Here is a 117,193-nt window from a genome sequence, read left to right on the forward strand (position 1 = left end):
AGTGTTACTTTATTATGAGGGGGAAAGGTTTGCTTTCTATTTTCTCTGCCTCCATGAAGCATTTGGAAGCCAGTCTAAGGAACGCAGGGATTGACAGAAAAAAAAAACAGAACCAAAGTCCCTCTCAAGTTCACCGTCAACCACCCCGGTGATCACATGATACAATAACGGAATCGTTGAATAATTGTAACAATCCATTGCAGTGTTCGATGGTTTCCAATTGCTCTGTGTTTGATTATGTGCGTCTGTTGACTGATCTATGCTCACTGAACTTGATTAGTTGAGCCTGGATGTGGACTCCGAGAAAAGTAAACCAACTGCAGAAAGAGCTGGAAGCCAGAGCGCTGAAGAATTGAGTAGACATTTTATCACTGAGTCTACAACAGACCCAGCCAAGAAGCAAGGATAACTCCAGTGAATGAATGCTCTCGAGAACCATAATCCTTCTCAAAAATGTGACATTTAACAAACATGATGATGTCTCAAATTACTCATAAAGTGCATCCCAAAGTGTTATTTTCGGGAAGAAGTCCATCTTAGTTCATCTAAATCTGTTTTATCACAATTCACTATTTTTGCGCACCCACCTTCAGCAGTAAGTAGGCTGAGGTTAGTTATAGGATCATTTAGATATATAGGCTACGTCAGAGCATGAATCTGGTTCATTGCCCTCCAACGTACGGATTCTCAACATGTCACCTGATGTTTTTCAACAGCTATGTAACCTCACAACAGTGCCCATCTACTTTCACCCCAACAATGTTCCCTGAGCGCCCCCCCAACTTGAGGAGAGGACTGACACCAGCCATTCCCATCTCCCTAGCGAGACAGTAAACAACAGCACAACGTTGGTGGCATTTCTATGCTGGGAGGCAACAATGATCAGGAATTAGGGCAAGGCCACCAGCTTCCTGGTTGCATTGCCCTACAGTATCCTGTGTGAGGAGGCAACCCTGTATCATGTAGACCTTCCATGGGGTAAAACCACTGGGTTATCTTCAAAACAGAAACTCGATCAAACGCACTGAATCCTTTAACAAGTAGAGTCCCAACTAGGGAATGACCCACAGCGAGAGGGCCTTCAGGGCTGTCACTTAGTTACCTGCTGCTAGAGTGGGGGAGGGGCATTTTTCACCTAACCGGTTAGTGTTGCCAACCCTCCGGGACTGACCTGAACTCTCCAGGAATTTAACCTTGATCTCCAGAGCATCGTCGTGAACAGCTCCAGGAAGATCAATCGTTAAGGGCTTTTACCCGGTATCTTACCGGTGTCAAGTTGGCCCCCTGCTGAGTCCAGAGGCTAGCAGCTGCTTGGAGGCAGCCTCTCCGCAGCAGGCCAGAGGGCCTTTGCTGCCTCCTTTCACTGGCCCAATGAACGAGCTCCAGGGGTAAGAAGCCTCGCCTCCATTTTGAGGCGCACTGGTGATCCCCTACCTCTGCTTTAGCAACACTCGCCCGTCCTGGTGGGGTTGCCAGGCAGGCGGTGCTGCAGGCCCTTCTTTCGGGCCTCCTCACTGGGGAACCTGGCTGACCTCCCTGATTGGGCGGTGAATGTGGAGGCCGCCTCTTAATTGGCCACCCGCCCCAAGATTCCTCATCGGCAGCCTCTGACCCCATGTGGGGTCGCGAGCTGGAAATGGTCCTGACCCCAGATGATGGACAATGGTGGTAAGATTCTGCCCAAAAGAGTCTGTTCTGTTTTCAGTAGGTAAATTCCCAAAAGTGGGAAGGAGGGTGGACGATGGTGGAAGTGTGGGGGAGGGGCAGCTCAAGCCGGGAGATCATGTGATGAAAATTCCAGAGTTGACAACCCAAGTACTTCTATAAAGAAAAAAAATTTAAACTGCGACAAAATATTAACTTCATACAGACAGTGCTCAATTCAGTTAGACATATAACAAAATAGGATGATTGTAAACAATGCTGACTGCAATTAGGTTAACTCCAGATTTATAAAAATTAAATTTACATTCAAAAAATGCTTGAAGTATTTCAGGGCCTGAAATTTAGGCCCCTGGTTGAGTTCAAAGTTCAAAGCCACAGTAGTACTTCACTTGTTGGTTATACATTGATATTGAACTGGTGCCCAACTGACAATACCCTGGGGAAACCCGCCACCAATTAATTTATTCAAAATAAAGCATGGCTTGCCATTATCCAGGGAGCATGGGGAGTGAATTTGATCGTGGATTAGCTGCTGTCATACGTCTCCCCTCCGTTATCTTACCCTTTGAAGTCAGTTCTCACTGCGGGCCAAGATTCAAACTGCAGCCTGTGCTGAGCTCATGGGTTTCAGCATTGGTCAAAGGGTCCGCCGGACCCACTGTGTCACAGTTCACTCAGGGAAATTTCAAAGTTTGCGGACGATACGAAAATTGGAAGCATCGTAAACTGTGAGGTGGATAGTCAAAGGACATAGACAAGCAGGTAGAATGGGGCAACAGTTGGCAGATTTTTTTTTAAAAAATTCATTCATGGGATGTGGGCATCGCTGGCTAGGCCAGCATTTAGTGCCCATCCCTAATTGCCCAGAGGGCATTTTAAGAGTCAACCACGTTGCTGTGGGTCTGGAGTCATGTGTAGGCCAGATCAGGTAAGGACGGCAGATTTCCTTCCCTAAAAGGGCATTAGTGAACCAGATGAGTCCTTAACAACAATCCACAATGGTTTCATGGTCATCATCAGAGTTCTAAATTTCAGATTTTTATTGAATTCTAATTTCACCATCTGCTGTGGTGGGATTCGAACTCAGGTCTCCAGAATACCTGCCAGTCCAGTAACAATACAACTAGGCCGCCGCCTCCCCCACGATTAAGGTCAATGCGGAAAAATGAGAAGTGATTCATTTTAGTAGGAAGAGACAATATAAAATAAAGGGCACAATTCTAAAGGGGATGCAGCAACAGAGGGGCCTGGGTGTGTATATGTACTTAAGTCATTGAAGGTGGCAGGACAGGTTGAGAGAGTGGTTAATAAAGCATACAGAATCCTGGGCTTTATTAATAGGCACACAGAGTACAAGAGCAAGGAGGTTATGTTGAACTTGTGTGGGACACCAGTTTGGCTTCTACTGGAGTATTGTGTCCAGTTGAGGGTGCCGCACTTTAGAGAGCATGTGAAGGTGTTAGAGAAGGTGGAGGAAAGATTTGTGAGAATGGTTCCAGGAATGAGGAATGTTAGTTATTAAAGATAGTTTGGAGAAGTTAGGACTGTTCTCCTTGGAGGAGAGAAGGCTGAGAGGAGATTTGACAGAGATTTTCAAAATCAAGAGGGGCCTGGACAGAATAGATAGGGCGAAGCTGTTCCCGCTCATGCAAGGATCGAGAACCAGAGGGCACAGATTTAAAGGAATTAGTAAAAGCAGCAAAAGTGACATGAGGAAAAGGCTTTTTCACGTAGCGAGTGGTTAGGTTCTGGAATGCATTGCCCGAGAATATGGTGGAGGCAGGTTCAAGTGAAACAGTCAAAAGGGAATTAGACTGTATCTGAAAAGGGAGAATGTGCAAGGTTACAGGGAGAAGTTGGAGGGCTGGCGCTGAGGGAAATGCTCATTCGGAGAGCTAGTGCAGATACGATGGGCTGAACGGCCTCCTTTTGTGCTGTAACAGTTCTGTGATTTTGCGAGTGTGAGTTCTATGCATGTTGTAGTCTGGAGCTATGGACAGTGATGGTAAAGGCTTCAATCTTGTTCCCATCACATGGCTGATGAGGAATCTCTCCCGCTTTTCCCGCCTGGTGTAGTGTTGGAAGGATTTGCAGGTTGATGTTCAACCTGTTTGGCTGCATTATGAACAAACCTGGGTCGGGACAGGTAAATTGGCCAGGATTCCGGCTCCCGAATGCTCTATGGGCACCCCTTCCTGGAGAATCGTCACTTGCCGATCTTGGACAAGGACATGATGGATTGGGATCAGCCTCTCGCCCCATTAAACAAACTGCTCACACTCACAGCCTGGACTCCACACATTAAGAGAGGTCCTCTTGTGGAGAGATTGGGGGAGCATCAGTTTTCAGAGGAGGTAAACAAAATGGGGGCGGGGGGGGGCTACAAATCAGAGGAGAGAAACAACAAAAAAATTGCATTTATATAGCACCTTAAACACAGTAAACTATTCCAAGGTGCTTCAGACAAAAAAAAAGACACTGAGCCTCACAAGGAGACATTAGCACAGGTGACCAAAAGCTTGGTCAAAAGGGTAGGTTTTAGGGAGCACCTTAACAGGGGTGAGAGAGGTAAAGGAGAGGTTTCCAGGCAGCGAATCTGAGAGCCTAGGGCCTAGATGGCAAAAGGCACGGCCGCCAATGGTGGGTTGAAGGGAGCGGAGAATGCACAAGGGGTCAGAGCTGAGCGGTTGTAGAGTTCTCAGACTCTGGTAGGATTCAGAAGCTTATAAAGAGAGAGAGAGAGAGAGGGAATAAGACCACGGAGAGTTAAATAGCAGCAGTGACTGTCAGGAGTTGACAGCACAATTTTGTTTTCGAAATATTGGCAGCTTCTATCCAAATAAACAGTGAGCAAATCCTTCACAAGTTAACGAGTGAAGCCCACCGACAGAGCGGGTCTTGTCTATTCTGAACGCATTAAATTCACCCTCTGCAAATGAGAACCAAATCAAGCGATTATTTTTTGGTGGAGGAGGGCCGGGGGGGTGGGTGTGTGTGTGTGTGTTTGGGGGGGGGGGGGGGGGGGAGTGTGTGTGTGTGTGTGTGGGAGGGGGTGTGTGTGTGTGCGCGTGTGGGAGGGGGTGTGTGTGTGGGAGGGGGTGTGTGTGTGTGTGTGGGGGGGGGGGTGTGTGTGGGAGGGGGTGTGTGTGTGTGTGTGTGGGGGGGGGGTGTGTGTGTGTGTGTGGTTGGGGGGGGTGGGGGGGGTGTGTGTGTGTGTGGGGGGGGGGGGTGGGGGGTGGGGTGCGTGTGTGTGTGTGGGTGGGGGAGTGTGTGTGTGCACTTGGAGAGTTCCGCTATCTCACGGAGAAGCGTTTCACCTCAAACCGTCCACCTGCAACCCTCCCGGCCTCTGAACGGCTCACCAGAAACAGGCAGGCAAGTCAAAGCCCATTGTTCTGACCTTGCCTTTGGCGAAGACACGGGAACTGATAAAGCGATTAAAGTGGGAAGGCAGAAAAACTGGGTAAAAGGTAAAACTAAAACACCAAAGCACAGCTTAGGGAGTGGGAGACAGTTACATGAAACACTCCACAACCAGCTTTGCAAGATTAACCAGCACGTGGCATACCGCAGATCTGAATAAGTGGCTTTTAACGCCACAGTACTTTGATTGCTCCAGGAGACACGCTGCCACGTCCTACGGCTTTCACTGATTTTCACATTGGCGTTTTTCCTTTTAAGTTGCTTTACGAATATCACCAATTGAAGGATCGCGTCTGCAAGAGAACGAATTAACTCTAAATTTGCCTGGCAACAGAGGCTGGGAATTTCCTCGGAGTCACGGGTAAATGGAATTTTTTTTACACTGCACCTCCAGCAAAGTGACAGCAGAAGGCAGCTCCGGGCCCAGCTAATTATGCACTTGGACTGGGCGCTCAGTGTCGGACAAGGTCACTGCCACCTCTGAAGCCTATGCTCTCTCGGAGAGCAGCTTCTTACACATTTCTGAGTTGGCATGATGCAGCGGTAGTTCTGTGTCCTGAACTCTCAGCGTTCTCTTCTTCCCAACGGTAAACGGTACCCCTTTTTCCAAAGACTCGTAGATTGTCACCGTCTCTCTGAAAACAAAAGGGAAAGAGACAACTGTAAGCCTCAACTCTATTTATAATCAGTGATGAAGAGCAACTTTCAAAATGGTGGAGATAACTGAACACAAAATATCCAAATCTCCTAAAAGGGCAAATTAGATTTATATCGCCTGTAGGGCCCTAGACAGCAATTAGTTAGAGGGGAGAGTGCATGCACCTCCGAGTCAGAGGGTTGTGGGTTCAAGCCCCACTTGAGCCCATAATCCGAGCTGATGCTTCAGCGTTGTACTGTGGGAGTGTCGCACTGCTGAGGGATGCCTACGCAGCTGAATATAAAAGGTTGAAGGGCCGGGGAGTTCTCCTGGCCAACATTTATCTCTCAAACAACACCCACCAAAAACAGGCTGAATAGTCAATTATCTCATTTGCTGTTTGCGAGATATTTCTGTGGGTGTACTGGTAGTTGCATTGAAGACAGTTCAGAGGAGGTTCACTAGATTGATTCCAGAGATGTGGGGCTTGTCTTATGAGGAGAGGTTGAGCAGTTTAGGCCTATACTCCCTAGAATTTAGAAGGATGAGAGGAGATCTAATTGAGGTATATAAGATGCTAAAGGGGAAAAACAAAGTAGACGTGGAGCGGATGTTTCCCCTTCTGGGGCATTCTAGAATGAGAGGCCACGGTTTTAGTCTAAGGGGTGGTAGATTTAAATCAGAGATGAGGAGGAATTACTTTTCTCAAAGGATCGTGAATCTGTGGAATTCACTACCTCAGAGTACAGTGGATGCCGGGACGCTGAATAAATTTAAGGAGGAGATGGACAGATTTTTAATTAGTAACGGGTTGAAAAGTTATGGGGAGAGGGCGGGAAATTGGAGTTGAGACCAAAATGAGATTAGCCATGATGGTATTGAATGGCGGGGCAGGCTCGAGGGGCTGAATTGCCAACTCCTGCTCCTAGTTCTGATGTTTCTATGTTTCCCTACATTGGTACATATTTAAAAAAAATTAATCATTGGCTGCGAAACCCTGGTTGTGCCTGAAAAAAAAGTTAACAGGACGAGCTTTAAAGCAAAATGTAACAGGGTAAAAATGAATGCAAGGTGAACTCTTGGATTTTATTAACGTGTCTGTTTACAAGGAAGAGAAATCTGACAAAATATTGATAGAGGCGGAGATAGTGGGGGAAATGGATACGGTGAAAATTGAGAGGGAGGTCCTAAAAAGGCTGGCTACGCTAAGGGTAGATAAGTCACCTGGTCCAGATGGCTTGCACCCCAGGTTGCTAAAGGAAGTAGGGGCGGAGATAGCGGAAGGGCTTGCCATAATCTTCCAATTTTCCCTAGATACAGGGGAGGTGCCAGAGGATTGGAGTGTTAAATGTGACCCCCCTTATTCAAGAAAGGGTGTAAGGACAGTCCTAGCAACTACAGGTTAGTTAGTTTAACACCCGCAGTGGATAAAGTTTTAGGAACAATAATAAGGGGAAAAAAAATCAACAGGCACATGGTGAGGTTTGAGTTAATTAGGGAAATTTGTAAAAGGCTGATTGGGACACTTGCCTTTATCAATCGAGGCATAGATTACAAAAGTAGGGAGGTTATGTTGGAGTTGTATGGAACCTTGGTGAGGCCACAGCTGGAGTAATGTGTGCAGAGCCCCAATTAAAGTAGTCAGTTCTGGTCACCACGTTTGTGAAAGTCCTTGAGATGGTGCAGAGGAGATGGTCCCAGGGATTGGGGAGGGAGGTAGGGGGGCGTTAGTTACAAGGTTAGGTCGGAATAGCTGAGGTTGTTTATCACAGGAGCAGAAATTGAGGGAAAATTCGATAGAGGAGTACGAGATTATGACAGGCTCAGATAAGATAGACAACGAGAAACTGCTCCCATTAGCTAATGGTACAAGACTAGGTTCACAGATTTCAGGTTATGGGCAAGAGATGCAGGGGGAATATGAGGAAGAGCTTTTTTATGCAGTGAGCAGAAATGATCAATGATTTCAAAAGGAAATGGATGGGCACTTGAAGGAAATAAAATTGCGGGGCCCCGGGAATCGAGTGGGGTTGGGGGGCGGGGGGTAGGATTGACTGGGTTGCTCCATGGAGAGCCAGCACAGACTCAATGGGCCGAGTGACCTCTTCCTTAACCAGGGTTTGCTCATTGTGCCCTCCGCAAGGTGAATCCCCACCCGCTGCTGGGTTAATACTAGCGGCAGCGGGATGAGGCATTAATTGCCCACTTAAGGGGCCTCAATTGGTGGCGGGGTGGGGGGAGGCTAACCACGAGCCTTCCTGCCACAGGCTTAATCGGAGTGGGGGGGGCAGGAAGGTGGCGGGATCCCCGCCCGACACCCTCCCGCCCAAGTAAATGTCCCCCTCGCCAAACTCACCATGGGTGAGAGTGTTAACACCTGCCCTACGAATGCGGCAAAGATAGAAGGTTGACACTTGACCTGCTTTACCTGTATGGGAACAGCTTTTTTAGCAGCTGGAGGCAGGTCAGAATCGGGGAATCCAAAAAGTTAACAGAGCTGACAAACTCCAACGAAGCTGCCGCCTCAGAACTGCTGTTCACTCCCGCGTGAGCAAAGGGGGTGTCCACATTGATTACAGAATTAATCACCAGCGTCCCTCTGCAGATCAATGGAAAAAGTATGACAATTATATACTGGCATTTAACAAGGCTCTAAACAAGCAAACGGGCAACAGATCTATATTTGCCAGTGCTTGCAAGTTACTCTTTCACCCTTCCAGAATGGACCAGGCAGGTTTTGCAAATCATACAAACTCTACTAAATTGCCAGAGTTTGACAGATAGGGGTCCTCACAGCTCAGAATGTGGCTCAATGGCAAATGTTGCTTGTTAGCACGTTTGCATTAAGTGTCTGGGGTCGTGTTGCTGCATTAAAAGGTTCAGTGTAAATGTGAGCTATTGCTGTTCTCACTGTGTGCCAAACTCTCGCCTGGTCACGGAAAGGACGAGAGAGTTCCCATAGCAGAGCAACAAACTGCAATTTGCTGTTAATTAAGTCTTGCCATGGCCCCCCCCCACCCCCATTCAGCTGAGAAGTATATAAATAAAACATTTATCCCTCAACCAGCATCACTAAAGCATTACTTCATGCCTGGTCATGGGATCTTGCAGCGCGCACACACGGGTTGCCGTGTTTAGGAACATAAAAAAATAGAAGCAGGAATAGGCCATTCGGCCCCTCTAGCCTGCTCCGCCATTCAATACGACCGTGGCCGATCTTCTTCCTCAATCCCACTTTCTCACCCAATGCCCATAATCCTTGATTTCCCGACAGACCGAAAGTCTGTCTATCTCAGTCTATTCAGCGATGAAGCAACCCTCTGGGATAGACACAGTGGTTGGAATTTTATGGCTCCATCGCCGGTGGGGGCTGGGTCGATAAATGATGCGAACCGTTCAAAACTCCACTGACTTAGGCAAGACCGGACGACCTCGTCGGTGGGAGGGGCCATAAAAGTCCACCCTGTGTGTGTGTGTGTGTGTGTGTGTGTGAGACTAATTCAATTGAACTGAAGACAGTCAGACTGCAAGGTTTAAATCATCAAAGGGCTACAGTAAAAGAAGGCATCTTTGAAGTGGAGATGGACAAGCTAAGAGGGGATACCAGTAGATACAACATGAATAGGAATTTGCATTAGGAGATAAATGAGGAGTTGAATTTTCAGCTGTTGAATTTCAAAGGGAAATAAAAGGAAGTTTTACAATTGGCAAAGATCAGAAATGAATAAAGCAAAGTTAAGTTTATTTTTTTCTGAAAGTAGGTAGCAATAAAAGACAACATGAAAGATTTTTATATTCTGGGAAAGGCAACTTCCAAAGAAAGTTAAGAACAATGAGTTTAAAGATGAAAGGGGAAAAGCGTATTTAAGGGAAGGTTGAAAGCTGTATGAGGTGTGTGGCCCATGTGATCTTGAAGAGTGTGCATTGCGAGGACAGACTGGTGAAATAAGCAGCCTCTAGCCACCCCAGAGAAGTGTTTGCTTGTTCTAGAAAGCAAGGTTTTGTTACAAGACTTGGATTTCCACTGCCGAGCGAGAGGGAGAGAGAAGCCTGTGAAATATCTCCCCTATAACAACAGTGGGTTTTTTTTTATAGGTTAAGAATCCATAGGGAATGTTGCTTGGAAAAGGCAGAAGTAGAAGTATTTTGGAAAATGTTGTAAGACTGAATTTAACTGTGTAACTGTAACCTTGTGTGTTTAAGTTTTCTTTTCTTTTGTTAGTAAACATTTTAATTTAATATTTAAAATCTCCAAAAGTGGCCTGGCAATTACCACCTGCCCCATCATAACATCAGTCACTGAATAGAAATGTGCTATTTGCAAAATGGCAATGGAAATAGGGGACTTCAGAATCCTGCTTCACAGAGGCCTCTAGTGGCCAAAGCCTACAACCCCACTGTGACAGCTGACATTGAAAAAATGAACGTCTCAACATGGCGCGATCACACCTCATGTGTGAGCCTAGATTGTCAGTATTAATTGACTATTGGGAGGGGGCAGAAGGTGAGGCAATTAAATCAATCAAATGGAAATGGGTGAATTCTATGAAGGGCAGGCAATCCACTCTGCCGGATTATCAGATGGTAGAGACCAAAATCTACTTCTCAATGAACAGGTATAGAAATGAATAAATCCAGGTGTCTAAAGCATAAAGTTCGGGCAAAACTGGAATTGTGACAATAAGAACTTGCCTTTAATAAGTCCCAAGAGACTTCACTGGGATGTTTTATCATCCAAAAGTTGGTGCCAAGCCACATAAGGAAACATTAGAACAGGTGGCCAACAATTTGGTCAAAGAGGTAGTTTTTAAGGAAGGCCTTAGTGGAAGAGAGAGAGGTGGACTGGTGTGGGGAAGGAATTGTGGACAATATCCGTGGTCTTATGGCTTTTCATTCCCGATACTTGCTCAAGCTCACCTTCACTAGAAATGACTAAACTACAGGCACTCTTAGCTCATTAGACATTTACTAACAGCTTGATGGAAATACCAAGAGTTCACTTGTAACTCATTGGAGCTGAGCCATTGGTTGTGATAGCGCTGATTGTCCAAAATTGTGGACCTGGAGCACTGAACTTAGTCAAAGACAAAGTAACTGATGGAATTGAATAGCTTAACTGATGCGGCAGAGTTTAATAATTAAGTTATGAATTATGCCAATACCACTTTCATAGAAAAACACAACGCAATGTTGGATACCTCGGCTGACATCAATCCATTTTATTTACATACCTATTTCTAATGTTGGTTTTGGATCTTTGACTCCACAAGCTGAGCTCAATGCTGCCTGAAATGTCAATTCCAAGCCCCCCTTGGAATTCAGTGTCTGCTTGAAGCCCAGACTGTAGTAAGATTGCCTGCAGGAGAGAGGAAATTGAACACACTGGATCTGTGCATCAATAGCAAGTGTTTTCAATCTGTGCTGAGTGAACTGAGAAAATAATGTGTTATCTCTTGTTATTTGCAATGTGGTTTTAAATTCCCTAAGCTTCCTGAATAGGAACAGATTAATCTGAAATGACAGCAGGTGAACATTGACTCCTGCAATCTTCTTATTTTCAAACTGGTTTTAATTTCACATCTTGCCCCTTGTTTTTGATCCATTTCCTATATTTCCTGTCTTTCTTCACATTTCACTGTCCCTCAGCTAGCTATACACCCTTAGCTGTCCATTACTTGACTGAGATGATTGTAATGTCATTCTATTCATGGTTCCTCTCCGTTTCCCACCTGCTAATTCTGATTATTTTAATATCCCTGTCCGCCTCTTATTTTCTCAGTTTTGGATAGGCGTCTGCACTCAAAGCATAAATCTGTCTTTTCTCTCAACACATACGGACCAACCTGCTGTGTTTCTAACATTTTCTCTTTTTGTTTTTCAATCCATCTACTTGAATTCCATAAATTTGTATTGCCAATAGAAAATAATCACGTGATTCGCCATGGTTGACCACACACTATATTACCATACTTTCTGGGAAAAATTGCAAATTGACTCAATGCCTAATATTGGGCTTCCTGCACATTACCCAGGCTTCTATTTCACTGCAGTAATGAGGGATTGCTACACCGTTAGATGTGCCATCTCTCACGTGTGATGTCCATCTGCTCAGGTGGGTGTAGAAGATCCTGTAGACTGCTAGAAAAGGAGCAAGGAGTTCTTCCAGTGTCTCAGCTAATATTCCTCCCTAAAACAATGCCACTGAAACCATTCATTTATTTCCTGTTAATGTCTTGTCAATTACCTTTTTAAGGTTTGTTAATGTCATGTCAATTACATTGTTAAGGTTAAAAGCAACAGGTTATAGGTGTTAATTGTCTTTCAGCACATATAAATAGGTGACAACTGGGACACTGGGCTGAGTGGGAGGAGAGACTGAACAAGTCAATAAACTCTCTTAATAAGGAAAAACTCTGTGTCTTGGTTTTGGCTTTATCAGTTAGCTTGGATCCTGTTAACGGGGCCTTGCTGTGCACAGATTGGTTCCTATATTTGCTTACAAAACAGTGACTGTATTTCAATATTAATGTGCTAAAGTGCTTCATAAATAAAAACTCTTCCTTTCCAACAACTTACAATGGTTCCACCCAGAATAACTAAAAGGCATTAATTATTCAAAACAAGGAGATAAAGTAAAACCTGGATAAGGAAACTTGCAAAAGTGTATATCAAAATATCTGAAATTAAATTGCCACAATATTCTCACACTGGATGTCATTAATGTTGTACATATTGTATAACATGTATAAAATCTATATTTCAGTGCTTAAATACAATTGTTCATTGCCATGGTTTTGTTATTGTCTTGGCTTCACTGAAGGTTGTAACATACCACTGCTATGTTCAAATATCATTATCAATGCCAACTTGCAGGAACTGTTGAAGTAATAATTCTGACTGCAATCATCTTATTTGGTTGTTGCTATTGACTACTGTAGATCAATGGAGATGTTTGTTATGACATGTTTAAGAAAAGAAAGTCTTGCATTTACTGAGTGCTTTTTTTAAGACTGCCAGGTGCCTCAAAGTGCTTTACAGCCAATGAAATACTTTTTTGAAGTGTAGTCATTGTTATAATGTAAGAAACGCAGCAGCCAATTTGCACACAGTAAGCTCCAACAAACAGCAATGCGATGGTGACCAGATAATTTGTTTTTCTGGTGTTGATTGAGGGATAAATATTGGCCAGGACACCAAGGATAAATCCTCTGCTCTTTTTTACATCCACCCAAACAGACACCTCCAACAATGCTGCACTCCCTGAGTACTGCACTGGAGTCTCAGTGTGGATTTTTGTGCTCAAATCCTGGAGTGAGACTTGAACCCAGGGCCCTGTGAATCAGAGGCAGGAGTGCTACAAACTGAACCGTGGCTGACTGTAGTTTGCATCAATCTGTTTGTAATAAAGAGGTTGTGTTGAACTTCATTACCTGTAGATGGTCAATAAGTAAGATGGATCCTTTTATTATGCTTATAGGCTCTTCAGTGATGGACCAGATCTTTTCCATTAAGTCAATATATCCTTGGAAAAACACAACAGGAGGGAGCTGGACATCGAAGAGGATCACCGACATGCCAGCCATGGCCTCATTGTCATCACCCTCAGCTTCCTTTGAGCTTTCTCCGAAAAATGAGTCTAGGCCTTGGGCTTCGATTGTTACCTGTTCCCAATATGAAGAGGTGTATGTGATTAGTAACAGTGACAATAAGGAGAGGAATGGCTGTACCACATCAAATCAGAGCTGGAACTAGATCAAGTTCCAGGAAAGCCAGCCCACAGCGTAGGAAAACATGCTAAACACTTAATATGAAAATGTTGCGTGTACTATGTGAAATTGTCAGGCTACTCTAGCTTATATAGAATCTATACAGCGGAAACTTATTGTGTCACCAGAATAACGATGGTTCCGTCAATGGATGTCAAACTTTTGTTTTATGTAGGGGTTTTTCTTCGTTTGCTCTTGGTGTTGATGGCACTAGCCAACCATTGAGATGGTGGTGGTGCAGCCTGCTCTCTCAACGGGCTCATTGCGACGATGGTGCAGGTAAAGAAGTAGCAACTCTCTTGGCGTTCTCCCAATCAGCTGCTGTAATTTCAGTGGAAGATTATCAGAAATCCCGCGTGGGCAGAGTTCCTGCTAAGGCTACAGCAGGAAACCCCTAACGAGAATAACAAGATTTTGACAATGCGCAAGTGAAGAATTATGTTCACGTGCTGGGCAGCTGCAATGTTGACAGTAAATCATTTAAAACAAAGAGAAGATCCCTTGCGGAAAAACTCCAACAGAAACTTCCAAAATGTAAATAAAATGCAAACATACAGAAAATAGAGAAGAAATTTGAGAGGAAGTTTTACGGTCCCAATAACCTCAATGTTTAAGTAACTATATTTGTTTTGACATCTGAGCACATGAGGCACCAAGTGTTGCTATAGTTACAGCCATATAACGCACTCCTAGCCATGAGTTATCCATGCACCTTGTGAGACAAGAGCAACCTCTCCTAGAAAACCAAGCTGTGAGCCTACCAAGCCTACGGCCTCAGTGCACCCCTATACGATGGCGAGAGTCGCACAACATGTGCTGGGCAGGAGAAACAACTTCTGCCTTCGCTGATTCAGACGTATCCTTGGCATTTCTTGGCAGGACAAGTCACTGGCTCAGAGGTCCTGCAGCCTGCTAATTCCATCAGCATACATTCATTGCTAAGCCAACGAGGTCTGCATCGGCTTGGCCATACTCATCAGATGGATGAGGGCCATGTACCCAAAGACCCTCCGCACTGGCCGCTGGGTCACGCCCTGCCAGGCACCCATACCGCTTCGACAAGGCAACTTGCAGGTCAGATAGGACGTTGGCACTAACGACTGGGAGATAGTCGCCAACGGCCATGTCCCCTGGAGGCTGACTGTTTGAAAGGGCATTAGAAGAGGTGAGGGGAAATGGAGAGCTCAGCTGGCTGAGAAAAGGGCCCGGACAAAACAGTGGCCAGCGAATTATGCACCTCCTCGGCCACTGCCTTCCACTGCAGTAAAAGCAGCAGACAGTGCCATGCCAGGGTAAAGGGGGGGGTCTCCTGAAGCATGCCAGGCAATGCCTAACACAGAGATAAAAGCAAAGATACAATGCCTAACACAGAGATAAAAGCAAAAATACAATGCCTAACACAGAGTTGGCCACCGTGGTGCAAGCCATTGTGAGCCTTCCATCTCATAAGACAAAGTGCATTAACCCTACAAGCCTGGCAGTGCAAATATAAGGATAATCAACAGAATAAAATGCCATAAACGTGTGCTCCCTCCTTTTGTACCTCTCACCACACTTAATGACAGTGACAGTTTATTGGCTCCAATTTCAACCCCCTTTTTCTTTAAACTGATGGATGTGCCGTTGGAATCAGTGAGTTGTATCATCGTCCACAGGGTACAAGAGATGGGGCCGTTAGCATCAATGCAGCTGATGTTAAACGCACTTGCATGTATGTAATATGATTCACAACCTGGAGTCGATCCTCAATGAGGTTATTAAACCCTCAGGTGCTCCAAAGTGAAAACATTTCCCTCCTCCTTACTGAAGTCAATATTTTGGTTATGGGATTTGGTAAATTGGACACTAACACAATTATAACCTTTAAACAATAGTCAATCCACAAGCTTTGATGTGAAGTTGAGCAGATTGAAAACAAAAGAACACACCTGACTTGCACGAAGCTTACTTTCCCTGGTGGATACGAAGATATCCGAGTAACTCTGTTTTAAAATTCCATTGTCTGCAAAGAGTAATTCCAGGTTGTACAAGGACACCGTGTCTGTGGTAACTTGCAAAGAAAGAAATTAAATTGAAACAGATTTCTTTAAACAAGTAATTACTGAAATTATATTTTATGCAATCTGATAGCTCCATTTTAAATGTTAACGGTGATTGATTTGCAGGTTAAATTCCTTTTACCTGCTAAATAACCCGAAGAGGAAGATGAACTCCCAGCTCTGGATAGTCGATTGTAATTATATATCATTGGGTCTTTCAGTACTTTGCGAATTACTTTGCTGCAATGATTAAAAGTAAAAGGATTTACGTAAGCGTTAAGAGGTTTCTCATACAATTCCCAGGAATAATTGGAAGCGTAACTATAGGGAACATAATTGCATACACCTCAACAACAATTTAGGATTAAGTAGTGCAGCACAAAACATTATTCTCCTAACTCCAGACCAATGACATGGAATTATCTTCCTATATGGTCTAAAGTGGCAGCCTCAGTACACTTCCTGCTGGTGAAAACCGACAGGAAGCACGTTTGGCAGCTTCACATAGATTCTACGAGATTGGCTAAGGTGGAGAGTAAACCTTTCACACTGCTTCAAAAGTGTTTATTCTAAGCTGGAGTCTGTGACTACTTGTTGGGCTAAAGTAGTGGAGACATTTTAACCATCGAATCCTGATAGATGGGCCTCACACAATCTAGAGAACAGGCAAATGCAAACTCACTGACATCGCCCTATCAATGCCGACAAAGGCCCATTTGTTAGGAGCTGCCCAATCTGCTGTGGGTACTGCCACCGCTTTCCTGGACCATCTAAACGCAGTTCCACAAATCAGTCCCTTTAGGTTATGAGGTAAATCAAGGCCGTGATGCAAAAAATGCTGTTGCAGAGAGCTGACCCAGAGCCACACCTGAGGAAACCACTTCCTTTTCTTCCCAGGCCTACTACATGTGGCTGGAATAAGAAGAAATTCTACGACGATGAGACGTTTTATACGATGATGTGTCGCTGTTGTAGCTTCAGTGGTGTAAGAGCTGACTTCTGCATTGCCTGCATTTTCCAAGTTGGCTCACACAGGACTGTGTAAACATGAGGCAGCCGTGCACAGAGCAGGCCATCATATATCTGTGCCATTTCGCCAAACTTACAATATAACCTGCTGCCTGCTCCATCATTTCATCCAGTCTGCAGCCCAATAATTATGAGGAATTAAGGGCATGTAAGTATCAATCAGGAATTAGCAACAGTCCAGTAACATAGGTTAACTGCTAATGCCTTCCAAGGAGTGTCACAGTTGCAACTACTTCTTAAAGGGGCAGATAATTTCTACTAAGTCATGGTGCCCAAACCCATTATGTCCCAACCTATTCATGCTCGCCTCCTCATCTATTGTGTCAGCTGTGGCTCAGTTCATAGCACCCTCGCCTTTGAATCAGAGGGTTGTGGGTTCATGTCCCACTCCCGGAAACCAAGAACTGTGATTGTACTCGAAAGGGTTGCAATCTGTGACTGTTGATAACTCGAAAGAGTTCCTCATCTATTGTTATCTTGTGCTGTGTTCCTGTTATTTTAAGCAATGACAAATAAATACTCAGCCGAATGTTCAAATCAAGTAAATAGAATGTGCTTCCTCTCTATTGCCGTTGTCAGTAACTTGTTTTGACTTCTTGGTGTTTTACTTCACGTGTGCAATACTCAGCCTCCTCATTGATTCCTTTGAGGGAAGAGTTAAGTATTTGGGTACTGGAAATGCAATGCTGTACTGGCTAACTGGCCGTCCATAGTCATGTGACTCTGCCTCTGGGGGCAGATATCTTAAGGTCAGTTCAAAAAAGGCTCTCACTGAGTACACACTGAAGCGGTACGGCTGTCCTTATACGTGAAACAGTAAGGGTACTTCCTTGATTGCAGTGTTTTGCTGACCCTAGACCTTGTGGATATACATTTCCAGCTCCTGAATGTGCACCAGTGGTGGCCCACTGGCGGTGTCTGTTTTGAGTGACCTCCTCCAACATATGTAGCAGCAAATGCCATTAGGGGTGTATCAACATCAATTGCTTTAGGTGTGTGCTCCCTCTCTGCCTGAATCAAGAATAGTCAGCATCTCATGAATAGTCTATATTTGAAGTTTAGTCAGTAATCGCACAACAGCTTGCTGAGTGATCAACCAGCTTTTGTCTTTCTCACTCAGTTCTGGTCTCCATGAGTGCAAAAAAACCAGATTTACAATAATGGTTACAGAGCCAAGGCTGCACTTAACAGGAAAGACTGTTCAAGGCTGGGGCTTTTTTCCTCTGGAAAAGAGAAGGGCTGTTTGGAGACTAAGGTTTTTTTAAAATTTTTAAGGGATTTGATGGGGTCGATTGGGGGGGTGTGGGGAATTCCAAAATTCGTGGCCATAAATGTAGAGGAGAGTCACCAATAAATCCAACTGGAAATTCGGGAGAATCATCTTTACCTAGGGTGTGGTGAGATTATGGAATTCGCTGCCATGTGGAGTAGTTACATATGAACATGCGAATTAGGAGCAGGAATAGGCCACTCGGCCCCTCGAGCCTGCTCCACCTTTCAATAAGATCATGGCTGATCTGAGTATGGCCTCAACTTCACATTCTGCCTACCCCCAATGAACTTTGACTCCCTTGTTAGTCAAGAATCTATCTGCCTCTGTCTTAAAAATATTCAACCGCCCTACCTTACTAGTATTTCGAAAGGAAAAGGGTAAGTAAAGTGAATGTTGGTCCTCCAGAGAGTGAGAATGGGGAATTAATAATAGAACGTAAGGAAATGGTGGATGAATTTAGCAGATATTCCGCATCTGTCTTCACTGTAGAGGATGCAAATAACATCCCAGAAATAATTGTGAATCTGGAGGTGAAAGGGAGGGAGGAACTTAAATGAATTAAAATCATCAGGGAAAGGGTACTGAGAAAATTATTAGAATTAAAAGCTGACAAGTCTCCAGGTCCTGATGGACTTCATCCTACAGTCTTAAAATAAGCGGCTGCTAAAATAGTAGATGCATTGGTTTTAATTTTACAAAATTCCCTAAATTTTGGAAATGTCCCATCGGATTGGAGAATAGCAAATGTGACCCTTCTCTTCAAGGATGGAGACAGAAAGCAGGAAAGCGGGTCAGTTAGCTTAACGTGTGTCATAGGGAAATTGCTGGAATCTATTACTAAGTAGGTTATATTCACCTCCTTGAGATGAAGCTAGGTAAATACATGAGGAAGAAAGAAATGGTCGGATATTCTGTGGGGCGAGACAAAGTTGGGTTGGAGGAGGCTTGTGTGGAGCATGAACACTGGCGTAGACCAATTGGACTGAATAAGCTTTTTCTATGCTGGAAATTCTATGTTAGGTGTTTAACTGGGTCCTAAATTCAGCTCACAAGTTGCTTTAGTGGGTTTTGTGCTGCCCTATTGTCAATAATATTGTTAATAATAATCCCACTGCTTGGGAGGAACTTTCCACATTTTAGCTCACACTCTGACACTACACTAGCAGAGGGATCTTTCTCTAAAAGCTCGTATTAGTCTATGACTGTTGCAAAGAACATGCATCTCTAAGTTATCATTAACTCTGCTCTCACCTGGCTGGATGATAATCAGAGTGCAGAATTCTCTGCAGTTTTTCTGCGATATATTTAGATAGTTCAGATTCTATTTCTCCAACAGACAGCAAGATGTTTTTCAATTCCATTTCTGTAGGATGGTTATTTACAATCACATCGAATGCAGCCAGTTGCACAGTTACTCCATAGAGCTTTCTGCTCTGGTGAAAAATCCTGTTCATCTGCTTCTTCACCTAATTGTGAATAAGTAAAATCTTTATACATGCAACACAAAGTAAGCCACTGACTTTTACAGTTCCTTATTCAGTGGTGACACTTGTTTAGTATAAGGGTGTTTGGCTTTTTGCCCTCAAGTGCCTCCCCTCTCCGCTCCGCCACAACCAATTTGGCTCTCAAAGCCCAGGCTACCTTTATCCCATTTCTTCTCACTTGTTAGTTTGTTCGTGTATGACTTTTCATGCTCCAAGTTTCGGAGAGGGCTGATTTCAGCACTTTAGCCTCAATGGCGGATAGACTGCCAACTCGAATTGGAATCTATGTAAATGAGTGGAGAGTGAATGTAAACTTTATAGGTGTGACTCAGCACTCCCAGAGGGAAGCACTCCAAGGTGGGAGCGCACATCCGGTCTCCGGTGTGTCCCACCTGTAGGTTCAATTGGGAAATCGTGTGCTGCACCTGTCCAAATTTAGATTCACTCTCACTATGGGTGACACTCACTGCAGGTGACGTTCCCTGTGGATGATACTCCCTGAGTGACGCTCCCTGTGAGTGACATTCCCAGCGGGCGAGGCTCCCTGTGAGTGACGTTATGTGCGGGCGAGGCTCCCTGTGGGTGACCCTCCCTGAGTGGCACTCCCTGTGGGTGATGTTATCTGGGCACAGCTCCCTGCCAGAGGTACAGAGTCAGAAAGTTAGTTTTTAATATGTGGCCCCTCTAAACTTTGATGCAAGGGGCATCAGTTCATCATCACGCCACATTCGCAATGGATAAGAATGCAGCACTAGACATTCCCACCCACTTTGAGATGACTGCACTGCACTCACCAAAGGTTTACGGAGGGAACTCCAGAGTTTAGGTAGGTAATGAAGGCCTGGCTGCAAATGGTGGAGAAAACTGGAGACGGGCATGAGACCTGAAGTGGAGAAATGCAGAGATCTTGGGGGTGCTTCCTTCAACAGCCTGGGATACAATCCATCTGGCCCTGGTTATTTATCCACCTTCAAGGATGCCAGTCCCTCCAGCACTTCCTCTCTCACTATGCTTATTGCATCTGATATTTCACACTCCTCTTTAACTAGAATGTTTGCATCATTCCTTGCCTTAGTGATGGCAGAGACAAAGTACTCATTGAGAACCCTGCCCACATCTTCTGTATCGACCCACAAGTTACCATGTACATCTCTGATTGGCCCTACCTTTTCCTTAGTTATTCTCTTGCTCTTAATGTACTGGTGAAACACCTTAGGATTTTCTTTGATTTTACCTGCCAATGTTTTTATGGTATCCTCTCTTTGCTTTCCTAATTACCATTTTTACTTCACCCCTGTACTTTCTATACTCCTCAAGGCTTTCTACAGAATCACTCAATTAATTAGAAACCAGCCTTGTGGACTCCACCTACAACGTTGGGCAGCAAAATATTCGGTAAATTTGTGGGTTTTGTCTTGGGATATCCTGTGCTTCCATCCTTTTTGTCTCAGATATAACCAATTATAATACAATGAAGCCTTTTCCAGAATTGGCACCTCAAAAAAAGGGCGGAAAACCATTTTTGAGCCATTGGGTTTCATCTTGCCTGCCATTAATAGTTTCAAAATGGAGTCAGTTGCCTTCCCGCCCTGTTGCCACCAGCCATGTTGGCGGCTCTCATTTTGAAAGGGGCCTACCATCGGGTGTCCAGAGCACCTGCCTGTTTCGGGCAATGGTCCGCTCTTCATGTGGGTCCTTTTGCCATTTTATGTCAGAACTGGTCAGTGCATTGCATTGCACAGCAATTCCATGGGTGATGGAAGCCTGACAAAGAGAGTGTTGAATTATTTTCAAAGATCCTGTAGGAGCAGATGTTCCCTTCCAGGGCTCACTAAAAGAATCTGGACCACCACCTACCATGACCATGTACAGCTCCCTCTCCGACAATTAACCTTGTCTGCAGCCAACCCGGCTCAACTTTGAGGCTTCAGCAAAAACAACAAATGATATTTATATCGCGCCTATAACGCAACAGAGGCACTTCACAGGAGTGATACCAAACAAAGTTTGACAACAAAAACAAAAATACCTGGAAAAACTCAGCAGGTCTGGCAGCATCTGCGGAGAGGAACACAGTTAACGTTTCGAGTCCGAATGACCCTTCAACAGAACTAAGTAAAATTAGAAGAGAGGTGAAATATAAGCTGGTTTAAGGGGGGGTGGGACAAGTAGAGCTGGATAGAGGGCCAGTGATAGGTGGAGATAACCAAAAGATGTCACAGACAAAAGGCCAAAGAGGTGTTGAAGGTGGTGATATTATCTAAGGAATGTGCTAATTAAGAGTAGAAAGCAGGACGAGCAAGGTACAGATAGCTCTAGTGGGGGTGGGGTGGGGTGAAGGAATCAAAATAGGCTAAAAGGTAGAGATAAAACAATGGATGGAAACACATTTAAAAATAATGGAAATAGGTGGGAAAAGAAAAATCTATATAAATTATTGGAAAAAAAGGTGGGGGGGGGATTGGAAAGGAGGTGGAGATGGAGGAGAGAGTTCATGATCTAAAATTGTTGAATTCAATATTCAGTCCGGAAGGCTGTAAAGTGCCTAGTCGGAAGATGAGGTGCTGTTCCTCCAGTTTGCGTTGAGCTTCACTGGAACAATGTAGCAGGCCAAGGACGGACATGTGGGCATGAGAGCAGGGTGGAGTGTTGAAATGGCAAGCGACAGGGAGGTCTGGGTAATACTTGCGGACAGACCGAAGGTGTTCTGCAAAGCGGTCACCCAGTCTGCGTTTGGTCTCCCCAATGTAGAGGAAACCACATTGGGAGCAACGAATGCAGTAGACTAAATTGAGGGAAGTGCAAGTGAAATGCTGCTTCACTTGAAAGGAGTGTTTGGGCCCTTGGACGGTGAGGAGAGGGGAAGTAAAGGGGCAGGTGTTGCATCTTCTGCGGTTGCATGGGAAGGTGCCGTGGGAGCGGGTTGAGGTGTAGGGGGTGATGGAGGAGTGGACCAGGGTGTCCCGGAGGGAACGATCCCTGCGTAATGCCACTGGGATGGGCGAAGAGAAGATGTGTTTGGTGGTGGCATCATGCTGGAGTTGGCGGAAATGGCGGAGGATGATCCTTTGAATGCGGAGGCTGGTGGGGTGGTAAGTGAGGACAAGGGGGACCCTATCATGTTTCTGGGAGGGAGAGGAAGGCGTGAGGGCGGATGAGCGGGAGATGGGCCGGACACGGTTGAGGACCCTGTCAACCACCGTGGGTGGAAAACCTCGGTTAAGGAAGAAGGAGGACATGTCAGAGGAACTGTTTTTGAAAGTGGCATCATCAGAACAGATGCGACAGGGGTTGACAGGGCCCTCAACCATGTCCGGCCCATGAGCGACCTTCTGCTGCCGAGCACTAAGCTCCGGAATCAGGGAGCCAGGATTGGAAGAGTGCAGAGATCTCATATGGTTGTAGAGCTGATGGAAATTACAGACATATGAAGGAGCAGGGCCACGGAGAGACCTGAAAACAAGGATGAGAATTCTAAGTTGAGATATTTCGCTCGGCTGGGAGCCAACGTTGGGTCAATGAGCACTAGGGTGTTGGGTGAACAGGCTTGGTGCGAGTCGGGGTGAGGGCAGCAGCATTTTGGATGAACTCCAGCTTATGGAGGGTGGAAGACGGAAGACCAGTCTGGAGAACATTGCAACAGTCGGGAGGTAACTAAGGCATGGGTGAGGGTTTCAGCAGCAGATGGACTGAGGCTGGAGCGGAGAGGGGCTCAATCTGGTGAGCTGCAATGGGAGGGGGCTATCAGTTGCTTAAAAATTAAGGGAGACACCACTGTGTGTGACTTTACCTCCTCGGTGATATAGACACTTGGAAACCGCTGCAGTACAGTCACAGCAATGGCTGCCACAGAGCTTGTCTGCCACTCTGTATATTTTAACAGAAGTGGGATGGTCTCTGGAAGAAGTGCATTCTTAAGGGCTAGGAGATACATCTTTACATCCGCTTCTTCTGTAGCCGCACTCAGCCCATCCAAGATAACTTTCTTTGCAGCCTCCACCTCCTGTGAACAATCACAAACATAAGGTTCCGGCTTGGTCTGATACTGTAACTTGCTTATCTCTAGCTTCACATTCTTACTATTTCCACCTCCTCTCTCTCCACCAGCTTACACTCCAAAAAAAGTCGAGGTGTCCCAGTTCCATGAGGGAGCACCCCCCGACCCTCTCCGCTCCCCCCTAGTACCTTACCCATGTAATCAGCTTTCCTGGGCGACCCTGGACTGAGAATGATCTGAGTGACGCGGCATTAAGGCTGAGATGTGAATACCTAATGCCTCATGTTCTTACTTTCCTGCAGGAGTCACCGGATAGTGTTCGGGAATGGGAATTTCCTTTCTGTAGCCCCTGATATGAGGTATATTTTAGCATTTCCATCATCCTATCTCTCTTTCTCTCCCTCCCCCTACCAACTGAGATAGGGAACTCAGTAAGGTCAAGATTTGAGTTTAGGTTCACCTGATACTTTCAGCTCCCAGTTCTATAATGTACTTGGCCAAGTCACGGCTAGTTCCTTATGTTTAGTACTTCATGATCGTGCCAGATTCTACCGCAGATGACATTAAAAGTTTAAAATCCATTCTCCTTCTCAGCCAGCAACAAATTAATTGGTGACTAATTAAGCTGAAGTATTTTGAATTAAAAAAATTATATTTTCACTATATTATAATTATATTAACAATGGCTTGGTAGTACAGAACTTGAATATTGCTGAAAAGAGAGACAAGTTGCTGAAGCTTTTCGTCTTGCACTCATCAGGGCAAACGCAAGAATGTCAAATTTCAAACTATCACAACAATTTATACTACAGGAGAAAAGGGTGCTGATTGGTTGGCAAGTTGACTCTGATTGACTGAAGTGTTGCCATGGAGAAACCAACTCTAGACTCCCCAATCTCCGTGGCAATGCCTCAGCCAATCAGAGTTGACTTGCCAACCAATCAGCACCCTCTTCTCCTATAGTGGAAATTGTTGCGAACGTTTGAAATTTGACATTCTTGCGTTTGTCCTGATGAGTGCAAGAGAAAAAGCTTCAGCAACATGTCTCTTTTTTCAGCAATGACGTTTATATTGTACCTTTCAGGACCTTAGCATGTGTCATCACTGCTGTAATGTCGGAAACATGGCAGCCAATTTGTCCACAGCAAGCTCCCACAAACAGTAATGACCAATCATAATGACCAGATAAATTTTTGTGACGTTAATTGAAGGATAAATACTGGCCAGGTCACTGGGGAAAACTGACCTCCTCTTCTTCAAAATAATTCCATGGGACCTTTTACATCCACCCAAGGCGGCTAAAGGGCTCCCAGTTTAATGTCTCATCCAAAGGACAGAACCTGTAACAGTGCAGTGCTATATTGGAATATGACTCTGGATTTAGTGCTCAAGTCTCTAGAGTGGGATTTTAACACACAATAGTCTGATGCAAAGGCAGGAATGTTGACTGAGCCACAGCTGACACACAGCAGAATGTGGCCATTAGCTACCTCACTAGCCCAGCTGATTAAAACCATTTGGAGAGGATGAACTGAGCTGGGCTAGAGATGCATATTGGACCGTATCTAAGGGATGGTGGAAGAGGCTTATTAGCAAGTCTGGGGTGGGCGCTTGAATCCTTGACCTTCTATCTCAAGTGATAGTGCCAAAACTAACGATTAAAACTCAAGAGCAAAATGTCGAAAGGATCAACGATTCACATTGCAATTGTCTAACAAGTTACTGTGCTGCTGCAGACTGCAGAGTTTGCTATGAATTAAAATTGTGGATTCAACATTACAAATTATGAGTGAACAGATGGTTGTAATTTCTCTCCCCATTTTCTTCCTTACATCTATAACCACTTCCAGGTCAGGAGGATGACATGTTGAGATGCACAAGTATCTCAAGGTTGGCTAATAACTGCTATTCTGGATCTGCCGAGTAGCATTTTGCTGATCAACTTTCCCATCCCTTTCCTTAACTTCCCAGCTCACTCAGCAACAACGACTAAAGATAACCCCAGGAGATCTGAAATGGGATGAAAATTATTTCAAAATTGATGGGGTTTGATTCGAAATATGACTTGCTAATAAGCCTCTTCCACCATCCCTCTGCTTTGAGAAGCAATCTCATCTGCCAGGTGTGAAGAAACCTGATTATGAATTACTGATCTGCACATTAGCAACTGGCCAATAGTGTTTGGAACTACTAACCTGGAGTTTACACAAGTTCCTCCGGCACATCTTGCCAATCACTGCGCCAGTCACTGAAGTGATCGTCTCCTGGATTTCTCTGCTTGCAATCTTACCCTTAAGCTTAGCCTGTAAGAGAATGACACTGATCAGGTTAATGTCCCAGCACTGGTTAACTAACTCAGTAAGCTTACTGAGGGACTGCGCCCTCTTGAGTTCCGAAGTTTCAACTCGAAACCTTAACTCTGTTTCCCTCTCCACAGATGCTGCTGGACCTGCTGAGATCTTCCAGCATATTCTGTTTTTAAATTTCAGATTTCCACCATCGCTCTATATCGGAATCTCGGCCACTCACAATTTGTCACCAATCAAAATGAACAAATGAAAAATTATGGGTGGTGGGCACTGGCAGAGGGTAAGGATACCCATTATAAGTGGAAACGTGGAAGCAACACCAGAGTGCCAGGGCATGTCTTAGGCCACAATGCAAAGTTTCTTTTGATGGTATCATGAGTGACTTCATTATCTTAATCTGACAGCTCAGTGCTTTGACCTGATTGTGGTCCAGACTGCTGTGATCATTTAGCTCTTCAGAGTTTCAGAACAATGCTTGTGCTCCTTTCATGTCATTTTTAAAAAATTCATTCCCGGGTTGTGGGCATCGCTGGCTAGTCCAGCATTTATTGCCCATCCCTAATTGCCCTTGAGAAGGTGGTGGTGAGCTGCCTTCTTGAACCACTGCAGTCCCTGTGGTGTAGGTACACCCACAGCGCTGTTAGGGAGGGAGTTCCAGGATTTTGACCCAGCAACAGTGAAGGAACGGCGATATATTTCCAAGTCAGGATGGCAAATGGCTTGGAGGGGAACTTCCAGGTGGTGGTGTTTCCATGCATCTGCTGCTCTTGTCCTTCTAGATGGTAGTGGTCATGGGTTTGGAAGGTGCTGTCTAAGGCGCCTTGGTGAGTTCCTGCAGTGCATCTTGTAGATGGTACACACTGCTGCTACTGTGCGTCGGTGGTGGAGGGAGTGAATCAAGCAGGTTGCTTTGTCCTGGATGGTGTCAAGCTTCTTCAGTGTTGTTGGAGCTGCACTCATCCAGGCAAGTGGAGAGTATTCCATCACATTCCTGACTTGTGCCTTGTAGATGGTGGACAGGCTTTGGGAAGTCAGGAGGTGAGTTACTCGGCACAGCATTCTGAGCCCCTGACCTGCTCTTGTAGCCACATTATTTATATGGCTAGTCCAGTTCAGTTTCTGGTCAATGGTATCCCCCAGGGTGTTGATACATGTGGAGTTCACAATGCATAATAGATATGAGCTTCTTCTTTCTTTGAATGTTTAACCTCCACATATTTTTTCTTTTTTTATTAATTTGTGGGGGGTGAGCATCACTGGCAAGGCCAGCATTTTTTGCCCACTCCTAACTGGCCTTGAGAAGGTGGTGGTGAGCTACCTTCTTGACCTGCTGCATTATATCTGGTAGAGGTACACCCACAGTACTGTCAGGAAGGGAGTTCCAGGATTTTGACCCAGTGAGAGTGAAGAAATGGTGATATATTTTCAGGCTGGGATGGTGTGAGGCTGGGAGGGAAACTTGCAGGTGGTAATGTTACCAGCTGGCCTTCTTTTTGGAGGTGGCTGATGGTGATTTTGAAGGAGGTGAATTGCTTCAGTACATCTTGTAGATGGTACACACTGCAGTCACTGTGCACTGGTAGTGGAGGGGGTGAATGTTTAAGTTGGTGGATGGGTCAAGCAGGCAGTTTTACGGGGAGTATTCCTCACAACACATTTGACTTGTGCCTTGTAGATGGTGGACAAGCTTTGCAGCGTCTGAAGGTGAGTTAGTCACCACAGGATTCACAGTCTCTGATCTGCTCTTGTAGCCGCAGTATTGGTATGGCTTGTCCCAGTTAAGTTTCTGGTCAATGGTGATGCCCCAGAATGTTGGTGGTGAGGATTCACCGATGGTAATGCTGCTGAATGTCAAGGGGAGGTGGTTAAATTATCTTGCTGGAGATGATCATTGCCTGGCACTTGTGTGATGTGAATGTTACTTGTTACTCAGCAGCTCAAGCCTGGATGTTGTCCAGTTCTTGCTGCACATGGACATGGACTCCTTCGGTAGCTGAGAAGGCGCGAAGTGTGCTGAACATGCGCAAACATTAGTAACATCCCCACTTGAGACCTAATGATGGAGGGAAGGTTAATGATGAAGCAGCTGAAGGTGGTTGGGCCTAGGACACTACCCTGAGGAACTCCTCCAGCAATGTTTTGGGGCTGAGATGAATGGTGTCCAACAACCATAACCATCTTCCTTTGTTTATGTATGACTCCAACCAGTGGAGAGTTTATCCCTGTTTCCCATTGACTTCAATTTTGCTAGGGCTCCTTGATGCCACACTCGGTCAAATGCTGCTTTGATGTCAAGGGCAGTCACTCTCACCACACATTTGGAGTTCAATTCTTCCACCTATGTTTTAATCTAATCCATTGTTCGCCTGGCTCTGTCTATAGCACATTGCTTCTGCCATTTAGCACGTTTGTAGTCCTATATTGTAGCTTCAATGGGCTGGTACCTCATTTTCAGGTATGCCTGCTGTTGCTGCCCTGACATGCCCTCCTACACTCCTCATTGAACCACGATTGATCCCTTGGCTTGATGGTAATGGCAGAGAGGGGGATTTGCTGGACTATGGGCTTAAAGATAGTGGTGGAATAAATTCTGCTGCTGATGGCCCTCAGCACCTCACGGATGGCCAGTTTTGAGCTTCTAGTGCCGTTCTGAATCTATCCATTTAGCACGGCGATAGTGCCACACAACATGATGGAGGGTGTCCTGAGTGTGAGGACTGGATTTTGTCTCCACGAGGATTATGCAGTGGTCACTCACTCCTACCAATACTGCCATGGACGGGTGGATCTGTGACCGGTAGCTCAATGAGGGCAAGGTCAAGGAGATTTTTTCCTCGTATTGGTTCTCTGGCTTCCCTAGTTGCTCTCGAGAAGGTAACAGTGATTTTCTTCTTGAACCCTTTGCAGTCCATGAGGTGAAGGTACCCCCATACTGCTGTCAAGTAGGAAGCTCCAGGACTTTGATCCAGCTACAATGGATGAACAGCAATATCTATCCAAGTTGGGATGGTGTGGGACTTAGAGGGGAGCTAGGAGTTGATGGCAGTGACAAGCAGCAGTTGTCCTTATCCTTCTAGCTATAGGGGTCGTGGGCTTGGAAAATGCTGTCAGACAAGACTTGGTGAGTTGCTGCAGTGTATCCTATGGAGAGTGTACACAGTAGCCATGGTGTGATGGTGAATGGAGTCAGTGTTCAAGGTGGTAGATGGGCTACCAATCAGGCAGACTGCTTTGGCCTGTTGGTTAAGTATAAGCTGAAATGAAGAATTCAATGGATGGAGAGGAAGATGATTTATTGCGGGGGGAGGATTCTGAAACAAAAGGCACCAAATCTGATCCAGAGTGGGATCGTTATGATGATGCCATGGCCAAGGTGACTCAGAATGAATTTATAAACCATGCCACATTAACTTAGTATGAATTTTTGTTCACATTTCAAAATGGTGAGCACTCACACCCGTTCGGGTTACCAACTGTGTATTTCTGGAGGTTTCATCCCATGACCTGCCCCCATGCTCCAGGCATTAGTTGGCCAACACATCCATCCTTGTGACGTGCTGCCCTCTTACGCCAATTGGAAAGCAAAAAGATTCATTACCCAATTGGATGATGCTTGACTGTCAGCCAAACAGTCTTTTCCCCCCACCAATTTTCAAAGTTTTTTATATCTGATAAAAAGAAATGTTCAAAGAAAAGGACAAAAGAGACCCCAATCTTTTTTAACGTCCCGATGATTTTTCTCCAAGGTTGCACACAGCAGAGTCCTGGAGATTGATCTTCAATTCCTGGAGACTCCAGGCCAATCCTGGAGGGTTGGCAACCCTAGTGTCGGTGGTTCACAATTTAAACTCGGCGTATAAGTTGACTCCCACCTGAACCCTTTTGGAATGACTTTTGGAGTCTTCAAAGGTCGACTTATATGTTACATCTCTGGGGTATATATATAAGTGCAAGTTTTCTTTCATGATTGGCAGATTGAAAGCTAAAAAGTCTATAAACTCAGTTTGTTTATTAGATCAAAGAACTATAGCATGTTCAGAATGCATCATTTCTGTACAATTAATTTTGGAAAAAACAGCTTCTCAGCTCAAACAGTACGAAACTTGAACGGCCATGATAACATATCCTTACCTTGTGTGTCAGCCATGGCTCAGTGGTAACTCTGAGTGAGAAAGTCCCACTCTGGAGATCTGAGCGCAAAATCCGCGTGACACCTTAGTGCAGTCCTGCGGGAGTGCAGCATTGTTGAAGGTGCTGACTTTTGGATCAGACGTTAAACCAAGTCTGCCGTCTCTGGTGAACGTCAAAAATCCCACGGCACTATTTCGAAGACAATTAGGAGAGTTCTCCCTGGTGTCTTGGCCAATATTATTCCCTGGACTAACACCCATAAAAACAGCTCATCTGGTCGTTTTTAAGTGGCTGATTGTGGGAGCTTGCTGTGCACAAATTGGCTGCCATGTTTCCTATATTATAAAAGTGACTGCACTTCAAAAGTACCTCATTGGCTGTGGAATTCATTGCATAGTATTCTAATTCTAAAACAAATACTGGGGCCAATAATGTGATAAGGGGTGTCCTATTACTGTATTATGAAGCATGGAGAACAATGCCCTTGAACATGTCACATTGCAAGTGGTTGAGCAAAATGAAAGAACACTGGCTTATAGTTTATGTGCAGGGTGCCAGTGTCATCACAGGGCCATCGAAAATATTTCCATTTATAACTCTACAACTGGAGGAGATGCATCCACTTGTGGACAAGACCAGCCCTAGGGGCCATAAATATAACATAGTCCCAAATAAATCCAATAAGAAATTCGGGAAAAATGCCTTTATCCTGAGAGTGGTTACAATGTGGAAATTGCCACCACAAGGATTGGTTGAGGCGTATAACATGGAGGTGCGTTTAAGAGGAAGCTAGGTTAGTCGATGAGGGATGAGGTGTGGAAGGATATCCTGATAGGGTTAGACGAAGAGGGGTGGGAAGAGGTTCGTGTGGATTGCAAACACTGGCATCGAACTGTTGGGCTGAATGGCCTGACTCTGCAACCTATGTACTTCCTAATACTTTGTAAGCAGAACAAGGTGCTGAAGCAGACATGCCATTGTGTTAACGAAACCTCCTGGACTCCAGATATTGTTCCCAACCCAGGGAAATCTGCTGGCAATTTACCGGCAGGAAAGCAGCCCTTTACCGGCTGCTGGCACCTCACATCCCACCCCTGCAGCCTGCTGAGTCACAATTATTTAAATCAACTGACCTCATATTGTTGGGCAAGGTCAGCTTCCTTGTGCTCAGGCACACAGTACCATGTAAGGTTGTGCCTGGGTTACTAAGTCCTGTAATGGGTGATTCATACGTACCAGCAATATGTGTAAAAGCTCTTTGGATGGGTGTGAAGAGAAGGCGCTGGCATACAAGAATGTTCGCAGCTGAGGAATCTGTGCTTCCTTGGCGAAATCCAGGTATTCTGAGAGTGCGCTCAGTGATGGTTCGGTCTGCGCTGCTGTTGCCGAGTCTATCAGAAAGGAGCTAGAACACGTCACAGGTGATCAAAACAGTTGCAATTCTCTAATGAACCTGCAATTTAGCTTCAATCGCAAGCAGGAAGTCATCTCCGAAGGGAATATATTAACGAAAGAACGGGAACCCAGCATATTTAATGTACTGAATGGCGGTGAAAATTCTCACACCTGTTTCTTGCCACACTCCGCATTCACCTTTCGCAAAACTGTCCACTCACAGCCTGCGATTTATCATCAATTAGTGTCGCCTGATCGTAAACAGCCCACAAAAGTGACCGAAGGCCTGACCAAGTAAAGGTGTAAGTGTGTGCAAGGAGACTTTGTCTGGTGGAATCGTCAACGCCCTCCAAAAGAACATGTCTACCACTTTGTCAGGAAAAGCACAGAGAGGAAAATCTTTGTGGCTAACGATTACGATGCTGCTACATGTGTCGACCATCCCAGTTCCGCCCTCCGCCCAACTCAAAAATAACAGGTGATTGGAGCAGTCTGTACTTCTCAAGATAAGATAGGCCATGTGACCAACATACGAAATAAAGTCCAGTTTACTCGCTGTATCTTTCACTAGCGGCCAAGCTTCCTTATCCATGTTGTCACTCCCTCTGGACCCATCTTTTGTCTCAATAGTTGTCTCATCATCACCTGCTTTTGGCATCACTTTTGTTCTTCGACCACTCCTGCCCATCACCTGATCACAGGCCTCCCTGCTTTGTTCTTTTCCTGTCTCCCTGATTTTCGATGTGCTTCAAAGTTAGCATCTTCCAGTTCTGACAAAAAGTCATCACCCTGAACCATGAACTCTGGTTCTCCATCCATACAGATTGCTGCCTGACCTGCCGGGTATTCCCAGCCACTATTGGTCTTTATTTCAGATTTCCAGCCACTGCAGTACTTTCTTTTTGTCCAAGGGACAGGCAGGTTGGCTCCAGCTGCTGTTGGCCTTACCGTAGTATTTGGTTATCATTGTCACCCAAGATGGAGCCCTTCTTCTAAAGTCACCCTAGAAATGGACCCGCCTCCATAGCATTTGGTGGACGACAGTCTGGGCGAATCAGTTGTAGGGAGAATGCTAGAATTTATTATAAAGGATGAGATAACTGGACCCTTAGAAACTAAAGGTGGGATTGGACAAGGTCAAGATGGGTTTATGAAAGGAAAATCATGTTTAACAAACCTGTTGGAGTTTTTTTTTGAGGATATAACTAGCAGAATAGATAAGGAGGAACTGGTGGATGTAGTATATTTAGGTTTTCAGAAAGCTTTTGATAAGGTCCCGCACAAGAGGTCAGTAAACAAAATTAGAGCACATGGGATTGAGGGGAATATACTGACAGGGACTGAGAACTGGTTAATGGACAGAAAACAGAGAGTAGGAATAAATGGATCATTTTCAGGTTGGCAGCCTGTGACTGGTAGGATACCGCAAGGATCAGTACCGGCCCCAGTATCAGCCCCAGCTATTTACAATCTCTATCAATGATTTGGATGACCTGAGCTTTTTTTGATGGCACCAGAACACTGAAAAGAGAAACACTTCCACTTTTGTACTTTGTTAAACTTGTGATTAGTGCATGTCTGCCAAAGGGGAAGTGATTCCTAAGCATATGTACATTTATAATTGTGAAAGGAACATGGGGTACTGACTCACATCTCTTTGCCAGCTGCCTTCTTCAGCATGTTCAAGATGTCAATCTTCTTTGCTTCCCTCAGTAACTGAACAAAAGCCAGGAAAGCCTTTGTGGTGGATACTTCAGAAAGATCCTGCAGGTCAGTGTTTTTATTGAGGCTTTTCAAATAGTCACTTGCCTTAAAGAGAAACAGAGTAACCTTTCATTGTAAGTTTTGACTGTCACTAGTTAACAGCTCAATGTAGCGACAGACTTAGAAAATCCACCAATGGAAAACAAGCATGTAGAATAATTCCAATAAGTGACAGTCCCCTCGTGGTCTGGACAAAAAGAATGGTGCGGGGAAATTGTGACCTGGTCATCCCCAACATTTTAGCCAATACTTATCCCTCAATCAACATCACAAAAAAACCCAGATTATCTGGACATTGCTGTTTATGGGAACTTGCTGTGTACAAATTGGCTGCCCTGCTTCCTACAGTACGGTACAGCAGCGCAAGCACTTCTAAAGTACATTGGCTGTAGAGTGCTTTGGGATGTCCTTTGGTCATCAAAGGCGCTATAAAAATGCACGTCTTTCTTTTCTTTTTCATGGTCATTAGTTTAATGACCATACTAGTCAATTTCCTAATGGCATTATACACTTGATATAGTCTGCAGATGACATATATTTAAAGGCCTTAATTAGGCTAGGCATTTAGTCATTTTAAAGTCATTCATTTTGCCCTCATTTTTCTATTTTATTGGCTAATAAAGGCAAGTATCCCATATGCCTTCTTAACCACCTTATCTACCTGTCCCGCTACCTTAAGGGACTGGTGGACATGCACACCAAGGTCCCTCTGATCCTCGGTACTTCCCTAGGTCCTCCCATTCAACTTGTATTCCTGTGCCTAGTTTGTCCTGCCCAAGTGTATCACCTCACACTTATCTGGATTAAATTCCATTTGCCACTGATCAGCCCATCTGACCAGCTCGTCAATATCCTCCTGTAATCTAAGGCTATCCTCCTCACTATTTACTACCCCACCAATTTTCATGTCAATTGCGAACTTACTGATCAACCCTCCTACATTCAAGTCTAAATCGTTTATATATACCACAAACAGCAAGGGACCCAACACCGATCCCTGTGGAACCCCACTGGACACAGGCATCCAGTCACAAAAACACCCCTCGACCATCACCCTCTGCTTCCTGCCACTCAGCCAATTCTGCATTCAATTTGCCAAATTGCCTTGGGTCCCATGGGCTCTTACCTTCATTATCAGTCTCCCATGCGGGACCTTATCAAAAGCCTTGCTGAAGCCCAAATAGACTACATCAAATGCATTGCCCTGGTCACCTCTTTGAAAAATTCAATCAACTTGGTCAGACATGATCTCCCCTTAACAAAACCATGCTGATTGTCTTTGATTAATCCCTGTCTCTCCAAGTGTAGATTAATTCTATCCCTCAGAATTGCTTCCAATAGTTTCCCCACCACTGAGGTTAAACTGACTGGCCTGTAGTTCCCTGGTTTATCCCTTCCTCCCTTCTTGAATAACGGTACCACATTGGCTGTCCTCCAGTCCTCTGGCACCTCTCCTGTGGCCAGGGAAGTATTGAAAATTATTGCCAGCACCCCTGCTATCTCCTCCCTTGCCTCACTCAACAGTCTGGGATCCATTTCATCCGGGCCTGGAGATTGATCTACCTTTAAGCCTGCCAGACCACTTAGAACCTCTTCCCTCTATATCTGTGGCCGGGATTTTCCGGTCCTGCCCACCAACCAGTTGGCTTTGGGGGGAATTTCCTGTGGGACCAGAAAATTCCAGCCAGTGTCTTTATAAACCACCACGTAACTAAATCAAAACTGCACATGCATACCCAGCAACTTCTGATAGCGCTATTACCAGTGGGATTGTTGCAACTGTGATTGGATGAAATTGTTTCACACACTTTGATGTGATAAGACCCTAAATAAATACAACTTTAAAAAAAATTAAATTTCCAAGAGTGGGCCTCATTGGTAGCACTGGTGTTTATTACCTGTCCCTAGTTGCCCTTAAGACTTTTATTTGGACTGGTCAGACGGGCAGAAAAGGGGCAAATGGAATTCAACCCAGAGAAGCGTGAGGTGATGCATTTGGGAAGGTCAAACGAGATGAAGTAAGTGGGAGGATGCTGAGAGGTGTAGAGGAAGTGAAAGACCTTGGAGTGAATGTCCACAGATCCCTGAAGGTAGCAGGACAGGTCGATAAGGTGATGAAGAAGGCATATGGAATCTTTTCCTCTATTAATTGAGGCATAGCACGTAAGAGCAGGGAGGTTATACTATATAAAACATTAGTTAGGCCACAACTTGAGTACCGTGTGCAGTTCTGGTCACGTCATTACAGAAAGGATGTCATTGCATTAGAGAGGGGGTTAACGAGGATGTTGCCCGGTCTGGAGAATTGCAGCGATGAGGAAAGGTTGGATGGGCTGGGGTTGTTCTCCTTGGAACAGAGGAGGCTGAGGGGAGATTTAATTGAGATGTACAAAATTGTGAGGGGCCTGGATAGAGTGGGTGGGAAGGGCCTGTTTACTTTAGCAGAGAGGTCAGTGACCAGGGGGCACAGAATTAAAGTGATTGGTAGAAGGATTAGAGGGAAGATGAGGAAAAATGTTTTACCCAGAAGGTTGTAGGGGTCTGGAGCTCATAACCTGAAAGGGTGGTAGAGGCAGAAACCCTCAACTCATTTAAAAGGTGTCTGGATGTGCACCTGGAGTGCGGTAATCTGCAGGGCCATGGACCAAATGCTGGAAAGTGGGGTTAGCATGGGGGTGGCTCGATTTCCGGCTGGCACAGACACGATGGGCCAAGTGGCCTCTTTCTGCGCCATAAACTTTCCATGATTCTATGAAAATGGTGTTGGGCCTTCTCCCTGAACCTCTACAGTCCATGTGGTGATGGTACCCCCCACAGTGCTGTTAGGGAAGGAGTTCCAGGACTTTGCACCGATGGAAAATGGCGATATATGTCCAAGTAGGGATGGTGCGTGACCTGGACGCGATGGTGCACCTACTGCCCTTGCCCTTAATTTTTAATCTTTAATAAATAGCTTCAAAGTAAAGGGAAATACTACCCCCTGATATTAATAATGCAGCCAAGGCTCCAGCCTTGCCTGGGAAGGATAAAGAAGCTCTCTCCAAAATATTGAACAAGATGCTAGACTTTAGTTACAACCCAATGCAAACACACAACATAAAGCCAAAACAAAATTGGAATTGAAATGCATCCCAGAACTTTGAACTGAATATACGTGCAAAGAAGACTTTAAACAAGGCTCTGAGGTAACACTCCCACATGCCAAATCTTAGAGATATTCCCTGCATTAGCTTTTCAATGATGCTGATATCTCATTATACAAGCACCATGTGAACATTTTCTCCCTTTTCAGCACACTGGAGTTTCTCAGGACCGTTCGTTATGTCGTCATCCAAAGTACAGTGGTCAGATTTGGCACAGCGTGGTAGGACTTGGTGCGGTTAGATTGGCATCAACTGTGGCTCATTCTGGGGTACTCATGCCCGAGTCAGAAGTTTAGGTTCAAGTTCCACAGCCAGAGATTTGAGCACATAATCCAGGCTGACTCTCCAGTGTTGCACTGTCGGAGGTGCCCGCTTTCTGACATGAAGCTAAAACCCAGGCTCAATTTGCCATCTCAGGAGAATGTAAAAGATGCCATGGCACTACTCAAAGAAAAGTAGGGGAGATCTCTCTGATGCCCTGGTCAATACTTATCCCTTATTCAGCAACACAAGAACTGATTATCTAGTCATTATCACCTTGCGCTGGTGAGAACTTGCAAATTAGCTGCCAGACTTCGTACAATACAGCACTGGTTAGAAAGCAAAAGGTTAAGCACTTTAGAATTCCTGAGGTTATGAAAACCGCTATATAATTGCAAGCCCTCCTTTCTTTAAAACATCATGAAGAACCATTTGGCAATGCCTTCCCTTGTTTGTTTTTGCCTTTGTAATCTGCTGTGCTTTGCTGCATTTTACATTTGGCTATATTTGCAAATAAACCTTTGCTAAAATGTTCTGATGAAGAGTCATACGGGCTCGAGATGTTAACTGTCTACCTCTCCACAGATGCTGACAGACCCGCTCGGTTTTTCCAGCAATTTTGGTTTTTGTTTCCGATTTCCAGCACCCGCAGTATTTTGCTTTTATTTTTGCTTCAATCTTTGCTTAAATGTGTTTCCAAGAAAATATTTTAAGGGAGAGTTTCTGCATTTCATTTGCCAGTAAGACAGACCCAGAAATCCACATCGTACTGTCTACCTGAATTTTACTCAGCGACACTGGACATTATATATAGGCGCACACGCACACCCCCATCACTCACGGACTCGCTCACTCACACACCGTTATAGATCTCCTGTGGCACTGCACAGAGGAAGTCAAGGTCTGCAGTGTACAGGTGAAAGGTTAAAGGTTGGGAATTAATTCGACCATGGGCAGTATCACCCCAGATTTGCACTAAGTGCGGTAGCGGGCAGGTAAAACGACACTTTACACGTCAGCCGCAATGGCAGCTTCTCACCCTGTATCGTCCCAAACCCGCCACGTTAATTATGCGTTCCAGGGAAACACGCTGTTTCCATGGCAGGTGGGCTCCCATTCGCCCGCCACGCCATAACCTTGCCGCTACATCACACCAGGCGCCATATTTAAATTCCAGCCATGCGTACACCTCTCAGCGCTTCCAGCTCATGACTGCAGACATGGCCCCGAAAGGCAAAGAGACTGCAGCCCCCCCCAGGTACAATGATGTGTCCCTTGAACACCTTTTGGATGCAGTGGGTGCTCGATGTGATGTCCTGTACCCCCTGCTCTGGTCGCAGGATGGGCAGCAACCTCACTAATCTGGCTTGGGAGGCGGTGGTAGTGATGGTCAGTGCCAACGCCCTGCAAAAGAGAACAACCACCCAGTGCCACAAGAGGGTGAATGATCTCCTCCATTCCTATAGGGTAAGTCACTCTTCTCATCACTCTCAACTCACACACTCACAAACACATCACATGTCCACAGGGATCTCACTCACTGCTGGTTCAAGGGACATCACCATTCACTCACACACTCACCGTCATTGTCCTCATCCCATCCATGGGACCACTCACCACCCACACATCTCAGGCACACTTATCATCTGGCCTGGCAGGCATCCTGCTTACACTCTCCCCATCTCTATCCACGCAGGACAAGCTGGCACACAACAACAGGGAGAGGTTGCAGACCAGTGGAGGATTGCCTGAAATCAAGGTCCTCACAGGCTTTGAAAACAGAGCCATCCAGCTGGCCGGTGAAGATCTGGACCATTCCTGTGCTGACAGTGAGGTCGGCGCTGCTCAACCAAGTGAGGATCCAGCAGTGCAACATCCATCAGACAACCAGGCTGTGAGTGATGTGTCCTGTTTCACAGGCCACTGCCATGCACTAATTATCTCCTCTTGCTTTCACAGGCACATCTGGAAAACTGCCAAGAGAGTCCATGACCCAGGGCCTCCAATCAAACTCTGAAGAAACCTCTGAAGAGGAATCTGGAGGCACCCTCCCTGAAGTCCCATCACAGCGCTCACCCACACCCTCCACCAGCGCAGAGACACACACCTCGGTGGGACCTAGCTTTAGAGTAGCCTCGGGATCACAATCTGGTGAGTACATTGCACTGTCTGAGCCACAGCAGCTGAAGGCAGGGACTTCCCAGGTTTCTGGCACTCAGAGGACTGCTGGAGGCCAGAAATTTGTTGAGTCAGAATCAGATGAGGAGCCTCTGGACTCGGTCATGTCACAGTTGCTGGAGCTGTAAAGACAAGCTCAGGAACATCAGGAAGGGATGTCCGCTGCACTCCTCAGATTACAAGGCACGATGGAGGAGTCTGTCCGTGTTCAGGCTGAGGTGATAGCTCCGGTATTGCAACGCACTGAGGTCAACACTGGCAGGATGGCGGCCGCCATGGAGACCTTGGTCCAGGACATCGCTCCTGCACTGCTGCGCGGGCTGAACTCCATCGCTGACGCCATAGTTGGCCTCCAATGGTGTGTACACGAGAAGGGTGTGGGGCAGCTCGATCTCACTCCAGCCACCCCTTCCCCTCAAGGAGTCAACCAGGGGCCCTCAGGCACCCATAGGGAGGAGGATCAGCAAGTGCACACCCCAGGGCCATCCATCCAGGTGACTCTGAGAGTGACCGGCCCACCCGAATCCCCTCTTCCTGTGACCTCAGCAGCTCCAGCTTCACAGGCCGAGGAGGGTGTCGCTGCCACACAGCAGGATCCCGAAAGCAGGCCGGGGCCCTCCAAGTCTCGGCCCTCCAGAGGACGCCTGCCAAGGTCATCACAGACAGGGTGTCACAGTCAGCAGGCTGCCTCCACCTCCACTGTGGGTGTCCAGGGAGCACCAAGACATAGCGGCAGGGTTAGGGAAGTTAAGAAGATGTAGTTGCACAGTCTGAGCATGGGTGTAGATCAATTGTAAATACTGTTCACTATTGTAAATAAACTCCCAAGACTGTCTCCCTGCCTATGGCTTCTTGTTCTGATGAACAGTGTTCGTGTCACTCAGATGTGGAACCTTTCTGCACAAGATAAAGGCAGGTGTCTTAGTCCAGGGCCTCTTCCCTGTGCTCTGTGCGGCCTTCAGACCACAGTGATGGTCCAGCCTCACACTCCCTGGACACATTACTGATGCCTGCACCTCGACGGTGCTGGTCATTGCTGCCAGGATGTAGTGGGCAGGCGCCACAGAGTTCCCTCATTCTCTCTGTGTGCTCTCAGCACCTTTAAGGTGGGGCTGGCCCCATCTCTTCAGCATCTGTGACCAGTGATGCTGTGCTCCTGAAGGGCTTAGCTGCTGAAGGCAAACAAAGGATCAGATGCTTCAAAAGTTTCATGGCTGCATCTCTATGATATGACCCTGATCACAGAGCACAAGCGAGCTGCCCTCAGCCAGACAGGAGTCAGACATTCTCAGAAGCTATGTGAAGATCTATGGAGTGTCCTCACTGCATGTCGTCATCATCCTCCTAGAATTGAGCGACTATTCGGGCCTGCACTGCATCTCCATGACAGGAGCATTCTCACAGAGGGTATGTGCGCTGCCATCAGCCAGACTGGAGACCCCCAGCTCCTGCAACTCCTCAGCCAGCTCCTCTACCCGTTGCAGCGCCAGGTTGTAAAGGGTGCAGCAGGCAATGGGATTGCGTTACAAACACTGCGGACTGTATTGCAGGGCTCCACCAGACCGGTCCAGGCACCAGAACCCCATCTTCAGCATCCCGATGGTCTGCTCCACCAAGTTGTGAGTTGCAGCATGAGCCTCGTTATACCTTCACTCGGCTGCAGTCTGAGGCCGCCGCACGGGTGTCATCAGTCATGGCCTCTGTGGGTAGCTCATGTCCCCGAGGAGCCATCCCTGCAGCTCCTGCGGACCCTTGAAGATGTCAGGGATCTGTGACCGACTGAGAATGTACAAGTCGTGCACACTCCCTGGAAACCCGTGCGCAGACCTGCAGGATGTGTTTGTGGTGGTTGCACACCAGCTGCACATTCAGTGAATGGAATCCCTTGCAGTTGACATAGTTGACTCCATGTTGGGACGGAGATCTGAGTGCAGTCAATGGCACCCTGCACCTGTGGGAAACCCGAGATCTGGGCAAATCCCAGGGCTCCTGGGTCCTGGTTTTCTTGGTCCTGAGCAAAATACATAAAGTTGTGTGTCCTCGCGAAGATAGCGTCCATGACCTCATGGAAGCATTTGTGGGTGGAGGGTTGAGATATCCCACAGAGGTCACCTGTGGAGCCCTGAAAGGAGCCACTGGCGTAAAAACTGAGGACCTCGGTCACTTTCACGGCCACTGGCAGTGGATGCCCTCTATGTCCCCGTGGTGCCAAATTTTGCGGTAGGTGGCAGATGTGACTGACCAGTTCCCTAGACATGTGTAGTCTTTGGAGACACTGGTTGTCTGTCATCTGCAGGAATGAAAGGCGCCGTCTACAGACCCCAGGTCTAGACAGGTGCTGACCAGCGATGGCTCACTGTGGCTCTTCAGCAGCGTGTACGGGAGCCTCAGCTGCCTCTTCTCCCCGAGGGTGCTGATCCTCCCTCTGCCTCTGTCGCTCTCTTCTCCATCATCTCTGCTCTCTGTACGCCACGAGGCATACGGCTATTTCACCAGGCTCCTGATGTACTCCTCCTGCAGGATGAAAGAAAGAGCCAGGTGGGTTAGCTCGGGTGGACTAAGAAGCTCCCTTGGTTAAGTCTGAAGGCCCCTTAACACATCCCGGAGAATGCTGGCCACCACTTGGATGGCCAGAGTTTAGTGTGCTGCATGGCTGCCCGAAACCCCACCCACCTCTGCCCCTCTCCAACTGACCGATTGGCAGCAGCTTTGCCCATTGGACTGCAGGCTGTGCTCTCAGCCCAGGCACAGGCATTCTCCTAACCTACACTGCAAGGCTGCGCTGTTAGCTTGAACCATGGGGGAGACTGGTTCAAACCGGGATGATGACATTGCAAGGGGCTGTGAGCGTCTCCACCAGTGACTGCTCCATGGCCAGTTTTCGCAAGGAGATTGTATAAAATTGCCCAGTTGTTCAACTGTTCTGCAGTCCACTAAAATGCTCATTACTTTGCAGTCAGTGTCTGATGGGTGAAAAGCTCTGGGGCACCTGGTGGCACCTTCATGCCTCTGCATTGCTCGAGTGGGCAGAGAAGCTATAGTTCTGACTCCAACCATTATCAATGTGGCTGCGTCTGAACTGTCCCAGCTGCAGAGGAATGGTCGCTTGATACAAGGTTTCCCTAATACTTGGCTGCTTTCCTCCCCAACACGTGTGTGTGCTCTACCTTTAACCGCAGGGCAGCCCTTGCTCCCCCACTCCTCCAACGCGCCTCAGCCTTCAAGTCCAACAGGTGACCCGGGCGAGGGCTCCGCAATGTTGTTGTGCACTCACCTCCGAGTCCCCCTCAGAGTGCAGCCTGTAACTGCACACCTTATATACGCTGTTGTGAAACGTGTCGATGTGCAATCGCGCCGACGTGGCGGGGGGACAATCCAGCGTGGGTGTGAGGCGGTGGGGGTGAGTGACTCCAGCGGGCGGGCTTTGTAATGATATGCAGATGTATTAAAATGAGATTCCCAACGTCCAAGGGTGGGAAACGCAGCCCTGCCATCGGTGAGCTGAGCGGGCGATCGCAAACTGGCTTCAAGACAGCGTGAAACCGATTTTTGGCCTTCTCGCCATGTTTGCCCGCTCACCCCGAGCACACCCGATGCCAGCGGGCACGGACGATTCTGCCGCAGGGTGCAAAGAAGTAACTTAGTCTCCATTTCCAAGTCATGCATTCTATGTTTAAACAATATTCTGATTTTATATTATAACTATATCATCTTGTTTGCAAAGTTCACACCCTTGTTTTCCTATCCCTTTGGGTGCACCCTTCTCCATCACTGTAATCTTCCCCAGCCCCAAAACCCTATGAGATAACTGCGTTCATCTAATTCCGGCCTCTTGCCAATCCCAGATTTTCACTGTTCCACCCCTGGCGACCGTGTCTTCAGCCGTCAAGGCCCTGGACTCTGAATAAACCATGTCTGCTTCTCTGCCTCTGTTTTATCCTTTAGGACCCTAATTAACTCCCGCCTCTTTGACCATCTATCCTGGTACCTCCTTATGTGGCTCTCTATCAAAATTGGTTTGATTATGCGCCCGTGAAGCACCTTGGGGAGGTCTGCAATGTTTTTGCAAGGTGCCATATAATTGAAAGTAGTTATTGTAGAAAACTCCAAAGCTCCACAATCCTCTGAGTGAAGAAATCTTCCCCCCATCTCAAGTCCTGCCTTTTAGCTTTGAGACTAGACGCCCAAGTTCAAAACTCTCCAGTCAGGCTAGAAAGGCATCTACCATGCCAAACCATATATGCATTTCAGTTAGGTCACTGCTCATTTTTCAGTGGATAGAGGCCTGTTTTATTCAATCTCTCCTCACAGGACAGCCCTTTCATCCTAGGAATTAATCTAGTGAACCTTTGTCCTCTCTGAAGCAAGTATACCTATCTTTCGATAAGGAGGCCAAAACTGTACACAGTGCTCCACATGTGGTCTGACCAAAGCTCTATCTGATTGTAGAAAGACATCCTTACTTCAAGCTCCTTGCAGAAAGGCTACCGTACTATTTGCCTTTTTAATTTCTTGCTATGCTAGCACGTTAACTACCTATGATTCATGTACTAGGACATCCAGATCCTCCCCCCCTATCCATACATAATGATCTCTCACCTTTTACTAAACAAATCCTGGTTTTCTACTTTTCCCGACCAACGTGGATAATTTTACATTTCCCTGCATTGGCCACCTACTTGCCCACTCGTTTAACCGACCTATAGCCCTTTGCAGCCTCTTTGCATCCTGCTCGCAGTTTACTTTCCCGCCTAGTTTCGCATCGGCATTAAACTTGGATGCATTGCATTCAATTCTCTTATCTAAGCCATTGATACAGATTGTAAATAGCTTGAGGTCCAAGCACCAATCCTTATGACACTCTTCTACTGTAGTTACAACCTGCCAATCTGAGAAATAGCGATCCACTCACTGTTTTCTGTTTGTTAACCAAACCTCAACCCACGCTAATATTATTACCCCAATCCCAGGAGTATTACATGATGCTTCACATCCAGGCACTTATTATGAGGACTGGTAATCCAGAGGCCCAGCGTAATCCTCTGGGGACGTGGGTACAAATCCCACCATGGCAGCTGGTGGAATTTAAATTCAGTTAATAAAACCTAATCTCAGTGATGGTGACCATCGATTGTCACATAAACCCATCTGGTTCACTAATGTCCTTTAGGGAAGGAAATCTGCTGACTTTACCCGGTCTGGTCTACACGTGACTCCAGACCCACAGCAATGTGTTTGACTCTTAACCGCCCTGTGAAACGGCCACTCAGTTCAAGGACAATATCAGGATGGGCAACAAATGTTGGCCTTGCCAGTGACATCCACATCCCATGAAAGAATAAAGAAAAAAAAGAGGACAATTTGGCCCACTGCCTGTATATAGTTGATTCTGTTCCACCATTTCTCACTTGTAGTTAGTGCTAAAAATCCAAAGGGATGTTTTTCCTTGGCACATCTCATCCCAGGCTCTGTCAAAAGCTCTCAAAGGCAACAAAATCAATCAACAAAAGCGTTCAAAAGCACAAATCGAGCCTTAAACAACATAGCGAGAACACCAGCCGTGAAACTATCTTTTTATTCGTTGGGATGATGTCATCACTGGCAAGACCAGCATCTATTGCCCATCCCCAATTGCCCTTGAGAAGGTGATGGTCACTCGCCTTCTAAGGATTATAGAATGCTTACAGCATACACAGAGGCCATTCTGCCCACTGTGTCTGTGCTGCCTCTCTGCAAGGGCAGCTCAACTAGTCCCACTCCCTCGCCTATTCCTCGTAGCTCTGCAAATTTCCCCCTCAGATAAATACCCAATTCCCTTTCGAAAGCCACGACTGAATCTGCCTCCACCACACCCTCAGGCAGTCCATTCCAGATCCTAACCACTCGCTGCACAGATAGGGTATTCATCATGTCACCTTTACTTCTTTGGCCAGTCACATTAAATCGGTGCCCTCTGGTTTTCGATCCTTCTGCCAACGGGAACAGTTTCTCGCTCTCTAATCTTTCCACACCCCTCATGATTTTGAACAGGGCTATCAAATCTCCCCTTAATCTTCTCTTCACTTCGGCGAACAGCCCCAGTTGCTTGAACCCCCGCAGCCTGCGCCCTAAGTTACCCTTAAAATAAAAATGCTGGCAACGAAAGTTAATGTCAAAATTAGGGAAAGGCACTTAAGCATCAGTGGCAGGTAGCTCAGGAATACTGAGCTCTCTTGAACCCTGCAAGAAAAATGTTATTATCAGTAAGTCCAGGGCCGTAAGGATTTGCGGGTTCTGCTTGTTCTGAAGCTTTTCTTAAAAGTGCATCACAGTTACTAATAGGCAGGTCACCTTCTACGCTGCTAATTCCGTAGCTGGGATTTTTCCAGTCCTCCTCACCACCCCCCACCCCGAGCTTATTGAAATTCCGTTTACATTGGAGGGACCGGAAGATCTTGCCGTTGTACGTGGAAAATTCCAGCCTATGAATCTATAGAGATCGTAACAAACTAGCATGTAAAAGATACCCCTGAAACAAATAATAATTGTCTTAAATCACAATATGCTACCTTTATTTTCAGGCACTATAGAACGGTAAAGCTAAGTTCACCCACCCAGAAGAAACTGAATACTCGTTTCCCTCTATTTCTTAAATGATTACATAGTTTTTCTCTTCTAATCTACTTGGATCTTCAGTTCAGTGAACAATTTGGCTGATTTCACACACACTTGGATAGTCTACCAAATACTCAGCAGTATCTCCAACATCCCTTCCACCAAACCCTGGACGCAGTATCTACTGATAGTGCTGTCTTTAACCCCTTCATGCCCCAGATTGCCAATGCAGCTGTCTATCTCTGGCTACATATTCAAACAGGATAGAGAAAACAGAGGGTCAATAAAGAGCATTAAGGAAGGGAGAGTGGAGAGAAGAACATAAAATATAGGAGCAGGAGTAAACCGTACAGACCCCCAAGCTTCTCAACATGATCATGACTGACCTTCAGACTCAACTCCAATTTCCCACCCATTCCCCATTTCCTTTGATTCTCTGAGAGATCAAAAATCTGTCTTAAATATACACAACAATGCAGAATCCATAATCCTCTAGGGTAGACAATTCCAAAGAGTCACAACCCTCTGAGAAATTTCTTCTCATCTCAGTCCTACCCCTTATCCTGAGACTGTGCCCCCGTGTTCTAGATTCCCCAGCCAGGGGTAACAACCTCTCAGTGTCCATCCTGTCAAGCCCATTCAGAATCTTGTATGTTTCAAAGAGGTAATCACCCTTCTAACCTGTGATTATAGGCCCAATTTATTCAGTGCCTCATCGCAGCACAACCCTCTTATCCCAGGGACCAAAATACTGAAACAAAAACAAAAATTGCTGGAAAAACTCAGCAGGTCTGACGGCATCTGTGGAGAGAAAGACAGAGTTGACGTTTCGAGTCCAGATGACTCTTCTTCAGAACTGCTTTTACCAAAATACTGAACCTTAACTGTGCTGCCTCCAATGCAAGTATATCCTTCCCTAGGCATGGAGGCCAAAACTGCACACAGTGTATTCCAGGTGTGGTCTCATCAAAACCCTGTACGATTGCAGCAAGACTTCCTACCTCTTGCACTCCAATCCCCTTGCAATAAAGATCAACACCCTATTTGTTTTCTGCTTGTTTGCTTGCTGTACCTGCTTGCTAACTTCTGTGTTCCTTGTACGAATGCAAGTCATTCCGAGCAACAAGATTTAAAGTTTCGCCCCTTTAAAAAAAAATTCTGCTTTTCTATTGTTACAAATAACCTCACGTCTCCTCACATAATACTCCACCTTGCTGCCCACTCGCTTGACCTTTTTGCAGCCTCTTTGCGGCCAATTACATTTCCACCTAAAACTGCACCGTCAACAAACTTGGACACGATCCTCTCAATCTCTTCATCTAAGTCCTAAACATAAGAAGTGCAGGAGTAGGTTGTTTGGTCCACCGGGCCTACTCCACCATTCCAATAAGATCATGGCAGGCCTGAAACAGGCCTCAACTCCACTTTTCTGCCTGTCCCCCAGAACCCTCAACTCCCTTGTTGTTCACAATAATATAGGCTGCCAACAACTGAGGCCACAGGGCTGATCCTAGCAGCCTTCCACCTGACAACTTGAAAATGCCCTGTTTATCCCTGCTGTCTGCTTCCAGTCTGTTGTCAAGTCCTCCTTCCATGCCAATGCATTACCCCCAACTCCATAAACCTTATCCTACAGGGTACCCTCACAAGAGACTGACGGAGAGAGAATACAGAAGTCGGTTGAAAGGAAGCACACTCGCACTCCTGGCCATTAATGTTACAAAGGCCTTTTTCTGCAGATATCCTGAAACTAGTTGCAGGTTCAGAGGCTGGGATTCTCCAGTCCTGCCCGCTGCAGGACTGGAAATTCCCACCGTGGGGTGGACCAGAAAATCCTTTCGGTGAGAGAAGTTTGTGGATTTTCAGGCGCTGGCAAATACCCAGCTCTAGGTCAAAGAAAACCAGCATTTCAAAGTACGATGAACGCTTTCAAATGCTTGGACATAAATGTACAATTAAGGAAAACAACAATAAATATATTGCCATCACTAAGCCAGTAAATAAATCATTGCAGTATCTACCGGGGAAAGAATTCCTTGGCAATCAAAGCCGTTGTTTGAGCTCTAGTCATGTTACAATAATTAATGAATGTTTGGTAATAGAACTGACAGTCATTAACAGGAGAGCAGGTGCAAGCTTTTACAGGTATCAGCTATTAGCTTCAAGGCTACAAACTAATCACAAGGTTCAGATGAAAATTGCAAAAAAAAAAACATTTAAAGTTGCCTCTGCATTTCATGCCATCGAATGTCCTTGATGGGATTACTGACTTGAAATCTCTCCCACTATTTTACATGGAGTAAATAATCCCTGGGCTATAGCCCTGCCTTCATGAGCCCTTATCCTGTGTCTTGACTGTTCATGTGGCACCTCATCAAACAACAGTCCAACAGGGACCATTGCATCCACTCTTTCTGCAGCTATGTCTTTTACTGCCCTAGAACAAGGGACCTCAGGTCCTGGGGATTTGTCAGATTTTAGTCCCTGAGGTTTCCCCAATATTTTTTCTCTGCTGATATTAATTACCATAAGTTTCTCACTCTTGATTCGCCCCTTGGTTATCCTCTATTTCTATTATGAAGTTTGTGTATTCTACTGTGAATATAGACACAAAACATCTGTTCAACATCTCTGCCTTTTCTTCTTTGCTAATTTTCTCTGTCTCTGTTTCTTAGGGACCAGTGTTCACTTTAGCTGCTCTCCTTTTTTATATGTTTGTAAACGCTGTAGATAGTTTACTCTCATATTCTATTTTTCCATATTTATCAAATTTTTGGTAGCCCTTTGCTGGTTTCTAAAACTGCCTCAATTCTCAGGCTTGCTAGTATTTTTCCAACATTACAAGTCTCTTCTTTCAATATAATACTATCCCTAGATTCCTAGTAAGCCACCGATGGATCTTTCTCACCGAATTTTTGTTCTTCAATGGAAGGTATCCTTGTCGAACATTTTTAATCGATTCTTGAAATGTTTCCCACTGTTCATTTACCATCATAACTTTTAGCCTATTTAGCAAATCAACCTTAGCCAGCTCTCCCTCACCCTCCCTCCCTCCCCCTCCCCCTCCCCCACCCAACACCCACTCCCTAAATCACCATGCTTATGTAGTTAGCTTTATTTAAGTTTAAGGTAATTGTTTTGGATTGGAGTACATCATTCTCAAACTTAATTTGGAATTCAACTGTATTATGATCACTTCTCCCCAGAGGATTTTTTACTATGAGGTTACTAATCAACCCTGCCTCATTACACAATACTAAACCTAAAGCCTCTAGTTGGTTCTACAACATATAGTTCCAGGAAACTGTCTTAAAGCATTCTATAAACTCATATTCCAGATTGCCTTTGCTAATTTGATTTGTCCAGCCTATATGAAGATTAAAGTTCCCCATGATTGTTACATTGCCTTTGCTACAAGCTCCAACTATCTATTGCTTAATGCTCGGTCCAGCCTGCACACTACTTACACCAGTGATTTCTGACACTTGTTATTTCTAATTTCCCTCCATGTTGATACTACTTCATGATCTCTTGAGCCAAGACCCTTTCTTATTAACATTCTTATGTCATCCTTGACTATCAGGGCTACTCTTCCTCTTTTTCTATTCTGCCTATCTTTTCAGAATCTTGGAATATGTATTTCCCAACCTTGGTCACCTTGTAACCATGCCTCTGTAATGCCAATTAGGTCTAATGTATATACTCAAGTAATAAGCGATCGTGTGCAAAAGTCGACCTCTGACTTTTGGCCAAAGAATCATATACTTCATGCAAAAGATAACCTCAGACGTTCCAAGGACACCCCGCACTGACTCAGCTCGCTACCCCATTCTGCGTTCAGAGGAACGCGGTAGAGACCAGGGTCCGATGCAGGGGTTTTCTGATCTACCTGCATCGGTGTTAGATCACAGAGTGCAATTTGCCCACTGAGATACCAGGGAGTTTTAGTTTAATTTCACGTTAAAGTGATGGTGGTAGGATTGGGGCTAACTGCAGAGTCAGTGTACATCAGCCTAAGAGGTAACTGTGTGAAGTAACCAGATGGCTGTGTGAGCTACGAGCATTGGTAGTTGAAAGTAAGCCCCTTAAAAACATTACCCATGTAAACATTACCCTTAACTTTTTGCCTAAAAATGGGCCTGAAAAATTTGGCTTTTACACCAGTTTATACAGTAAGCCACTTATCTCTACTTGAGCCACTAGTTCATCCATTTTATTACGAACGCTTCACACATTCAGATAAGGAGCTTTGAATTGAATTTTTTTTTACTATTATTTACATCGACCTTTAATCTCAAATGTACTATTACCGTTAAACTTGTTAGGGAAGGAAACAGTTAAAGCAGTTCAATTGCTAATTACTAGGTTGTTTAACTAAGTACCCATTCGGCTGTGTAAAAGGGATAACAGCTGAGACTAGTGGGGTCTGTGGAGAGTTTTATGATAAACAATAAAGCTCAGTCTGAAGGAGTTTATCTTGATTTTGGTCTTCATTTCTAAACAACTATCGGAACTTAACAGTGGGAGCAGAGAATGGTTCCTGCTTGTAAGTTAGAAGATTGGAAACTAAGCTTTCTTTGGACAACAGACTGTATTTGGAGTTAACCTTATGAGCAGAGTGGTTTTGAGTCACTCAAGAAAAAAAGGCTGAATCAAAATGTAGAGTGTCGGGGTATAATTACCCACCGATGTTTTCTGAGCTTCAACCATATGATCAAAGGAAAAATGTAACCATGTGGACACGGGTTACGTCTTTGCCAAAGGAAAAAACAGGGAATGGCCTTTGCACTTGCGCTACCGTACGAAAGCAAAATAAGATGTCAAGTATTTTTGGAGTTGGAGCCTGAGCATTTGGACACAGGTGAAGTTTCGGAAACTTAATTAGATTTTACGGATAAGATCTGTCAAAAAGATTTCTAAATTTGTCAGAATCGGACCATTTGGACAAGTTAGAAATTTGGAAGAAAGTTCCATAGAAGATTCCATAATGGAATTCAGTCGGCTATATGCAAGATTGCAAAAGTTCTGCCTAGAAATCCCCCAATTGGTGCTGGTGTTCAAGTTACTAGACTGTGCCAAGGTATCAAATATGGACAGGATTCTAGTTCTAACGGGAGTTAAGTTTACAGAAAGACACACACTGCTAGAACAGACATTAGAAGCTCTTAAAAAAAAATTCCCCGGAAAACATTCCCTCCCGGTAGCGTTCATGGTGCAAATGGGCCATTCGGCAGTAAGACAGAAAATGGAGGATACAATGTTAACAGGATGGCGAGATCGTTTAGAAACAGGACGCAGGCGTCAGTACGAAAGGAGATTTGTAACTGGAAATAATGGGGACAGAAACACCTTGGACAATTATGGCAGGAGGAAAGAATTAGGGACTTACGACAAAAGAACGAACCCCAGAAATGCCCAGGTTGTGGTCAATTGGTGTTTAAGATGCGATTCAAAATACCATTATGCAATGAACTGTCCTAAATGATGTAATAAGATGTTCAAAATTAAACATGAGACAGAAGATTCAGAAGAAGAAGGTGGAGATATTGATCGAAGAGAGGGCATTGTATTAGCTACAAGAAGTTTCAGCCCAGTGATGAATGTCTTGGTGGCAGAGTCCTTCAACTGTGCGGCGCTAGATAGCGGATGCACATCTACAGTCTGTGGAAAAGACTGGTTAAAATGGTATCTGGACTCCTTAAATGACAAGGACCGGAATAAGGTTAAAGAATTTGAGTTCCGCCGGTTTTAGATTTGGAGCTGATAATACCCTAAAATCTTTAAAAAGGGTAGTGATTCCCTGTAAGATAGCTGGAGTCAATCATTTCATCAGCACGGACTTAGTGTCTAGTGAAATACCATTACTATTGGGCAGTCCACCGATGAAGAAAGTACAAATGAAGCCGGACATGGAAAATGACAAGGCCATTGTATTTGGAAAACCTGTGGATTCCTTTAATGAAACCTAACTTTTCAACTAAGGAGATTAAAGAAGTATTACTAGCGTCAGGGGATAGGAATTTGGAAGGCAAAAAGCAAGTTGTGTTTAAAATTGTATCAGAAGTTTGCCCACCCTTTTTCGCAAAGATTAAAAGTTTTGCTAAGGGTTGCAAGAATCAGGAATGTAGAGGACGCTAAACTTATAGAGGAGATAAGCGATAGATGTGATGTAAGTAAGAAATACAGGAGGACACCGTCACAGTCGATAGTGAGTGTACCTTTAGCAAGGGATTTCAATGAAGTTGTGGTGATGGATTTAAACGTGTGGGATCAAGAAAAGGACATTTTTATTTTACATTTCGTAGATTTGGCGACAAGGTTTAGCCAGGCGACAATCATATACAGTAAAGAAAATAATTGTGGATCAGGTAATGGAGGAGTGAATAGGGACTGGATTGGGACCACCAGCGAGATTCTTCACTGATAACAGAGGGGGGGGGGAGTTTGCTAACGACGTGTTCTGGGATATGTGCAAAAACATGACTATAATAGTTATGAACACCACAGCTGAAAGCCCCTTTAAATTAACATCAGCTCTAGCATTGGCTGTCCATGCCAAGATTTCACTGCAGATGTTTGGGGGCTATAGTTCATATCAGTTGGTTTTTGGTAGAAATCCAAAAATTCCTTCAGTCCTGAGTGATCGTCCCCCAGCTTGGGAGGGAACTACGATCAGTTCTATCTTTTCAGAGCATTTAAACGCACTACATGTGAGTAGAGGAGCGTTCCTTAAAGCCGAAGTTTCAGAAAGAATTCGGTGAGCTCTAAGACGCGATTTATGTCCATCGGAAACTATTTTCAATCAGGGAGACATGATGTCCTGTAAGAGAGAAGGGAAGGCCCGGGAAAGATTATAGGTAAAGATGGTAAAACAGTCATTTTACAACATGGGAACCAGACTATTCAGGTACACTCACCAAGGTTAGTTGGCGCGGACTGCAAATTTGCGGGTTAGGAAAGTGTAGGAAGGGACGAGGAACCATGTACTTCTCATACCCGTATGTTGTATGATTGTGAGGACCAGGTAGCTGAAACTGACAGGGTATCTGAAGATGGAGACAATAATTCAGATGAAAAAGATTAGGCAATTTGTCCCAGAGGACAACTGCCAAAAGCTGGCACTAAAGTTACATACTTGCCAGAAGGGGCCAGTCAATGGCGGGATGCGACAACTGTAGCTAGAGCAGGGAAGGCCACTGGAAAATATAAAAATTGGTTAAATGTACGAGATAAAGGACAGAAAGTTAGGCCTATGGATCACGAAGTACAAAAATGGAAGGTGTGGAAATGCAGTATCAGTTCAGACATTGGGTCTGGGAGTGAACATGTCTCTAGGGAGAGATCGTGAACTGTTGAAAGAACATCTATAAATGGGAGAGGGAGGTCAAACAGTAACAGTCTGGAGCATGATAGAAGGCAGGATAGGGGGCATAGCTTAACAAGGTCAAGGAATATGGCACAGATTGGTAACGCTACAAGGGGCAGAAGCCCATGCGATCGAGAAGTCTTAGTAGCCTCAAACAAATTAGACAATAAATTAATAAAGGATGCCAAACAGCAAGAACTACATAGTTGGAAAGAATTTGGGGTATACACAGAGGTGCCAGATAGGGGACAACCAGCTCTATCTCATACATGGATATGCACGGAAAAGGTGCTTCCTGATGGGACTTATAAAGCTAAAGCCAGGCTAGTGGCACCAGGGTTTGAAGAAAAATTGGGTGATCGGGATATAAGAGTAGATTCACCTATGGCAAGGAGAGTTATGCTGAAGATCTTTTTAGCTCTATTAGCCAAAAATGCTTGGGAATGTTAAGTCCACTGTTATTAAAGCTGCTTTTTTGCAGGGACACCAACTTCAAGTTTTTCTCCGTCCACTAAAAGAGGTGCCAAACGTAGAAGGAACTTTCTGGAAGCTAAATAAATGTGTATACAGTTTAAATGATGCCTCCAGAGTTTGGTATTTCTCAGTGAGGCCAGTTTTGTTAAAGTTGGGCTCTCTTCAGTTGGAAGCAGACCCGACAATGTTTTATTGGCACCATGGAGGGAAACTTGCAGGCATCTTTATGATGCATGTAGATGATTTTTTTTGTGGGGTGGTAGTAGTGAATTTGAAACAGTTGTCATTAGTGGGCTCAGAATGGAGTTTAAAATTGGAAGTCAGGCATCTGGTGTGTTTAAGTACAGTGGATTGGAAATCAGGCAGAGCGGATCACATGCGCTTTTACATCAGCAATCCTACTTAGAGAATATCAATCATATTGCAGTTAGTCATGGTAGGGCCTCCCAGAAAGATACAGTGGCTTCTGAAACATGAAAAGAGGAACTCAGGAGTCTAACTGGGCAACTCAATTGGCTGGGCAAACAAACAAGGCCAGACGTCAGTTTTGACATTTTGGAATTGGGCACTAAAACGAATGATGAAGGTTGAAGAAATCATTCGGGCAAACAAAGCATTAACAAAATTAAAAATGGAGCAGTGCATTTTGAACTTCCCATCTTTGGGTGATGTTAGAAAAATGAAACTGTGTTCAGTGATGCGTCCTAAGCAAATCTATGTGATGGATTTTCGAGTGCGGGAAGATTTATAATATTTCTCATGGGGGAAAAAGGCAAATGCTGCCCTTTGGCCTGGGAATCTTAAAAAGATACAAAGAGTTGTGAAAAGTACATTGGTAGCGGAGACTCTCGCCCTTGTTGAGGCAGTAGATATTCATAATATCAAAGATATTGGCAGAAAAGTTTTAAGTGGAAAAGGGCATTCAGGAATGGTACCTATCATTGATAATAAGTCACATTGGGGAAAATGTTCACGTTACAAAGTGCATCAAAGAGATGAGATTGCGAATTGACATTGCAAGCTTAAAACGGATGCTCGAGAATAAGGAGATTGCCAAGATCAAATGGACTGATAGCAGCTACCAATTATCTGACTGCTTCACCAAAAGAAGAGCGAGCTCCAAGAAGTTATTAGAGATCTTCAAAGAGAGACGTCTTTTTCTTTCAAGAAAAAATACTTCTTTTGTGTGGACATATCTAGACATGTGTTCTGTTTTTTAAGGAGGGGAATGAAATGAAAAATATACTGATGTTTGTTATAACCATTAATTTTTTTTTGTATGATTTATATAAACTTAGTGGTTACTCTCTTTTTAAGAAGAGGGGAATCTATTAGGGAAGGAAACAGTTAAAGAACAAAACAAAAACAGAATTACCTGGAAAAACTCAGCAGGTCTGGCAGCATCGGTGCAGAAGAAAAGAGTCGACGTTTCGAGTCCACATGACCCTTCAACAGAGTTAAAAAAGTTCAATTGCTAACTATTAAGTTGTTTAATTAAGTACCGAATTTGTTGTATAAAAGGGATAACAGCTGAGACTAGTGCTGTCTGTAGAGAGTTTTATGATGAGCATTAAAACTCTGTCTGAAGGAGTCTGTATTGGTTTGGGTCTTCATTTCTAAACAACTATTGGAACTTAACAAAACTCTCTGTCCCTTCTTGATCCACTCAAATAACTACACTGCTTTATTTTCGCAACTTTCCCCTTCAGGTTTTTAAGGCCTGGGCTTTTGTTTTGAGCTGGGGAAACATGGGTCGGGCCTGTTCGTGTCTTCCAAAACCCAAGCCTGCCTCTGAATCCCACTGTCACCGTATTTTAGTCTCTGAGACGCGCGCACAGGGAGGGGTCGGGTTTTTTAAGCTGCGATGCAGCGCAGGAGGAGTGTGGGTGCACATGTGGGATGGTTAGGAGGCCCACGGTTCTTGGGGACAGCAGCCCAGTTCCCAGCATTTTCCTTTTTCTCCCTAAACCTCAGCCACTCCCACCCCCCATTTCCCGTCCATGCCCCCTCACATCCTCCATGCCACCCATGCCCCCTCCATGTCTCTCATCAATCCTCCACAGCCACTAATCCAGTAATCACGATGGGCAGACCTCAGGATGTCTTTGAAATGGACATTTAAAAAATAAACTTCTAACAATCTAATAAAGCTGCCTTTCAAATACACTTCACGCTGAAAAAAAACTCTTAATTCATAAAAGCCATTCAAAAAATGTTAAGTCCCCTCAAGTGGTCAGTCTGTTGCAAACACAAACAAACACTTATTCATTTGCCGCATCAAAAGACATATACTCCTTTAGTAACCTCTTAAAACTGTCAATCAAAAGGTGAACACAATCCCCTGCTGAGATAAGTAGTTCTGTAGTTTTTGAAACTCAGCCAAGGATTCATAATATCCAGAGCAATCAAAACAAACCATTGCTGCTCACAGGCAATGCAACTGAAAGACCAGATGGTACTTCATTTCCATTTCAAAATAGATTACCTGTCAATTAATGAAGTGGTGGCTAGGTCTTTTTAAACTTTCAACAGCAGGACATTTTTTTTTCAAATTTAAAGACCCGATGTTTAAATCACAATCCAAAACATGATAGGTTTCCTAGCATATTTTTCTACAGTTTTGAATGGACAATGGCTTTTTCTCCAATGAGAAAAGTACTCTAATGTACCTCAATACTTAAACAATGCTAGTCAATGTAACGGACAGAGCCCTATGATGAATCATTGCAGTTAAAACACATCTACATCACAATACAGAATCTAATAGTGCCGTTTGAAGATGTCAAACCATTCAACACCTACCTGCCAGAATGTTCTCAACTCATCAGCAGGCTTCCCCCAGTGGTTTCAAACTCACCGAGGCAGGTTTCCTATCGGGCTTCCAAAACACGCACCAGTACACGGAAAATAGCAAGGGAGGGGTTGAAATTTAAATTTGCTTCAGGGCTGACAACGGCAAACCTGACCTCGGAAGAGGTACATCCTGGGTCATTCAAGGCACCAAGGCATTCCTGACCAGTGGAAATGCCACACAAAAAGTAGCACGGAGTTGGGGAGGGACTGCAATTTGAAAATGTTGCCAAAAGATCTAAGTTTTTCTTTCTTCTCAACCACATTCCTGTCTCCATCGCCAGACAAGGACCTGGGGTTAAATCTCCCTTCCCTTGACCCCCTCCCCTACCTGCTTTAGTTTAAAGCCCTATCCACATCCCTAGTTGTACAATTTGCCAAGATACTAATCCCAGCCAGTTTAAGTGCAGCCCACCTCAACAGGACAGCTCCCTCTTTCCCCAGTGGTGGTGCCATTGCTTCATGAGCCAAAACCTCTTCGTCACACATCGCTCCTTGACCAACGCATTTATGTCTCTAATCTGCTTGACCCTCTGCCACTTGGCCTGTGACTCAGGTAACAATCTAGAGAGTTTTACTTTTGAGGTTCTGTATTTTAATTTGGACCCTAACTCCTTAAACTCTCTCAGTACAACGTCATTCCTAGTTCTACCTATCCCGTTGGTTACTATGTGGACCATGACAACAGGATCCTCCTCCTCCCCCCTCCCATTCCAAGTTCATCTCCAGTTATGAGGAGGTGTCCTTAAACCTGGCACCAGGCAGGCAACACAACCTTCGAAACCCATGGTTACTGCTGCAAAGAACAATATCCATTTTCCTGACAATTCTGTCCCCATTCAGTACCATAGTCCTTTTCACTCTCCCCACTTGAATGGCTTCCTATACCAATATGGTCAGTTTTCTGGTCCACCTTGCAGTCTTTGTTTTCATCTGCACAGGTAGCAAGTACCTCATACCTGTTGGTCAAAGTCAAGGGCTGAGGCTCCTCCTTCACTACATGCCTGATCCCATACATCCCACATCTGCCTAACTCACGGTCGCATCCTGACCATTCACCAATGCTGCAGTTCTACTTAACATAAGGGCTGTGACTGCCTCCTGGAATAAAGCATCCAGGTAATTCTCCCCTCCCATAACGTCTGCAGCTCAGGCTTCAGCTCAACAACTCTGAGCTGAATCCCTCAAGCCGAAGAGACCTACCTCAGATATGGTTGCCCAGGATCGCAATGCTCTTCACTAGGGGGAGAGGGTGGCATAGTGGTGATGTCGCTGGGCTTGTAATCCAGCGACCCAGGCCAATGCTCTGGGGACATGGGTTCAAATCCCACCACAACAGCTGGTGGAATTTGAATACAGTTAATAAATCTGGAATATAAAACCAGTCTCAGTAATAGTGACCATGAAACTACCACCGATTGTCGTAAAAACCCATCTGGTTCACTTAGGGAAGGAAATCTGCCGTCCTTAACTGGTCTGGGTGACTCCTGACACACAGCAATGTGGCTGACTCTTAACTGCCCTCTGAAGTGACTTAGCAAGGTCAGTTCAAGGGCAATCAGGGATGGGAAACACATGCTGTTCTTACCAGCGATGCCCACATCCCATGAAAGAATAAAGGGAAATGAAACAAACTCCCTAATGCTGCAGTTACAGCACATCACCAACTCTGCCGTGTCTGTTCAACCTTCCTTAATTATCAGATTAGTTAATTAATTAGTTACTAATTCAGTAAAATAAGCTACAGTCCCCTGGCTTAAAATGAAAAGGAAAACAAAAAGAAAATACCAGTTACTTGAGGTGAAAAAAATGTGCTAAAAATGAAGGGAGTAGCGAAACAGGGAGAGAGAGAAAGAGAAATGGAGGAGACACAAAAGTGAAGGATGAAGAGAAATAGAGACAGGCGTTAAGAAGGAGAAAAAGACAAGTGAACAAGAAAGAAAGCCTGATGGAGAAAGAGACAGAGATAGAGAAAGAAAGAGAGCAAGAGAGAGAGAGACAGACAGAATGAGAGAAAGGAAGAAAGAGAGAGACAGACAGAACGAGAGAGGGAGAGGGACAGACAGACAGAAGTAGGAGGAAGGAACACACACGCTCACTTTCACTGCTGACCTCTGCCTTTAATGTCACAAAATCATTTTTTTTGCAGCTACCTTGAACTTAATTACAGGTTCATGGTTTTTGGCGATGGAAACGTGTAGATTAACCAATATCCATCTCCAGATCAAAGGAAGCCAGCATGTCTTTGACCTTCTTTGTCATTAGTTTTGGCATTTCAAAATGTGATGACTATTTACAGGACTCGTAAACAGATGTACAGTTAGAGAAAACAACCAGAGAAATGTATTGTTATCATTAAAACAGTAAATAAATTATTGCAGGGCCCGTTGGAGAAAGAACCTCTTGGCAATCAGGGCAGATAACAGTTGCTGTTCGAGTTCTAGTAATACCACAATAATTAATGAATGTTTGGTAATTGAACTGACAGTCATTAACAGGAGAACAGACCAAAACCTGAACTGAACTGTATTTTTACAGGTATCAGCTATTAATTTCAAGGCCACAATCTAATCTCAAGGTTCAGATGAAAGCTCTGTAAAAAAAAAATCATCTAAACTTTACTATTGGATTTCATGTCATCGAATGTCCTTGATGGGATTACCGACTTGAAATCTCTCCTGCTATTTTACATTGATCTAAGGGCTACAGCTGTAGGAGGATAAGGCAGGGAGGAGAGATTATGGTCTTATATTTTCTGAGGGATTGAAAGGCATAATATAAAAATAAGCTCTCTCTTCGGCTCCCTAATAATTGCATCTGATGGCTCTGTCCGTTGTTGGTTTCTTTGCCAAAGTGTGCCGATTGAAGGTATTGCACTGACTTTATAATCATTGATGCAAAATGCTTGGTTGGATCCAATACTCTACTTTGAATTGAAATTAGAAATTTCCCAGGGTGGACGTGGGAACAAAAGCGTGGCCTCCAAGCTCTTCAAGCGTATTGCGTACCTTAACATGTACCCAGTAGCACTTAGAAGCAGAGTACAGCTTAAAGTGGGATGGTCTGTACCTCTGAGCTTTCCCAGATGATGACCTTGGAGTTAAATACTCAACTTGCTGGCCGGATATAAAACTGCCCTTCTGATAGGCTGCCTGCTGCTGCCAATGCCCGCAGTTTGTGTTCCAAAGGGTGAGAGAAATCAGACAGCTTCTATAGTGGGCAAGCGAACCACAAATACCCCTGCTTATATCCAGCCAGTAGCAACATTTATATGCTAAGATAAAAGCAAAAAACTGCAGGTGCTGGAATTCCGAAACGAAAACAAAAATACCTGGAAAAACTCAGCAGGTCTGGCAACATCTGCAGAGAGGAACACAGTTAACGTTTCGAGTCCGTCTGACTCTTCACCAGAAGTAAGGAAAAATAGAAAAGCGGTGAAATATAAACTGGTTTAAGGGGGGGGTGGGACAAGTAGAGCTGGATAGAGGGCCAGTAATAGGTGGAGATTGCCAAAAGATGTCATAGACAAAAGGACAAAGAGGTGTTATATAAGAAGTGTATATCACCACCATCAACACCTCTTTGTCCTTTTGTCTATGACATCTTTTGGCTATCTCCACCTATCACTGGCCTTCTATCCAGCTCTATCTGTCCCACCCCCCCTTAAACCAGCTTATATTCACCTCTTTTCTATTTTTCCTTAGTTCTGGTGAAGAGTCATACGGACTTGAAATGTTAACTGTGCTCCTCTCCGCAGATGCTGTCAGACCTGCTGAGTTTTTCCAGGTATTTTTGTTTTTGTTAACAACATTTATATGGTCCATTTAATGTAGCAAAATGTCCTAGGGTGCTTCACAGTAATGTTAACCAATAAACTGTGACTCCCATCCACATAAGATGATGTTAGGACAGGTGGCCCAAAAGCTTGATCAAAGAGGTAGGTTTCATGGTGTACCTTTTAAGAGCAGAGGGAGAGAGTTTTAGGGTGGGAATTCTAGACTTTACGGCTGAAGATATGGCTGCCACTCGTGGAGCGATTAAATTCCTGGATGCCCAGAATTGTAGGAGCACAAAGTTGCTGGAGGGTTGGAGGGCTGGAGGTGATTAAAAAGATAGGGAAAGGCAAGGCCATGAAGCACTTCGAACACAAAGATGAGAATTTTAAACATGATGGCAATGCCAAACCAGGAGCCAATGTAGGGCAGCGAGTACAGGGGTGATGGGTGAACAGCAGGTTGAAAACATACCACAGTCGCTCCCATGTGGTGATGTACTTCAAGCCAACTGCCAATGGCTGGAACTGAACAGGTTGGTCAAAATGTGACTGACAGGTGGCTAGGGTAGGGGTACAAGAGATAGAGCAAGGGGTAATACCATGAAATTCTGGTTGAACTTCAGACTGCTTTAACAATGGAATATTAGTTTAGATTGAGGTGGAGCAAAATTCCAACACTTCTCAGCTGATACCGTAACCTCTAATCACAGCTTCATCTCAAAAGCAGAACAAAGAATTCAAGATGCAAGCTTTTGAATTAACTCAAAGATAGCATCTGACTTTACAGAATGGAATTGGCACAACTACAATGACAAAAAAGGCCAAGGGCAGTGCCGAGAGAACCAAGGCTGTTCCATACTTCCCCCTACTCATTATTAAGTCATAAACCTTCATCCTTGGGAAGAAAGCAGATGACTGCTGACCACATACTGATTATATACGGTGGAGAAACTGCATTTACAAATATTGCACTGACATGTTCAAATTATTTCGTCCGCAACAATTGAGTTGTAAAAATGTAATAAATGATTTAATCTTAATTCCATGATGCATTCAGTTGCCCTCTTTTACACAATTGATACAGGGTACAAAAACTACTTTTCCTGACAGCAATCAGCTCCAAGGCACCTTTCGTATTGCTCTGAAAACTCATCAAATGGTATAGCTTTGGCAAACGATATGGACAGTGTAGAAAAAAGGTGAAATTAGAATCAGAGGAGGGAAGGTTACTGTTCTTACCATCGATTGATCAAACCAGCGTGCAAAAATTTCTAGCAAATCTAACAGCTGCTTTCAATGTGATGTTAAGAGGATTCAAGAGAACACAATTTGCGAACCAGTGTGGCCAGGGTCTCACTTTAATCACATGCAGATCAGGAACTCGACTATGGAAGCCCACAGCAATCACAGCCGCGTAGTTTTCACTGCCTGTTCAGATTAACAGTGGAAGACCATTTCCATTGTTTGGTGAATCAGCAATGAGCGAACTCAAGGGCTTTACAAGAACCATAATGCAGGAAGTTAGAAGCATTTGATTTCAGATAAAGAGTTTTTAGAAAAAGAAATTGTTTACCATAAGAATCCATTGAAAGAAAGGAAGTTTTGCATTAATACAGCACCTTTCATAATCTCAACATGTTCCAAAGTGCTTTACAGACAAAGAGCTCCTTTTTTTGAATTATAGCCACTATTGAAAAGTAGAAAGTGCGACAGCACATAGCAGTCCCACAAACAGCAATGAGATAATGACCAGATCATTTGTTTTTGTGTTGCTGAGGGATAAATATTGACCAGAACATCGGAGAGAACTCTCCTGCTTTCCCTTGGATAATGTCATGGTATTTTTACGTCCACTTGAGCGGACAGTTTAACGTCTCATCTGAAAGATGGCATCTCCGGCAGTGCAGCACTCCCTCAGTACTGCACTGAGGTGTGGGCCTGGAACGTGTGCCCAAGCCCCCGGAGAGGGAGGTGAAAACCATATAAAACATCAAAGGTGGCATTTGTCCTAATATCTTCTTACATGGTTCTGTTGGTTGTTAGCATTTCTACAAAGCGTCTTGGGATGTTTTAATATGCTAAAGGAGCAATATATGTAAGCTGTTATCATCTGTTGTATGATCCAGTGGATAAAATACCATTTCACACCGGAAGGCATAATGGCCACGGTTTAAGACCTAAAGCCAGCTCTGTCAAAGAAGGTCAGCAAACAGGGTACAACATCTACTCACAGTATCACAGAAGCTTTACAGTGCACAAGGAGGCCATTCGGCCCATCGAGTCTGCCCTGGCTCTCTGAAAGAGCATTCCACCTGGTCCCACTCCCCTGTTTTATCCCCGTAATCTTGCACATTCTCTCTTTTCAGGTAGCAATCCAATTTCCTTTTAAATACCTCGATCGAACCTGCCTCCACCACCCTCTCAGGAAGTTTGTTCCAGACTCCAACCACCCTCTGGGTGAAAGAATTTATCCTCACATCACATTTACTCCTTTTGCCAATTATTTTGAATCTGTGCCCTCAAGTTCTTTATGTTCTCTTGAGTGGGAACAGTTTCTCACTATTTACCCTGTCCATAACCCCTCAGGATCTGGAATACCTCTATCAAGTCTCCTCTCAACCTTCTTTTCTCCATGGAAAACAGTCCCAACCTCTCCAATCGATCCTCATAGCTACAGTTCTTCATCCCTGGAATCATTTGTGTGAACCTCCTCTGAACTCTCGTCAATGCCTTCACATCCTTCCTCAAGTATGGTGCCCAGAACTGGACGCAGTGCTCCAATGAAGCCTAACTAGCGTCTTATACAAGTTCAACATGACCTCCATAGTCATCAAACTTGTGATGTTAGGACACAGTGTGGATACTTACAGGTGTACGGACTTTAAAGGGTGCCTTCTCCAAACTCCCAGTCAGAGGTAAGGGTATATAGGTCCCGAGGCTGTGTAGTGCTTCCAAAAGATTGTTCCCATAAAATTCTCCGGGCCTTTGTTCTGAAGTCAAGTAGTGAAGCTGCTGTCTGTGGCGAGAAATAATCGCTTCGGTCAACTGACTCCCGCTTCAGACAAGGAGGGTGAAAACATATTTGGCACATAAGGAGCAAATGAAACAAACCACTATTTGCATTGAAAAGCAACATGCATTAAACGAACATTTGAGGACGTGGGAATACCAACCCAAACAGCCCCGCAAAAATCTGGCCTGCTGCCCACTTCTCAACAAACAAACAAACTTCCCGGTATCAGGACCGGAGTTCCTCCACTCTACAAATCAGAGCAAAATAGAGCCTCATCCCCTGCACCTGATCTTCTGCTCCTGCATCGTACAGAGGCAGGAGGTAAGTGGAACAACGCACACTGAATCCCCTATTTTCTTTGCCTTGCCATTTGGCAGCTCTCTCTGGCGATGCTGAGTGAAGTGATTTCAGTTGGGACGTTAAAATTGGCCCTAACGTTATTGGCATATGACTGAATACCTGGAGGGTTGAAGAAAAACACTGGGAGAAAAATCAGGTTTCTTTTTGTAAAAAATCGTTCACAGGATGTGGCATCACTGGCTAGGTCAGCGTTCATTGCCCACCCCCCCTGAACTGAGTGGCTTTTTAGGCACTGGATGCCTTCATGCACTGGCATACTCAGCCCTCCTCAGGGTTGAAATGAAGGCATCATTTTGGATGGAATGACATTGGGCGGAAGGCTGGTTTTCAACACGGTTTATCCATTCAACCACAACTTATATTTATAACAACACCTATAACAACTCAAATTTAAGATTTAAGTCACATTACCTGCCGGCAAACAGAATGCTCATTTCTGAAATCTGGCGCCCTTTATGGGAAGTACTTGCATTTATATGGCGCCTTCCGTGACTGCAGGATGTCCCAAAGCCCTTTACAGCCAATGAAGTACTTTTGAAGCATAGTTACTGTTGTAAAATGGGGGTAACCAGGCAGCCATTTTGTGCACAGTCAGGCCCCACAAACAGAGAAATACTCTTCTGTGTCGTGTTAGGTAGGGGATAAATGTTGGCCAGGAAATCGGGAGAACTCCCCTAATCTTTGAGCAGTGCCGTTGGCTGAAAGGGCAGATGAAGCCTGGATCGTATCCATGCAGGGGTGCACACAAGTACTGCACTTTTACAGTAACCTTATCCTTCCATTCCACAGCTACACACAAGAAGAAGTGAAATTTGGCAAACCTTGAGCTGATCTTGGCACCAATTGTCGATTGAAGATTGAGGTTGACCACGTGACTCTCCTCAGTGACAGCTGTTTTGATAACACCATTCTCCACAGAATAAAGACCTTTACAGGTGGGCTGCCACTGAACTCCCAGAACCTTGAATGAAAGGCCAACATTTTTTTTTTTATCAAACATCTGCTTTGACTAACAGAAAACTGAAGGACTTCTAAGTTTCTGAAATGCACATCATGTTGGAAGAGCTGACGGCTTTCCTTTGGCATTCTATGAATTAAAGCAGTTGGACTGGGGAAAGGTAACTGCAGTCGACCACGAACATACAAACATAAAAAACAGAACAACGGGTAGGGCCTCTCGACCCCTCGAGCCTGCTCAGCTATTTAATAAGATCATGGCTGATCTGAACATGGTTTCAACTCCACATTACTGCCTGTTCCCCATAACCCTCGACTCCCAGTTCAGCCTTGAATATATTCAATGACCCAGCCTCCACAGCTCTGTGCGGTAGTACATCCCAAAGATTAACAACTCGCTGAGAGAAGAAATTCCTCCTCTTCTCCATCTTAAACTGTGCCCCCTAGTTTTAGATTCCGCCACAAGGGAAAACATTCTCTCAACATTTACCCTGTCAAATGCCCTCAGGATCTTATATGTTTCAAGAAGGTCATCTCTCATTCTTCTAAACTCCAATGAATTTAGGCCTAACCTCCTCAAACTTTCCTCGCAAGGCAACCCCTTCATCCCAGGAGTCAAATTAGTGGGCCTTCTCTGAACTACCTCCAATGCAAGTATATCCCTCCTTGGGGAGATGGTGACATAGCAGCAATGCCACTGAGCTAGTGATCCAGAGACCCAGGCTAATGCTCTGGGGACATAGGTCCAAATCCCACCACGGCAGCTGGTAGAATTTAAATCTTAATCAGTAAATCTGGAATATAAAGCTAGTCATGGTAGTTACCATGACAACTATCATCAGTTGTTGTAAAAAACCATCTGGTTCACTAATGGGAAAGAAATCTGCCATCATGTGATTCCAGACTGTGGTTAACTCTCAACTGCCCTCTGCAATGGCCTAGTCAGCCACTTAGTTCAAGGGCAATTAGGGATGGGCAACAAATGCTGGCCTTGCCAGTGATGCCCACATTCCAGGAAAGAAAGAAAATAAGCAGAGCAAAACTATATGCAGAATCCTAGGTGCAGTCTCACCAATGCCCTCTCTGCAGTTGTAGCAAGACTTCCCTACTTTTATATTCCCTCTTACAATAAGGGCCAACATTTCATTTGCCTTCCTAGTTGCTGGCTGTCACCGTATGCTAGAGGCTGGTTAGCTCAGCTGGGTAGGTGGGGTTCAAGATAACACCAACAGCATGGGTTCGATTCCTGCTCTGGCTGAGGTAGGCTTGGGGCCTGCCTCCTGGGCCTGCCTCCTTGCCCTGCCCCTGAGAGCGGGAGACGATGGCAAACCACTGCTGACAAAAAACTGCCAAGAAAGCAGCTCAGGATGCAGCATGAGCGGACAATGAGCCAAGGACCTGCCTTTGGTCAGGGCACTCATAGCAAATCTGCATGTTAATTTTTTTGTGCTTCACTAATTAGATAATGAGCGTTCATGTCCAGGATCTGGGTTCAAAGGTCGCGCAGATCAATGGCCTGAATTCAGTTCATTATGGACGTGTCCCCACGGCACAGGATGGGGTCTTGGCCAGTAACTGTGGTAACCTCAGACAGAACACTCACAGAATGGCTGGCGTAAGAAATAGAAAAGATGTCGCTGGTGTACTGCGCTGAGCTGCAACATTTGACCAGAGAAAGGTGAGCTTGCATTTATGTAGTGCTTTTGATGACCTCACAATGTCCCAAAGCACATTACAGCCAATGACGTTCTTTTGAAGTGTAGTCATTGCTGTAATGTATGAAACGTGGCTTCCTTTTGCGAGCAAATATTGCTGATTTGGTCCCCTTCTGGTAACGCTTACATGCGTGTATAAAGCTGGAAAATATTCTCTTCAGACTGTTACCACACGTTCAGTAATTCTTAATTACCTGTCTCAACATAAACCTCTGCTCACCACATCGCAGTGCCCTTTTGAAGCTACACATAATTTCCATAACCCATCTCCCTACAAGAGTGTACTTCAGTAAACATCTTCCCTACCACAGCAAACAGGCTAAACCCCCTTGAATTCCTTTTGCTACTTCACATGTTACTACTCAAAAGAAAAGCGTGCGAGTTCTCTCCAGTGTCATGGTCAATACTTATCCTTTAACCAACATCACAGAAACAGATTATCTAGTCATTATGCTGCTTGTGGATTCTTGCTTTGTGCATATTGGCTGCCGTGTTTGTGTACATTATCCAACAGTGATAACAGTTAATTGCTCGCAATGCTTTGGAACACTCCGAGGTTGTGCTATTGAAATGCAAATCGTTCTTGTTGTCATGGGTCAATGCATGGGTGAGGCAATGAAAAGAAAAGGAATTGTTACAGCACAGAAGGAGACCATTCAGCCCATCGAGTCTGTGCTGGCTATCCGATGAGCAGCTCACCTAGAGCTACATCCCTCCCTTCTCCCCATAACCCGGCACATTCTGCCTTTTCAGGTAACTGTCTAATTCCCTCTTGAATGCTCCAATTGAACCTGCCTCCACCACACTCTCAGGCAGCGCATTCCAGATCCCAACCACTCGCTGCGTGAAAAAGCTTCTCCTCGCGTCTCCATTGCTTGTTTGCCAATTACCTTAAATCTCATTCTCGGTCCTTCCACCAACAGTAGCAGTTTCTCTCTATCTACTCCGTCCTTATCCCTCATGATTTTGAATGCCTCTATCAAATCTCCTCTCAACTTTCTCCTCTCCAAGGAGAACAGTCCCAGCATTGCCTTTCATGACCCCCGGGGCATTCCAGAGCACGTGACAATGAAGTACTCTTGAAATGTAGTCACTGTCTTAATGTAGAAAACGAGCGGGTGACACACCGAAGGTGGTGAACGTGAAGGCACAAAGATAAAGATGGTAAAGGAGCTGCAATGTTCAGATACTCTTGTCATCCTTACTGTATTGGTTATCGGTGTTTACTGATCAAGGAACTGCGCATTGAAGGAAAGCGCTGAGGTTCCAGGAACATCCCAATCACTGAGATTATACCCATAAAGCACACCGAGGGTGAAAGGAGGTTAAAGACATCTATGATGGTGACAATGTGAAAATCAACATGGAGGTCAATTTCTAAAATATCATTCTCAGGATGTGGGTGAAACTGGCATTTACTGCCCACTGCTTACAGGGTGGGACGCCGGTTGCCTGGGGTGAAGGGATGAGGGGCAGAGGCATTTTTGGCTGGAGGAGAGTCTTTTCACAGGACATGGTCAGGAGTGCGCATGTGTGGTTGGCACTGCACCGAACTGCTGAGAAAATCCGGGAAGCAGCGCTCAAGCGGAAGTTGGATGATTCCGGATCAGGCTGTGGGATAACAGTTAGGATGTCAGTGTGACCAACACTGGGCATGAACTGTGTGCATTGACAGGACATGTTACGGAGAGAGGAATGTGATAGGTAGGGTACAGCAAGTGTACTGAACACGCCTCGAGAAGGAATACTATGTAACGCCTTACGGCGCCAACGTATGTCAAGGTGCTTCTCACAATGAATAATGTTTGAGGGGCAGCGGCTACTGTTATGTGGCCAAATGCAGCAGCCATTTTGCAACCGCGACATCCCATGAACAGCAATGAGACGAATGACCAACGATTCTGCTTCTTGTTGGTCTGGGGTGAGGGAAGAACATCAGGTAGGGCACAGGCTGGGATGAGTTCACGAGGAAGTCAAAAGTATATGGCGGGACATGGCAACTGAACCCAAGAATGGCTATATCCAGACAAGGGCAGAGGGAACCGCTCAACAGGCAGGGCTTGAGTACCTGTGGTCTGCTTGGTTGGTGGCTCAAAGTTGCAGAAACCAATTTCCCGCCTCTTGAGGGGGATAATCAACAACAACACTTGCAGCTTATAGGACGGGTAGCCAAGCACTCCACACTACAGGAAAAGCCAAAGCCATCATGTTCTAACTAGCGTCCGTATACAATTCCCCTTCCACACTACCTGCTAATGCCCGAGGTCACAGAAAATGGATTTCCTTTCCCAACTTGTCCTGGGGGAATAAACGAAAAAACAAAATCAAAGGATTTCTTTTCCTTCGATCCAATTTTTCAACTAGGATTTAGGTCCTTTTAATTCATCCTAATGCAAAATTTGTTCCACACATCAACCATCCTGTGAGAAAGAATGCTCCTATTCCCAATCTCGAACCTTCTTGAAGGCTTGCGAATTCCACAACAGTGTCCTCTCATCCTATGCTCGCTGCCCATGAGAACAGGCTGCTTGCTTCAATTTAATTTGTCTCCTCTTAATCCTTTTCCCCAGTGCAAAATAAATGGAATCGCTTAAACCTTTTGTCATAATGGCCTGGAAGCTTTCTGGTCACCTATTTCTGAACCCTTCTAATACATCCACGCGTGGAAAATTTCTTGGTGCTGTTCTTGCTTTGTTGACGGAGCATTGAAGAAACACTGACTCCTGCCAACGCAATATGGCAGTGCAATATAGCTGCCAATACCCGTCTGTGTGCTGGCTGCGCACACACAGAAATCCAATGACGGGCACACATCATGTTACGAGAGTACAATAATTTTCATCATATTTTTCTGGTATATTGTAAAGTAGGTTTATGGGGGGGTTCTGTTTTTCTGTCTATGTGTGATTTAGTTACATTTTTGTCTCCAAGCAGACTGCAAGTTGAAGTTATTAAAAGAAGTAAGGTGTAGAAGTGTCTTTAAAATAGGTAAACACAGTTGGGGTCTTAGCATGTAAGGCGTGACAGGAATTTGCATTTTTGAAAGATGAAGAGAGGTTTGAATTTCAAAGGGGTTAATGAGAATATTGGCGACATGAAAAGATTTATATTATGAGAAAGGTAAAGTTCCAAAGACATATGGAAACAATGTAATTTACATATTAAGAAGAGAGAAACATTTATAAAGGAGAATGAGGCTATAAGTGAGGGGAAGGCATTGTAAGATCTAACAGAATTGTGTGGAATAGCCTTAATGAAGCCTCCAGTATTTGTACATAAGCCTGCTGTCTATAGACACCGAAGCTGGAGAAAGCCACATTGAATTCCACTGTCTAGGGTATTGTATTAATTTTCTGGATCTGTTTAAAATCTAAAATCTATTTTTGGACTGTTGTCTTAAAGGGGGTGTAACTGGGAGCCAGGTTAATTAGGGATTTTAGGAGTTATTATAGTAGTAATTTGTAATTCTATGTATGTGCTTGAAATCTTCTCTTTTGTGAACAAATACTTTAACTTAGTTTTTTTAAAAAATCTCTAAAAGTCTTCGTGGTCTTATTACTTCTGAATTCAGTGCACACATCTCGAAATAAATACAAATTACAAAACCATTGTGATAGCGTGATCAAGTTTCCCCCATGGATTTGATCCGCCTGGCACACATCACCTGCCGCGCCATAGCAATCAGTTTACCCAGCACACCGCCAACTCATTTTGCTTTCAAACTCAGGTGTTGCAATACGTTCTTAGTTTGCGGATTCCGTGGATCCCACACATCACTTATTCTGCAGGTTACTTGGAATATCCAGCTCACGAGCATTGCATTGACACTTGGAGAAAGTGTTACAGTATTTTACGAGGAGTGACAGGGACAATCCAGAATCTTCAACTCATTTTAATAATTTCCGTCGTCTGCAATTTGTAAGCGCAGTGAATATATGTTGCTAAATATTCAGTGATGCAAAAGGACAGGGAAGAAAACTGCTGCAATATTGTACTGAGCTGACTCATTCTAGTCGTTTGGCAAAGGGACAGAATCTGCCTTAAATCGTCGGCCTGTTCTGTCACGTTCTCAAATCTCTTCAATTTGAGGAGGATCAACGAGTTAATGGCGTTGCAGAACTAAATATGATTTTGCAAAGTTAGCAGACGCTTTATTTTGATACATGGTAGATAGTTCTTGAAAGTAGATAAGCTGGGTTCATGTCGCCCACTGCATCCCCCACCCCTCCATGAAGATGGCAGTCGCGCAGACAACTGCACACGCACAGCGTTGGCTGCAAACGCAGCCTTGGAAATGTTGTTCATCCGCTTTGGACGTGCGCAAGCGGGGCTTTTGGTGAAGTGAAGCCAGCAGAGTGGAAACAGCTCCGACGATGTTCCCAGCCCCAGGCCTGAATTTCGTTTCTGATGAAAGGTCACTGGCCTGAAACACCAACTCTGTTTCTCTCTCCACGAATGCTGCCAAATGTTTCCAGCATTTTCTGTTTTTATTTTAGATTTCCAGCATCCGCAGTGATTTGCTCTTGTCTCAGTTTCTATTCCTGGTCTGTGACAAGGTAAAAGCTCCAATTTTGTGCCTAGGGCTATTTATTTAAAGTGCAGCTGATGGCTAACGGATGAAAATAAATATGGAGCTCTTGATTAAGCTTCAGGGGGTGGACCCTTCCAGGTGCTAGGTTTAACTTTACAAAAAATTACCTACCATTAAAAACAGGTAAGAACAGTGCATGCAACATAAAGGGGCGGATATTGTGATTATTAAAATTCAAAACACTACCATTCAACAGGCACATCCTACATTTCTGGGATGCTATTGTTATGCAGCGCTGAATGGGTCCACACCGATGCAAAGTTAACAATGGCAGGAATGTAGTTGATGGGCTAAGTGTTTCGATGTGAAGGTTGCTGAATGGAAGCCCTATACCAACAACAAGAGAGTTAAACCAAGGTGGCATGTCAGGGAAACAGGAATATTATTCCATCTTATTTATTTGCTTCACCAAATCATTCCCTTGGCTCTGGATTTAAGTGGATCGTGGCAAGTCTGAAAAGCCTTGAGCTGCAATTGTGCCCATTCAGGTTCGCAGTTGTACAAACGACTTCATTGCGTTCAGTCATCATGTCAACAACAAAACTTGTATTTATATAACGCCTGTAATGTCATAAAACATACACGGGAGCAAACAAAATTTTACGTTGACCTACATAAAGAGATATTAGAGCAGATGACCAAAAGGTTGGTCAGTGAGGTAGGTCTTAAGTAGAGTTTGAAAGGAGGAAAATGAAGTAGAGAGGCAGACAGATTTAGGGGGTGAATTCCAGAGCTTATGCTCAAGGCAGCTGAAGCACGGCCACCAATGGGAAAATTGGGAACGATCAAGGAGCCAGAAGTAGAGGAGCACAGACATCTTGGAGGCTTGTAGGGCTGAAGGAGATTTGCAGAGATAGAGAGGGGTGAGACCGTAGAGAGATTTGAAAGCAAGGATGAGAATTTTTGAATTGAGGCATTGCTTAACCAGAAGCCAATGGACATGGTGCACGGAGGGGTGATTGGTGAACAGGACTTGACGCGGGTAAGAACACAGGTGGAAGAGCACAGAATGACCTCAAGTTCACGGAGGGTAGGATGTGGGAGACCAGCCAGCAAAGTGTTGGGATTATCGGGTCATGGGTGTGAGGGTGTCAGCAGCGGATGAGCTGAGACAGGGAAGGAATCGGGCAATGTTATGGAGGTGAAACAGGTGATCTCGGCGATGGTTCAGGCATATGGTTCGAAGCTTATCTCGAGGTCAAATATGACATCAAGGTTGTGAGCAGGCTGATTAAGCCTCAGACGATTTCTAGGGAGAGGGATAGAGTTGGTGGCTAGGAAATGGAGTCGCGGCAAGGACCAACCCAGAAGGGAAAAAACAGTTTGGATCAGTATTCATTTTTCCCAGGTTATATTGGTGTTCCCTTTTAAGGTATACAAGGCCGGCACAGACCAGCATTCTTATTTCCCAGTTTTTGTTGGTGTTCTTTTTTAAGGTATACAAGACCAGTATGGACCAGAACTCTTATTTCCCAGTTTTTACTGTTTTTTTTCTTCTGGGAAAGACAATGGTATCGGTCTTCCCAACATTCAGTTCAAGGGAATTTCTGCTCATCCAGTGTTGGGTGTGGGACAAGCAGTCTGACAATGTGGAGATGATGGAGAGGCAGAGAGAGGTTGAGATGAGATGGGGCTGGGTGTCATTGGTGTACATGTGGAAAATGACCCAGTGCTTTCAGATGATGTCGCTGAGTTGCAGCATATAGATTGGAAATAAGAGGGGGTCAAGGATTGATCTTTGGAGGGGACACCAGAGTTAATGGTGTGGGAGTGGGAAGAGAAGCCATTGCAGGTAATACCCTGGCTATGGCTGTATAGTTAACAATGGGACCAGGCAAGAGCAGTCCCACCCAGCAGGATAAGATGAGAGGCAATGGAGGCTGATGGTCAACCATGACAAAAGCTCCAGACAGCGTATAAATGGAACAACATAGAAACATAGAAAATCGGAGGAGTGGGCCATTCGGCCCTTCGAGCCTGCTCCGCCATTCATTATGATCATGGCTGATCATCCAACTCAATAGCCTGCTCCCGCTTTCTCCCCATATCCTTTGATCCCTTTCGCCCCAAGAGCTATATCTAACTCCTTCTTGAAAACATACAATGTTTTGGCCTCAACTACTTTCTGTGGTAGCGAATTCCACAGGCTCACCACTCTCTGGGTGAAGACATTTCTCCTCATCTCAGTCCTAAATGGTCTACCCCGTATCCTCACATTGTGACCCCTGGTTCTGGACTCCTCCACCATCGGGAACATCCTTCCTGCATCTACCCTGTCTAGTCCTGTTAGAATTTTATAGGTTTCTATGAGATCCCCACTCATTCTTCTGAACTCCAGCGAACGTAATCCTAACCGACTTAATCTCTCCTATTATGTCAGTCCCGCCATCCCAGGAATCAGTCTGGTAAACCTTCGCTGCACTCCCTCTACAGCAAGAACATCCTCCCTCAGATAAGGAGACCAAAACTGCACACAATATTCCAGGTGTGGTCTCACCAAGGCCCTGTACAATTGCAGCAAGACATCCCTGTTCCTGTACTCGAATCTTCTCGCTATGAAGGTCAACATACCATTTGCCTTCTTTACCGCCTGCTGCATAAATAGGGCCCCCTGTACCAGAGTAATAATTGCAGTGCATCTAGATGTCCATGAAATGAGGATTAGCCATGAACTTTTTTTCTCTGAAGCATGAATTAGAAATAAAGTGCTGTGAGAGTGCAAAGAGCAGCTTCTGCACTGGAATGCACTCTGCATATATCTATGGCCTCCTGGTGATATCAATAAGCCACCAGCATTGTCCCACTGACAAGTCCCCTTGTCTCACCTACAGCTACTGAAAAAGTTCAAACGTTTATAACTCCACTTGCATTTTGCAGGGTGGATTTGTAGAATTCTACAGCCCGAATATTCTGCAGGAGGGGAAAGAAACAATCACCTGCGACCCAATGTTATAGACCTTTTATTGGCTACAACTATCAGGGCAGGATGTGATTCAGATTCACCAGTTCAAAGCATGATTAATCCTTTGCTTTGGAACGACATTAAAACTAGCCAGCTGTGTGCTAGGGATTTGTAAGGGTAGAGATACAGACCTGTTAAACGCATCAGGAAATTTATCTGAGGAAGTAGTGCGAGAAGGTTGAGCATCAGATCAGTCGCATATACTCTCCGCCCACTATTATTCAGCTCCATTGACATCAATGCTCTCTGCCAATGGCCAAGACAAGTTTCCACCCCATTTGCATTTGCCCATTGGTCTCTTAATGCTAAATAATTATTCAGATGCAGGGAGTGGCGCTAATATCTATGTCCAATTCCTTCCCCTTGACTCCTTGGGACTGAATTTTTCCTCTGGGTTGGGACTGTTTCCGGGTCCCAGACTTGCTCCCAGGGGGAAGCCATCACTACTTGGGATTTTTCATGGGGTAGCTCCCTCCCCCCAACCTTAATTGGCATGGAGACAGTTTCCCTGTCCAATTAAGGGCAGTGGGCGGGTTCTCGAAGCGGGACGGCCAATCTGAGGCCTTCCAGCCTCAAAAGGAGCAGCAGGCCGTAAACGTAGGTAAGAGAGGGGCCGCTTCAACATGGAGGTGCCCTGTCTCCAACTGTTTCAAATCTTTAATTCTAAAATAGATTCAGTAGCCAGGCCACCACTTTGAGGTCTGTGAGGCGGTGGGTGCAAGTTGCCGAGTCAACCTCCTCTCATTGGCCTCAACGAGATTGTTCGTGAGCCTGATTGGCTAGTCAGCACATGGGGGCAGGTAGCCCCATGGCCCAAAACCTGCAAAAATGGCCCATTGTTGGGCTGGAACCAAGGGACTGGCACAACCTGGTGAGGCCTACAAATCCAGTACCTTGTGTCTATGCACACAGCTGCTAAATATCATCCAGTGCCTTATCCAATGGACCGCTGTCAGATTGACTGTGACAGGCCAATCGACTCTGGAGGTTGAGGGGGAGGGTGTGGGGAAGGGGGGTGGCGGGGGCGGGGGCGGGGGCGGGGGAGGTGGAGGGGAAACAGAAATCTCATTCCCACTCGAAGGGGCCCTCCCCAGTTCCCACACTCGCACTTTCTGCAGGCTTCACTAGGCAGCAATTAAGAGCAGGAACTCATCTCTCGAAAATCAGCTGAGACTAGCTGCCGTTCAGCAGCTTGAATCGCTGACTGGAGACCTGACAGCGTTGCGGGCTCAAAACAAAACCAAAAATGAGTTACAGAAAGTGGCAGGCAATATGAAAGTGCCATTGGCATCTCCGACTGCATTAGCTACAATCATTAACTCCCATTTTAATTTTCTACCACAGAAACATAACGGCCGTCATTAAATGTTACGCTCCGTGTGAAAGCACCTGATAGCTAAAGGACAAGCGGTGCTGGCCAGTTTGAGAGTGCAATAGGCAAGTTATATTTCTGTATCCCATTGCTCCACCTGCTGTTTATGAGCAGAGCTGCTAATACCCTCATGTGAAGCAGGCCGCAAACATCGTGTTGCTAACTCTGCTTGGATGTATTTCGTCACTGATGCCCCTTCCCCACCTGCGTACTCCCACTGTTGCCCATCCCCGTCTTCTCATGTCAATTGAAAAACGAACTGACCCCTTTGTTATCCGGTTGAATTGTTCTTGACTGTCAAAACAGCTTGTTTCTTAGGGAGGGATGGCAGCATTGTGGTGATGTCACTGGACTCAATGCTTATGCCCTGGGGTCATGGGTTCAAATCCCACCAGGGCAGCTGGTGGAATTTACTGGAATTAATGAAAAAAACAGTAATTGATAGTGACAGTGCCCATGAAACTATTGTCGATGGTTGTGAAAATCCATCTGCTTCACTAAGGCCCTTTAGGGAAGGAAATCTGCCATCCTTACCTGGCCTGGCCTACATGTGACTCCTGACCCACAGCAATGTGGTTGACTCTTAACTGCCCTTTGACACTCAGTTCAAGGGCAAGTAGGGATGAGCACTGACCTGGCCAGTGACGTCCACATCGCAAGAAGGAATTTTTTAAAAAGAGGTTGTGTCCCCTGGCTGGGGAACCTAGAGGGCCAAAGTCTCAGGATCAGGGGTCAATCATTCAGGACTGAGCTGAGGAGAAATTTCTTCATTCCAATGGTCATGAATCTTTGGAATTTTCTAACCCAGGGGTTGTGGATACTCTGTGGTTGATTTAAGGCTGACAGAGAGAGATTTTTAGTCTCTCTGGGAATCAAGGAATATGGGGAGTAGCGAGAAAGTGGAGTTAGTTGAGCAAATTATCAGCGTAGATCCTGTTAAATGGCGGAACAGGCCCGATGGGCCATAGGGGGTTGGGAAGAGGGGTTGCTGAGTGAGTGAGTGGGAGGAGAGTTGGGAAGAAGGGCAGGGTTGAAACCAGATTGACCACCCGGCATCGACCTTGGCACTGGAAGTGACAATGGCAATCTCAGCCCTGTCGACTCTGCAAAGTCCTCTTTACTAACATCTGGGGGCTAGTGCCAAAATTGGGAGAGCTGTCTCACACACTAGTCAAGCAACAGCCTGACATAGTCATCCTCACTGAATCATACCTTACAGGTAATGTCCCAGAGACCACCATCACCATCCCTGGGTATGTCCTGTCCCACCAGCAGGACAGGCCAAGCAGAGGTGGCGGTACAATGGTATACAGTTGGGAGGGAGTTGACCTGGGAGTCCTCAACATCGACTCCAGACCCCACAAAGTCTCATGGCATCAGGTCAAACATGGGCAAGGAAACCTCCTGCTGATTACCATGTACCACCCCCTCTCAGCTGATGAATCAGTGCTCCTCCATGTTGAACACCACTTGGAAGAAGCATTGAGGGTGGCAAGGGCGCAGAATGTACTTTGGGTTGGGGACTTCAATGTCCATCACCAAGAATGGCTCGGTAGCACCACTACTGACCAAGCTGGCCGAGTCCTAAAGGACATAGCTGCTAGACTGAGTCTGCGGCAGGTGGTGAAGGAATCAACAAGAGGGAAAAACATACTTGACCTCATCCTCACCAACCTGCCTACAGCAGATGCATCTGTCCATCACAGTATCGGTAGGAGTGACCACTGCACATTCTTTGTGGAGACAAAGTCCCGCCCTCACATTGAGGATACCCTCCATCGTGTTGTGTTAAATGGGATAGATTTCGAACAGATCTAGCAACTCAAGACTGGGCATCCATGAGGCGCTGTGGACCATCAGCAGCAGCAGAATTGTACTCGAACACAATCTGTAACCTCATGGCCTGGCATATCGCCCATTCTACCATTACCATCAAGCCAGGGGGTCAACCCTGGTTCAATGAAGAGTGCAGGAGGGAATGCCAGGAGCAGCACCAGGCATACCTAAAAATGAGGTATCAACCTGGTGAAGCTACAACACAGGACTACTTGCATGCCAAACAGCATAAGCAGCAAGTGATAGACAGGGCTAAGCGATCCCACAACCAACAGATCAGATCTAAGCTCTGCAGTCCTGCCACATCCAGTGGTGGTGGACAATTAAACAACTTACTGGAGGAGGAGGCTCCACAAATATCCCCATCCTCAATGATGGAGGAGCCCAGCACATCAGTGCAAAAGATAAGGCTGAAGCATTTGCTACAATCTTCAGCCAGAGTGGATGATCCATCTCGGCCTCCTCTGGAGGTCCCCAGCATCACAGATGCTAGTCTTCAGCCAATTCAATTCACTCCACGTGATATCAAGAAGCGGCTGAAGGCACTAGTCACTGTAAAGGCTTTGGGCCCTGTTAACATTCCGGCAATAATATTGAAGGCTTGTGCTCCAGAACTTGCCGTGCCCCTAGCCAAGCTGTTCCAGTCCAACTACAACACTGGCATCTAACCAGCTATGTGGAAAATTGTCCAGGTATGTCCTATACACAAAAAGCAGGACAAATCCAACCCGGCCAATTACCGCCCCATCAGTCTACTCTCCATCATCAGTAAAGTAATGGAAGGAGTCATCGATAGTGCTATCAGGTGGCACTTGCTTAGCAATAACCTGCTCACTGGTGCCCAGTTTTGGTTCCGCCAGGGCCACTCAGCTCCTGACCTCATTACAGCCTTGGTTCAAATATGGACAAAAGAGCTGAACTCCCAAGGTGAGGTGAGAGTGACTGCCCTTGACATCAAGGCAGCATTTGACAGAGTGTGGCATCAAGGAGCCCGAGCAAAACTGACTCCAAAAAATGGGAACCAGGGGGAACACTCTCTGTTGGTTGGAGTCACACCTAGCACAAAGGAAGATGGTTGTGGTTGTTGGAGGTCAGTCATCTCAGCTCCAGGATATTACTACAGGAGTCCCTCAGGGTAGTGTCCTCAACCCAATCATCTTCAGTTGCTTCATTAATGACCTTCCTTCTATCATAAGGTCAGAAGTGGGGATGATTGCACAATGTTCAGCACTGTTTGCGATTCCTCAGATACTGAAGCAGTCTATGTCCACATGCAGCAAGACCTGGACAATATCCAGGCTTGGGCTGATAAGTGGCAAGTAACATTCGCGCCACACAAGTGCCAGGCAATGACCACCTCCAACAAGAGAGAATCCAACCATCGCACCTTGACATTCAATGGCATTACCATCGCTGAATCCCCCACTATTAACATCCTAGGGGTTACCATTGACCAGAAACTGAACTGGACTAGCCATATAAACACTGTGGCTACAACAGCACATCAGAGGCTAGGAATCCTGCGATGAGTAACCCACCTCCTGACTCCCCAAAGCCTGTCCATCTACAAGGCACAAGTCAGGAGTGTGATGGAATACTCCCCACTTGCCTGGATGAGTGTAGCTCCCACAACACTCAAGAAGCTTAACACCATCGAGGACAAAGCAGCCCACTTGATTGGCACCCCATCCACAAACATTCACTCACTCAGCCACCGACGCACAGTAGCAGCAGTGTGTACCCTCTACCAGAAGCACTGCAGGAATTCACCAAGGCACCTTCAGCAGCACCTTCCAAACCCACGACCACTACCATCACCATCTAGAAGGACAAGGGCAGCAGATAGACGGAAACATCACCACCTAGAAGTTCTCCTCCAAGTCACTCACCATCCTGACTTGGAAATATATCGCCGTTCCTTCACTGCCACTGGGTCAAGATCCTGGAACTCCCACCCTAACAGCACTGTGGGTGTACCTACACCACATGGACTGCAGCGGTTCAAGAAGGCAGCTCATCACCACCTTCTCAAGGGCAACTAGGGATGGGCAATAAATGCTGGCCCAGCCAGCAAAGCCCACATCCCATGAATGAATAAAATAAAAAGGGGCTGCTGAGTGAATGAGTGACTGGGGGCATGAGGAGGTTGGGAAGAGGGATTGCTGAGTGAGGGAGAGGAGCGGGTTAGGAAGATGGGCTGATGAGTGAGTGAGTGAAGGGGAGGGGTGTTGGGAAGAGGGGCTGTTGAGTGAGTGAGTGAAGGGGAGGGGTGTTGGGAAGAGGGGCTGTTGAGTGAGTGAGTGTGGGGGAGAGGAATTAGGATGAGGGGCTGTTGAAGGGTGAGTGAGGAGGAGGGGGGTTGGAAAGAAGAGCTGCTGAGTGAATGAGTGAAGGGGAAGAGGGGTTTGGAAAGGGCTGCTGAGTGAGTAAATGGGGGTAAGGGGGTTGGGAAGAGGGGCTGTTGAGGAGTGAGTGACGGGGAGGGGGATTGGGAAGAGGGTCTGCTGAGTGAGTGAGTGAGGAGGAGGAAGGTTGGGAAGAGGGGTTGCTGAGTGAGTGAGTGTGGGGGAGGAAGGTTGAGAAGAGGGGTTGCTGATTGAGTGAGTGCGGGAGAGGAGGGAGCTATGAAGAGGGGTTGCTGAGTGAGTGAGTGCGGGAGAGGAGGGAGCTATGAAGAGGGGCTGCTGAGTGAGTGAGTGGGATGAGGGAGGGGAGAGGGGCTACTGAGTGAGTGAGTGGGGGCAGGAGGGGTTTGGGAAGAGGGGCTGCTGAGTGAATGGGGGGAAGAGGCAGTTGGGAAGAGGGCTGCTGAGTGAGTGAGTGAGTGAGGGGGGAGGGGGAGGGACGTTGGGAACAGGGGCTGCTGAGTGAGTGAGTGAGGAGGAGGGGGGTTGGGGAGAGGGGCAGCTGAGTGAGTGAGTGTCGGGGAGGGTGGTTGGGAAGAGGGGCTGCTGGGTGAGTGAGGGGGAGGAAGGTTGGGAAGAGGGGTTGCTGATTGAGTGAGTGCGGGAGAGGAGGGAGCTATGAAAAGGGGCTGCTGAGTGAGTGAGGGGGAGGAAAGTTGAGAAGAGAGGTTGCTGAGTGAGTGAGTGAGGGGGAGGAAGGTTGGGAAGAGGGGTTGCTGAGTGAGTGAGTGGGGGTCAGAGGTTCATTGATATATCTATAAGCCAGCAAATGTGCAAATGTTTTCACAACATGTGATCAAAATTTTGTAATTAGTTTCTCTTTCGTATCATTAAAAGATCTGTCTAGAGTTCTGTGCACCGCTTGTACCCGATCATGACATATGGCATCAAACTCTTTGTCCCTGTTGGAGCCTTTTCAATCGTAACATTTCCAAAAGATGTGGCCATTGGAGGGGCAGTTAGAAAAGAAACAGCTTGTAGGGGTAGTCAACAAGTTGGTAAATCTGAAGAGGCCAAAAATGTTTTGAAACCACTGGTGCACTCTACATCATTAATAAATATGGTGAAGCCTCATTGTAGACCCTTGTTAGATACCACAAGTTATTTCCTTCTAATTCAAGTAAATACCCATTGCCCCAGCTCTCTGTCAACTGTATAACCAATCCCCTAATCAGGTCAATATTTGTCTTCAATTCAACGAGCTTTCATTTTAGCTAATTCACCTTGGTGGGTCAGGTAACTGCGGTACAGACTGAGACAAACAGACAGTCAAATTGATGTTAGTAAAGATAAAACACTGACGTTGATTCAGAGTTTACATCGACTGATCAGTGGAATGGAACATACCTGATTGGATGCACCAGATCCAAACTCCGGCCTCTCGCAACTGAGAAGGTCTTTGGTCTTGGTCACCTGGTTATTGCCTGTCTTGTAGGTGACTCTGCAGTTGCCCGATACATCAACCTAAAAGGAGAATGGATTCGATAAATAATCGGTCGGTCTGTCCTCAACAGCAGAAAAGCAAAATACCAAAACCCGAAATAAAAACAGAAAATAAACACGAGAACACAAGAATTAGGAGCAGGATAGGCCCCTTGGGCCTGCTCTGTCATTCTATAAAATCATGGCTGAGCCCCACTTTCCTGTGTGCCCCACATAACCCTCAGCCCCCTTGTTGATCTAAAACCTGTCTCACTCAGCCCTGAATACATTCAATGGCCCAGGCTCCACTGCTGCCTGGGAAAGAGAATTCCACAGACTAATGACCCACTGAGAGAAAAAACTTCTCCTCATCCCAGTTTTAAACGGGAGACCTAATTATTAAACCACGTCTCCTAGTTTTGGATTCTCCCACAAGGGGAGACATCCTCAGGTAGATAACCTTGCACCTGAACCCCACATCGACCTGAAACGTTAACTCTGTGGCCAGGAATTTCCGGGGGGGGCGGGGGGGGGGGATGTGACGTGTAGGCCCAAAAAGTCCATCGATTTTCAGCGGAAGCGGATGATCCCGGACTGTTTTTCTCTCTCCACAGATGCTGCCTGACCCGCCGAGTATTTCCGGCATTTTCCGTTTTCCGTTTTAGGCCCTCAGCAGATTGGCTTCGTCTCAGGGAGCATCCTGTGGCGCGATGCTCGATGTGCCACTCCGAACTCATCCAGAAGGAACCATCTGCAGCTCAGACTGGCAGCCGCCTTTTGATAATTGAACAACAGAAAATTTGACCTTTAAAAGGTCTGTCGGCTCTGAAAGCCTCGTTACACACGGTCGAAAGAAAGATGCGCCGATGCCAGCCTAGACAGTTCGCAAACCTGCCAAACGGCTGACGACTCAAGTGAGGAGCAATAGCTTGAGAATGGGCCCCGAGTGTGGACCCTGACAGAAATCCTGCGCTCCCTCCTGGAAGTGTTAATTTGTAGGCGTCAGACAAGGGGATGGTATATTGAGAGAATGATGCAGCACAGGAGGAGGTCATTCAGCCCATTGTGTCTCTGCCAGTGTTTTGAAGGAGCTATCCAATTAGTCCCACTTCCCTGCTCTCGCCTCCTGGCCTGGCAAATCTTTCCCCTTCATGTATTCGCGTTTGAAAGTCATTATTGTATCTGCTCCCACTACATTTTCAGGCAGTGCATACCAAATTATGACAACACACTGAGTAAAAATGTTTTCTTCATGTTCTTTTGCCAATTACCTTCAATCAGTGCCCTCTGGTTACTGAGCCTTCTGTCACTGGAAATGGTTTCTCCTTATTTACTCCATCAAAACCCTTCAACATTTTCAACACTTTTATCAAATCTCCCCTGACCTTCTCTGCTCTAGTTTCTCTGTCTCTGCACATGACTGAAGTCTTCTAACCATGGTTCAGTAAATCTCTGTACCCTCTCTAAGGCCTTGACCAGAACTGGAGGCCATAAATAGAAGGTATTCACTAATGAATCCAATAAGGAATTACAGAGAAACTTCTTTACCCAGTGAGTGTTGAGAATGTGGAACTCGCGACCACTGGGAGCAGTTGAGGCAAATAGTATAGGTGCATTTATGGGGGCGGCAGGTGAGGGAGAAAAGTATTGAGGGATATGTTGATGGGGTTAGATGCAGAGAATTGGGAGAATTGTGTGGGCTTGGTGGACCAAAAGGCTTGTTTCTGTGTGGTAAATATTTTGTAAAGTCTGGTGCCCAAAATTGGCCATGATACTCCAGCTGGGACATAATCAGCGTTTAGAAAGGTTCAGGATAACTTCATTGCTTTTGTGCTCTATGCTTTTATTTATAAAGCCAAATATCCCATGTGTGTTTTTAGCTCTCTAAACTTAATGGCCCGCATCTTCCCCAGGGCAGCAATCGTTGTCACATCACCACTCCGCTCGGACTTTTCCCCTACGCTGCTCCACATTTCTTGCTGGGTCTTCCGAGCCCAGCTTCTCCAGGAATGCAGAGCCACAGCGTTCCTCAGAGAACTCCATCACAGCGCTGTAACACTGGAGGAAAGACAAAGCACCTTCCCCCAACCCAGCCACCTTTTACAGCACTAGCTGCAGTATGGTAAGTTTAAATGTCCGGTGTGAATGTTAGTGAATGGGTGAATGAGTGAATGGGTAGGGTGGGTGAGATTAAGTGGGTTGGGGAGAAGGTGGGTGAGGTGGCAGGTCGGTAGGGTGGCAGGTGGGTAAGGTTTGTAGGAGTGTAAGGTGGGAGGTGGTTAGGGTGGTATCTGGGTAGGATGGTTAGTGGGTAGGGTGGCAGGTGAGTAGGGTAGTAGGTGGGTAGGATGGTAGGTTGGTGAGATGGCCAATGGGTGAGGGGGTAGGTTGGCTGGGGGTAGGTTGGGTCATTGGGGAGGGGGAGGGGGCCGTGTAGTCGGGGTTGACAGGGGTTAGATTGTCTAGTTGGGGTTAGTCAGGTGGTCAGGGGGAGGGGTAGTCGGGTTGGGGCATGGGCTAGTCGAGTCATGCCAGGCCAGGGGGCAGTTGGGTGTCAGGGTAAGTCAGGGTGGTAGTCAGGGAGTTGAGGGGGGAGTCATGGTGGTGGTCAGTGTGAGTGATTGAGGGATCTGTTCTGTAGTTACCCCAGAGTTGGACTAGGATTTTTCTGTCTAACAATCCCTGGGTAACCACCTAGGCATGCACCCTGGAACCATCCAAAGTCTCAATCTCTAGTTCAGAGTCAGAGATGTTCACCGAGGGTCCCAGGGAGCAGGGAAGTTCCCCATCGGGAGTTCAAACTTCCTGGGCAATTGCCACAAAAGTCAGCACATCAGGAATTCTGCAGTGTCCCGACACACATCCTGGGTCGTTGATCCAGGGATTGGAAGATCTGGGCCATTGTTAGTACAAATATCTATTTACTCATATTGTCTGTTTTCTATTTTCCACTATAAAGCCAAAGATTCTCTATGTATTTTTCGGAGCATTCTCAACTTGTCCTGCCATCTTCAATGATTGTGTACCAATACCCCCAGGTGTCTCTGTTCCTGCGCCCCCTTTAACATTGTACCATTTACTTGATATTGCCTCTTCTCATACTTCTTAATAAAACGAATTACTTCATGTGCCTTTAGATCAAACTTCATCTACCATGTGGCTGCCCACTGTACCAATCTGCCCACCTTCTCCTGAGGCATGTTACTATCCTCCTCATCATTCTGCTCTGATGCCCACCCGGGGTAAAACAGTTCCCCCCACCCCCCGCCTCTAACCCTTACTTTCTAATCTTAAACATGACAAACACTCAATTGGGTGAATAGGCAGATCTGGGTCTCGCTTTAAGGACTTAACAATTGAGTTTAACAACTTCTGATCTTACCCACCAGTTCCACTTTCTCAAAGGGAGCAGGTTCTGGAAAGGGAGGGCAGCTGCAGGAGGGCCACTGGGAGTGGAAGAGGGTTCAGGCTGGTGCTAGGGATGGGGATTCGCTGTGGGTACACAGCAGTGGGTCGGGGGGGATGTTGGCTGGTGGTGGTCCGGGGATCCCTCTACACTCTAGTCAATGGGTGGTCCGCACCCTCAGGGTCTACCTGCCTTCCTTCAACCACATTAATGGGCCACGGAGCCTTTACCTCTTTGCTGGATTTACCATGCTTCCCCCTCCTCTGTTATTTTGCTATTAATTGAATTTATTATTATTTTGCTATTAATTGAATTTATCTATTAATTTATTAATTGAATTTAAATTACACCATCTGCCATGGTGGGACTCGAACCTATGACCCCAGTGCATAAGTAGCACGGGTCCCAGTGACATTACCACTACGCCACCATCTCACCCTAAATTTTTCATTAAATACTTAGCATTGGGAGATGAAGAAACATAAGCTGTTTGACAGTCAAGAACAATCCAACCAGGTAACAAAGGGTCTGTTCATTTTTCAATTGACGTGAGAAGGTGGGGATGGGCAACAGTGGGGGTAGAGAGGCAGGGTGGCTGGGGGAGTGGGATCAGTGATGAAACACATCCAACCAGAGTTAGCAGCATGATGCTTGTGGGAACAGCACAGAGAATCGGCTCAGAAGCCACGGACCCTTTTTACAGCACTAGCTGCGGCCTGCCATCTGTATAAGCGTCGCACTTTGAAAAGCTACGGAGAGAAGGGAAGTGTGTACGGTCAGTGGGTAAGTGGGTAAGGTGAGTAAGAGGGTAAGGTGGGTAAAGGGGTTGGGTGGGTAGGGGTTAGAGCAGGTAAGGAGGTAGGGTGGCAGGTGAGTGAGGTGGGTAGGGCAGCAAGTGGGTGAGTTGGATAGGGTGGTAAGTGGGTCAGGTGGGTGAGTTGGATAGGATGGTAAGTGGGTCAGGTGGGTGAGTTGGATAGGGTGGGCAGTGGGTCAGGTGGGTGAGTTGGATAGGATGGTAAGTGGGTCAGGTGGGTGAGTTGGATAGGGTGGCAGTGGGTCAGGTGGGTGAGTTGGATAGGGTGGCAGTGGGTCAGGTGGGTGAGTTGGATAGGGTGGGCAGTGGGTCAGGTGGGTGACTTGGATAGGGTGGGCAGTGGGTCAGGTGGGTGAGTTGGATAGGGTGGCAGTGGGTCAGGTGGGTGAGTTGGATAGGGTGGCAGTGGGTGAGTTGGATAGGGTGGGCAGTGGGTCAGGTGGGCGAGTTGGATAGGGTGGCAGTGGGTCAGGTGGGTGAGTTGGATAGGGTGGCAGTGGGTCAGGTGGGTGAGTTGGATAGGGTGGCAGTGGGTCAGGTGGGTGAGTTGGATAGGGTGGGCAGTGGGTCAGGTGGGTGAGTTGGATAGGGTGGGCAGTGGGTCAGGTGGGTCAGTTGGATAGGGTGGGCAGTGGGTCAGTTGGGTGAGTTGGATAGGGTGGCAGTGGGTGAGTTGGATAGGGTGGCAGTGGGTCAGGTGGGTGAGTTGGATAGGGTGGGCAGTGGGTGAGTTGGATAGGGTGGCAGTGGGTCAGGTGGGTGAGTTGGATAGGGTGGCAGTGGGTGAGTTGGATAGGGTGGCAGTGGGTCAGGTGGGCGAGTTGGGTTGGGCCAGGAGGAGTTGTCAGGTTAGGGGCTAGTCTGGTCGGGTTAGGGGGTAGTCAGGTGACGGGTCGGGTCAGATTGGGTCGGGTGGGGAGTCAGGTCAGTCATGTGGGAATTGGGGGGAGGGGGTCAGTGGGTAGTCGGGGGGTCGAGCGGATACTCAGGTAGTGGAGTCAGGTCAGGTTGGGTCCGGTGGAGTCGGGGGTCAATGGGAGTGTCAGGGGGTGGTGGGGGGCTCGGGGAGGTCAGTTGTATAGTTACCCAGTTTTTAGACTAGATTCTTTCTAACATTTCCTGAGTAACCATCCAGGCAACTGAGTCGGAACCTTCCGAAGTCTCCAACTCTCAGATTTGGAGACTTCTCTGGAGGCTCCTGATGAGCAGCAATTGCCCATCGGAAGTTGAAACTTCCTGGGTAACTCTCATGGAGTCCTTGCGTTGGGACTTTCAAGGGGCTCAGTGGGACATTTCCGGGGTACGTCCGGTCTCCAACCATCTGGAGACCAAAAGATCTGGGCCAACTTTATATCTTAAAACAAAGTACAAGTTTTCTACAATAATGTGAGCTACACAACAGACCTAGATGCACAGCAGGCTTGGTGGATGACTGATGTCATTGCCTTGGTATTAATAGACTATAAGCTTATTGAAACCATTGTACTGAAATAAATGAAAACAATACTTTTGATGCTAACAGCTTTCAATACAAAGAACATAGTAATTAATTTCTACATTCTGCTTCCAGTGCAGTAATAGCTCTCAGTTTATATTACATTAAGCAGGTAAAAAAAAAACACACGGATGAGCCCAGCGAAACTGTAGTAAAGACAAAGCCAGTGGATCCTCCTCAGAACTCCTACTTCAACAGGACTCTGCTGAAGCATTTTAGACTGGAGCAGAAACAGCAATTAACTGACAATCACATTCTGTTAAGTACAGAAGCAAACTCGTCTACATCCTGATCCGGCAAGAGAACTTAAGTTTACTTGCCAAATTCTGAGTCAGACCAGCAATGGCATATGTGCCTTCCCCACAATAAACCTGCAGCCTTGGCACATGTACAACCTCGGGGTTTTCATGTACCTGAAGCCCAAACTCTGAGCACGTGTGAAATTCACGTGCACAGGAACGAACCCAATTTCAGGCCATTCTGGGAACACAGGTACAAGAGAAAGCCAGTCAGCCCCTCAACCCTGTTCCATATCTTAACACTTGCCCTTTTACCAAGTCTTTCCAGAGGCAGTAAATGAACTGACATATCTGCAAACTTTAGACCACCTCCCAGCACTGCAGAGTGACTGAGCATCAACTGCTACCTACAATAGCAATGTGAGCATGTGTGCGTGATACATATACATGTGTGAGTATGTTTGCATGTCCATACATATACATTGGTGTGTTTGTGTATGTCTGTTGTTACGACCACAGCTGATGTTATTCACTGAGCAAGACAAATCACAGAGGGAAACTTGTTATACTGATCACAACTATTTTTTTTAACATTTTGGAAACAAGGGAAAAAACTACTGATCCCAGAAGCATAGAATCCCAGTAACGCTTTTAGGATTTTAAAATTAAAAGATTTATTAACGAGATAAAAAAAATGTAAGCACACAAGATTAAAATGACACAGTTAAAATAATATTACAAAACATTCCCCTGAAAGTAAACCCACTTGGCCAGAACACACAAGTAAACTACTTGGCAGCTGCTCCCTTACAGATTTTTAATCTTAAAAATCCAGTAATATTACCCAAGGAAAAACTGCTGTTATTTTAGTAAAGTATACTACATGACTTCTCACTGTCTTCCACTCAGCTGTGGAAATCCAAGTTAGTTCAGAAACAGGCTGCTTTCTGAAAACAAAGACTTTTCTGGCTTGAAATTGTAAGGCTGCTTCAAATTCATAACTTTTCTCCACAGGGCTGGTCTCAGGACATCTCCTCCATACAGTCACCGCAACTCAATTAAACATCTTTCCTTAAATATCTTTTTTTTCTTTTCATCTTATACTCCATTGTCCTAAGCAGCTCTTTGAACTCAACTTTTTTAAAATATAAAACTCATTTGTGTTTCCTATTGCCTTCACTTTCAGGTCAAATAAAATTTAATAATCTTCCCTTGTTTACTTATGAAACCATTGTAAGTTGTAAAAGTCCCTTGTCACTTCTAAGCTAGCCTTTGAAATTTAACAGCTAAAAAGTCTAGTCCTTCCTCTCATTTAATGCAAATTTTAAAACCCAACCTATTTACTCATTTATTCAAATTCACCATAGCCTTTCATTACAAATGTATGCATCTAGCCCCTTTACCGTTCATCTCTCAATTCCCACAGACAAGTTGTCTTTATGAACCTTCCCCCGTTTAATTAATTATGGACACACACACATACACGACACACACACGTCCATGACACACACACGTCCATGACACACACACGTCCATGACACACACACGTCCATGACATACACACACACACACACACACACACAGAGCCTTTTGGCAGTACAGAACTTGAGTATTGCTGAGAAAAGAGACATGTTGAAGCTTTCATTTTGCACTCATCAGGACCCTTTGCAAGGATACCAATATAAGGGGAAAACAATAACTTATACTGTGTGTGAAGAGTGTGCTGATTGGCTGACAAGTGGACTCTGATTGGTAGAGGCTTTGCCATGGGGAATGCACCAGTGATGGTGACTGACAGTTAACTGATGAAGGATGCTTGGCGCTCTCTTCACATACAGTATAAATTATTGTTTTCCCCTTACATTGGTATTTTTGTACATGGGATAGTGGAAATCTGAAACTCTAACCCCCACCCCCAGAAAGCTGTTGCGGCTTGGGGGTCAACTGAAACTTTCAAAACTGAAATTAATAGGGTTTTGTGAGGTGAAGTGTTAAGGGATATGGAACCAAGGGCAGAATTGAGATACAGGCCAACCATGGTCTAACTGAATGGTGGAATAGTCTCGAAGGGCTGAATTGCCTACTCCTGTTCCTAAATTCTTAAAATGAATTGATGTCAACGTGGAATTGGGGGGTGGGCAGAAGTCCCGTCTCAAGGTAAACAATCCCACCTTTAAGTCAAAGAAATGACTAGCTAACAAGTACATGATTAATTGCACAGCAGGAACTCACCAAGGCTCCTTAGGCAGCACCTTTGAGATCCATGACCGCTGCCATCTAGAAGGACAAGGGAGCAGACACATGGGAACACCACCGCCTGGAAGTTCCCCTTCAAGCCACTCACGCCATCCTGACTTGGAAATATATCTTCGTTCCTTCACTGTCACTGGGTCAAAATCCTGGAACTCCCTCCCTAACAGCACTGTGGGTGTACCTACACCACAGGGGCTGCAGCGGCTCAAGAAGGTAGCTCACCACCGCCTCCTCATGGGCAATTAGGGATAGGCAATAAGTGCTGGCCTAGCCAGCGGTGCCCATATCCCCTGAATGAATAAAAAAATATTATATGAGCATAATCGAGCATGGCACAAGACACAGCTGTGGCAGGCACAGGCCACAAGCCATTCCCTCTCTCTTTGACTCTATCCAACCTGTTAAATCAACCGAGGTTAGTTTTACCAGGTTTCGCACACTCCTCTAAAGATAAAACGAAAAACCACAAAACATCTAGAGAATCTTATGTCTGACTTTACACCTTGTCAACTGGACCTGAGTGTAATATTCCCCATGGTCCCAACTGTCTGGAATCATTACTTTCCACACACCATTCAATCTAAACTCAATAAACCACAATACTATTGCTGGCAGGGTTTCCAATCAGCTCTTTTTAACACTGCAGGTTGAAAGGAATATGTCGTGAGAAACAGAACAAAAATATACTGAATATAAACTTTCAATTGTACTGAACTGTCTGGACCTCCACAGAATAAACATGCTAAAAGCTGCTGAAATGTACTCAAGATAAAAGCTTTAATCTACATTAGCTTCCTTGCACATAGTGTGTACCATCTGCATGTTTTATTCACTTCCCTGTCACACTCAGCTGTAAAGCCCAGTTGTTATGAAAGGTATCATCTAGTTAATGGATCTTCTGTAGCATTTTTCACAGTAGGTCAGATAATATGCCAACATGTAACAACAGAAGTCTTTTACTATTCTGTGCACATAAAAAAAAAACTATCTTTTCAACATTTACGAAACTTTTCACACTGGCACAACTGGGTCTCTTACTGAAGCAGAGACAACCCAAATAATTCCACTATTCATCGGGATTCCCCTTCCCTCAAACCTCATTTCTTCCCCTTCGCTAACTGCAAGGCTCAACATAAAGTTCAAATTTGGGGTTTGAAGGCTGTTCTTAGATCAAGGGGGCAGTGAGGGGAGAATCTTCTAACGCTTTGCTGGGCAAAGGCAAATCCTGTGGTTTGATGGGCAGTCGCTTGCTTGCCTCAAGCCTCTATGAACAACGAAAGACACGGGGCTTTCTGGACAGCACGGAAGCAGATGGATTAATTCTGGGTTGCTCTAGCCCAGTACAGACACAATGGGATGAACGGCCTCTTAGTCGCACTGTCAATTTCTGTGGCTCCCGCAAAATAAACTAGAAAATGGGGTCTTAATTTTGCCAGTGCTGCTGTCACCATTTTGAAAAGGGCTCAGCCCCCTTAACTCATTCTTTTTTTCTGCCACAGAAAGTCTACATAAGGAGGCTGAACAAACCTGACCCCAGTGATGTGATGCTACTGTCACACTCACTGGGTCTATGCTCAGGCTTTAACTGAATACACGCACTTGTCCTTCCAGACGCCCATGTTCACTAGATACAAGCTGCAAAAAGCGTTCTCCAGTCCACAGTTTTATTCATTTTCTCTCAAAGGTCCTTCAGTATTTGATCCTCCTGTATGGCTGATTACGGAGGTGGTTTAACATCCCTCACAGAGTTCACACGAACACCGGTTGAACCAAAGAAGGTCATTAGTGCATGCAGAGAGCAGTTCTGCGACAGGCAAGCAAGCTGTTAGCAGGTCCCTGGTTTCACACAGTTTACAGAATATGCAGAATGCTGGGTGCCCGTCAGCAACTTTGGAAACGTATTTCTATAATGACACTCACTAATCTGGCAAAATTGCTGTCGGTGGCGCTTGTGCAGTATGTTGCTACTGCAGTCACGGGATTGCAGAATCACACCGGCGGCCATTTGGCTATGGTGCCTGTGCCTTCTCTCTGAAAGGGCAACCCAATTAGCCCTACTCCAGCATTCCTTCCCCAAGTCCTGCAAACGTTTGCTTTATCAGCAGAGATCCAATTCCCTTTTGGAAGATGCCGCTAAATTTGCTTCCAACGCCTTTACAAGTAGTGCATTCTAGATCATAACAAGTTGCTGAGTGAAAGAAATCCTCCTCATCTCTTTCTCCCCCCCCCACCGCACCCCACCGGCTTTCTTCCCCCACTCTGTGCGCTCTGGTTACTGACCCTCCTGCCAACGGAAACCGTTTCTCCCCATTTACTTTGCAAAACCCCTCTATCAAAAATGTACCGGGACCTTCTCTACTCTAAGGAGAACAACTGCAGCTTCTTCATTCCCTTCAGATAACATAAGAACATAAGAAACAGGAACAGGAGTAGACATGAGTAGACCAGAGGGTGGAGGGCGTCTAGAATTCACTGCCTAAGTTGGTGGTTGATACGCTCAACTCATTTGAAAAAGGCACCTGGATCGGCACCTGAAGTGCTGTAAACTGCAAGGGTCAAGTGCTGGAAAGTGAGATTAAAACGAGTGGCTAGTTTCTTCTTCCTCCTTTCTGGCCTGCAAGGACATGAAGGGCTGAATGGCCTCTCCCTCCACCGTAGCTTTTCGAATGAGGAAAAACAGAAGTGCAAATCGCGTTTACATAGTGACTTCTGTCTCTTTCAAGATATCCCAAAGTGTTTCACGTGCAACGGATAGCTTTTGAAGCACAGTCGCTATTGTTACCTAGGCAACTGCAGTGGCCATTTTGTGCACCGCAAGGTCTCGCAGGAAGAGGGCATCAGAGAGAAAAAAAAAACAAATGGGGAAGAAAACCAAAATGTGTTACCTCGGTGATCGTCCCCGAATCCATCTGCAGCTGGAAAAGACTGACCAGGCCTCGCTTCAGGTTTAAAATTAACCCTGTTTCTTCAGCAGAGCCATACAGAGCCTCTATCTGAAAGAAAATTAAATAAATTACTCCTGAAAGGCCCCAAATTTCAGAAGCGTTAATCTGTCAGCTTTTGTCCAGTATGACTATGAATAAACAATGACAAAGTCCAGGCAAGTTGCCCATAAGTTGATACACCATTAATAACCAACAATTACAGCTATGAAAAAAAAATTGGGGTTAAACCATCAATATCACAGTTTAAATTTAAACATGGCACTGCCACAACTTCCAAATAACTGGGAGATACTCATAATTAAAATTTATATTAATGTAATGTTTAGGTTTCATAAACACAAGAACCCAAAAAATCTCCTCATCTCAGTCCCAAATGGCCAAACTTTTTTATGAGACTGTGGCCTCGTGTTCCAGACTCTCCAGCCAGCGGAAGCATCCTCCCAGTATGTCACGCCCCTTAAGAATTTTGTATGTCTCAATTAAATCATTTCTCGTTCTTCTCAGTTCTAGGAAATATAGGCAGAGTCTACTCCACCTATCAATTGTTATTGAGCAAAGAACCAGCTAACAGACGTGAACTTTGTTTCGAGCAACAGTGAGAAACACCTGATAGTAAATCGGCAACCCGTTTTAAACCTTCAACAATGGGAAAGAAAACTGGAGTGGAGGATAAAATGGGTCCTGGATTTGCTCTTGTCCATTTTGTGCCATTGGCCAAGTCAAATTTCATTCCAAATCTGTTTTTGTGATGTTGGCTTAGGGAAAAATGTGGGCCAAGGCATCAGGAGAAATCCCTAACTCCACTTCAAAAAGTGCAAGAGACTCTTTTACATCCACCTTAACAAGCAGGCAAGGCCTTGGCTTAAGGTACCCTCCTACAGTGCACCACACCCTCAGTACTTATGTCGGCCTGCATCGTGGGCTTAAGTACTGGAGTGTGGCTTCAACCGACAATCTCCTGACTCAGAGGCTTAAGCGCTACCTCAAGCTGACACTTGTCAAGAGTTTTATCCCAATTAAAGAGGGAAAAGAAATTACCTTTCCAGAATTCCAGTGAAAGATTACAGGCTTTTTCAATGTTGCCATAGTTGCAGGCCCCAGCAAAGCCTCAACATGAACATTCTTGAAGATGTTTTGACGCTCCGTTCGTTCTGACACATTCAGCAGCTTTACTTCTTGTATCTGTTGACCAAGGCAGAGGGGGGGACACAGTGTAAGATTATAATTTTAACAGACACCTTATCAAGAGATAGAGTGTCCAGTTCCTTGACAAATTTGCTAAAGTGCTGCAGACCCAAAGTACTTTTCAGGCCTGTCTAAAATTACAGAGCTCACTACTTCCTAAACAGACACTAATTGCATAAAATCATAGAGTTATACAGCCCAGGAAGAGGCCATCTATCCATTCGTACATGTGCTGCTTCCAACACCCTTTCACTCCAAGTTATCTTAACTTGCCGTGTATTTTTTTCCCCCACGTCACTCCTGCTGTTTTGCCAGTTACCTTAAATAAGTGTGTTCTGTTTACTAACCCTTATTCTGCTAAAAACAGGTTCTCCTTATTTACTCCATCAAAACCCTTCAATAGCTTGAACATCTCCAACAAATCTCTCCTTAACCTTAACAAAAATAAAAATACCTGGAAAAACTCAGCAGGTCTGGGCGGTATCTGCGGAGAGGAACACAGTTAACGTTTCGAGTCCGTATGACTCTTCAACAGTTGAAGACGGTTGAAGAGTCATACGGACTCGAAACGTTAACTGTGTTCCTCTCCGCAGATGCTGCCAGACCTGCTGAGTTTTTCCAGGTATTTTTATTTTTGTTTTGGATTTCCAGCATCCGCAGTTTTTTGCTTTTCTCTCCTTAGCCTTCCCTGCTCAAAGGAGGAGAACCCCGATTTCCCTAGCCTTTCCAAGAAAATGAAGGATTCCAGCTAGTAGAGAAGATCATTAAAGTGTCCAGAAGCCATTTTAAAGCATTTCAAATGGAAATCAAATCTGAAACTTACGAATGCTTCTGAACTGTTAAGTGACATGAGCATTGTTATGGACAGGGACTGGAGGGAACTGAAACCATTGTCCCCCTTTCCATTACTCTGTTTAATCAGTGTGTTTCTGGAAAGGAAGGTGGGTATGTCTCTCAACCTCTGCGTGTGTGGACAATCAGCAGCAAGCTTTTGTGGGTTTAAATAAAGTTGGTCATTTACTCACTCATTCACCCTAAAACTCTAAATGCTACGACAGACAGACAGACAGACACACACACACACACACACACACACACACACACACACACACACGTCATTTTTATTAATTACTCTTTTTAATGTAACAATTTATTGCTATGACATTGCTGTACTTTTGCTCAGCAATTGTTTCTTTCTTTGAAACCTCAGCTTTTTTTTTGAAATTCAGTTTATTGTTGTGCCAAACCTAATCTTTCGGAAATTGGTTCATCAGCCCCTCGAGTGAAAAAAATATGCAAATGTGGCCACCCGAGTTAAAAGGTTGCACAAGCCTGTTCTACACCATCTAAGTTAAAGCTTATCCACCACCTTAAACACTCCCTCCCTCCATTACTGGTGCACAGTAGCCGTGTGAATCCTCTAGGTGGTACCAGTGACTCGCCAAGGCTCCTTCGACACCATCCTTCAAACCTGCGACAGCTGCCACCTAGATGATCAAGGACAACAAGCACATGGGAACATTATCAGCTGAAGTTCCCCTCCAAGCCACTCACCATCATGACTTGGAAATATATTGGCCGTTCCTTCACTGTCGCTGGGTCAAAATCCTGGCACTCCCTCCCTAACAGCACTGTGGGTGTACCTACACCACAGGGACTGCAGCGGTTCAAGAAGGCAGCTCACCGCCACTTTCTCAAGGGGCAATTAGGGATGGGCAATAAATGCTGGCCTTGGTATCGTGACTCACATTCAATGAATGAATAAAAAAAAGTCGCTTTTCATTACTGTTGGTGATGTTGCAAAAATCTAAACAACAGTATAAATACATGGACTAATGTTGCTGACACTGCACCTTGCTCAAGACAGAGCTCGTCACCAGGAGGTGTAACTAAAGTCATTACCAGGGTATTAGTTGGCTGTGAACAAGGCACTTCACATGAGAGTTAGCAAATAAATGTGGCACCCAAGCCATGTAAAGTGATCTCAGGACAGGTGGCCACAAGCTTGTTCAGACTGGTAGGTTTTAAGGGGTAGCTTAAAAACAGAGGTGGAGAGATTTAGGAAGCAAATTGTAGAATTTAGGGCCTAGGCAGCTGGAGGCAATGGCCACCACTGTTGGAGCAATGAAAATCTGGAACCCGCAGCAGGCCTGAATTGGAAGAGTGCGGAGATCATGAAGGTTTGTCGGACTGGAGGAGGTGACAGAGGGAAGGGGAGGGTGAGGCCTTGGTGGGGTTGAATCATTCCAGTGACTCAGTCTGCAATCACCCAGGTCTCAACCTCCAGAAAGAAAGTCATGTACTTACTTGCAACTGAATCAGCTGCTCATGCTGGTTGCTGCTATTCTCCCAAACCACACCAAGCTCAAGGCCAGCTTCGATCCTGAATCCTGATCCTGGCAATGCTGCTGGGCTGGACAAGGTCTCCAATAACAAATCCACATTGTACTGATACTTAAACAATGCACTGGATTTATATGCAAGGCCTACAGCTTGTGCTAAGGCAGAAAAAGAACAAAGTTACTACAGTTTGTCTAAACAAGCATTTGTTGCAACAACCACATATTTAGATGATTTCTTGGTATCCGTTCTTCAACAAAGTGTCTGTTGCAAGTGTGCTTTGAGATCACTATCTTTTCACAACTGTTCAGGTTTGAATAGGATAGAGTCCATAAGACTCTAATAAAAACCTTAAAGATGCTTCACATTTCCCTACCAGCCTTACTGAAAAGTTCCAAGCTTCCACAATTGGTAGCCCCCAGGTTCCTTTTCATAGCTCCATTGGCATCCTAATGATTTTCCAGACTTCAGTTAGAATATTTCCTTAATTGTACCCAAAAATAGATCCAACATTTTGTTTTAATTCCGGTGAAACTACTTCAGGGATGACACATGAGATGAGATAATGACATATGAGGTTCAAATTGAAGAAACCCAATGCAAGTATTTAGCCCCAGTTAGGCTGCTTTTTAATTTTGGGCTGAGTTTTCGGCATGATCCAGTTATAGCCTCGAGTGTTGGTCTGAGATGTCCCACAATCCAGTGGGAGTTGAGCTTTAAAAGGTGCATGAGGGTTATCCAATGGAAGAAGTTGGGCACCTTGGGTACCAATTTTGGACTTTAGACTGTATGAAATGTGGCAGGGATAATCTTTGCATGACGATTTGGAGTGCCAACTGTTCAGGCACGGGAAGTCTCAGAGACGACCGAAGGCCGGGAATCTTCCTCAATGGAGGAAATCTTGTGTTCATGGAACAGAAGAGTATACACCTTTAATATGAGATTCGCGGGGCAAAAGACTGTCAACTTTGCAATTGGAGTCTTGAATGTCCAATCTGTGAGAAAAAAGCTTTCAGCAGCAATTCTATACTCTGGCTCGTGACAGTGGAAGTCTTCAGCCATCCTCCAACACTCCATACACCTGGAGTATATTGAGACGGAGTCCCTGGGTGGTAAGGATATGTGGAAGAAATAAGGTTTATACAATCTCTAGAGTTGGACCATCTTGATGGTGGGTGATCCTTGGGCCCATGCTATTTATTGGATTAGATGTTTAGTGTGTGGGGTAGAGGTTGGCAGAAGGCATTTTGATGCTGTGTTTTAACAAGTGTTGATGCGGCATGAATATAGATGAAATGTTTGAATGGAGGTTGGCTTGGACTGGATATTTGTTGATTATCCCTCAACCTGATTGCTTCCTGACAAGGGAAAGTTAATTTTTACTTATCCACCTTTGACGGGATTCTTGGTAAATATAAGAGTTCATAAAATTCTACATGATTATAGAGTCTGAATGTTCATTTCGGGCAATTGCAGTTAGCAGAAAGAAAGAATGTTCATCATATCAGTCTGAGCTGAATTCAAAGTCCCAGGTTCCAGAAGCAAAAATACATATTTCAACGATTCCTTACAGTGTCCTGATGGGTGCAAGACAAAAAGCTTCACCATGTCTTTTTTTCAGCAATACTCAAGTTCTGTCCAGCCAGATAGAATTTAAGTCATATTGTTTCAATTTCCTTAATCTTCTTCAACAACCACAACGTGGAAAAACATCGAAAGAGCTTTACAGGGAGTGAATGGTGAGCCAATGAGAAGGGATATCAGGAGGGATGGTGGGTGGGGGCATTGTAGGACTTGAAATAGGGAAGGGCAGGGTCATGGAGGCATTTAACCAGCGAGACGAGAATTTTAAACGTGGGGCACTGGCGGGCAGGGAGCCGATGTAGGTCAGTAAGAACAAGCGAGATGGGCAAGTGTTGTTTGGTGCGGTAAAGCAAAGTTTTGGATAAGCAGAATTTTGTGGGGTGTGTAGGATGGGAGGCTGGCAGGAGAGAATTTGAATATTAGAGATTAAAGGAAGAGATGAGCAATGGTATCAGGTTAAATCCCATTAAATATAAGATTAACTTTCCCTTGTCGGCCAGAGGTTCAGGAACTTGAGGCCTCAGTAAAACCAGCCTAGTCCGGAGAGGCAGTTATGTTGCAGAAGTGGTTTTTGTGATAAAGAAGAAGTGGGTGAGAGGCTCAGCTCAGCGTCCTACAGGATACTGAGGTTGTAAGCAGTCCTGCCCAGCCTGAGACAGTGGCCAGAAAGGGGATGAAATCAGTGGCAAAGATACAGAACTTAAAGTGGGGACTGAAGACGGTGGTTTTGGTCTTCCCAATGTTTAGTCGGAAGGAATTGCAGATCATCCAAGCATTCAATGTCAAAGAAGCAGTCTGCTAGCATGGAGCCAGTGAATAGGACAAGGCAGGTGATGGAGATGTACAGCCAAGGGAGTCAGCTTCACAGGTATCCAATGTATCTACAGCTGATGCCAGCAAGTGGCAGCCATATAGATGAGAAAGAGGGAAGTTGATGAGATTCCTTAGAGACTCAAGAGATAACAGTGTGGGAGTGGGAGTGGCTATTACTGGACATGTTCTGGCTATGGTTAGATAGGTAAGAGTGGAACCAAACAAGAGTAGTCTTACCAAACTGAACAGTGGAGGGTGGCATTGGAAGAAGGTGGTGTCAAAGGCGGCAAACTGCTCAAGAAGGATGAGGAGTGAAATGGCACCATAGGCAAAACCACAAGAATGTCCTTCTTGAGCTTTGTTAGACCCATTTTGTGGTTGTGGAAGGGGTGGAAGCCTGACTGGGGAGATTCAAACGGGTCATTGTGGGAGGCAGCAACATTGTTCAAGGGCTTTGGAGAGGAAAGGGAGGTTGGAGATGGGGGTAGTAGATCGCATGACAGAAGGATCGAGTGGGGCAAAGGTGACAACAACATTTTGGAAAGGAATGAGGCCAACTCATAAGCTCCACGAACTCCTTGTATTTGTTGCCGGAGGTGAAAGTTCCATGGTCAGAGGTTAAGGAGTTGGTCGGCAGTGCAGAAAAGAAGCTGGGGCAGAATATTTGCTTTCTTGGGTGATTTGGATGTAGCTTTGGTAATGGGCCACGAACTTGACCTGGTCCAGCGAGATCTGCTGCCAGGTGGTTAAGCCAAACGTGCACCGGTTATGCTCAAGGGTGGACCTGAGAGGGGGCAAAGAAAAGCCTACCAGGGGAATAACCTGAATGAGAGGGATAGCAACCATTTTGCAAGCGACAAGGGCAAAGATGGTGGTGAGGGAATAGTCAGGCAAATTCTTCAGCAGAGGTATTATGGTGGCTGGAAGGACTTTAGCCAATTGGAAGCTTGGAAATGTAGTAGTAAATGACTTAGGGAAGGGCTTTCCTCCAGAGGTGAGTGCAGAATGATTGGAGTCTGAAGATGTTGATGGTGAGGGTGTAGTCAGAAGTAAGCTTGACATTGATCAAGGTCATAGGAGTGGAGAGGCCATGGGAAATGACATAGTTGAACGGGTAGCTGGGAATATGGTGTTCATATGGAGGGAGAGATTAAGGAAGGACAGGAGGTGCAAAAACAACATTTACATAGAATGCTGGGCAAGGTCCCCACTCAATGAAAACATTAACAATTCCTTTACAGAATACTGGATGACCAAAGAGACTGGGCCACTCAGAAGCTACTCGACAGCACAGGGGCAAACATTAAATTTATCAGAAACAAAACAATTCAATTTAAGCATCTTTCACATTCCCACCTCCCCTCCTCTACACAGGCTGTTGACACTTGTCCCAGGCTTTACCAGTGGAATAGGACTGAACAGTTGTGTCCTTCAGCAATTGTGGATTATCGCGTTAAAGAAAATTGTATGACACAATTGAACAAAGCACTGAATAAATGCACTCAGTGCTCTTAGTTTGCCCCATTCATTTGGCTTCTTCTACCATTTATTTATGCATGCATTAATGTTCCTGACTGGAGCTTCAGGCATTATGCACATTCAATGTAAATCTTGGAACAACATATTGTCTCTTAAAAACCTTATACCGCAAATCACGGCCAACACATTCTTTTTGACTTGGCTTGCTGAGTGAGACTTTAAGTAAACCTTGCAGGAAGGGGAAAAAAAATCACATTTTCCATTTCACTATAAGCTTTTCTACTTTGCACTAAGTTTTTGAAAGAAAAACAGAACCCAAAAAGTCAACTCCAATTGCATTCTGGGAACCCAACAGGTATCCCAGCAGCCAATCAGGTGTCGGACTTGCTACCTGTCAGCCTAGCTTCAAGGGTAAGACTTTAGTTCATTTATGTTAACAATCACCTTATTCACACATGTAAAAGCCAACACAAAACTTGGGAACAGATGATCGAAATCTTGGAAGTGTAGGATGCGGTGAGGAAGATAGTTATAGATTTCAAGAGGACGTTGACAGGCTGGTGGAATGGCTGAACACTGAGGGAAAATTCAATGCAGGAAAATATGAAATGGATATTATGAATGGGAGTGTCTTATATTAAAAAAATAAGTCTGCAATAGACACTTAGAATTTTATTTAATCTCAGCATGGATCCTGAGGTCTGTCCATGGTATACTGGGTGAGTTAGCATGGTAGGCGTATTGGCCAAGCGTGATGGGTGGGGGCCATGGGATAGCATGACTTGGCACTAAGTTGGCATAGGGGTATAAAGGGTCATGGGGTGGATAGAGGAGCATAGGTTGGCATGGAGGGCATGAGGGGGTCATGGGGTGGGTAGAGGGCATGAGGTGGCATGGACAGTATGAGGGCATGGAGGGTGGTAAGAGGGCATGAGGTGGCATGTGCTAACATGGATGGGGCATGGGGCGTGTATGGGAGGGTGAGGGGGCGGGAGCTGTGAGGGCTTTGCTTTTTTGCAAAATCTTGGACACAGGCTAGAGCACAGAGGCAGGCCTTCTGCCCAGCCTGCCTCAGCACCTGGCAGCCTCCGCACCTGGCACCTCAGCACCTGGCAGCCTCCGCACCTGGCACCTCAGCACCTGGCAGCCTCCGCACCTGGCAGCCTCCGCACCTGGCAGCCTCCGCACCTGGCAGCCTCCGCACCTGGCAGCCTCCGCACCTGGCAGCCTCCGCACTCATTCCTGGGACAGCGGGTCCAACTCCTAAAGAATCCCCAAATGAAAACCCCAACTTCCAGGACAGGTCGGGTTTGTGGAGCTGGGAAATGTCCCAGCCCTGCGCTCCCAACCCAGGTCATAAGAGTACAAAAATCAGAAAGCTATGCTAAAACATAGATAAAACACTAGGGCAGCCCTAGCAAGGCAGCATGCTTTAGGAAGCGATGTGAATGCTTTGGGTGAGGGGATAGAAGAGATTTACTGGAATGGTCCGAGGGATTACAGTTATGTGGATAGACTAAAGGAGCTGAAATTATTCTGGGTTTTGAAAATCATAGAGTAAAGATCAAGCAAATAGAGAGAAAGTATTTCCATTGGCTGAAGGGACAATAACGAGAGGACACAGGTGAATGCAAAAGGACCAGGAGCAATGTGAGGAAAACCTTTTCTCACACAGTGATTAGGATTTGCAATTCACTGGGTTGGTGGATATAAGGTTTGTTATGTTCTACTGTGGGATCGCTTTGCATTCAAACCGGTTGCACGTTTATCAGTCGGCGGGTGAGTTGATAACAATATACTGCAGGCGCAGAGACCAATATGAGGTGAAGCACATGCTATTTATTTACACAGACAACAGAGCACCAACATGACATGTGCTTCTCCAACCAGATCTTACTCTAAACTAACAACATGGTAGCCCACGCTACACAGCTATTGGGTCGTACAGTCACGTGGTCGATCTGCTCACACTCTCTCTTAAAGGTGTATTGCACCTCAGATTACCATAAGACCATAAGATATAGGAGCAGAAATTAGGCCATTCGGCCCATCGAGTCTGCTCCGCCATTCAATCATTACCACAAAGTTAATATTTCAAAAGGGACTTGGATAAATACTTGAAGGAGGAAAAACTACAGGGGTACAGAGAAAGAGGGGAGTGGTTCGGGACTAACCACACTGCTGTTGGAAATTGCCAGGTCAGAATTGATGAGCCAAATGGCCTCCTGTGCTGTACCACAAGACCTTCCTGTGAAAAGGAAAAGAGACTGGCCCTTAAAAAATAACATTTTTCACAACCTTAGGACCTCTAAACATTCCTTACAGCCAATTAGGAAATGATGAAATGTAGTCATTGACATAATCCGAAATGTGTACATAATTTAATTATATATGGCTTGCATCAACAGATTGCAAGCATTTGTGTGTGTATACACACACACACACACACATATATAAAAGTATTTCATATATATGCATATTTAATTTAATTTACTCGAGGATCATACAGAAGAAATGTGACCAATCAAACCTATAGAAGAAATTACATTTGTGCTATCTGTCTGTATTTTCCCAATCCTGAACTTTTCCTCAGTATATCTAAACTGGGGAATTAAGATTAGCCAGAGGCTGGACCACCCTGCTCTCCTTTCAATCCTATATCTCTCTCCCCTATCCAGACACAAACGAGCTCTGAAGGTCAGGCGGCTTCCTGGGGCAAGGCTGAGGGGACAGAGTTTACAATCTGCAAAGACCAGAGAGAGAGAGAGAGCTCAGTAAAAGCTGATGGGCAGTTTGCCCTCTGGTTCCAGCCTCACCTTCCGCAGCTCGCAGTGTGGAGATCGCGACCATCAGCAGCAGCCACTTCCCTGAGAGTTCCGGCCTCTCCATCTTCTGCACAAGCTTCACTTTAAAGACCCCGGTCAGTTTCAAGGAATTGCGCGGGTCGGGGTTGTACAGACACCGCCGCCTTGGCTAGAGGGATCGGACTAAGGGGGAAAATCCCAGACCAGGCGGGGCAGGAGGAGGGCCAGAGTGTGTGGAACCTGCAGAGCTGGGAAAATAACTCTTTAAAAAAAAAACAAGAGACTTGCGAAACTCGGCCGGAACTTGCAAAACTTTGTAATTGAACGAGAGGTGGTCCGGAGAGGTCACTGACTCTGCAGAAGGGCGGCAGTTCTGTGTGTGTGTGTCTGTGTGAGTGTGAGTGTCTGTGTGTGTGAGTGTGTATGAGTGAGTGAGTGGGTATGTGTGTGTGCCTTGTGTGTGTCTGTGTGAGTATGTGTGTTTGCCTTGTGTGTGTGTGTGTGTGAGTGTCTGTGTGTCTGGGTGTGTATGTGAGTGTGAGTGGGTATGTGTGTTTTCCTTGTGTGTGAGTGTCTGTGTGTGTCTGCGTGAGTGGGTATGTGTGTTTGCCTTGTGTGTGTGTGTGTCTGTGTGAGTGTGTATGTGTGTGAGTGTATGTGAGTGTGTGTGAGTGGGTATGTGTGTTTTCCTTGTGTGTGTGTCTGTGTGAGTGGGTATGTGTGTTTGCCTTGTGTGTGTGTCTGTGTGAGTGGGTATGTGTGTTTGCCTTGTGTGTGTGTCTGTGTGAGTGGGTATGTGTGTTTGCCTTGTGAGTGAGTGTCTTTTGTGATTAAATGCCAGTGACTGGATGTATGTACGTGTGGGTGTGTTTGGGAATCTGCAGGGTTATGTGAGTCGTTGTGTGATTATGCAGGTCTGTCTAGGGATCATTGTCTCTGCCTCATTCTGTCTGGTTGGCTGTATATGTCTGTCTGTGTCATCTCTTGGCCTCTTAGATGAACAAAGGCAGAAAACTGCATTGCAAATTGGTGTAACAGTTTCAAACTCCCCAGGAAACAACCTAATTCACAGCTATAGTGCTATACAGTATTTGCTTCAGAAAGGGGGAGAGTTTTAACAGTGAGAAGAAACAGACCAGGAGAAATGTACTGACAAAAGGGATAAAAATTAAACTGAGATCGAACAGTGTGATTAAGTGCAGACTTGATATTAAATACATTACAGCATTTTTAAGAAGAGAACAAAACAGATGCCAAGGGTCAGTTTATTAAAAGGGATCACTCATTTTAAAAATGAATTGTAAGAGGAGTTATGAATGACTTCATTTGTATAAATCTAACAGTGAAGTTCCAATCACCAATGCCCACCAGAATTCCCTGTTATCCGGTGTTGTAGGGAGACGCTTCCCACTGGAAGACCCCATGCTCACTCCCAATGTTCACTCCCAAAATTCCCGACTCAGGAGAAACTTCCCCCAATGTTCAGATTTTTTGCCCCCAGGGAGGGCTAACTGGAGTTGGGCCTCCCAACCCCCAGAAGTAGGGTTGCCAACTGTGATTAAATGTGTTCCTGGAGCTTTCATCACATGACTTGCCCCCACCCCCCACCCGCTACTACGCTCCAGCCATTAGTCGGCCAACACATCCATCCTTGTGATGTGCTGCCCTCCTACGCCAATTGGAAAGCAAAAAGACTCATTATCCAATTGGATGATGCTCGACTATCAGCCCAACTGTGTCTTCCCGCCCCCACCCCCCCCCCCGCCTTATCTTGTCAAGTGAAATATTCAAAGAAAATAACAAAGAAAAACAATCTTTTTTAATGTCCCTATGATTTTTCTCCAGGATTGCACACAACAATGTCCTGAAGGTTGATCTTCAATCCCTGGAGACTCCGGGCCAATCCTGGAGGGTTGACAAACGCTCCGGGAAGTGGTGGAGGCGGGCCCGGCGTGGGTTACGCAGTTCGTCAGGGTTGAGAGGCCGCCAGGGAGTTTCTGCTGTGAGGCAATGGATGGAGGTGCTGCTGTCACGTGGAGGGGGCCTCAGTCAACAGTCAGGTGAGGACAAGCTGTAATGGTTGTCCAACTGGTTGCTGACACTGGAAGAGATGGCCCACCATGGGCTTTCCCTAGGGTAAATAAACAGTCATTGCTGCTGCCTATTCACATTGTAATGAAGGAGCACACTCTACCAAGTCAAGGCTAGAAAAGCTTAACAAGACACTGCCATGGAGATGGGCACCATAGGCTGCTCACAATATACTCTATTGACTCAGCTAGCCTCAGGAGATGACTGACACACACATACTTGCCACGATCCTTTCCCCTTCTGCCTACCCTCTTTCCATCCTGCCCATTCAATTGACCCTTGACCGGGACCCTCATGCTGGCACAACAGTGTGACTTAGAGAGCAGGCCAGCAGGGTAGTTGGTGATCGGGGGCACAGCATGGCATCTGAGAGAGACAGGAACCAAAGCCAGGCTGCCCTGCATTCGTCCAAACCTATTGCCCACCCCACTGCCCCCTCATCCACCAACCGACATGAGGCATTGATGAGATAGAGAACATGGTTCATGTATGTAAGCAGACATATGTGTGTGAGGCCATTGGAAGCTGGACGCTAACATACCTTTTCTTTTTACCTTTCTCACGCCAGGTTGTCTCATAGAAAGGGAGGCGGGAATGGAGCAGGAGGGGCTGGGTCCCACTTCAGCGGCCAGGACCTCCAGATACTAGTCAAAGAGGTCCAGAGACGGTGCACAATATTATACCCAAGCGCCCATGCCAACTTAGGTGGGTTCTGTCGTGAACACAGCAGGCAACCATTGAATATGGATTCAATGTACGGAGAGATTTCACAACCTGCTACACTCTGGCAAGGTGAGGTGTTCGGCACAAGCACAGAGAGGTCCAAGTGATGGTTCACACCTGAATGTTGCATCTATGGTGGGAGACCTGGCACAGCTCTCTCGTCTAGCATTGTATCTCCAAGCCGCTCCTGTAGGTGCACATAGTAGATGTGTGAATGTCCACTGTGATGCAATGACATTTTCAAGAGATTTCTCCCTGGCCGCTCTATATAATTGGGCTAACATTATTCCTTTGTTTTTTCTGCAGGACAAGAGGGCCCATAAAGTCAGGAAAATAGCCCGGGTGCTGGGGTGGGGTGGGGAATGTGGGGGAGGCAGCCATGGACTTACCCAGGGCACCTCCAGCTGGTTGTTGGGGATGGGGAATTGCCTCTAGCAGATGCTAAAGGCAGCAGTAGAGGCACTTTGGAACATTTATTCCTTTGCAGGTTGTGGGCATCGTTGGCTAGGCCAGCATTTATTGCCTATCCCTAATTGCCCTTGAGAAAGTTGGTGGTGAGCCACCTTTTTGAACTGCTGCAGTCCATGTGGTGTAGGTACACCCACAGTGCTGTTAGGAAGGGAGGTCCAGGTTTTTAACCCTGTGACAGTGAAGGAACGGCGATATATTTCCAAGTCAGGATGGTATGTGGCCTGGAGGGGAACCTCCAGATCGTGGTGTTCCCATGTATCTGCTGCCCTTGTCCTTCTAGATGGTAAGGGTTGCAGGTTTGGAAGGTGCTGTCAAAAATGCCTTGGTGAGTTGCTGCAGTGCATCTGTAGATGGCACAGTGGCAGTAATGTGCACCTTGGTGGTGGATGGAGTGGACGTTTAAGGTGTTGGATGTGGTGCCAATCAAACAGGCTGCTTTGTTCTGGATGGTGTCAAGCTTCTTGAGTGATGTTGGAGCTGCACTCATCCAGGCAAGTGGGGAGTAATCCATCACACTCCTGACTTGTACATTGGAGATGGTGGACAGGCTTTGGGGAGTCAGGAGGTGAGTTTCTCACCAGAGAATTCCCAGCCTCTGACCTGCTCCTGTAGCCACAGTATTTCTGTGACTGGTCCAGTTCAGGTTCTGGTCAACAGTAACCTTCAAGATGCTGATAGTGGGAATTCAATGATGGTAATGCCATCAGATATTAAGGGGCTTTAACAATGGTTAAATTCTGTCTTGTTGGAATGGTCATTGCCTGACACTTGTGTGGCGCAAATGTTGCTTTCTACTTGTCAGCCCAAACCTATCCAGGTCTTGCTGCATGCAGGCTTCATTTTCTGTGGAGTCATGGGGTGGTGCAATCATCAGCAAACATCTCCACTTCTGACTTTATGATGAAGGAAAGGTCACTTAATGGCTCTTCAGAAAGACAGCACTTCTGACAACACAGGGCTCCCTCGGTACAGCAGCAAAGCGTCAGCCTCGATTATACACTCCAGTTCTGTCAAGTGTTGGATGTCCTGGAGAGCTGTGTGTTTGGATGCGTCGGTGAGTTAAGGGTTGATAATAAGCTTTCCTTGTATCATGGAATAGCGAGGCACTTTACCAATTAGGTCCCCTCTCTGCTCAGTTCCAGTGGTGTCTTGTATTATGGATCTTCGTCCTCATCCCAAATATAAAAAATAAGAAGTTAATTGAGTGAAGGGCCGGATCTCAGTTGTTTGATATAATTTCCAGGGTTAGTGGCTAGAAATATCGGATGTGCATAACTCATCTGTTAACTACAATCCTTACTACACATTTGATTCGAAAGCTGAACTCCATCTCTTCTCCAAATTTCACATGACAGGGGGAGTGATGCCCCTTCTGTTCGCAAATTCTGAAAAAAGTTACCTGTTAGTAAATATCATAAAAATCGTACAGTGTAGTACTGTAAAAATTATTTCTTTCTGTCTTTTTTTCCTGACACTTAATGCACCCCTTGCCACAAAAAAGTGTGAACCTGTTTTGGTTTGAACTTTCATACAAAAGTTTGAATTTTACTGTTATGCGTATCATAGACATGAATATTTAAGTTTGCAAAACAAAGTTTCAAATTGATCTATAAGTTTGCATAGAATTTTGCAACACAGAAAAAGTCCAGTCAGCCCAATAAGTCTATGCTAATGCGTATGTCCCACTCTAATCTCTTCCCACCTTACCTCATCTCACCCCATCAGCATATCCTTCTATTCCTTTCTCTCTAATAGCACAGAACTGTCAGGTGGGTCTTGCCCATTGGTGGAGCCCCATGTCATCTCCTTTGGGGAAGGCCCCTGGAATTAAGTGCCGATCAGGCACTTAACTGACCAACTCTGGGCCTTCCCTGGGATTTAGGACCCCAGGAGCCAGAAGTCCTGTCCCCCAAGAGCTGCCAACCAAACAGAGGCCGGCGGCTATTCATTGCCTGTCAGTGCCACCGGGAACAGTGGCTGCTGCCGGTAATGCATCCAAGACTCCTAGAATTGACAAAGGACCCAGGCCACAAGTGAGTGAGGGCGGGATGGGGGTTGCTGCCGAGGGTTGGGGGGGGTCGGGGGTCGTTGGTCGTTGGAAGAAAGGGAAGGGGGTGGCTCTCAGCAGCCTCCCCCCTTCCCAGAGCTGGGTTCCTCGAGCAGGCACTGAGTGCCTTTGAACGAGAGAACCCACTTGAGAGCGGTTGGGTTTCCTTTTCGGGCTCCCCTCATGGTGACCCTCCCATCCAGCACTCGTTGAATATCAGAGGAATAAGATCTTGTGTGCATGAAGGGCCTGAGTTAACATCTGGGTGGGAAGGCCGCCCATGAGCCTTTCCGTCCTGGACTTATTCGGGTGGAGGGCATTTGCTATTCGCACTGTGGCGTTTCTTTACTTCTGCTCCCGCTTGCCCACTCCACCAACACACACTCACTTGCAGTCCAAAACTTATGGGCTGCACTGGTCGTCAAAATGAAACTTGTGGTGCCTGAGTTGACATGCCATAGGATCTGTGTGAGGGAAATCTTTTACCGTACGTCAATTATCATTCCAGTCTCAATTGGAGCTTGGGGTTTGAGAACTGCATTCTGGTGAGCTGGTTTTCCCCCGGAGACTGTAGCCAGCGAAAACTTTCAATTCCTTCAGAACTGAGGGCCAACCATCCTCATTGATTGTAACGGCTAATTAGGGAAGAAGAGGTCCAAATACACAAAGCATGGTTTAATTACAGAACGATATTAACTAGGAGGAAATACTCCTGCCAATTAACCACTGCACATTGTCGGAGGTCTTTTTTTAATTGCAGTTTGAAGACTCAAATTTCAGTCGCATTTCTTTTCACAGGTTAATTATAAACAACATTGATGGTTTCCAAGCCACATATTGAAAGCCGTTTTTCCCCTCAGCATGCACTTTTGCACTTAATGTGGCGATAACATCATTTTATTGTATAAAATAATGACATGCCATTCGCTGGCAGCTGCCAAGAGTATTCTGACCCAGCTCTGCAAAGCCAAATAAAGCACTTGTGTGTGTTCAACCCAAGGACGAGGTGTCCCAAAATGTAGTCATTGCTGGAGGATTACAGAATATGTTTGCTGTGCATCAATTTCAAGTTTCACAATAAGATCTATTTCCACCAAAGCCTAACTGCAGTGGTTAGCTGGAGGGTTATAGCCCCTGCTGCCTTTGTGAATAATGGAAATACTTGCTTTCTGATCAGTTGAAGGCCTGTTGTTGGATGACCTTCTGCCAGCGTCACATTGACCAAAGGGAAGGTGCGGATCCATTACAAATCATTGTCACCTCTACAAACCAGGTTATTCAAACGCAGAAATAACAAGTCCGTTGTTATAAAGTTATATTTTATTCTTCCGTCAGGGAATGTGAGCATCGCTGGCAAAGGTAAAAGGTGTCGCCCACCCTTAATTGCCCTTGAGAAGGCTGAGGAGTCACCTTCTTGAAATGCTGCAGTCCATCTAGTGCAGGTACACCCATAGAGCTGTTAGGAAGGGAGTTCCAGGATTTTGATCCTTAGCTTAACATCTGTCATAGGCAAGATGTTAGAAGCTATTATTAAAGATGGTGTAACAGGGCACTTAGATAAATTCAATGTAATCAGGCAGAGTCAACATGGCTTTAGGAAAGGGAAATCATGTTTAACCAATTTATTGGAGTTCTTTGAAGAAGTAACAAGTGCTGTGGATAAAGGAGAACCAGTGGATGTGCTGTGCTTAGATTTTCCAAAGGCATTTGATAAGATGCCTCATCAAAGGTTATTGGAGAGCTGTTAGGAAGGGAGTTCCAGGGTTTTGATCCTTAGCTTAACATCTGTCATAGGCAAGATGTTAGAAGCTATTATTAAAGATAGTATAACAGGGCACTTAGATAAATTCAATGTAATCAGGCAGAGGCAACGTGGCTTTATGAAAGGGAAATCATGTTTAACCAATTTATTGGAGTTCTTTGAAGAAGTAACAAGTGCTGTGGATAAAGGAGAACCAGTGGATGTGCTGTACTTAGTTTTTCCAAAGACATTTGATAAGATGCCTCATCAAAGGTTATTGCGGAAAATAATAGCTCATGGTGCAGGGGGTAACATATTGGCATGGATAAAAGACTGGCTGACTAACAGGGAACAGAGAGTAGACATAAATAGCTCATTTTCATGGTTGGCAGGATGTGACGAGTGGTGTGTCACAGGGATCAGTTCTGGGGCCTCACCTCTACAATTTATATAAATGATTTGGATGAAGGGACCGATGGTATGGTTTCTACATTTGCTGATGACTTAAAGGTAGTAGGAAAGTAAGTTGTGAAGAGGACATAAGGAGGCTACAAAAGGATATAGATAGGTTAGTGAGTGGGTGAAGATCTAGCAAATGGAGTATAATATAGGAAAATGTGAGGTTGTCATTTTGGCAGGACGAATAAAAAAGAGGCATATTATCTAAATGGTGAGAGATTGCAGAGCTCTGAGATGCAGAGGGATCTGTGTGTCCTAGAACATGAATCGCAAAAGGTTAGTATGCAGGTGCAGCAAGTAATTAGCAAAGCTAATAGAATGTTATCGTTTATTGCGAGGGGAATAGGATACGAGAGTAGGAAGGTTATGTGTCAGTTATACAGGTCATTGGTGAGACCACATCTGAAGTACCGTGTACAGTATTGGTCTCCTTATTTAAGGAAAGATGTAAATTCAGTAGAAGCAGCTCAGAGAATGTTTAGTAGATTAATACCTGGAATGGGTGGGTTATCTAATGGGGAAAGGTTGGACAGGCTAGGCTTGTGTCCACTGGAGTTCAGAAGAGTAAGAGGCGACTTGATTGAAACATATAAGATCCTGAGGGGAATTGATAGGGTGAATGTGGAAAGGATATTTCCTCTTGTGGGAGAATCTAGAATTTGGGGTCACTGTTTCAAAATTACCCATTTAGGACAGAGATGAAGAAAAAAGTTTTGTGTCAGAGGGTTGTGAGACTTTGGAATTCTCTTCCTCAAAAGGTGGTTGAGACAGAGCCCTTGAATATCTTTAAGGCAGAGGTAGATAGATTCTTGATAAGCAAGGGGGTGAAAGGTTACCGGGGATAGGCAGGAATATGAGGTTAAAATCAGATCAGCCATCATCTTATTGAAGGGCAGAGCAGGCTTGAGGGGCTGAGTGGCCTACTCCTGCTCCTAATTCATATGTTCTTATGATCCAGCGACAGTGAAGGAATGACAATGTAGTTCCAAGTCAGGAAGGTGTGTGGCTTGGAGAGGAACTTGCAGGTGGTGGTGTTCCCAAGGGCCTGCTGACCCATTCTTCCAGGTGGTAGAGGTCATGGAAGGTGCTATCAAAGGAGCCTTCGCAAGTTGCTGCAGTGCATCTTGTAGATGGTACACACTGCTGCCACTGTACGCCAGTGGTGGAGGGAGTGGATGTTTAAGATGGTGGATGATAAAGTGGGCTGCTTTGTTCTGGATGGTGTCGAGCTTCTTGAGTATTTTACCTTTATGAATGTGATGTTGTTGTACACAGTGATACAAAGCCCAAACTCTAGGCAAACTATTGCATTAACTAGAATAAGAACCTTGAGTTAGAGTCAATGAGAAGACAATCAAAGCTATGAGGTTTTATGCAATTTGAGGTTTCTTGCCAGTGGGGAGGGTGGTGCAGTGGTTAGCACTGCTGCCTCACAGCTCCAGGGACCCAGGTTCAATCCTGACCTCGGGCGTCTGACTGTGTGGAGTTTGCACATTCTCCCCATGTCTGTGTGGGTTTCCACCAGGTGCTCTGGTTCCCTCCCACCATCCAAAGGCTGGTTAGGTGAATTGGCTACAGTAAGTGTACATGCATGCAGTGATGAACTGGCATTCCATTCTGGGTGTACCACACTTGTCAGGATACACTCCAACTCCCCATGACCCAGAATTGGATGAAGCAGTTCTGGAAAAGCAAGTGAGTGTTTACCAGCACTCATCACATTATTGGTGGGGTGCTTGACCTTACAATTGATTAATTTATCAGAGGCAATCTTTGAACAAAAGACGAATGCACTCAATACCTAACCTTGTATATGCTTCAGAAATTGTTCGTTACCAATAATTTTAGAACAACCAGAAATTATTCAAGTAATTTTTCTTCAATACTGGCAACTTTTCTCTGGAGTTGATGGGTTCAAGTAGCTTTTAGTTCCTTCTTTTCAACGTTGGTATTTTAACCAAGATTTTATTGGAAAGTATGTCTGCTTGGGTTTTAATAACACGCTGCTAGAATAAAGGAGTTTGATCTGATAAAAGAATTTGGTCCTGCAAAGGTTGTTGTGTGCCTTTCAGAGGGCAGGCTTATGGTGGATTTTAATGCAAATTTATTCTTTTAACGACATGTCGCTATGGAGAAGCTATCTCCGGTACCAAATCCCAGACCAAGGGCGGAATCATCAGGTCCCGTTTGCGGTGGGCATCGTAGCGGGCGGGAGCGGAAGATATTGGGACATCGCAAAAATCGGTTTCACGCCGTCGTGAAACCAGTTTGCGATCATCCGCTCCACCCGTCAATGGTGGGCAGTGTTTCCTGCCAATGCACGTTGGGAACCTAACTTCAATACTTTAGCATCTCATTCTAAGCCCTGCTTACGGGAATCACCCCCACCCACCCCACTCCCCACCCGCTGAATTAGACGAGCACATCAGCGTGATTGCACGCCGATGTGTTTCACAACTATACATAAGCATTATGCACCTGCATTTCATTCAGGAATTCGAGGTTTGTTTGCCCACCTTGCTTTGGGTCATCAGCGCCAGGCTTCACAGGCAGCACCGCATCACTTTTAGGGAGGTTCACGGGCAAGTCTGTACCTACCAGACCAGCCATAAGGCGCGGGTGGCTTTTCAATGGCTGAAAGGCTAAGGATTGCTTGGGGAAGGGGCTGGAGAGGCCTCAGGCAAGAGAAGAGGCTGCAGGGTGAGGGCTGCAGTAGGTAAGGGGGATATCCCGGGGTGTGTGTGTGGATGTTGATCTGTGCAAGTGGCCTCAAGATGGTGAGGACTTAGGAGGCTGTCTCCATAGGTGGTGGCATAATGGTGTTGTTGCTGGACTAATATTCCAGAGACCCAGGATAATGTCCCTGGGACCAGGGTTCGAATCCCATCACGGCAGATGATGAAATTTTAATTAAATAAAAATCTGGAATTAAGAAGCCTGAGGATGACTATGAAACCATTGCCAATTGTTGTAAAAACCCATCTAGTTCACTAATGCCCTTTAGGGAAGGAAATCTGCCGTCCTCACCTGGCCCGGCCTACACGTGACTCCAGACCCACAGCAACGTGGTTGACTCTTTAAAAAAAATGCCCTCTAAAATTAGGGATGGGCAATAAATCCACATCCCATGAATGAATTAACAAAAGGACATGAGTGGTGATGTCCCTTGAGCTGGCAGTGAGTGAGGTGCCAGTGAATGTGTGATGGCCTTGTGAGTGTGAGTTGAGATTGATGAGATGGTTGCCTCACCCTGGCAACATGGATGAGATCACTCATCCTCTTTCTGCATTGGATGGCCAACCTCTAATGTGCAGCATTGGCACTGACCAGCACTGCCACCACCTCCTAAGTTGGAGTGGTGAGATTGTTATTAGACCCCCTGCGGCCAGAGCAGGGGTGGGGGACATCACGGTGGGCCTCCTAAAGGTATTCCAGTGACAGGTCACTGAACTCTTTTGGCTTTCAGGGCCGTGTCTTCACTGGAGCAGTCCGGGGTTGAAGGATTGAGAACTGTGGGGAGACAGTGATGGAGTGGTTTTGTCACTGGACAAGTGATCCAGAAACCTAGGGTAATGTTCTGGGGACCTGGGTTCAAATCCCACCATGGCAGATGGTGGAATTTGAATTCAATCAATAAAAAAAAATCTGGAATTAAAAGTCTAATGATGACCATGAAACCATTGTCGAAAAAACTCATCGGGTTCACTAATGTCCTTTAGGGAAGGAAATCTGCCATCCTTACCTGGTCTGGCCTACATGTGACTCCAGATCCACAGCAATGTGGTTGACTCTTAACTGCCCCCTGAAATGGGCCAGCAAGCTACTCAGTTGCATCAAAACTGCTCTGGGGATGGGCAATAAATGCTGGCCTAGGGAGTGGAGCCCACCTGCCATGAATGAATAAAAAAAAAACTGTGTGTGTTTAGATATGGCACCCAGAGCGAGGAAATGGTGAGGTAACGGCATGATGAGTGATTCAGAGACTGTCTGCCAGCGAGACAGCATGTTCCCTGTGGCTGTGTAATTAATGAGGCGGGACATAGATGATACAGTGTGAAAACCTGCCATTGCAAGTAAAATGTTTTTCACGCCCGCTACCGCAATAACGATAACCTAACTATTTTTTTTACAAATTTATCATTACTTACTTACTTTTATAGTCTATAAAAGCCAAAAAAACTTTTATCCTTTTTATGGCTTTATCTGCCAGTATTCACATTCAGGGTATGGTTGGGGGGGGGGTGGTGCCATAGTGGTATTGCCACTAGATTGGTATGTCAGAGACCCAGGGTTATGTTCTGGGGACCCGGGTTTGAATTCCACCATGGCAGATGGTGAAATTTGAATTTGATAATAATCTGGTGACCACAAAACCATTATGAACCCATCTGGTTCACTAATTTATTTAGGAAAGGAAATTTGTCGTCCTTACCCGGACCCACAGCAATGTGGTTGCCTCTTAAATGCCCTCTGAACAAGGCTAATTAGGGATGGGCAATAAATGCTGGCCTAGCCAGCGACACCCACATCCCAGGAATGAATTTTTAAAATGTAGTTGACTCTCTAAGTCTCCCTGTTCATCTGCACCTTTTGATATAGGTTATAGAAACCTATAACATTCTAACAGGACTAGACAGGGTAGATGCAGGAAGGATGTTCCCGATGTTGGGGGAGTCCAGAACCAGGGGTCACAGTCTGAGGATATGGGGTTGACTATTTAGGACTGAGATGAGGAGAAATTTCTTCACCCAGAGAGTGGTGAGCCTGTGGAATTCGTTACCACAGAAAGTAGTTGAGACCAAAACATTGTATGTTTTCAAGGAGTTAGATATAGCTCTTGGGGCGAAAGGGATCAAAGGGTACGGGGAGAAAGCGGGAGCAGGCTATTGAGTTGGATGATCAGCCATGATCATAATGAATGGCAAAGTAGGCTCGAAGGGCTGAATGGCCTACTCCTGCTCTTAGTTTCTATGTTTCTATGATATTTGTCCATTGTAGATTCCAATTCCTTGTTTTCAGACTCTCCAAATGCCTCATTCTTATCCACATTGAATTGCATCAACCACTTGTCCACTCATTCAGCTAAATTGTCCTGCAATCTTCCTCGCTGTTTGCTAAACTATAATCGTCAACAGATTTCAAAATTGTGCTCGCAGAACCAAATGGGATGTTATACGAGTACATAAAGAGCAAGAGGATAAATAAGGAAAGAGTCAGGCCTATTAGGGACCAAGAAGGTAATGTGTGTGTGGAGGTGGAAGATGTGGATAAGGTTCTTAATGAATAAAAAGAGGGGGCATTGATGACATTGTAGTTAAGGAGGAATTTTGTATTCATGCAGCAATAGTTTCCCTTATAATAAACATATGCCTGAGTTTTTCTAAGCAGGTTCTGATGAGACACCTTATCAAACACATTCTGAAAATTCATGTAAACTACAACTACTGGAATACCCTTCATTTATCCAACCAGTCAACCCCTTCAAAAAAAAATAATTGGTCAAATATGTTCACGCTGACTGTGATTTACTTGGACATTTCTAAATGACCCCTTATTTTACCTTGAAGGAAATGAGCAGTTTGCCCAATACTGACATGAAAGTAACTGGCCTATGATTGCCCAGATTCTTATTCTTTCCTTCTGGAAGTTTTTATGTTGACTGTATCTTAATAACTCTGAAGGCTGAAAGGAGTTGGCAAAGCTCTTTTGTGAATTAGGAACATGATTGTGCATTAAGGGGCTTTAATGGGCTGTGCTTCTCTGTGTTCCTTCAGCCAGATAGGTAATCTATGTGTGTAGTATATGTTCATTCAATGAATCATGACTACTGGAACCAATTATGATCCAACGAAATGTAAGTACATTCATCCAGGTATTGTATTCTCTGCTACAAGTTCTTTGGCAAGATATGCTGCACTTGCTAATCACTGCAGTAACTCATGATGTTGGGAGTAAGCTAAGCCGATTTTGATAGTTTTCCGAGGATAAGATTGAATAGAAAATCACATATGACGTTGAGAAAATTCAAGCTGCTTTAAGAATGTGCTTTAAGCACGCCGCAGAAATGCAAATTGAGCAACGAGTTTGTTTCATTTGGCTGAAATAATCGATGCTTACTTACATGAGTTTTCATGATTTGTAATTTAGCTTTATTTCTGCATAAGGCATGTATAAATTTACTAGCCCATCTGGATATTGTTTTGATTTCAGTTGCTCGGCATATGGAACCATAATGGTGTGAATTCATTGCATAATTGGTATCCTAGGTAACAGTGTTGTGGTTCCTACCCTTCACTGCGGCTCCAGTGAAAGTCCTTCTGTGGTGGGTGTGAAGACCCACAGCTTCTCAGTCAAAGCAAATTAACAAATCAGAATAACCTGCAGAAATATTTGCCATTAACATCAACTTAGAACAAAATGTAAATCACAGGTGCATTGTATCATATATGGTTTAGTCTTTTCTATTGAAACTAATGTGTAAGATTACAGACCTTGTAGGGAGTACAGAATGGATTTACTAGAATGGTACCAAGGATCAGCATCTTCAGTTATATGGAGAGGAGAGAGAGTTCAGGATTGTTCTCCTTAGAGCAGAGAAGGTTAAGGGAGATTTAATAGAGGCGTTGGTAGACTCCATTGGAAGAAACTGTTTTATCACTAACAGAAGGGTTGGTAACCAGAGAACACAGGTCTGCGACAATCATTAGTAAAAACATTTCAAAAATTCTTTCAAGTGGTGTGGGAGTCGCTGGCTAGGCCAGTGTTTATTGCCTATCCCTAATTGCCCATGAGAAGATGGTGGTGAGCTGCTTTCTTGAACTGCTGCAGTCCATGTGGTGTAGGTATATCCACAGTGCTGTTAGGAAGCAAGTTCCTGGATTTTGACCCAGTGAGAGAGAAGATACGGCGATATAGTTCCAAGTCAGGATGGTGTGAGACTTGGAGGGGAACTTGCAGGTGGTGGTGTTCCCATGTGTCTGCTCCCCTCGTCCTTCTAGATGGTAGTGGTCGTGGGTTTGGAAGATGTTGTCGAAGGAGCCTTGGTGAGTTGTTGCAGTGCATCTTGAAGGTGGTACACACACTGCTGCTACTGTGTGTCGGTGGTGGAGGAAGTGAATGAATGGAGAGATTTGTTTTAAATGCAGTGCGTGTTATGATCTGGAATGCACTGCCTAAATAGTTGATGGAAGCAGATGCAATAGTGTCTTTTAAGAGGAGGCGGCTGGAAAGGAGAAATTTGGGAAGTGTTGGAGGAAGAAGTAGGAGAGTGGGACAAATTGGATAGCTCTTTCAAAGAGTCAGACATAATGGGCGGCATGAAGTTATGATTTTATTAGCAAGAATGCTCATCAAGCATTTAAAAATCAAGTCTCAAACATAAGAGAGCCTTTGACAATTTAATTCTTCTGAAGTATTCTTGTTTACATAAGTGAGAGGAATCCTACAGGTCACGTTATAAAATATAACAAGCTAAAGATAATTACATAGATACCCATTTGTAATAAGCCACTGCCGATAATAAGTGCTCAACATAGAAAGTCAAAGGTAAAGCCATGGGGGTTAATTTTAACCAAACTCACTGGCCAGGATTAGGTGGAACACTGGTATTTCACCCAGCCCAATATTACCTGAAGGGAGACCTCAAGGAAGAATTCAGTCAAACCAGACATAAAACTGGAGTTGCACTGTCAGTTTCCCAAGAGGTGAGTTCGGTTAAAATTAGCCCCCATATTTCTCATACATTTAAAAAATGCAATAACCATAATTTCATTTAGCAAAGTAAAACATGGAAGTTAAAGTGTAGAAACCAACAATTCTGTATGTGTGGAGTTGATCAACTGTGCCAAAGGAAATTGCCATCTACGATGCAAATGTTTTATAAGTTGGTGATATTGTGTTTGGAAGTACATTCTGCATAGAATGAACCTGGTAAAACTCACATCAAAATCAACGAGTGAAGGTGATGTGTGGTCTCACCAGTTTGGCTCATTCATTTCAACAGGGTGTAAATAAGGTTTCTTCGTGTACAGAAATAGAAATAGTTGCAGTGATAATTATTTAATTTTAATCATGCTAAAGAAAGTTTCAAAATGAAAGGTTTGAGGGATTGCTCAA

General features: G+C 45.3%; 1 protein-coding gene across 1 annotated transcript; it reads right to left on the minus strand.

Annotated features, from left to right (window-relative positions):
* Positions 1-5,243: 5,243 nt before the first annotated feature.
* On the minus strand, positions 5,244-101,631 carry LOC144668552 (microsomal triglyceride transfer protein large subunit-like). The gene is made up of 18 exons (XM_078530695.1): positions 101,559-101,631; positions 94,834-95,024; positions 92,380-92,523; positions 91,282-91,389; positions 80,112-80,228; positions 63,748-63,887; positions 62,422-62,569; positions 32,800-32,957; positions 30,990-31,158; positions 25,509-25,616; positions 23,107-23,319; positions 19,084-19,298; positions 15,673-15,770; positions 15,420-15,541; positions 13,156-13,386; positions 10,957-11,081; positions 8,154-8,324; positions 5,244-5,723 (listed from the first exon to the last, which is right to left on the minus strand). The coding sequence occupies exons 1-18, from the start codon at positions 101,629-101,631 to the stop codon at positions 5,576-5,578; spliced, it is 2,679 nt and encodes an 892-aa protein (XP_078386821.1). The 3' UTR covers positions 5,244-5,575.
* Between the last annotated feature and the right edge of the window lie 15,562 nt (positions 101,632-117,193).

The sequence above is a fragment of the Cetorhinus maximus genome, chromosome 27 (assembly GCF_964194155.1).
Source record: "Cetorhinus maximus chromosome 27, sCetMax3.hap1.1, whole genome shotgun sequence".
NCBI lineage: Eukaryota > Metazoa > Chordata > Chondrichthyes > Lamniformes > Cetorhinidae > Cetorhinus > Cetorhinus maximus.

Bases quoted from the DNA above. Each gene is read 5' to 3' on its own strand.
- LOC144668552 (XM_078530695.1), bottom strand. From the start codon at position 101,631: ATGGAGAGGCCGGAACTCTCAGGGAAGTGGCTGCTGCTGATGGTCGCG. The intron at 91,390-92,379 runs GTAATTTCTTTT...ATTTTCTTTCAG, and splicing joins TTCACTGGAATTCTGGAAAG to ATAGAGGCTCTGTATGGCTC. The intron at 63,888-80,111 runs GTATGTTCCATT...CTTTCATTCAAG, and splicing joins GATCTGGTGCATCCAATCAG to GTTCTGGGAGTTCAGTGGCA.